This window comes from Vigna umbellata, chromosome 1 (genome assembly GCF_029865625.1).
Source record: "Vigna umbellata cultivar VRB3 chromosome 1, Vumbellata_1.0, whole genome shotgun sequence".
In the NCBI taxonomy this organism is placed as follows: Eukaryota; Viridiplantae; Streptophyta; class Magnoliopsida; order Fabales; family Fabaceae; genus Vigna; species Vigna umbellata.
Genome location: NC_142165.1, coordinates 41,139,902 through 41,254,014, shown reverse-complemented (window position 1 = coordinate 41,254,014; position 114,113 = coordinate 41,139,902). Strand labels below are relative to the sequence as shown.

At 30.4% G+C, this 114,113-nt stretch overlaps 12 protein-coding genes and 1 pseudogene across 17 annotated transcripts; 6 read left to right on the top strand and 7 right to left on the bottom strand.

Annotated features, from left to right (window-relative positions):
- Window positions 1-3,994: 3,994 nt before the first annotated feature.
- LOC124839531 (protein DETOXIFICATION 51-like) lies at window positions 3,995-5,834 on the bottom strand. The gene has a single exon (XM_047315367.2). It carries the CDS (start codon window positions 5,702-5,704, stop codon window positions 4,232-4,234), a length of 1,473 nt encoding a protein of 490 aa, XP_047171323.2. The 5' UTR covers window positions 5,705-5,834; the 3' UTR covers window positions 3,995-4,231.
- An 18,051-nt stretch (window positions 5,835-23,885) lies between these two features.
- Window positions 23,886-30,269, top strand: LOC124820908 (hexokinase-1-like). 2 transcript variants are annotated; one of them, XM_088103118.1, is made up of 10 exons: window positions 23,886-24,313; window positions 25,024-25,174; window positions 25,252-25,434; window positions 25,924-25,998; window positions 26,191-26,346; window positions 26,467-26,562; window positions 26,636-26,766; window positions 29,219-29,300; window positions 29,514-29,878; window positions 29,957-30,269. In XM_088103118.1, the coding sequence occupies exons 1-9, from the start codon at window positions 24,042-24,044 to the stop codon at window positions 29,859-29,861; spliced, it is 1,494 nt and encodes a 497-aa protein (XP_087959244.1). In that variant the 5' UTR covers window positions 23,886-24,041; the 3' UTR covers window positions 29,862-29,878; window positions 29,957-30,269. The 2 variants fall into 2 exon arrangements, with proteins under 2 accessions (XP_087959244.1, XP_087959243.1); XM_088103117.1 differs by having other exon boundaries at window positions 23,888-24,313; window positions 29,514-30,269.
- Window positions 30,270-31,036: 767 nt separating this feature from the next.
- On the bottom strand, window positions 31,037-32,576 carry LOC124820909 (putative 3-hydroxyisobutyrate dehydrogenase-like 1, mitochondrial). The gene has a single exon (XM_047292696.2). The coding sequence runs from the start codon at window positions 32,546-32,548 to the stop codon at window positions 31,538-31,540; it is 1,011 nt and encodes a 336-aa protein (XP_047148652.2). The 5' UTR covers window positions 32,549-32,576; the 3' UTR covers window positions 31,037-31,537.
- Window positions 32,577-33,114: 538 nt separating this feature from the next.
- Window positions 33,115-36,520, top strand: LOC124820907 (uncharacterized). The gene is made up of 2 exons (XM_047292694.2): window positions 33,115-34,992; window positions 35,709-36,520. Exons 1-2 carry the CDS (start codon window positions 33,334-33,336, stop codon window positions 35,793-35,795), a joined length of 1,746 nt encoding a protein of 581 aa, XP_047148650.2. The 5' UTR covers window positions 33,115-33,333; the 3' UTR covers window positions 35,796-36,520.
- A 6,028-nt stretch (window positions 36,521-42,548) lies between these two features.
- LOC124820025 (uncharacterized) lies at window positions 42,549-48,841 on the top strand. The gene is made up of 14 exons (XM_088103115.1): window positions 42,549-42,768; window positions 43,818-43,873; window positions 43,951-44,125; window positions 44,456-44,557; window positions 44,775-44,846; window positions 45,182-45,298; window positions 45,412-45,489; window positions 45,750-45,812; window positions 45,899-45,995; window positions 46,649-46,727; window positions 46,803-47,014; window positions 47,520-47,665; window positions 48,133-48,255; window positions 48,399-48,841. The coding sequence occupies exons 1-14, from the start codon at window positions 42,691-42,693 to the stop codon at window positions 48,558-48,560; spliced, it is 1,560 nt and encodes a 519-aa protein (XP_087959241.1). The 5' UTR covers window positions 42,549-42,690; the 3' UTR covers window positions 48,561-48,841.
- A 2,335-nt stretch (window positions 48,842-51,176) lies between these two features.
- On the top strand, window positions 51,177-53,519 carry LOC124845056 (senescence/dehydration-associated protein At4g35985, chloroplastic-like). Of its 4 annotated transcripts, none has more exons than XM_047322090.2 (5): window positions 51,177-51,853; window positions 52,387-52,520; window positions 52,613-52,779; window positions 52,888-52,972; window positions 53,233-53,519. In XM_047322090.2, exons 1-5 carry the CDS (start codon window positions 51,197-51,199, stop codon window positions 53,396-53,398), a joined length of 1,209 nt encoding a protein of 402 aa, XP_047178046.2. In that variant the 5' UTR covers window positions 51,177-51,196; the 3' UTR covers window positions 53,399-53,519. The 4 variants fall into 4 exon arrangements, with proteins under 4 accessions (XP_047178046.2, XP_087959238.1, XP_087959240.1 ...); XM_088103112.1 differs by having other exon boundaries at window positions 51,206-51,853; window positions 52,613-52,775; window positions 53,250-53,519; XM_088103114.1 differs by having other exon boundaries at window positions 51,210-51,853; window positions 53,250-53,480.
- Window positions 53,520-55,307: 1,788 nt separating this feature from the next.
- On the top strand, window positions 55,308-59,361 carry LOC148205375 (uncharacterized protein C3F10.06c-like). The gene is made up of 7 exons (XM_088103111.1): window positions 55,308-55,678; window positions 55,760-55,881; window positions 56,152-56,815; window positions 57,071-57,171; window positions 57,264-57,372; window positions 58,105-58,164; window positions 58,879-59,361. The coding sequence occupies exons 1-7, from the start codon at window positions 55,387-55,389 to the stop codon at window positions 59,055-59,057; spliced, it is 1,527 nt and encodes a 508-aa protein (XP_087959237.1). The 5' UTR covers window positions 55,308-55,386; the 3' UTR covers window positions 59,058-59,361.
- Window positions 59,362-61,702: 2,341 nt separating this feature from the next.
- LOC148205374 (putative protein phosphatase 2C 6) lies at window positions 61,703-71,925 on the bottom strand. 2 transcript variants are annotated; one of them, XM_088103109.1, is made up of 5 exons: window positions 71,348-71,823; window positions 68,082-68,369; window positions 67,487-67,592; window positions 62,050-62,410; window positions 61,703-61,933 (listed from the first exon to the last, which is right to left on the bottom strand). In XM_088103109.1, exons 1-4 carry the CDS (start codon window positions 71,804-71,806, stop codon window positions 62,088-62,090), a joined length of 1,176 nt encoding a protein of 391 aa, XP_087959235.1. In that variant the 5' UTR covers window positions 71,807-71,823; the 3' UTR covers window positions 61,703-61,933; window positions 62,050-62,087. The 2 variants fall into 2 exon arrangements, with proteins under 2 accessions (XP_087959235.1, XP_087959236.1); XM_088103110.1 differs by having other exon boundaries at window positions 61,703-62,410; window positions 71,348-71,925.
- A 6,371-nt stretch (window positions 71,926-78,296) lies between these two features.
- Window positions 78,297-78,830, top strand: LOC124845839 (agamous-like MADS-box protein AGL29). The gene has a single exon (XM_047323019.1). It carries the CDS (start codon window positions 78,297-78,299, stop codon window positions 78,828-78,830), a length of 534 nt encoding a protein of 177 aa, XP_047178975.1.
- A 6,427-nt stretch (window positions 78,831-85,257) lies between these two features.
- On the bottom strand, window positions 85,258-85,874 carry LOC148205373 (agamous-like MADS-box protein AGL61; annotated as a pseudogene).
- Window positions 85,875-91,006: 5,132 nt separating this feature from the next.
- Window positions 91,007-91,599, bottom strand: LOC148205372 (agamous-like MADS-box protein AGL29). The gene has a single exon (XM_088104409.1). It carries the CDS (start codon window positions 91,565-91,567, stop codon window positions 91,007-91,009), a length of 561 nt encoding a protein of 186 aa, XP_087960535.1. The 5' UTR covers window positions 91,568-91,599.
- Window positions 91,600-93,004: 1,405 nt separating this feature from the next.
- Window positions 93,005-97,786, bottom strand: LOC148205371 (NADP-dependent malic enzyme-like). Its single transcript, XM_088103108.1, has 20 exons — window positions 97,738-97,786; window positions 97,144-97,466; window positions 96,596-96,716; window positions 96,426-96,500; window positions 95,944-96,095; window positions 95,755-95,860; window positions 95,591-95,656; window positions 95,390-95,485; window positions 95,216-95,287; window positions 95,037-95,120; window positions 94,861-94,959; window positions 94,592-94,639; window positions 94,440-94,493; window positions 94,243-94,341; window positions 94,086-94,175; window positions 93,923-94,000; window positions 93,726-93,800; window positions 93,542-93,632; window positions 93,319-93,447; window positions 93,005-93,239 (listed from the first exon to the last, which is right to left on the bottom strand). Exons 1-20 carry the CDS (start codon window positions 97,765-97,767, stop codon window positions 93,151-93,153), a joined length of 1,977 nt encoding a protein of 658 aa, XP_087959234.1. The 5' UTR covers window positions 97,768-97,786; the 3' UTR covers window positions 93,005-93,150.
- A 6,980-nt stretch (window positions 97,787-104,766) lies between these two features.
- On the bottom strand, window positions 104,767-105,932 carry LOC124843039 (uncharacterized). The gene has a single exon (XM_047319660.2). It carries the CDS (start codon window positions 105,793-105,795, stop codon window positions 105,196-105,198), a length of 600 nt encoding a protein of 199 aa, XP_047175616.1. The 5' UTR covers window positions 105,796-105,932; the 3' UTR covers window positions 104,767-105,195.
- Between the last annotated feature and the right edge of the window lie 8,181 nt (window positions 105,933-114,113).

Genomic DNA, 114,113 nt, shown 5'->3' with positions numbered 1-114,113 from the left:
TCTTTGCTTGGTAGATAATTAATAATAATAACAGTAATATTCATTATAATAATAATACTAAAACTAATAATATAATAATAATATTTTATTTTATATTACTTTTAATCATATGAGTAAAACTGTAATTTAACAATTTTATCTATTAAAACATTATTTTAATCATCACAAATTTTCATAAATTTCTTTTTCGAAAATTTTCACTTTCACATCTCCTAATTCTTTAAAATAAATAACACCACTTTTATCTCTTTATCTCCACAAATTCATCTATCCACTCTCTTTCAAATTAATCATTAGAAACAAATCTACTTAATATTATATCCTATATATTAATCACCTACCTTGCTTAATTGTTACTCTAGAAAAAGAGAGAACTATATATACGCATAAATTATTTGATAAAATATTAAAATGTCATTTTGTTTAATAACTCACATTAGACTATTTAAATTACTCACAAACATTTTATTTTAACTTGATATCTACCAAGTCTATTTTAATTTAATATAACTTCTTAATTTTAATTTTTTTTACTTTAAATGATAACTCATGTTCCATTCTAATATAATTCACAATAATTATATTTTGTTTTAAATTATTTTATAAGGAAAAATAAAATATAAAATAATAATATTTCATTTTTATCAATTAATATGTTCTTGTTATTCTATCAAATCTATCACATTACTGACTAATTTTGTAAACTTTTATATTAAAGTTTTTCATTTTTCATCATTTTTCTCTTAATCCAAGTAATCATACTTTCACCTCTCTTACTCTTCAAATCCACTTTTCCAATTCTATCTTAAAAAATAAGCACACACTTAAAAGTAATTTACAAAATAATCGAAAACTACCACAATTTCATTATCATATATACTTTCACCTCTCTTACTCTTCAAATCTACTTTTCCAAATCTATCTTAAAGAATAAACACACCCTTAAAATAATAATTTACAAAATAACCAAAAACTACCATAATTTCATTATCAAACAAGTTTTGAACAAAAAAGATTAAATTCGTTTTTCATTATTAGTTATGATATCATTTTAGTATTAATTATAATTTTATGTCTTTTAATACATGAAAGTACTTTTTAATACATGAAAAAAGAAAAAAAGAATAAAATAATAGTCGATCATATTATCCAATTAATAGATAAGTTAAACCGTTAGCACTTAGATAAATATATATATATATATATATATATATATATATATATATATATATATATTTTCAAATATTTAATAAACAACAAATATTTAATTAAAACTCAACTGTGAAATGTTAAAACTGATAAAATAACTTGAAATTTAATTATGTAGCAACTTAGTTTCCAAAACTGAATATATATATATATATATATATATATATATATATATATATATATATATATATATATATATATATATATATATATAATTAGGTTAGGATGAAATTGACTTTGTGATAAAAAGTGGAAGAAATTACAAAAGGAGTGGTCAGTTGAAATGTTTAAAAAAACTAAGTACTTACAACTACCATTTGTGATTAAAAATATAAAATACGGTTCTTCTCAAAATAATATATTATATTTTTTTGGTGGTGTATCTGCTAATTTTATAAAGGTTTTGACTAATAGTTTGGTAAATACAATTATTAGATTGAGCCTTGGATATAAAGTTTAGCAACGACCATGCAATAAGTCCAATAGTCACAAGGCCATAATATTCCTGGTCAGCCCTTAACAAATCCTCTGTCATCTCCAATTATGTCATCTAAAATTTTTTATATGTAATGTCCACCGTTCAATTAAATTAAAAAAAAAGGAATTAAGTGAAGTCAAATAGATATAACTTACGTAGTCAATTACATACTTTGCTTACATGCATAAGAAATAAATATACATTTACTAAAAAAATATTATACGACTTTGTTACAAAGTCAAACACAATGCTAGCTAGCTTTAATATAAGATTTAGATTTGATTTAAAGGGCGTGCTTAGTTTAATCAATTCAAATTAAAAATTTATTAATTTTTCCGTGAAAAAATAGTTCATTAACAAATTACTTTTTCGTATAAAATTTACATTATATTGATAAGATTGACGCCCACTTCAAATTTTCACAATACCAGACTTGGTAACATCTTTTTAATTAATCAGAGCAATATCCTAAAGGTATCCTGAAATTTTCAAAATTACTTGTTTTGTTTTTTTTAATTACTGATTTATTATAAATGCTATATGGAACCTGCCTGAACTTCCATAGAGTAAATGGTGTATTATCATATCAACCTCAAAGCTCGTATAGTTTAAAGTTAAAAAGCATAAGCTGATTTTACTTAATAAAAAAAAATATTCTATTTAATATTCTGTATGTTTTGTACTATAAATATTTATATAGCAAAAGACTAAATAACAATCGAGTAAGAAAAAGAATTATATTAATTTTGAATTTAAGATATTTAGAGAAAAAAATAATTGTTTTGAATATAGAGTTGAGGTCAATGATTTAGATTGTATGATGTTGTTTGAAGTTCAAATGTTGTCCAAAAGTTTAAGTGCTATATTAAAATCGAAAAAGTACGGTAAAAAGTATTTTGATGTAAAAAGTATTTTGATATCAAAATTAATTTAATGTTTTACCATTAACAATATAATAATAAATGTGTATAATATTATTTTTTACCTCCCACTTTTATTTATAAATTTAGTAGATTTTAATTAACATTAATTTAATTAGTTTAATTATAAATAATCATATTTTAATTTTAAATTGATAAACATTAAAATTAATATATGTAGTCTGATTTATGACAGAGCGAATTTAGTAATAACTTGATAGATAATTTGAATAATCACTGAGTATCTAATATGGATAGGATGATCATACATACACTAACATACGATAAGTTAGCAATACAACTTATATGTATTGTGTTATAATAAAATAACAAGAAAGTCGTAAACCATATATACAGCTTACATATTTCATTTATATAATATTAATATATAACATGACGACTTCTACTTTTTTTTTATAAAAGAAAAAAGGTTGTACAATCCAAGCATGTACGACTTACCTGTTAATTAAAAAAGAATGACACACACACACACACACACATATATATATATATATATATATATATATATATATATATATATATATATATATATATAATTTTAAATGAAATTTGCTTTTGAATAGATTAGGCATCTTGTATACGTGGTTTCACATGTGATGATGAATTGTCGTTTTAATTTATGTAATGAAAATCAAATATATTGGTCAATAAGTAAAGAGTAATTATATCAGTGAAATACATGAAACATAAAAGAAAAATTAAAAAAAAAAACTAGAAAAAAGAATTTGATAAGAAGTTAAAAGATATTTAAGTGGAGTTTGAAAAAACAAAATTGAAGGACTAAGATTCTGTGACATATGCTACCCACGCTCTGCACACCAACCTAATGCAGACAACACTAACACTGCAACAAATACGACCCTCTTTTATTTCTCCTATCTCCTCTCCTCTTTTCTTGTTGACGCACATATTGTTTCTATTTAATAATTTGAATGTGTAGTTTTGATAGAAAATAAAGAAAATGTAATTTTGACGTTAGTGCGAAGAAGAGTGTAAATAAAAAAAAAGAGTTGAATATATAAAGTTAGTGTGGAGGGTTGTGTTTGTTGTTAAAGAAAGTTAAGAAGAAAATATATAGAGAGGGAATATGGGTCATTATCGGTGGCAGTGGCGAGAGATAAAGGCGAAAGTTAACAGAAGGGAGCTCCTCACACACAGAGTACAGTACCATGCAAACATGCCTTTCTCTTCACTCATTTCCTCAAATGCACCCACCCAGGTGTCACTTCTTTATTCCACTCCCAAGGACCACGGATCCACACCCTTTCACAATCACTTTGTGCTTGCCTTACCCATTTCACACCAAAAATATTCTCAAATTTTTCTATAATCTTATTATTTTCATCACATCACCAATTTTTTCCTATTCACTCATATCTTTTTTCCTACGCCACATCTCCTGTAACTAAAATAATAACAAAACAATGTCAAAACACACACAATAATTTCCTTTATGTTATCCTCTCTTTGTATGTATCCAGTTCCCGTATGGGTGGGAAAAAAGAGGCAAAAAAAATGCAGTTATAATTCACTTTCTTTCATCTCAGTGAAATTACAAAATAAACCCCATCATCAACACGGGGTGTTGCTTTTCATCAAACAATCAAGCCAAGGGCGTCACGGTAACAATGCTGGTCAACGTTTGCTTCTGCTCATCCATCGTTCCATCATCGTGCCACATCAGCAACTGTGCCCGATGGGCTTCCACATCCCAATCCGTGGTCCCTATCACATACAACATAAGTCCCGCGCAACACACCTGGGCCGATAACAGGCCCAGCCACAGCCCACAGAACCCAACGTCTAACCAGAACCCAAGCCCAACCGCCACAGGCATTCCGACCAAATAGAATGCGCTCAGGTTGATGTTTGCCGCGGTGTTGGGTCGCGCCGTCCCTCTTACCACGCCACAACCCACCGTTTGTGGACAGTTTCCGAGTTCACAAATTCCGAGGATCGGAAGTGCCATGGATGTGATCCTTATAATGTTTTCGTCATTGGTGAACATTCTTCCCCAAGACCGTCTCGTTCCAATGGCAAAAAGCATGGCCGAGAAACCTATAATCACGGCCAGAAAAACAGATACTACGGTGGAAAGCTTCGCCCGATAAGGCTGATTTGCGCCCAGTTCGTTTCCAATGCGAGTGGAAACCGCAAAACTCAACGAAGAGGGGAAAACGTAAATAAAGGAAGTTGTTTGAATGAGTATACCCATGGAAGCAACGGTTGAAGTGGGGTTAACCAAAAGCCCACACAAAACTATCATGATCTCGTACCACCACCACTCCAGGCAAACGGAGACGCAGCTCGGCGCGGCGAGCCGGAGCAGCGGCTTCCACCCGGAGAGACAGTCCCGGGTCGGCGCGGCGCAGTGGATGCCTGTGAGGCACACGTGCGTGGCGAGGAAGAGGAGGATGGAGAGGCTGGAGGCAGCGGAAGCTGCCGCGACGCCGGCGAGGCCAAGGCGGAGTCGCGTGACGAGAAGGTAGTTGAAGGGGAAGTGGAGGAGGGTTCCAGCCAGGGACGCTAAGGTGACCGGGTGGGTGACGCCCTGCGCGCGAAGGTAAATGCGGATTGGATGGAGGAAGGAGTGGGTGAGGAGGTCGGGGAGGGAAAAGATGAGGTAGGTGTGTGCCATGCGGGTGATGTTAGGGTCCTGGTGCAAGGGTAGAAGGATGTTTGAGATGTTGAGCCAGAGGAAAGATATTGGGATGGAGCAGAGTAGCAGAAACATTACACAGCGGTGGAGGGTCAATGACAAGACGTTCATGCGTTTTGCGCCGAAGGCTTGGGAGCATAGTGGTTCCATCCCAAGTGCCAGACCCGACAGCACCGAATAACCTGTGATGTTGGCAAAGGCCATTCCTAAGGACCCCGCCGCCAGTTCCAGGTCTCCTAGGTGTCCCAGGAACAGCATCGATACCATGGAACGCGCGTAGAATATAAGTGCCGTGAACGCTATGGGAAACGCTAGCTCCATCAGCGCTTTCACTTCTCTCCTTATTCCCCAACACTGCTTCTCTTTTTCCGCTGCCTCCATCATCGTGTATTCTCCTCCCTCTGCTTTTGATCCCATCCCAATGGATTAGTTCTACCAACTTGCACTTCACACTTCGCACTCCTCACTCTGTTATGTGTGGGATGACCCAAACAAACACTCCCACCCACAGAGTTAGTGAGAGTGTGTGAACAGATAGATAGATAGATACACGAAACTAATAATTACCAAGTTTGAATGACAAGTCCAGGAAGGCCACCCTTGTATAAATAGAGATTTCAACCCTTTTACCTCCTCTTTAAATATTTACATCTCTTCCTTTATTATATAATTATTAATAACAAAAAAAAGAAAGACGAGGGTTGATGTCAAGTTCCATGCTTTTGCAACAGTCATTCATGACTCACCTCTCTCGTTTCTTCTAATAACCTAAAATCTTACAACCTTTCTATACTTTTCTTAACATGTCATACTTTTCCAATCTCTTTGGTAAAAAATGTATATTTATGTTACGTGTGCTCAGGTTTAATGCCATTGTATGGATGAAAATTACTTAAATACGTGGGAAAGTCAGTGTATTCTGCGGGGAACAATTTCCAACAACGGAATAGCTATTTGGTTTTTGTGAAATTGTGATTATGCTAGTTTCTTGGCCTTCTTAGGTAACTGCGATATCAAATTACAAAAACTTCCAATTGATCACTGCCATCTTCAGGTGCAATGCAATTACTTCAATTTAATCCGAGAATTCTTGAAAAAGCATTAAAGCACTGGATTACTGACAAAGGTGTCATTCATCATTAAAACATAATGCATGTACGGCTTACATATTGGTCTAGCGAAAGCATTTGACTTTGCTCCACAATTATATCGTTAATGTATCTATGAAAGCTAACAATGTTCTTGACTTTCATTATTAACTTCAATTGTTAATTAACAATAATGAAAGTATTTTCTCCAATCTCAATTATAAGAAAAGAAAATTAACTTAAACACAAACAAATTTTAATTACTTTTCTTCTTATTCATTAATATTTATTTCTTTTAATTAAACTTTTTTATTATCATGAAAATGTTAATTTGTGCGATATTTTAATTTTAATTTAGACAGTAAAAAAATAGTTTATTATAAAGAGTAAAAAGCGTATGACCAAACATTGATTAGTGTTTGACCAGTAAGAACTTTCTCCTATGACAAACTAACCACAAAAGTAGTCAGCCTTATCATGCTCTCTACTGTTAATTAATGTTTTCATATTAAATTATATCTCAGCTGTTTCAAAATTTATTCAATGTTTTTATGTTTATAATAAGGCGTATAATATTTACCTATTTATTTTTAAAAACTGGCAGTGGTAATTAAATAAATATTATCTATCTCCCTCGCGATTAGTCCACTCTTAATCACATTTGTTTAAAATTAATTACGAGGAAGCGTGGTTTTCTGTTTAATCATGATATCTAAGTTTGATTTTAGTTGAGAAAGAAGGCAATTAGGTAGTGTGTAGTCGGTAATAAGATATTAGTTGACTATTCGATGAATTGTATTTGTTCGATTTGATAAAGGAAAGGGCCACACGTGGAGTTTGAGAGCAAGACTTAATTTTTCATGGCATCTGCTGAACGTGAAGCAGCTGAAACTGGGTTTGAATGGAAGCAGCAAAAGGGTTTTAAAGTGGAGAAGTTAATAAAATGGTGTGGCATGCATATAGTATAAGCAAAAGGAGTATAAAAGAAAGGTTGATGAAAGAAGAGAGAAGCAAAAGATGGGTAGGAGTATACGAATATGTGGTGGATTGAGCATAATGGATCACATGGGTGCGTGCGAAATTGCCGGAGGCTGCACAGCACTCAGCTTCCATTTTCACAAACAGATGGTTGGAGGGAAACATCCCTCATAACAATAGGCCATACAGTACTGGTTAGCATTTACTACTTTCTACTTTGTAGCATTCTCTTTCTATCTATCTCTGTCTTGTTGAGTTGTTGGTATTAAGTGTTGTTGTCCCATCCAAATGTGCATGTTTTGCCTGTGTCCCTTGTTAGTGTCGTGTGTGTGACAATATGTAGAAGAGAAGAAAGGGAAATTGAGGAGAATAAGGTGGTAAAAAAATGTGTTATGATGTTGAAGAGATGAGAAAACGCAGTCCCCACCATCCCCATCTGACAGCTCTGAGAGTCTCACATTTGGGAGGCAGTGGCACCACTTCTTCTTTTTGTTTACTGTCATTGGGGGAAGCAGCCTACATAATGCAGTGTTGTTGTGTTGTGCTTCATTACTTGGTTGTCTCACTGACCATAGGTCACATAAAGCCACGTAAAATATTTAACATCTTCTGATTCCCAATTCAAACATAGTTGCATGTTTCTTTCTTTTGCATGACATGATGTCAACCCTCCTTTGCTTTCACATATTCACTCCCAAAACTTTCCCAGAATGCCTACTTATGTTATCTGCAATCTGTCCCCCTTAAATAGTAAAACTATCCCACTCTTACAAATTCTCCAATTCTCAACAGTTTCACCTGCAAATCTCCATATACCTCACTACAGTAATTCTACAACATTATTATCTCGTTAGTATTCACTCACCTCCATTTCACAGTAACTATTATATTGAAATCTCTTATATATATTCTGTAAGTTTTGTATTGAAAACGTGGTTTTCTTTATTGCTTTTTCCACTGCGCCTGTTTTACACCTTCACTTTGTAACTGATATTCGAAACACTGATATCTCACATGCTGAATAGGTAAAATGTAAAAGATAATGATATTTTACAATTTTTTTTTACAAGATTTTAACATCATCTACGTGTTATTACGTGATTAGTGCAAAATTCTCCACGATCAATAATAATAATCATAAACACCAACATAGACCAATCACATAATAAAATAATGTTAAAATATTGTAAAAAAAAATTATCGCACTATCGTTATCCAGACATAAATGTACTTTAACAAGTCACTTTGGTGTGAGACAAGAAAAGTTACTCAAGAAGTATAAAGAAAGAAATATAGTGGTTTGTTCAAATAAATAATTTAATAAACATTTTTGTATAATTAAAATAAGTATTTTTTGTATGAAGTGCATGTTGACTGTTTCATTCATGCAAAAGTATATTCCTCTTAAATCATTTTGAAGTTATTAAAGCTGTTTGAGAATTATAAATGTAATTTATTATTTCAAAAATGACTTTTATACTCGTAACTTTTTCATACCTTAATTTTATAATCACCGATTTTTTTTTCTCGTATGCTATGCATTTTTTTCTTTTCTTTTTACTTCCTCTTTCTTTCTTGGTATACGCACTTTTAAAACACAATTTCTTTCCAAAAATAATTTATTCATTTTATTGTTGTTTAACCTCAAAATCGATCATTTTTATTTGGTCATTTATTTATAGGTTTTAATTTATCCATTTATTATTTATGAATGTGATCTTTTACAGTTTCAATTATGTATTTCGATTCGTTCATTAAATTGATATTTAATATGTAGCATCGATGTTAGTATTACACTCTATTATACACATTAATTTAGGTTGGCACATTTATGATAGTATTTTAGTATCACATCAAATTTTTCATTAGAAATTCGATGTATAGGGATATTAAAAAAAGTTAATTAATTTTTAAAATAAAAAAAATGCTTAAATATTGTAGTGATTAATTCTAAGAAAAAATGAATTTACATATTAAGTATTTAGGCAATTGTGAACTTAACACAGGCGTGGTCATAAGGACACAAATATTAAATATATAGTAAAATAAGAATTATTATTTTTCTTATATGTTTCTATCATTTTTTGTGTTAATTTGCATTATCTTTTTTCTTTATTCATGGAAATAAAGAAATACGCTTTTCTTGAATCAAGTGGGAGGAGGGTTAAATCACGAATCAAATTGTTAAAATGCATTGTGCATGTTCGAGGTTTCATTCATCCGATAATTAAATATTGTTCCTTCTATTTTAGTTATTGTATTAATGAAGGAGAAAGATATTTTCGTACAAGTAACATAACCCTTGCATGTATGGATATACTTGGCTATTTTTGGGTAGCTTTAGCTGTATTATATCATTTACATTTTGATATTATTATATCGTTTTGTTATTTTAAAAAAACTTGATCATCCAAATTTCAAGGTGATACACGTATAAGCATTATAATTTTTCTTTAGAAAAATATGCATTGAAAAAGTTGATATTATTAATTAGTTATTTGTACTATAAATGTTTATAATTATTAATGTTTCTGTAATTGTTTTATAGGATTGGTGCCAAAAATAGATTTTTGTTAAAGCAGAATAAAATCTTGTGACTCGACAAGAGTTGGAGGTTGGAAGGGTGTGATATATTTAATATCAATAAGGAAGAAATCTTTATCTTGAGTGATTTATTGTTTTACAAGTATAGTTTAATAATGGGATGATTAAAAAATGAGAAACTTAGAAAAAAGAAAAATGTTGAAATTGTTTATAAAAATTGTGGAGTATATAATAGTTTAATGATGAAAGTAGGTTTGCATGAGTTGTGAAGTGAGTATTGATTGTTGGTTTAAAGGGAACATGGTTGTTGATTGGGGTGAGGTGGGACCTTGCTTCTGAATTCAGCATCTTTCTTGGAGGGTGTGGCTATGAAGTATGATAGCCAGATATCATGGAAGAAGCACATGACACCATCAATTCTCAAACATCCATCTCTCTATACTCTTTCAATTACTCCACTTCAATTTACTTTTAAATATATAAGTGTGTACAATTTTGAGAAATTAAGTTAAATTTAAAATTTACTTTTTAATAAATAAAAATAGATACAATAAAATAATCTTGTAGTTAATCCACAGAAAAAAATAAAATTGGAAGAAAATAGTGGAATATGCTGAGATGTAATAATTTTGGTTAGTATAATTATGAAAGTTATTTACTCTAGTATTTACTATTCTAATTGAATATTAGAAAGTTATTTCACTTGCAAAATATATTTATTTTCTCAATCATGGTTGAATAACACATAATAAAAACAATAGAGTATGGACATTTTATATTGATTAAAACTTAAAACGACATAAATAATATTGAGCATATTTTATTAGATTATTTTGGGAGATATATAGCATTGATTGTAAAAGTATATATTATGCTTTCTTCATTAATAGCTTAAAAGTTTTGGACTTCCTATATAGATTAATTCTATCTCAAGTTTTTAATTAATTATATATTTTCATTTTGGTTACCAAGATGTTAAACCAACCTAACTCACATTTTAGAAATCAATAACTTTGAAACATAGTTTAATCTATTTCAAGCTAGTGAATTAATAGGTTAACACAGTTAAAGATGTTATGTTTTTTAATATATTTTATATAGTTTTAGCAGTTCACTCAAAAGTACATTAATTTAATTCATTGTTTATGGTTATACAAAGTTCCCTATTTAATTTAATTCTTTTATTGTATGAAAAGGATTTGAGCATGCACTATTTCCATGATGGAAACGTTAATAATTCCTTACATAAAAACTTTAACTCTTTTTTTTAAGCTAGAGTCTATAAATTTGATTTGTTGTAACTAAACGTGGATGACTTGCAAACTTTTATTTCTCTAATTCGATTTCTTGGGGGTTGGGGCATGTGGAATGCAATTTTTATATTTCACATATCTCATGAAAACAGAATTAAATATCTATTTATATAGAATTGGCAGCACCCCTATAAATAGTAAATAGCCAAAAACAGAAGCTTTGGTCACCAGATTCCCCTTTTTCCTCCCATCACAAGCTTTTACCTTTAGCCAAAAAGGTTAACATTATATGAATACAACACAACAACACTACCTATGCATGTAGCTCCATTTCTCCCACTTATATATATATTTAAAAAAATGTTTTATTTTCAATTTTATATGTACACAAGGAATTGTAGGTCATGATTGTCCTCTTTACACCCATGAAAGACTATGAAAAGAAGAGAAAGTATAATAATTTTAGAATGAGAAACTTTGGTAGAAATTGATTCATGTGAAATTAGTTTAGTTTTTTTTTTTTAAAAAGTTTAGTAAATAATAATTAGATTAGTTAAAAATAAGAAAGACAGTTCATTGATGAAACTGTGAAAAGATTTTGGAAAAGAGATGCTAAGCCAGCTCCTTTCTACATACTCACAGCTCTCATCTTGGGATTCAGGACAAAAGAATATCTCATAAGTCTCATCAACATGGGGATTGTATACCTTAAATAAAGCTTCCTTCTTGATCACCAAACCTTGCAATTAATTAATATAAGATCTATACTTTTTCATTCACCATTATTTCTGTCATCTTTTCTCTCAATAACCCTGATTTTCTTTCCTCACAAGGAAGTTTTGTTATCCAAGAAGATTGCATCTTGCCAAAACTATCAAAATAAAGAGCGACACTTGGAATTAGAGACCCACACGTTTGTCATAACCCACGTGGGGACTTTTTCCTGCACATGCTCATTAGACATTGTTTGCATCACTCACAAGATTGATCATTTTTCTCAACTTTCTTAACTAGCCAACTCATGATAAAAATCTCAAAAAAATGTGATAAAAGTATAATATATTAGTTAAGTTTAGATCTGAATTCAATTATATGGAATCAATGTATATAATAAACAATATATTTTAATTATGTATTGTTTCTTATAAAGTTGAGATTAAGTCATCTTTATATATAATTTCTAAATTTTAAGTTTAGGTTAAAGCTTTATTTTCGGTCCTTTCTATATTGTTTTGGTTAAGTCGGATATTACCTCTCATGTTAAAAATCAATATTTGTTTGAATACTCTATTAATAATAAATGTGTAATAAAAAATAATCAATTATCTGTATATCAAATATGTATTTATAGATTTTTGAATGAATTTCTGATTAGTAATTACTTAATTATAACTCATACAATAATAATTTATCATAATTATTCTTATGGTTAATCTGGTATGTGGTCTGACTGATCGACCCACCAATTATTTTGTATTGGATAAAAAAATATGTTAATTGTTCACTCCATACTGTACATGTATTTAATTGGTTCATAAAAACCTTAAATTTTACCTTGTATTTCATGTTTTTGGCTTGTAATTAACCCTCTACTGTGTATTTATGTATGCAGAGTACCAATTATGACCAACACAACTGTGTATTGCTGTGCGTGCCCTTTTTCATTTCATCCAAACAGCATTTCCCAGCTTGGTCACTGATTTTGACGAATTTGACTATGACCTGATTAGTTAGAGGTGTTAATTGGTGATTAATTTATTATACCTTGCCCCGAAGAAAAAGCCAGAAGCAAACAAAACCGTGGATTCCACGTAGCATGGCCGTGTGCAGTGTATGGTGGTTTTTGCTTATAGGAGATTTAGGTGTTGTATAAAATCCAATGTTACAGGGTTAAGCGTATATTCCTCAACTTGTATAAAATAATTACTTTTTAATTAAGTTTTGTCGGTAAGAGAATTTGATCCGCACCCTACAAAATCAATGTTTTTCTGGGACCAAATGATCCATGATGCAGAAATATGCGATAAACTTTAGAATTGTTCGAAGCTCACGAGGTCATTTTTTTTAGTGGTGGTGCAGTCAAATGATAGAAAGAGTGAAGTCATCAGCATCCATTACAACAATTGAGCATTGCAAACATTATCTCTAAGGTTGTCTTTTAGTGTTGTCAAACTAGATATATTTATGCAGGAAGCAGGAAGCATTTTCACAAGGGGTGTCTACAAATTCAACCGCAATACAGAATGGGAAATGATTATAGTTAGATATGGTTGGATTTTGGGGGGTTAATATTTTTGCATTGATCTGTGCTAGACACATTATAGTTGGCCCGTAACATGTGCGGTTTATAATTAGCATGTTTGAATATGGAAATCAATCGTAAGAGTCATTAAAGAATCATTATTACTGAATCCCATGAGACCATAAAAAAGTCATAATCACTTCCTCCATCAAAATAAAGACACTAGCCAGAGTCAAAAATCAGCTTCCAAATCACAAATTAATCACTTTTGTGAGTGATCCTTGCTTCTCATTTAAAAGCTCTCACATTTTCCTGTAGAGCAAATCCCTTTGATGCCGGAACTGAATATATATTGTCCTTTTTCACGTTGAATTTCATTTCACAAATTAATACCTGATAAGGTCAGAAAAGCTATCTGGATGTTTTAAACCGTGACACAATTACACAGAGTGATCTACAAAGTTACATCATATATATGGAGGTGTTACAGAATAAGGTCAAATTTCGATTGCTGCAGAATTCTAGATTTGTATTCGTGAAAAGTAAGGCTTATAAAATTTGCACTTCACACAACCTATATTTTATTAGCATGCTTATATTTTAATATACTATTTTCTAAACCTCTTTATTTCTTATACTTAGGAAAATTTGTTCCCAAATGAATAAAAGATGATGAAAAAGAAAAACTCCTACTTTTGAGGCTAAGAATGTCTTTCGCTTGTTAGTATTTTTTTTCCCCACGTGGGTAAAGTAAACCAAGAAAAAAAATCTAAACTGGCCCGAGAGAAAGAAAACAATATGTTTTCTTTCTGCACCCCAATCATTACTAACTGTATCTCATATTAATGGAAAAGACTAAAATATTCTCTCTCATTGCACTACAGTACATTATCATTGAGAATGTCTATGCTGCAGAAGAAGATAGACAGAAACAATGTTGTATAAAAAAACTCGTTCCAGAAAGTATCATACATGTTTCACAAATTTTGTTCCAAAAATTTTATTTCAGAAAGTTTATTCTAAAATGCATGTCGTATAATCCTGTTCCACAGATCCTATTCCAAAAATTCCATTAAGAAAAATTATTATGAAAATCATGTTCTAGAAATTCCAAAAAAGCGATTTCAAAAGATTTTCAAAACAGGTAAACCAGAAGTCACTTTTACAAAGAGTAAAATGTCATTTTCAACATTGTGGGGGTGCATCCAACAATCATGGAGGTGCAGGGAAAAAATACCTGAGAACAAAGTCGGACTAATTTAAAGATACAATATAATTTATTGGCCCTTATTTTTACAATCTTATAGAGAGTCACAAAATTGTTAGGCAGGCCAGATGGAGAGACACCTTAACACGAACAAAAGAAACCGGTCTATTATTCGAAGTTAAAAAATATTGTGTAAATACAGTGAAAAGTTTATGAATTATTTATATTAGGTAATGAATGGTTGAGTATTAAATTGTTTATAAAATAAATAATAATATATTAAAATATAAAAGTGCTAGCTTTGAAAGAAATTAACTATCAAAAACCTAAATAAACACTCTTAATATTGTAATAATTTTTGTGTCTCTCCCTCCATTCCCAAATCTAATCACCTTTGAAATATTGAAAAAGGCTGTTTCATCCAACACTTCATCTCCAACTATTTCAAAAATATTTTTTTAACCTTAGTAAATATACTTTTTCACTTTTTCTCTTTCTATTTAAAGTAATTCTATCCTTCTTTAACTTTCTGCACCATTTTAACAAAATTTTTAAATTTTTTTATTTATTTATAATTTAATAACTATTTAATTTAATTTAAAAATCTAATATTATTTAATATTTTTTCATATTTTAATAATTATTAAAATATGATTTGTATTATTATAATAATTATATTACAAAAATTAAAATTAAAATAATTAAAATAAAAGTAATAAAAATAAAAAAATTATATAAAATCTGATTTAATATATATAATTAATAAAATAGAATTTCAAAATTTTTAGATTCTTAATTATTATTATTGTTATTTTAATTTTTTTAATGTTACTACTATTATATTTTAATAGTTATTTAAATATAAAATATATTAAATTATATTAAATTTTTAAATTAAATTAATTTATTAATAAAAATATAAATAAAAAACAAATTTTTAGTGTCGGAATTGGAAATCTGATAACAGAGTTATCGGATACCAATATCCGATGACTTCTTTTTAAAGTTTATTTTTTATTTAAAATTTATTAATAATTTAATTTTTCATATAATAATTATAATAAAAAATTAAAATTAAAATAAAAGCCATAAAAATAAAAGTAATATATGAAATCTAATTTAATATATATAAATATATTAAATTATATTAAAATATTAAATTAATAAAATAGGATTTTGAACTTTTAGATTTTTTAATTATTATTGTTTTTATTTTAATTTTTTTATTATTACTACTATAATAATATAAAATATATTTTAATAATTATTTAAATATGAAATAGATTAAATAATAACAATTTTTAAATTAAATTAAATAATTTATAAGATATAAATAAAAATCAAATTTTTAAAAAATTTACGTGGGAATTGGAAATCCGATAACTATGTTATCGGATACCAATATCGGATAACTTTTTTAAATTTCATTTTTTATTTAAAATTTAATAATAATTTAATTTTTCATATAATATTTATATTAAAAATTAAAATAATTAAAATAAAAGTAATAAAAATAAATACAATTATATAAAATCTGATTTAATATATAAATATATTAAATTATATTAAAATATTAAATTAATAAAATTAGATTTCAAAAATTTTAGATCTCTTAATTATTATTATTTTTGTTTTTATTTTTCTAATATTACTACCATAATAATATAAACTATATTTTAATAGTTATTTACATATTAATTATATTAAATAATATTAATTTTTTAAATTAAATTAAATAATTAATAAAGTATAAATAAAAAACAAATTTTTCGTGTTGAAAATAGAAATCCAATAACATAGTTATCGGATACCAATATCCGATGAAATTTTTTAAAATTTTATTTTCTATTTAAAATTTAATAATAATTTAATTTAAATAAAAAATTATATTTTAATAATTATTAAAATATGAAAAAATATTAAATAATATTATATTTTCAAATTAAATTAAATAGTTATTAAATTATAAATAAGAGATAAAGTTTTAAAAATTTTGTTAAAAAGGTGCAGAGTTAAGAAATGTAGGTGTAGGATTACTTTAAATAGAAAGAAAAAAGTGAAAGAAATATTTATTAAGATTAAAAATAAATTTTTGAAAAATTGAATATACATAATGAAATGTTGTTGAAATGTTGTTGGAGGTGCATAATAAAACACTTAAGGAAAAATATATGTATGAAGTATGAACCCTTTACCGAATGGCCCAAATCCAATCCACCGGCCCAGTATTACAATTTTAACAGCCCAACTCACCAATAATTAGCCTCCAACGGGTGAGAATCAAGGTACTTGAATAAGAAGAACAACTATTAATATGAAAAAAAGCATGTTTGTAATGTGTCTTCGAATACACATATAAGAAAATTATCATAACACATAATGTTATCATAGAACATCGGACATAGTTTGGTCAAATAAACGTGTTGCCTTGTCTATCCACTTTGGGCACAAAATTGGTGGTATTATTCGGTTCTTTTCATTATTGTTCTTTTTCATGTTTAAACATATTATTTATATTTATTTTTTTTCTTATTCTATTAATTTTTCCGAAAGAGGAAAATTGAGAATATCTTTAATTAATTAATGAGGACAAACTACTAGGAAAATAAATATTTTTTACAAATTAGTTTCTATGTAAAGCAATTTTAACTTGTAAATGACTGAATATTTCTTTATCAACATAAAGTATTGTAATTTAAAATAAATTTCCATAAAAATCGAAATCTTTCAATAATTAGATGGAAGTAACTTAGAAAAAGAAATTAGTTTATAAACACAGTATAACTTTTAATTAACATTTTCGTTTCCACCCAATTTAACGGTTACTATTTAATTTGAGTGTTTTCTTCTTTATTAGATAGATAAAAAAAATTACCGAAACAACAAAATTTATTCTATCTTATATTAATTTGTGGAGGTTATAAAATTCTTGAAAATATAATTAAAACCTCTATTATTATTAATTTTTATAAACAATTCATCAAAATTATTTAAAATTATATTAATTTGTGGAGGATTTTTTATAACATCTAACTCTCACTGAATATATATTTTTTAGTGTTTTATTCAAAAACGTAGCCAGCACTACATATAAATATTTCTTAACGAATCAAAGCGAATACCGTTAAAGAAAAGAGTAACTCATATTTTATCAACAACTTTATAAAAATAAAGAAACATAAATTATTTTTAATGTTATCTTTACCTTCCTTTTTATTTTCATTAAATAGAATGGTAAAATTAAGAAGAAAGAATAGCCATGTTATTTTCAGTGGTAGTTCTCTTCTATCTTAAAAAAATATAATATTTTATAAATTACAAAATGAAAAAAATATAAACATTGGTGAATAAGTTGGTTGGTTTTGAGTATTAGATTGTGATGTCATCTCATCATTGAATTAGAAAAACTTAATTGTGGTTAGGACAAGTATTTTATATAATAAAATATATAACACTGATGAGAATAGAATATCAGGTATTTTAGCTTTTACGTACCAGCAAAATATGGCCTACGTCGTTGTCTAAATGAAAACGATACATTTATTATGAAAATAATAACAATAAATTGAAATCGGTTGAAAGAAAAATAAAATATTATGGAAAGAAGAGAAATTTCAGAAAACACAAGATGTTGAAAGGAATAGAATGTTGGTGTGGTTTATTTTGTACATGTAGTTAATAGAATTATTATACACACGAATGCTTAAAGAATATATCTTTGATTTTAGAAATAAATAAAAAAATGAAAGAATGGAAAGTGAGAGAATCTTTGGCGTGAGATGTTGGATTGGAATGATTTGGTTACACTTCCAATCAAAACCTGATCGCACCCAACATGCCTACAACAAAACCAAACCATGGATAACTACTAAGCAACACCAATCTTTTCAATTACTATTTTTTTTTCCTCCACTCTTCGTCAATTATTATTGTCCTCTTCTGTTTTGTGTCATTTCATTGTGAATGAACGCAAGAACCAATACTCCTTGAAATAAATGAAGATGAAGATGAATTGTTGTAGTTGAATTTGTTAGGTTTTATAGATGGTAGGATCGTTCAGTCAGCTATGGATCAAGCGGTCAATAAAGTATTCAATCCAACAATAAAACATTATGTAATAACTGATTATTTTTTGTTTAGTATTTATTATTAAGGTATTTGGATAAATTATTATTTTGGTATCGAAGTATTTTTTATATATAATATCTAATTAGATTGAACGATGAAAATAAAATTGAAGATTAAACTGTATCTTAAGTCTGGAGTTCAAAAATTATTTGTATAAGAAGATCTACCTCGACTCATAAACCAAAACAATAAAGATTCTGTATCGAGACATAAGGCTAATGAATCTAAATATAATTTTAACATCACTTTTAATTCAAAACTTTCAATCAATGAGTTAATAAGTCTTTACTTTCATATATTGTTTGATTTTTTTATTTTTAGTTTTATTCAATATAAAACTTATATTCATGTTAGATTTTTAGCAAAATTTTCATTTTTATGACAAAAATGTATGAGTATTGGAATGGGATTATAATTGAGATATTAAAATTGTTGTAGTTGAAGCGGTAGGGTGAAAGAGGAAAAAGGAGAAGACATGTGATTTAAAAATAGGTGAGTTATGAGTTTGGGTGTTTAAGGTAAAGGTGAAGAGAAGGAGTATAGGTATGTAATGTTTGTGTGGAATGTGATTGTCGAAAATACTGCCATGTTAGAGAACGCTGAAATTTGCATTGTTTAGGTTTTTTTAGTTAGAGTTTTTAAGATGGTTTTGATTTGATAAGTTATGTAAAAATATCTTGTGACTAAAACTGAATCGAGTCATTTTTATTAACTTATCATCGTGGTTTATGTCAAGTAGAATGATATTACAAAATAATAGTTATATTTTAAAGAATAAAATTATTGAAAAATAATTTATTAAAATGTGTGTAATATTATAATTTTTATAAATTAAATCATTATATTTAAAATTAAGAGTAATTTTATTAGTGACTTAAATTTTAAAAACTGCCTTTAATTTTTAATGACCTTTTAACTTAACATGAGGTCAAGCCTAGCTGTCATAAATTTGTTATGAGATTGGACAGCTTATTGATTTTGTTACCTTTAAAGACATAGCTTTACTACAAGAAAAATATCAATGAAGAATAATTGAAAAAAAAAGTGACAATTTTATGTCCATTAAGCATCAAAATTCTTAACATCACACAATGTTAAGTTTTAAAATAATTCTTTATTAGATGTGTGACATGTTGACAAGTGTAATTCAAAGAGATTTAACACAAATATATTAATAGTTGGTTTTTGAAATTTTTGTAGAAAAAATATGAATAATATTATATATTATATAGATTCAGTAGAGTGAAAACTATCATTGAATTTCATCTCATCTTTCTCTATTGCATCATTACTGATTTTGTCTATTTAACATGCAAACTATTCAATGTCTTAAAAGTATTCTAAGGTAATTATAAACTTATTCTTGCATACTTCAAACCCAATGTGATTCCTTTCCTTTTAGTTGAATGAATCATTGTTTTAAGTGCAAGACTTTATATTTAACCTAAGCTTTAAATCATACACTAGCCTATAACAAAAATGAGATGGTTTGATTGGACCACAAGTTAAGATTAGCTTTTTAACTCAATCCAAATCAATGAAGTAAGATGATTAGTTAATTCACCCAAACAATAAAGTATAAATCAAACTACAAACATTTGAATGAAAGCATGGATAAATATGTTGAAGTATAGATATTTATAATTGATCACATCCAACTTCAACATAAGAGAGTTTAATTGCTCATATAATATTGCAATATAACTTCAACATCTAAACATGGAATTTACATCTATCCTCAAGACATTGATTCCTACTTTGTTATCACTTATTACTTCTTCACTCAATGCTTAAAACCAAGACATGAGGTATATATTTAACAAAATTTTCATCGGTGCTCAACCCTAGTCATGGATGCTTAGTTGCATAGGTTTCCTTCTATGGAAGATTTTTTACTTTCTTTGTCACTTTAAGTATTCAACGCCATTTTTTATTGCTTAATTTATGCACCACCTTTGACTTTTTCTCTTAACTTCTTTTAGTGCTCAACCACAACTTTCTTGTGGTTTAGCTGTAAAAAGTCATATTTTAGATATTTGTAAACTGCTTTTGTCAATGAAAATTTTATGGAACTCAATTGCATCATCCTTTAATTCCTTAAAAAATTGTTGCAAATAAAAAAAATAATTAATTTCTTATTTTTCTGCTTCTTATTACCTCATTCTATAATTCCAAGCAAAAGGGGTTTGATTTATTGCAAAAATATATCATTTAGATGTATTTTAAGTGCCAAAATCATATGTCAAATTACATGATCTAGATCCTTATCAACGTTACATGTCACTTGTAAAAGTATATTCATCCTCAAGTTCTGATTCACTGTTAATCGTCTCTTTTCTCTTTAGATATTTATCAAATTAATTTCGCTTAACAAGAGAATTATTGACTCACCCAACAACAAGATATCAACTATGTGTCAAAAGCAAAACTTAATACATTCATTCAACAAAATCAAACTCGATCAACAACCTAAAACTCTCTGAACTTTTATAAAATGATTTTTTCTCAAGAGGCAAATTATTCGTCCAACAATCTAAATACCTGAAAGCCTTTTTTAAAGTCTTGACCAAGGAGTAAACAATTTGAATGGATTTTGAAAATTTAAATTTTGCTCAACTAATGACTAACTCGTTTACTGGATCTACATAATTTAAAAAAAATTTAAGAAATACATCGAATCAATCAATTAGTCAATTTGAACAATCATACACCTTTCTTAAGTAAAAAATGGTACATATAATTCAAAAATACTTTTAAATAGAACGATTTAACAAAATTGATATATCAAATCATTCAACAACTCACTAAACCACAAAATCTTTTTTTAATCTATCATTTTTTATTTAATATTCAAAATCTTTATTCCTTATTCGAAATAGAATTATCATAACAAATATTAAATACACATAAAGTATATAAATCACAGTAATCCATTATCAACATAATTTCATTAAGTATTCATCAATATTAATTAATAAATTAACATAGAATGCTCTTACAATTGTCAAAACTAGTAACCTCAACACACAATGCAATTTGAAAATTGGACTAACTTCCCTCACTCAGTATAAGTCTTTTCATCTAACAAAACTAAGAGTTTTCACTTTTAAATGATAACATAGATTTACATAGAAAACTTAAACTAATAGTTTGAATATTCTCTAACAATCATAAAAGAACAAATATTTAGTTCTTTTGAACCACAAACATAGTCCTAGAATATATATATATATATATATATATATATATATATATATATATATATATATATATATATATATATATATATATATATATTTTAAAAAAATGACTTAAAATAAGAAGTAAAAATGAATTTATCTAAAAAAAAATTCTGAACAATTATAATTGTTGAACCAAAATATCTATGAAGTTAAATGATCTTAAAAGAAATGAACAGGTAGACCAAACACTTAGAAAAAAAATTCAAAAAAGAAATGAAGTAGTTAAAAAAATATATATTTGTAACATAAAACTTAACTAAACAATTTTTATATTTATAAATTCTGAATTTTTAATAATAAAATATATAAACTCTGTTTATAAAATTATAAAACACTACTTATTTATTTTTTAGGTTTTTAGATCTCTTAATTTTTTATGTTTTATTTTATAGTATAATATCTTCTTCTTTAAAATTAGTAGCTTATATATTTATATCTTTAAACTCAATTTATATTTTATATTTATATTCGAATATATATATATATATATATATATATATATATATATATATATATATATATATATATATATATATATATATATATTGTATTCTAATACATTGATCTTATAGACCTAATATATCTTATATTCAAACTCCTTCCTTATCCATTATGATTTGATTTATTTTAATCTCTTTATCTTATGGAATTAGTTATTTGTATGTTTATCTTATATATTTTAACGGCTTTAACTTCTTGTACCAATTTTATCTCAGTCTAATACTATCATTTATCTTATATTTGTTTTTAATTGACTTGTACAATATTGATTAATAATTAAAAATACGTGAATGATCAAATATCTATATAAAAAAAACTTAATATATAAGTAACTTAAAAAAAGAAAAACAGGGAACACAACTTTCCTCACTCCATGTAAGATTGCTCCTGAATGTAAGTCATAGTAATTATGTTCACAAGCAAAGTGGATATTAGGAGAAAGTAAAAAAAAAAAAATAATACATATAAGATTTGTAATTGAAAATTTTAAAATAATATATATGTATATATATAATTTATTTATTTTTTATTTATTTACACATTTGCTAGGACACATGCACAAAAGTGTCTCTTATCTGTCACTGCCTTCTTTTCTTTTGACATATTTACTTATTCATACCACCACTCATCTCCCTTTTTCTATGCAAATACCAACCTTCCCTTTCCATACTCTTAATCAAACTAAAACTTAATATGAACCTATCCTTCTATCACTCTTTCAACCTTCTCAAATTGCCATTAATGTGCTGATTTGTAATTAGTGAAAACAAAAATCTTTGAATTAATAACACTCTCTAAGGAAACATTGTCCCTCTTTGTCATTATTTATAATTTATAATAAATGAACTTTTAAGATGAAAAAAATACAAGCCAAATGTTTTCATTCTTTATACATTTATGGTGAAATTCAATAGTCATATTTCATTTTTTTTATCCCTATGTAAGCTCAGCGGTGAACCTATTAAATAAGGATGGACACTTGTACCCCCTCATTGTTTTTAATTTACAAGTAAATATATTTACCTTTTTATTCTTTTTACTTCTTAAATTTATACATTTGTCCTCTACTAAATAATAGAGAATTTTTGAATCTATCACTGGGTAAGCTCCAACAAAGGAAAGGAGCTTAGTTATTCAATTTATAGAAATAAAAAAATTAAACCAATTTTTTTTTAAATCTTTTTATCCGGAAATTACTAAAATTAACTAATCAACTTTCTATTTTGTTTTTTTACCAAGAAAGTGAAGTTTTACATTAAATTTGTAAGATTGAGATCAGATCGGGCATCTCAACTCAACCCTAATGAAATTAATTATTTGAAGCGAGATATCTACATAATTTTTTTACTGTGTTTAACACTATTTGATGTATATGTATGTATGTGTTGTGTGTCTGTCTGATTTCATTTCACCTCTCTTTCCTAACCCCCAAGGCCACGCCACTGTCACTTTCCCACAATGTGCACCAATAACAACAATCTCTCACTTCCCCACTAAAATCTAATCTGGGTTTCATTCTTCAGAGGACAAAGTTTCGGACTTTACGGGATTCGGCTTGTTCCACTGCTGTCATGGGCAAGGTCGCGGTGGGAGCTGCAGTTGTCTGTGCCGCGGCCGTTTGTGCCGCGGCGGCGCTGGTGGTGCGCCACCGCATGATTAGTTCCCGCAAGTGGAGTCGAGCCATGGCCATACTGAAAGAGTTTGAGGAAAAGAGTGGGACCCCACTTGCGAAGCTTAAACAAGTGGCTGATGCCATGGATGTGGAGATGCACGCAGGTCTCGCATCTGAAGGTGGTAGCAAGCTTAACATGTTGATCAGTTTCGTCGACAATCTCCCTACTGGGTTCGTAGATTTATCCATCTCTTTTCCCTTTTCACATCTGTTAGCTTTTCAATAGTAATATTTATAAAATATAGGATTTTTTTTGTCTATATTTTTTTAAATAAAGTTTGTAGTAAAAAGAGTTTCAGACACTTGAGGATCAGGATGTCCGGTTTTTGTTGACTGTCTATTTGTCCTGCTCTCTGGAATGTTGATCTTGTTGTTTTATTTGACTTTTTTAATGGATTTTTGGCTAATCAATGTTTCTCCTTTTCCTTTTTTTTTTTTTGTTTTGTTATGCGTGCTGTTTATTTTACTTTCTGAATTCTGATACCGTGAACTGACAAATTTGGATCAGTGGTGAAGTAGTTCACTTCATTTTATGCATTATCTCAATTACGATCTTATTGTGGTATTGGAATGTTAAGAATAAAGATTAGAGCTTTTTTGTTTGTTGTAAATCCGGGGTTTTTGAAACTCGAATGTCACAGGTTCAGAATTATACTGCTTTTTAGCAGTTCATTACGTGATTAAATTGGAGGTGTTTACTAACATATCATTCATGGTTCTGTGACCCTCTGGATTATAACGGTTTATCACTAAAGCGTTTGATTGTTTATATTGTGGTTTGAAGACCCTGCAGTCAAGATGCCGAGAGAGAAATACGAACTAGTTATTCTTAAAGATTTCTTCTGTGTTAGTTCATTGATCACCACATCCATTACATACAGGGATGAGAAAGGACTCTATTATGCACTGGATCTTGGTGGCACAAACTTCCGTGTCCTTCGTGTACATTTGGGTGGGAAAGACAAAGGTGTTATTGGCCAAGAGTTTGCAGAAGTTTCAATTCCTCCACATTTGATGACTGGTACTTCGGAGGTAAGCGTGTTATGGGAAAATCTATCAGACTATTAAGCGTTGTTACACTTTGATACATATTCATTATGTTGTTACAGGCATTATTTGATTTTATAGCAGCAGCTCTTGCCAAGTTTGTTGCTTCAGAACCAGAAGGTTTTCATCCTCCACCCGGCAGACAAAGAGAACTGGGTTTTACATTCTCATTCCCAGTGAGGCAAACATCAATTTCATCTGGGACTCTAATTAAGTGGACTAAAGGTTTTAATATTGAAGATACGGTAATTCTTGTTGCCTTCCTGTTATTCAAGAGGAGTGCTAGCAGTCCTAGCACACACTTTTTTACACCTACTATTGGTTAAAATATACGAGAAAGTACAGAATCACAAATGAAGCTGATTAACTATATTTGAAATGAGAGCCACAAAGTTTTTTGATCCCATAAATTCAACCAATACTGGAGAGTGTGTTATAAAGCCTATTGTTAGCATTTTTCGATATTCAATTTACTTGTGCAGACACTATTTTCTTCCGGTCACTCATCTTAATTACACTGTGACGGATAGTCCAGAAATTTGAACGAGTCACTCTCTCTTGTATAAAGTTTTGCAAGTCTCCAGATATTGCAATAGTACAATCATTATTTGCCTCATTATAATTCAAAACTGCATCTTAGCCATAGGATCTTTCATTTTTTTTATAGAGTGAATTTCTTGTTGTTTCTCTGATCTCTTGCTGAGCATGGATACTCCTTCATTGTTCGTTTGTAGGTTGGTGAAGATGTAGTGGGAGAGCTAACCAAGTCCATGGAAAAAATTGGGCTGGATATGCGAATTGCTGCTCTAGTCAGTCTCACTGTTCTCTCTTTTTTTATTTATATTTTATGGCTATGATCTGAGTATGACGATTTCCAATGTGTCTGACTGAGTTTTTTGAGTTACAAGATTTTATTATGTCAGTTTTATTTTATTTTAAGTCATTCTTGGTGGTTTAATATATAAACTGGAAATGAAACTTAACTTGCTGATTTGATGTAGGTTAATGATACCATTGGAACATTAGCTGGAGGCAGATTCTACAATCAGGATGTAATTGCTGCTGTGATTCTTGGTACTGGGACAAATGCAGCATATGTAGAACGTGCACATGCTATTCCAAAATGGCACGGCCTTATACCAAAATCTGGAGATATGGTATGTAGGTTATGAATGTGTGAGATTTAATTTCTTGTGAAAGAGTTATCTTTACCGTGTTGCTATCTGGTGTTACTATATGGTGACGAAGCATGCTCTGATTATTTCTAAATGTTATAGGTTATAAACATGGAGTGGGGTAATTTCCGATCAAATCTTTTTCTAACAGAATATGATCTGGCTCTTGATGCTGAGAGTTTAAACCCTGGAGAACAGGTAATAATCATCTACAGTATCCATTATTTAATTAACTAATGCAACTCTAACATTATTCCACTGTTGCTTACAGATTTTTGAGAAATTGATTTCGGGCATGTATTTGGGGGAGATTATTAGGAGAGTTTTGTTGAAGATGGCTGAAGAAGCTGACTTTTTTGGAGATACTGTTCCACCCAAATTGAAAGTTCCTTTCATACTTAGGTATGCTAATTCATACTGGCAAACGTAGTTGTTAATACTGCACTGGTGTAGAAGTGGCCAGCGGCTGCTATTTGGCATTTTTGTGGTGTGGGAGTCATGACTGTGAATAGGAATCATCGTCTCTCTCTATTTTTGATAGAGAGAGAGGCAGAGATACAGAAAGACCCACCATTTTTTCTGTCACTAGAAGTTCAAAATGAACATGAGATCAAACAGCAGTGCTGGTAAAGTGCAGCTCTGTTTCTGGCAAATCCGCTGCACTTGTCAGTTCTGGTGTTGTTTCCAACTTTCCAGTGAACCCTTATCTTGTTCTTTTCTTCTGCTCTGTACTGTACTATGGAGCTCTCTATGTTCTGTATAACATAGGTCCTTCATTTCACTGCTCTGTCCCTTCTTTTCCCTGGTCTTCTTAGGTCTGTTTGGTTAACATGATAAGATATGGAATGATAGGATAAGAGTGTGTGAAAATTAGCTTATGGACAAACCATAAACCATTTTCATCTGCTCTTCCAAACACTTTCATAAGTGCTTATGTCATAAGATAAACCTAAAGTTCTAAATAAGCTTTTCCAAAGACACCATGATATGAATTCAGTAAGCTCTTGTCCTATCCTGTCTTTGGTAGACACAGAATAACAACTAAATAGTATTATATTATTCTATCATGTGTTTTGAGATGGACCAAATAATGGCATGTGATGCAAGTCATAGTAAATGGCAAAATTACCCTTGTGACACAATTGCATATCACTTTTTGTAAGTTAACTTTGATATAGTTTTGTCAAATTTTCTATTGTTTAAATAATAAAAAACGTAACAAAATAATTACCTAATTTTAATAAAGTTATTTAAATGTATAAATATCTAATTTTAATATGGATGCATTGAATTTTAGAGCTATTATTTCTAAATCTTGTATTGAACTCAATTAAATTTTAAATTGTAAATAAATTATGTAAAGTAGCAAAATAATTTTAACTAAAAGAGTGTAACACGTAGTGTACATATTTTATATGCTTAAAAAAATTCATTCCCATTTTAAAATAACATGGAGAATGTGGATGTGATGATAACTTGATTCGTGAGCTGCCACTGATAAAAAGGAGAACAAGTGATGCAGTGAGAGTGCAAAAGAAACACAGTACGGGGACAGATGGACGGAGAGAACTTAAGTGGAAAATATTTTAATCTTATCCTGTTAGCTTCCAACATAGAATCACAGGATAAAATTTAACTGGTGAAAAAGATAGGATAGGATTAGGTGATAAGGTTGTCTGATCATATCCAATTGGTTCACAAAACAATGGATTAAGATATGATATCTTCCTTACCACGATCACCAATCTATCCCTTAGTTGTAATGAGTTTTGTCTCTTTTTTTTTGTTCTTTGACTTTCGGTGCCATTGACTCGTGTGTTTAGCTTAAAACTACAATTTTTTACAACTTAATTTTTGGTATGTATTTTTAAATGTTTAAGGATTGATACATGACTAGTATAAATTATATAACTGATAATCATACCTTCAAAATTGTGGTCATTCCATTATGTGCTATCCAGCCACATCGGTTTTAGGGTCTGGCTACTTAGCGCCACTGTCTGGAAATGGTTACTGCCACCAAACAGTCGTTTTTTTTTGTCTTGGATGATACCTGTCAATATTGGTCCATGACCTTCATATGGAGTATTCTTTTACTGCATATTTACGTGCCAGTAATGATTCTGATGCTTAGCCTAGTTGTTTAATTTCATGAATTACACAGAAACCTGAGAAAATTAAGATGCATGCTCTGTTTAGACTTTTTATGTGGACCACTTCAGTATCATCATGTATTTAATTTTTGACAAAGTGTTGTTCCCCCCTTTTCTATTTAAATCTTATTTCTCAAGATTGCTTGATATTTGCTCTGTTGTTAATTGATGACCAAGGTCGTCACATGAACTAACTTGTGCATCAATTTTTTTTGGAACTTGTAAATCAAGACAAGAATGCTGCAATACAAGATTGGGTTGTCATTGCCTCTTTTGGGGTTTGCTTGGTGGGTTGGTAGGAGATACAGGGATAAGAGAAAAGATGAACGTGGTGGGGAAAGATTTATTACCATTTTTTTAGGCGGTGTAAATAGGGAAATGATAATATTATTCTCTATGTATAAGCTTAAGATAGAAGGACAACTAAGAAATTATTTTGTGGCATTATTGGGATTACATTTTCATCCGAAAATGTGGCGAAAGTTTTGGCTAAGACTGGAGTGTGACGAAAGTTTTAGCCTTTTCATTTTCAGCTGTTTTTTTTTTCTGTGCTTATACCAATCAATCTTAATAAATTGTATTCAATTCTCATTTTAGCTGTTATTCCACAGTGTACACTGTTTATGCTACCCGTGCCCTTGTTGAATTGCATAACCCTTCATTGCAACATATATTCAGAGTTTTAACATCATTTTTATTAGGACACCTGACATGGCAGCCATGCACCACGACACTACTCCTGATCTGAAAGTGGTTGGAAACAAATTAAAGGATACATTAGAGGTATGCATGCTCTTCTAAGATTTTGAAATATTGCTATCATGTCTCACCATTCTATAAATTGCTTTTTCTTGAATTGGATGTGGGGGGGACAGAAATTATGACGATAAGATAAACTACACCTATTCTTTGTGACATGTCTTTTAAAGTAAATAGCATTCTGATTATGTTTAGGGCAATAAAAGTTGGTGCTTCTAATGCTCCTCATTTTGTCAGATCTCGAACACTTCCCTAAAAATGAGGAAGATTGTTGTGGAACTATGTGACATTGTTGCTACTCGCGGGGCCCGCCTTGCTGCTGCTGGTATTTTGGGCATCCTCAAGAAACTAGGAAGAGACACAGTTAAGGTTGGGGAGAAGCAAAAGTCAGTGATAGCATTGGATGGAGGATTGTATGAACACTACACTAAATTCAGAGAATGCCTGGAGAGTACACTGAATGAATTGCTGGGAGAGGAGGCTGCTGAGACCATTGTCATTGAGCACGCTAATGATGGCTCCGGCATTGGTGCAGCCCTTCTAGCAGCTTCTCACTCCCAATATTTGGGAGTGGAGGAGTCTTAAATTATTGCCGAGGGAATGTAATACTAGTTTCATTTTTTTCTTAGGTAATAGATCAACACATTGAAGCAATGATGCCTTGGTTATTGGTCTTGCAGATCATGTCCACCGGGAGGGATCTCTCTTCTTACTGGGGCATTCATTATTTTGGTTCGGGGTTTGTTTCTCCTTCGTTAAGGAATAATATCAAAGATATAAACTTTATCATGAGTGACTAGTCACCTTTTGCGGATGTAGCCAACCGGAATAAATCAGAACTTAATGCACTGAGAAGCCTAAGTGCTTTTTTATTCAAACCTTTTCTGAGTTATCAGGAGTTGTTGCTGTTATTGTTGTAGTATTTCATTATCTTGTATGAAACACGCTAAGTTTTTCAATTTTTTTGTCGGTGATATTTGTTTTTCTGAGTTATCAGGAGTTGTTGCTGTTATTGTTGTAGCAAATCTTGGATTTGTTTTTTTCTTTTTCTTGTTCATGAGAAAAGTAAACATGTTTTTATCATATCTTTTGTGAAAATACATAAATATCAGAGAGCTTAGATTTGGCGAAATGTCTTGTGCTGTTCTCTTGTCCGCAAGAAAGTAACAAGGCACAAGAGAAAGGTTTTGGATCTGTGGTATTTTAGTGCAAAACATGCAACCGCAAGTTTTAACGCGTTTTGTAGACTAGTGAAGTGAGGTGAGCTAAAAGAGTAAAAGAGTTTCAACTCATTGAAACCAAAATCTCTTTCTGAAAGGGTTGTTGAGTAGAGAAAAAATATGACTCATCACGAAGCAGTAGTTTCATTATTAAAGATGCATCTGACAAATCGGTAACGGTAAGAGCAAACGCGTCTGTCTTCTATAAAAATCAACTAACGATATTATTGCTTGTTTTAATTTAACTCCAATAATGAAATCAAGACAAATGCTTTGGGTGGCCGATTTTGGTTTGTCATCTTTCTGTATTCTAATCGAACATTTTTACTATGATGCAACATAAGCCAGTCTACCTAGCTGTCCTTATCAACATTTTCCTTTCGTTGAGGAGAGTAAATTGTTGTCAATCTTTTCACTACGAATATGGGTTGGATCCAGCAAACAGCACTGTATATCAAAGGAAAATTGAGTGGAAATTGACGTTTAAAGATTTTGGCGTGGTTTAACGGAGCATAACTTGAGAATAGATAGAGAGAAGGCTTTCACAAGTAAACAACATTCATAGGTCCAAGTCCAATCCAAACATCACAGCAAAAACAAAAAGTATAAAACCTACACTACAGCAAACATCAACCTTGGTTTTTGCGTGGCCAACTACAACCTCTTAATCGGTGTTGTTTTTTAACCCATCGACTAGGAAACCTGAAATAAAGCGAATTGCCATTGCCGCCACCCCAAATTGCTATCAGCCTCCTTCTATGCATTCTGGAAGCTACACTTCCATGATGTGAAAACTTCATTGAAAATAGGATAATTTGTTCATAACTAAATGATACAACAATGTTATAACTCTTCAGATAAAGAGGTAGGAAACATTAAACCCCCAATTGATACCAAAGGATTCTCCAATGAGAAAAAGGGTAAAACTCAATCACCAGACTTTATTATGCCATAGCGTTGTGTGAGACAGCAGAGTGGAGAGGGCAATGCAGTAGAAGTAAAATAGTAACAGACGAGAGAGAGAATGGTTGCTTTGAGATTTCAGGCATCGGAGGGAGGAAGAGAGACATTGTTGAGTCGCTCGAGTACCAAAATCAGAGCCTGAGTACCCAAATATCCTTCACCATGAGCCTTAAGCGACAAATAAAGCTGTTGAGCAAGAGCCAAACCAGGCAAAGCAATCCCCATGTTCTGACATTCCTTCAGACAAATCCCCAAATCTTTAACAAAGTGGTTCACGAAAAACCCCGCTTCAAAATCCCTCTTTAAGATCCTCTTTCCGTACAAGTCCAGCGACTTCGAACCGGCCGCGCCGGTGGAAATCGCCTCCAGGTACAACCCTACATCCAACCCCGCCTTGTGCGCGTACACCATTCCCTCCACCAGCCCCACCATCGTCGACGCTATCGTCACCTGATTCGCCAATTTCGCGAATTGCCCCTTCCCACTCCCTCCCATGTAGTTCACTTTCCCCATCACTGAAAACAAGGGTTCCAGATTCTTCACTGTCGATTCCTCCCCGCCGGCGAAAATCGCTAGGGTTCCGTTCTTCGCGCCTCGGTCGCCGCCGGAGACGGGGGCGTCGACGGAGTGACAGCCTTTGCCCGCGGCTGCCTCCGCAATTTCGGCGGCGAGGGAGGGCTCCGAGGTGGTCATGTCAACTAGGACACCGCCGGGGCGGAGGGCGGCGAGCGCACCGGAGGTTGGGTGGAGGAGGACGGAGCGCACGTCGGAGGGGTAGCCGACGATGGAGAATACGACATCGGAGCGGGAGGCGACGGCGTTGGGGGAAGCAGCGAAGTGGGCCCCGAGGTCGACGAGAGGTTGGGCCTTGGAAGCAGTGCGGTTGAAGACGGTGAGAGTGTAGCCGGCCCGGATGAGGTGGGCGCACATGGACTGGCCCATGACGCCAGTGCCGATCCAGCCCACACGAGTGTTTGATGGGCTTATGGGCTCGGCGGCGGCCATGAAGTTTCGGACGGTGGAGGAGTGGCAGTGGCGGATACGACAGTGGAGGGAGCGGAGATTTAGCAGGGGAGAGGTGAGCGGCATGTCTCTTCTTTTGCCAGCCACATATATATCGGGTAATTTTTCGCGTCCGATTATCCTGTTATGTGGTTAACCTTAGAGAATTTTTTTTTTATTTTATTCTTCAATTAAAGGCGAACTCGGTTCGAGTTTGACTCACCAAGTGAAAAAAGTATTATTTGTAATTACAGTTGCAAATTCTTGATTTTTTTTTCAATGTTTGTAGGAGCTAAGAAAATACTAATTTTATTGATTTCTATCCTTATTAAGGAGCTAAGAAAAAAAAATTCGAATATAAAAAAGTGATGTTATCTAAAGTTCAAATAATATTTTTCCAAAAAATAAAATAAACTATTTATTTATACATTATGGTTAAATTTTGGATCAACCAGATTAAATATTATTGGATATATTTAATTTAATTTCAATGTTTTGTTTCTGTAAATTGTAAAATTAGTATATTTTTCATATTTACATAAGATTTCATTATTAATTTACATTTTCTTACTTTTATGATTATTTTAAAATAATTTATTAATCAATAAAAGTTCAAATAAGAACATTAAACGGTGTCGTTTAATTGCCCCTCTGAACAATCACGAATCATCTCCTGTAGTCTCTGTCTGCCCTAATTTCGCATGCACATCTATGTAGGAAAGAAAGATAAGGCATTATCATTTTGAAAACTTCACTGTACTTTAATCCAGTTTTCACATGGTTGCTCCTTCCTCAATCCATTCTATCAATACTTGAGATTCTTTTCTGGGTTTTCACTTTGACGAGTTCGTAGTTATTCTAGTGCTACCTCAATGTACACCAACATCTCCAAAGTCCAGGCATTTCCTTTTGCCGCTAAAATCTCTTCGCAACCCAAATGCTTCGCTTCACCCAACGCCTTAAGGTCCCTATCTTTACCGCTTGCTTATAATCAAAACCACATCTTAATGATCCCCACTTCACATAAATTTGGAACCTCGGAAGCGGGGAAGTTAGCAAATCCGTACGGCTTTATGGTACAAATTGCTAGAAGGTATTATAGGTCAAGAAGTGGCGAAAAACAACTTCCTTGGTTAGAAGTGGCTAATGAGGTTCAGGGAGAAGGTAAGGTGGTGGAGAAAGCAAAGATGACTAGGATTAGTGCCTCTATCCAGGAAGGTTCAGCAAAGAAGGTGAGTGCTAAGTCCTCTTGGGAACAATCCATTGAAAGGTTAGATAAAAGTCATAAAACAACAGTTCCAGAAATTAAGCCGAGATCAGCAACGGCTGCAACAGTTTCTATGAAAGGCGGTGCATCAGCAGCTGCTAGTAAGGAAAGGAAGAGTGGATTGGTTGAGAACGCTGGAGAGCACAGGAGTGATTATGGCAAAAGGTATGTGAAGTATGATGATAGTGACGAGGAAGAAGTTGATGATGAAATGGGGGAGGAGATTGAGGATCCAAGGTGGGATAACATAAAGAATAGGTTCAAGGGGACGGTGGGGGCAAAAGTTGGAACGGAGAGACCCGAGTTTCGAAGATGGAATAAGCAGGAGAACTGGGGTAGAAAGACATGGAAAGAGGCCACTGAATCCACTGTGCCTAAGATTGTTGGTGAAGGGATTTATGGGGTTGGTCCTGTTTTGGCTGCATTGTCAGCTGATCGAAGGGAGTTCTATGCATTGTATGTTCAAGAAGGATTGGATTTGAGTAGCAATAATAGGAAGAAGAAGGACAAGAAAGGCTTTGAAAGAGTTCTAAAGATTGCTGAGAAGCTAGATTTGAGTGTAAAAGAAGCATCAAAACACGATCTGAATATGGTGGTTGATAACCGTCCTCATCAAGGTTTGGTTTTAGATGCTTCACCACTAGAGATGGTGAAAATAAAGGAACTGGACCCTGTTTCTGTTGATGAGGGGAAGGGTTCCCTTTGGATAGCTTTGGATGAGGTTACCGATCCACAGAATTTAGGGGCAATAATTAGGTCTTCATACTTTTTTGGAGCGACTGGGGTAGTTTTATGTGCCAAGAATTCAGCTCCATTGAGTGGTGTTGTGAGCAAAGCAAGTGCAGGCTCTCTTGAGTTAATGGAACTTAGATATTGCAAGAATATGATGCAATTCTTGGTGTCTTCGGCTGAAAATGGTTGGCGGGTTCTTGGGGGCTCTGTCTCCACCAAAGCTATTTCTTTGGATGAGGTTGTACCAGGTCCGCCTACTATTCTTGTTTTGGGCAGCGAGGGCACTGGTTTGAGACCATTGGTGGAGAGATCATGCACTCAGTTAGTTAGGATTCCTGGGAATATTCCTCTTGACCCAAATACTAGTGAATTGGATGGTGAAAGTAATGATTTGAATGCTCAGAGCTCTGGTAGAGAGTTTCTATCATTTTTGGCCGTGGAAAGCTTAAATGTTAGTGTTGCAGCAGGTGTACTTGTTCACCATTTAATTGGGAAGAAGTTAGTGGATTCATTGCCAGAGGACAATAAACAGGTTGTCGTGTCTGAGTGAGACGCATTGCCTCAATTTATTTAGTTCTATCTTACTTACTGTTTGCCGATGGATCACAGCTTTTGTTTCTTTGAATACAGTGTAATTTCTCCTTCTTTATCACTTGATTATGTATTCATATTATTATCATGTAAGAAAGTTGGTCTGTCCTGCCGTGGAGTCGGTTCACAATTTTGCCTGCAATATAACTTGAAGGCTAAATATAGTTTACATCATTATTCAAATGAAGGAGAATTGATCAATTAAATCAAAAGTCGAGGCTTCTGCTGCTTATCACATTGAAGTTGTATTAGTTTATAGTTGTGTTATTTTTAACTTGAATTATATTGTTTTGAGTTTCAGATGTGATTTTTTCATTATAAATCAAATTTGAAACAATTGAAAATTGAAAATTATGATTTATTTTTATTGTGGTTACTGTGTTCTCTGTGTTGAAGTTTATGAGTTGGCTGCTTCTTTCTCCTGAATTTTGCCCATTGTCTCCATATAACATGAAACCGGTGGCCTGCTTATACTCTTAACTTTAGCTGAATCCCTATGACTCCATGACAAGTGGCACCATCTAACGGAGTATAATTACTTTTACCTGTTCTTGTTGCTTTTTCTTTCTGGTTCTTGTTGAAGTTCTGAAGGACTTTTGGGTTAAACGTGTTATTACTTTCTGCATTGTTTGTAAAATGTATTACCCATTCTTGCAGAGTAAAGTTTCAGGCTCAACAACACCCACTGTTAGGCAACTGAGATCTTTTCAAACTGAAAATATCAAGAACAGAAATAGAGAATAGGAAACAAATAGTTTTTCTGTATTAAAATTAGTAGACGACTGTGCTAAAGAGCAATCCCTTTCTGAACCAAACACAACTTCTCAAGGACCAACTCAACAAATGTCTGACTAACGTCTACTGTAACTCTTTGTCTTGAATAGACCTTTGGACTTGAATTACAGACTGGGCATCCTAACCCACACCTACAGTTTCTTACCTCTTCTTGTGGTTTGTGAGCTCAGTTCGTCCAGCATTAGAGCCACATGACATCAAGATCTTGTTTTGGCATATGTTAGGACTGTTGGAAAGGGGTAGTTAATTAGCATCTTTAGATCATTTGTAGGTAAAGGGAGTTACTGGAGGGAAAGGAATTGTTTCATATTTGTTATCATTTGTAAATAGACAATAATCTCTTTGGGATATGAGGAATCGTTGTGAAATGGAAACCTGATCTCTCTCCTTTGTTCTGTTGTGTTGCCATCAGTCAAGAAATGCTATCTTTCTTTTCTTTTCTCTACTTTCAGTTCCAGGTTGCGAACGGTCTCATTAATGAATGGCTAGGTTCCGAATATGATGAGTAATAACTGTTGCCATGCAGTTGCAGTTCCAGCAGATTGAACTTTATGATACACACTAGCATTGCGTTAAGGTTCTCCACTTAATGGTTTATCCTGAATTCTCTAAAGAAAATACCTTTTGTTTTGTACTTATACACACCGTATTTTAATCTTCCCTTGTATTTTAGATATTTATATTTTGGCAACCAAGAATTAATTTGTTTATTTCATACTCGTAAGATTTGTATTACCAGAAGCAGTATCACAATCATCTTTTTCAGTGTTATATTTAAGAAATTTATTATTTGTAAATAATAGATGCTTCTATTCTGGAAAGACAGTATGTAACATATAGGCATGATATAACTGGAGCATTACAATTTTCATTCGTGACCGTTATTATGCAAAGATCTTTTGCATGTCTTGAGCAAGGCACGACATGCCTTAGTTTACACTGAATAAATGTTAGAATATACAAAAATATCTTATCATATCCTATCACATTTTAAATTATCTTTTGGTTCAATTTCTCTGTTCATCTTTATCTCTTATGAATAGTTATCATCTTTCTTTATCTTAGTATGATTTCCTCCACATGTTTAGTTAGATTAATATACATTAGAGTTAGTATTATAAATTTAATGAATATATAAAAAATATTCTGAAATTGTGATATATTTCTATTAACATTAATTCAGTGATAGATTTCTCTCAATTCTTTCCTTTCCTCCACATGGTTATCTAGAGCAGTATGCGATGTCATCCTCTTTGTCTTACTGTTTTCAACTTCATTCTTTCTTAAAAAATAAAATTAATTTGTTTTATAGAACTTTCTCCCGAACTTATCTTACTTTCTGCAACTTTTTGCTTAATTTCGAATAGTTAAAATTGCTGTGTATCTTCTTCTCAGAAAGTTTGTATCTCCCTTTTTGGCTCCATGGTTGAACTCGCTTGCCTCTGTTCAAATCTGTGATAGCTTTGGACTTCAGGTTGAGTGTGTCTCCTTCAATAATATGTTTTTTTGTCTTTATTTTTACCCTAGCTATGTCCCATGGAGTGTTGTCGGTGTCCCAGTCTTTACTTCTTTGGATGTGACTTTAGGCTTTTACTTTGATGTTGTTTGTCTCTCGCTATTTTTTATATCTTATTTGGTCTTTGGATCTCTCTTGAATGTCTTTATGCTATGTTAGTTTAGTGCCTTAATGAGCACCCTTTCAGTCCATAAAGGATAATCTGGAAAGTAAAACTACTGCTTCACACCTGATCTCTCCTCTTGTTTGACACCCATGTTTGATTTGTTGTGTCCCTCTAGTTGTTCGGTGGCTGTGCAATATTTTTAGGTTGTTCTTTCCCTGACTTTTTTAGGACTTATTTGTTTTCTATTAGAAGGAGGGTTTTCTTTATAATAAGCTTTAAATTGAGTGTTAGAACCTGTGGAAATGTCTTTATTTTTTATTAGAATATCGTAGATGATTCTTCAGGATTAATGCTTTCTTTATATACCGGACTAATTACATATAACTTCATCATATCATGATCTACTCCTCTGATTTTCAAGGATTAAGTTTGATATTAACAAAGGTCACATGTTCTATGAATATACCAGATATATAGATACAGTGTGGTACATCTCAGTTAATAGCTAGTAGCAAGAATTGGATGCAGATAGAGAGATAGAGGAACTCTTATAATCTAATTACATATTATCATACAATAAAAAATTGTAAACTTCAATTAAGGGAAACAGATTGTACAATATGGTAAGAGTTGATCAAAATCATAAGGAAATTTCTCTCTGTCTGTCTGTCTGATACATACACATGCCCACAAAAATTATGGGGATAAGAGGAATAGGAACAAGATAACAAAGTTCACTGTGCAAGAGCCTCATCATTAAATAATATATGGACATAGCAGCAACACAGCGAAAAAACACTCTCCTATATGGCCCTTAAGATAAGGGGATTTTTTGTTTCTTTCCTTAAATTTCATTTGGTACTTATGTTTCCATAGTTTTTATCATCATCATCATATATATATATATATATATATATATATATATATATATAAGCATTGCGTGGTCAACAGCTTGTAATTCCTTGATATATCTTATTTTTGAAAGTTGAAGTGAATGCTCTTAATTTTTCAGAATCCCAACATAAAGTAGCAGAAAAACATTATTCCTACTAAAAGCATGGATGTCACATGATTTTCGAGTTAGTCTAAACTGAAATTCAAGTTTTATATTACCAAAAACATATTCTGGAGTTGTAGTGTTGACATTTTTGAAGTTGGACCTGTTGTACAGGCAATTATTTTTGGAACTTTTAATGTGAACACCCTTCTTCAATTAGAAATCAAAATTTGCTTCACTATTTATTTATTTATTTTATTTTGAAGGACTGAGCCACACATGAACAACAAATTATCAAATACTTATTTTCCTCTTTTCCTTCTCACAATTGGAATCACTATCTTATTTTAAAATATTTATCCTGTTTCACCTCTTAAATGAATAATGTCAAATGCCATTTTTCATTTGGAAGTAGTACTTCTGATAAGAGATTAATTTCTATCTTCTGAGTATAAATAATTATGGATGACAACGAAGTAATTATGCTCATTCCTCTTAATTTATATATATATATTTCCTACTATGAGTTTCTACAACTTTGTTAGGTCAGAAAATAGTCTCAACCTTTATACTAAAAATTTTACTTTACAAGTTTTCAACCTTTATAATCAACTATACAGCTGCATGAATACTTATATGGTGCGCCAAAATATATATATTTGAATTGTTAATTTCCTGACTTAATATATATATATATATATATATATATATATGTTTCTTAACTTATATAACCTCTTAAAATGTATCAAATTTTTAGTTGATAAAAAAATTTTATTCATAAAAGTAGACATACTTTAAACATAGAGATATTTTTAATATTTATTTTTAATTTAAAATAAAAAAATAAAAAATTATTCAAATATCCTTAAAATTAGTAAACCTCACACACACACACACACACACACACATATATATATATATATATATATATATATATATATATATATATATATATTGAATTTAAATTTATTTTATTTTACATTATTTATTTTTTAAATTTATTTTATAAAATAATTTAAATATGTTTAATCTGATTTTTATATTTAAATAAACTATTTAAATTATATGTAAAATAATATTTAATAACTAAATAATCTTAACAATTTAAAAAAGGGTTAAATATGTTTTTAGTTCCTAAACTATTGGTCGTTTCTGGTTTTCGTCCCTTTTCAAAGTAAGGTATAATTTGGTCCTCATTCTTTTCGAAACGTTTGTTTTAGTCTTCGGAACTTTGGTTTTAGTCCTCATTTTTTGCTAAATGAGGACCAAATTTTTAAATAGTGTTTACTTTTCGAGGACTAAAACGAACGTTTCGAAAAAGAAAAAGAATGAGGACCAAATTGTACCTTATTTTGAAAGAGGAACGAAAACCAGAAACGACCAATAGTTTAGGGACTAAAAACATATTTAACCCTTTAAAAAAATATCAATAGATTTTCAGTTAATATTAATGAAAATTACTTTTAGTTAAAGTGCACTAAGATATTTTCTATTGAAATAATTATTTTTAATTAATATTGTACAGAATTATTTTACAAGGCTGAACATATAAGTTATACTTTATTATGATAAATAATTTATTTTTTGATACATTGCTATTTTTAACTATTGATATTCACTAAGAGTGTAAGTATATATATATATATATATATATATATATATATATATATATATATATATATATATATTAAAAGAGTAAAATTGACCCCTTTATAAAAAAAATTGAAATATGAGTGATTGAGATGGAAAACATAAGAAAAACATATATTTTAATAAGTTTTTGTACAAGAGGATATTGAAAGTTATTTTAAGAAAATCTGGAAAGGTTGGATTACACACACACATATATATATGCAATTATTTATAGAATGAAGAATGGTAGATTGTTGGAGTTTGATTTTTGGCAATCATAAAGTTACAAAAAACACCATAGATTATGTTGTCAAAAAAATTGCAATGGACCACTTGATGAGTAGTTTTCCATTAGAACATCAAAAGCAATAGCTGGCAATGCCATGTGAATAAGGTGGGGCACTTACACATGCATTCCAAATCCCATCACTTTCTTCATTATCCTTATTCACTTCTTTCCTTCAATTTTTGCAAACTTCTCACTTATACAAATCATATAACATTATACACATTCTAATCAACATCCATGTTGCTTCTTTTAATTATTACTGTGCAACCTTTTACTTTGTTTTTCTATTTAATGCATGTTTCACGGATTTCTCACATGGGACACATCTCAACCAAATCACGATATTTCTTCTATTGTTTTCTTCTCAATTTGATATCAAACTCCTTCACGGCATTATCAAATTGTCTCATTGAAGGAACTGAGAGGAAACTGCCACCATTTTTTTAAAGATTAAGATCATCTCATATAAAAAACATCAACATCTGAACATAGTACATGTCAATACTTAGCAGAAATAGTAAGAACCTTTACACGTTATTTACCTCATAAAATATTCATCTCTTTATTGTTCATACAAAGTTGCATGAAGTGTAATAATGACCAAAAAGTGATAGGAGAAGACATGTACTGTGAAGTGATCAAATGACAAAGGAAAAAATGTTGCGTTGTGTGTACCAAAAGCGACATATGGAAAAAGATTCGGATCCTACGAAAGGCACCTTCCTTCTCATCAAACTTTGCAAGCTGCCATTCTTCTCTCAACCTATCAATAACCACCAATCCAACGGTCTGTTTCTCTTTTTTCTCACAGATTTAACACTGCACACCAACAAAATTTCAAATTATAAGAAAAACATATATTTCGTTTTCTTTTCTTTATATAGAACAGCACAAAGGTGTATAAAACAAAAATAGTGTTGTTTTTGGAAGAATATTCTCATTAAATGCTTCAATTATGTTTTCCTATCAGACAAGTTTGGTGAAGATAACTATGGGTTTCAATTTATTTTTTATGCTATTTAGTATTTGGATTCTCACACATTGAATGACATCAGATTTGGCATCTAATCTGGTTTGATTAACTATTTTTTGACTGAGAAAAAAAATACTTCATTTGGTACTTATATTTTTAGGACTGTGAAGTTTTTTTCCTCAGCAAATACATTCTACTAATATCTTAAATTACCATCTATTTTTTATGGTAAAATTTATATTTTTTAGAAAAAATATGACTTTAAAATTTGAATTTTAAAAGCATATATAGATTTCCAACTTGATGGTTGGACCTAATTAACTTGTTTTTAGTTTAGTTAACCTTGAGTTTGTTGACTGTTTTAAAAATAAAAAAGCAAATAAATCAAATTAATTTCAATTGGTGGACTTTTTTTTCCCTATCCGAACTTAAATTGAACTCACCCGTAATATTTCTGTTTTTTTATTTGGAATTTTGTTTAAAAAGTTTTTTTTTCTTTATTAAAATTTATATACCATACTTTTTATGAATTTTTTTAGTATATTAATATATTTTTTTTTCTGTTTTTTAAATTTCTCTTCACATAGTGCATTCTTCAACTGTTCCTATTTAAAATGTTGTAATCTTTACATAATAATTGAGAAAGTTTTGTTTTTTTGGGTGAAATTGATAAAGCGAAAATACTCAAAGAAACTGGAAAAGGTAGAAAGCAACTTATAAGGTAACAGAATTAGGTGAAAAGAGAATATTTTTATGAAAAATAGATTACTAATTTTTTAAATAAATTAAATTTTAGTTTTTAAATTCTTCTAACTATACATTCATCTCATTTCCTATTATACCCTTAATATATATATATATATATATATATATATATATATATATATATCTCCTGTTTCTTCTATAAATAATTATTAAACAAATAATTAAATTGGATATGTAGAAGATATTAAATATTTTCCACCAAACAAAAGAAAGATATTAAACGCAATTAATTTTCATTAATATTTGAAATTAAATAGTACTTTATATAACTAGGTTTGTAGAAGATAAAGAACAAAATATAGCATTAATATGCTAAAAATACCAGGTTGTATTAACAAATATTATTTGAAGGTGATGATGAAATTTTGAATTTAAAAAATCCTTAATTACGCAATAAGTGTTTAAATTGAATTGGAGCTTTTTTTGAGAGAGTTCCCTGAACTCCCTTGCAGCTTGTGTTTCCCTCTGTGTTGTTCATGTCCTTCTGAGGTAGAGAGAGACACCGTGAGCGTTTCCGTTCAGAGACAGACAGAAAAGAAAGTGTTCAGAAAGAAGAAAGCACAACAATGTCTTCCTTTGATTTGTTACTGTTTTCTCTGAGCAGGGCCTTGTGTAGTCCCATCGCGGTTTTCTTTCAGATCCAGGTTTTTCACTTATATCACTTTTTGATCTATCTCTGTTTAAAGCTTTTGATTTTGGGGGTGACTAATTTTGTCTCAATTATTGTTCAACTAATTCAGCATTTGTCTCTTGTTGGTGGGTAGATATTCTTTCTTTCCTGGCATTTCTTGGCTTCCAGGTTTTTGTGGGAACCAATATGAACTTGTTCCTCTTCATTCAGTATCTCTATGCGAGGGTTTTTCAGCTGAGTTATGATGGTTTTGGTACCGAACAAAATTGTGCTTTTTATGTTTTATTTGTTTGTGGTTACAAAGGGTCTGGGGAGGGAAAGTGGGTATGTCTGGATGACGTGCTTCCCAATGGCACTTGGTGAAACACGAGATAAAGCTCCTGTGTTGGTAATGATGCGTTTGATTTAAGCAATTGGGGCAATTTGCTAGTTCTTGAATTAAATTGAAGTTTCTTTTTTCTATGGGTTGTTGAAACCAATTTCTGCCTCCAGGAAGAGGATTGAATTCGTTTTGTGTTTTGTTTAAGTTTGAGAAAGTGACCTAGTTTAGCCTGGTAGGATATGGATGGAAGTCTCCAGTATTTATTTTTTATCTGTGAAATCTTTTTCACAAATTTTATTCTCGCCCAGAAATTTTGACAGTTGAGGTACCGGCATGTGTGTCATTTTTATTGATTTAGCATCCGGAATCCCTTTAGTTGGGATGTCTATATAGACTTTAAATTAACATTTAGAAACAGAAGAAACAATATAAATAATTGAGATAGAAAATTATGCATTGTTGAAAGGGATTTCCCTTGAGCTGCATTTCAAGCTCAGGTTGTAAAATTGCATGTTTGTTGAATGAAATGGAAATAATAAAGGAGGTAATGGAACCTTAAGTGTCAGAATATGGGCTATGTGTATTTGTGGCAGTCTTAAGTATGGCAATATAACTCTTGCATTTCACTATTGAATGATAATTATCTATGTTTCCTTAAATTGAAATCTCGCTTTGTTTTCTCCACCGTTTTTTTTAAGAGAACATTGCATTAAAACCTGAATTTTATGTTTGCTCTGCAGGGGTGTATGATTTGCTTAACACTTGCTCTTGGGTGGGCCTGTGCTGCTTATGTGAGGTAGTCACTGATATAAATCAACTAGGAAATACTTTCATTTCATTGAGAAATTTACAGTTTTTTTCCCCCACTCACAGGAACAGAGAGATCAAACAAATGAAGGATTGTATGAAGAATGGCAATAGCTTTTCTTTCCTTTCTCATGACATTAACGAACTTGAGCACTCCTACCAACTCAATCTTCCAAGAGTAACTGTGATTATGCCCCTAAAAGGGTTTGGAGAACATAATCTCCATAACTGGAGGAGTCAGGTGATAACTTATATGACATGTCCCTGGAATTTATTTGAGGTTTCCAATATTTTGGTTTCTGTGCAGTGCCTTTTTGGTTCTTTCACAAGTAATAGTAATACACTAGAAATAGGAAAGTTGGAATATAATTCGATCTTGTATGATTTATGTATTTCACACACTTTCTCTTGCATTTTCCTAAATTTGTAATTTAAATGGTATGATCTATTGTCATTGTAGTCATACTATTAGTTATTCAGTTTTGTTGCAAAGTAAATAATAATTGGTTGTAATTGTGAACAACTGTTGTCCACTTTCTTTAATATCTGATTCTGTTCATTTTAAACACAGATAACATCTCTATATGGTGGTCCTATTGAATTTCTTTTTGTGGTAGAAAGTATCGAGGATCCTGCTTACCATGCTGTATCAAGGCTAATAGCAGAATTTGAGGTATAAATAAGCTCACAAGTTATTCTCTCATGTTTTTCATTTTATTTCCACTTTCATGTCTTTCATTATTTGCGTTTAAGTTTTGCCGCTCACACTTCTTAGTCTTTTCAATTAATTGCTTTGCCCTGTTGGAGTTAGTTTTTTCTGTTTTGGACTGTCTCCATTACCTTGTCTGTGTCTCATTCACGCTAAATACATGCCTATTTGATATATGCAGGATCATGTTGATGCTAAAGTTGTTGTAGCTGATTTGTCAACAACTTGTAGTCAAAAAATTCACAATCAATTGGTATGGAATTTTGTTGACATATATTTTTGATAGTTTTTTCAAATATTAAGTGTTGCCTTGGGGCCATGCTATATGCGGAACGTAATCCTATCTTCCTTGTATTTTGTGGAAGTCAATCTGAATCTATGTTGAAAATGATGATCTTGGATTTTAGAAAGCACTTCTCTATATGTAACACTAACTAGGCAAATGCATATGTGAAAGACCAGGGTTAACTCGTAGAAATCCCACATTGAAAATTGGTTCATGTGCATCCTTGTTGATTTCCTAGATTGTCCTTGCTAGATGCATTTTACCAATCACACGTGTATTGAGTGGTCTTAACACCTGTGCAGGTTGGAGTGGAGACAATGCATAAAGATAGCAAGTATGTATTGTTTTTGGATGATGATGTTAGGTTACATCCTGGATCAATTGGAGCACTCACTCGTGAGATGGAGAAGAACCCTGAGGTCTAACTTAAATTTGTTTATTGTGGTTCTTTTCTAATGGATTAATTATAACTATTGTGGTTTCACTTCCCTGAATTAATTTATTATGGTCTTAATTCTTTGATGCTTAGCAGATATTTATTCAAACGGGATACCCTCTTGATCTGCCATCTGGAAGCCTGGGGAGTTACTGCATCTATGAATACCATATGGTACACAACTTCCTCTGGATTTATATCTCCAATCTCTGCAGCACATGTCTGTGTATAAGATTGAGTTTTCTTTTATTTTCCTTTTGTTATAAAGTGTACAAGTCCTACAAATGAAACTCAGCTAATTGAATGTTACTCAAGTTTCAGGATTTATTGGCTAACTTTTAGTTTGGATTTTTTGTAAATCCTAATATTTGACGAGATTTAGTTATAATAATTCCACTCTTTTGCTCCTAATGTGCTTTTATTTTATTTCACAGCCTTGTTCAATGGGCTTTGCCACTGGTGGAAAAACATTCTTTTTGTGGGGAGGGTGCATGATGGCAAGTAGCTTTTACTGTTCTTTTTTACTCAGTTGATGCTTTGAAGAAACTATGTTGTAACTATTTAGCTTTTTTTTTTCTTTCAGATGCATGCTGATGACTTTAGGCAAGATCGTTACGGTGTAGTCTCAGGACTTAAAGATGGTGGATATTCTGATGATATGACTCTTGCAGCCATATCCGGTTAATCTTTGGTTCTCTTATCTTTTTGTTTATGTTCACTTTGTCATTGTATACAACTACTTTATCTGCATCATTCATTGAAAATAATGATTACTTGAAGATTGATCCACGAAGAAGCTAATTCCTTATAGATTTGGCAATCCTATGAACAATTTCTTCTTGTTTATGTGCATCTTGCAGAAAAATGACATTGAATGATAGTAGTTTTCTTTTGGGTAATGTTGTTTTCATTAAACTATTATTGTGCAAGAGACTGCTCCACACACTCACATACATATATGACATCATTTTTTTGGCAATGTAATAGGCTCTTACTCATTCCATTTGGATAGACTAACCTTTTATGGTACATATTTAATGTTTTTTTCCTATCATTTCATTCCTATTTATTGAGTGAGTTCATTGCTATTGAATTTATACAGATAAGTTGGAAAATAATGAGAAAAGAGAACATGTATGTGTGTGTATTTCATTTACAGATGTTAATGTTTTGTACTAACCACTAATAGTCCTACTTATACTGATAATATAGGCCAAAATAGTACCGTTGTGAATTTTGTTATACCCCTACTTAATAAGTCAACTAAACAAAGGAGTCATCTAAAAGAATAAGAATCTTAATATTCTAACAAGTATTACAATTTATTATACAGGGGCTCACAAAAGGCTCATTACTTCTCCCCCTGTTGCTGTGTTTCCTCATCCCCTTGCAAGTGATCTTAATTTTGGAAGGTTTGTGATTATTTCTCATCTTAAATTGTGTTTCTTTGCATATTTGATGATTTACTTTCTTTTTAACGTTTGTAGATATTGGAATTACTTGAGGAAGCAAACATTTGTTTTGGAGTCCTACACAACAAATGTTAACTGGATAATGAATCGTGCATTGTTTACTACACACTGTTATTTATCATGGGGATTTGTAGCACCATATGTTATGGCGATGATTCATGTTGCAGCAGCCTTAAGATTTTACAATAAAGAGTTCTTTCCTGAAGAAATTACCTACAGTTCTGGTGGTGAGCACACTACTTTTCCTTTCTAGGTATGTTGTTAGTGTGTGGATTAATGGATAAAAAATGACAGGATTATGATGCTGAAACAGGATTATTGTTCAACTTATATGCAGTTTTAGAAGCTCTCTATTCATGAGTATTTGTGTGATTTTTTCGTCTTACATGATTTCATAAATACTTGTTATTATATAAGTTTATTGGAATTTTATTTATGTTAAGGGTTATTACCTTCTGTGGAATATTATATAAACTGATAACTGCTATCAATATGGTTTGGATTATCTTTTTTAATAACGCAATGGGATGACAAGAAATTCAATCCAGCCATAACATTCTATTCCCATTGTTATATGCTACATTTCCACTGTTGCTATTTCTGTATTTGCCATGAATAGATGGGGCTGTAGGAAAACATAAATGGGGTGTACTGCATTATTGTGAGATGAACTTTTTCCCATGAAACTTTACATTTTCAGTTCTTGCGTTTTTATAAGTACCTTTTTCCCAGGGTTGTTATTGGTGACCATCCTAGCCATATGCACTCTTGTTGAACTTCTTTCAATGTGGAACTTGACGCGGATAGAAGTCCAGCTGTGCAACATGTTGTCTCCGGAGGCGCCACAACTCTCCCTCGCATCTTATAATTGGTGTCTTGTGAGTATTTTCGTCTTGCCTGTTTTTTATGTGGACAAATTTGACAGGCATTGTTTATCATTGATGTCTTGTACATTTTTACTGTAAAGTTGAGTTCTTCTGAGTAAATCTTTATGTATCAACCTTGTATTCCAATTTTATAGCTAACGATGATATTCAAGGGGAGGAGAACGATGCAGTATTTAATGACTCCTCATATTCTAAAATTTGATAAAACAACAAACATAAATTTTGAGTCCAATCAAACATTGCAAGCACAAAGAATTGACGTGGGTCAGCCACTGGCATAAACACGTTGAACTATGGTATATAAAATTGAGAAAGTAATGCATGGACTTGTGAGTATATGTTGGAAAAATTTATATTTGGGGATGATTATGAATGTAGTATTATGATACAAAGGGTGTTAAATATCAAACAAGCCTGCTACTAGTTGGTAAAGTTAGAAAGTGACTTCTTTTGAACAGGTGTTCATTGCAATGCTGGTGGATAACTTCCTATATCCCGTATCTGCCTTCCGCTCTCATTTTTCACAATCTATCAACTGGTCTGGTATTCGGTACTATTTGAAAGATGGGAAAATTAGCAAGGTAAGATGGTTGTTGATGCTTTATGTAGTCTGTGATTTCCTTATTAGGCCAGTGCAGGGGTGCCTAGCTTTTATAAGACCAGATTAACTCTAACAGCTGTTTCCTTAACCAAAATATATTCCTTTTTTTGGTATGTTATGCAGATTGAAAGAACTCAAAGAAGCAAGGATATGGGTCCAGTTTTCACAGATTTGGGAGGAAAACATTTATACGGAAAGAAAGGGATGCCCACTAGAGGATCATTCCTGAGTTCTTTGTCCAGAAGTTTGGCACAATGGCATCAACCCAAGAAATTTGATAACTAGGAAACCTTCTCTTCTCTCAATTTCCTTGCCTCACTCGGGAAGCTTGGGTGTTGATAGATCACATTGGTCTCAATTATTGTTTGGTGCATTCATGATTGATTGTTTTAGTGTGGTAGGAATTCCAGTTCCATTTTTTCATTGTCCATTCAATCCATATGATTTTTTTATAGCCCAGGCCTTCTCCCTTAGGGTTGATTTTGTAATTGTAACGGTTCGGTGATTGATTTATGTAATACAGTGATCAAGAATTGCAGAATTATATAGGTAGCCATTTACATCCACATCCAGACAATGGGTAAGAAAAACATCTAGTTTATTCTTTTTATCGATTCATTAATTTAACTTTTATTTTTACTGTGGAATGATTACATGAAGTGTTTTAAAATTAATAAATAACTCAACAAAATATGAGTAAAAGAAAATGAAATTAAAAAGGTTTAAATTCCTTTTTTACATAATTACAAAAAAAAAAAAACATTACAAAACATGTTATTCCTACAACAACGCTTCTATTCGTGTCACCAAAGAGAACTGTTGCATTAGATTGCAATATCATTGGCATGGTTTTAAGCAATATTTTAAAAACCATTTTCTAAAATTAATTGGTATCTATCAACACCTAATTTTATCTTTATATGGGTAAATGAAACGTGTTTAAAAAACTCCAAAAGAATATTTATTTTTCCTTTATAGATCAAAGTCAATTTATGTACTTCAACTTTATAGGAGTTCTTTCATTTAACATATTTGGGTTTTTTAGTCTTTAAATATAAAAAAAAATAACATGATTTTTTAGTCTTCTAATTTAGAAATCGTCTAATTTAGTTCATTAATATGTCATTGTTAAAGGTTGTTAAGGCGATTGGCAATATATTTGTAGACAATTTTGGAAAAATTCAGAACTTAAATTAATGAATAAGATTTTAAGATAAAATTTATAATTTTAAACCACCAACATAGTATAAATAATCCAAATCATTAAAAAGAAAAAAAAAAGGAGAGAATGAAAAGAAAGAAAGAAATTGAAATAAAAATATGAAAAGATAATTATAAATCATATTTTTAAAACTGAATTATTCTTTGCAAAAGCTGAAGATTTGCTTAAACCCATTTAGTAGTATATATCCTTTTACAGTGATGGTATATAGGTTTAGAAATAGTTAATACTCACTTATTACTTAGCATTGTAAGATGGTTAGTGATGGTATATACCTATATTTATATAGGTTTAGAAACAGTTAATATTCACCTATTATCTAGGATATAGGATAGGAAGATAGAACAAAATTATAATTTGTTTATAGTAAGACAGAACAAAACTAGAATTTGTTAAGTAGATTTCATACCCAATTTCAAAATTCAAATATATCATACAATGCTGTTCTATTTTATGTCAATAAATTTTTCATCATCATGTCAACAAATTAAACTAAATTATAATAATCTTAACACATTTTGGTACGTTGATATGTAAGTGAAAGAAAACACCTAGAAACTTGGAACTTTGTAATCTTCCAGACAAAACAGACCTACACTGTAGTGATGGCTTTTTATTGTACCTGCTCAATTTTAAGAAACCAATAGTAATTATCTTTATAGAAGATTACTGGTAAAATATTATATTGTATTATTCAATTTTATATATTTGAAACTACTAACTTCAATTTGTTGTGTTTTATCTCCACTGATACGGAAGATTGACTCAGTAACTTGCAAAAGAAAAGAAACAAGGAAAGATATGCAGGGTGAAAAATTCAAATTAATTCTCAACAAAGACAAAAAACGAACATGCTATAAAAAAAAGAGTCTTGGATTCAACACTGGGGGCAAGCTGTAATGATCTTTCACATTTTTCAATAAGGTCTCCATTGTTGCATTTGTTTATGCAATATCTTTACAAACTAATTTCATCTGTGTCTCACTGAAGCCTGCAGCGATAGATTGTGTGTAATTATTTGAATTTGAAGAGATTTTGTTCTCATACGTGTATAGCTGTATTAAAAAAAAATGGTGCCTACTTATCTGTAGTAGATGGTATCTCCAACACAGGTTGATTAATATATTTTTTAATCAATATACTCATTTTTATGTAGTCTTTTTCTAGATAAAAGAGTGTTAACTATGATAGAATATATTTTATAGCGACATGTCAGTGCTCTCAATCTTTTATAAAATATTTTCTAGTTTCTTTTTATAGAATATATTCCACCGAAAGTCAGTTCACCTTAGCACCAGATATTTGGAATGACTTTTTGACTAGTACACATGGTGCCACTTTTCAAAATTATAAAATTACAAAATTTTCTTACAATTGTGGGAGTGTGATGGTGTTGCTCTTCTGTTAAAATTGAAAGTTTATTTCAATGATATACATAATAATAAATTATACTATAAAAAATAAGACAATAATTACAAAACAACACAAGTAACTGTGTGTAAATCTTGTCAGTATCTAAACTACATTAAACTATGTATGCATGGGTGAGTCCTTGTCCTTTTTTTACGCAAATAATTTGTGAGACTACTTTTAATGATTACGAACTGTCACAAATATTTCTCTAAAAAAAGACATTTTATCATTGATAAATTTTGAAAAACTAAGTTAATTTCATAATTAAGGGAATTGCTGAAAAAGCATGAAGAACAGAATAAAGCAAGGAGCAAAGGAATCCACAGCAAGAAAAAGTTTCCCGATTTCCTTTTTCTGGATTAACATGGCTGCCAAGAGGGAGAAAACAGTGATGGGGTGTTGCCTCCGTGGTTCCTCAGCTACAGCACCACTCATGGGAACCTCCATGCCTGCAACTGCAAGTGTTGGAAAAGTTGTCATACAAGTAGCAGCTTGTAGAGTTCATCTGATGTATGAAGGAGAAGCTCTTGAACTGGCTCAAGGCCACTTCATGATCGTGAAAACCTTCGAAGAGAATGTGTCTCTGGCTACAATCATAAAAGTGGGAGATGATCTTCAATGGCCTTTGACAAAAGATGAGCCAGTAGTTAAGCTGGATGCTCTCCATTACCTGTTTTCCTTGCTGGTGAAAGATGGTGAGCCTCTCAGCTATGGTGTGACCTTTTCAGAAGCTACTTTGGGAAGTTTGAGCTCGCTGGACTCGTTTCTCAAGGACCACTCTTGCTTTTCTGGCTTCAATTTCAACAAGAAGAACAATCTAGATTGGAGGGAGTTTGCTCCAAAGGTTGACAATTACAATCATTTTCTGGCCAAGGCTGTTGCAGGAGGAACTGGTCAGATTGTGAAGGGCATCTTCATCTGCAGCAATGCTTACACCAATAAGGTTTTGTTCTCTTGTTGACTCACTAGAGAGTAATTCAGTGTTTTCCCTTTGCTTTTCACTTTTATTTTATGATGCTTGAACCTTGTAATTTCTTGAGGCTAGAAAAATGTGTCTGTGACTGAAAGACTGATGATGTCGAACAGAACACAATGTTAAACTATTCTCTATATTCATGTACTCTGTCTTCATTTTAAGTTTGAAGCCCAGAAAATCAAGTTTTGAACTTTACTGCTAATAAAGTGAAAGGTGAAATTGTTACAAAAATTTATCGTGGGGTAAAGCCACCCCAGAAAGTTTTCCATATTGCACTCTCGTTAGAAAATTTTGTAGCAGTTATATATATCACTAGAATATTTTTGTTAGTAACACATTTACATGAGCTTTTTGAGACTAAAACTCAAGTGAAATTAATTACAAAGACAGAGTTATAAACATCAAATGAATAGTCTGTCTGAAGAAAAAAGAAAGAAAGACAATCAAAATGCTGTTTATACCAATAAATGTCTAAAACTTGCTGGTTGGAAAATCACCAGGTCCAGAAAGGAGGAGAAAAGATCCTAAATAGTTCTGCAGATGAGAAAAATGGTGTTGCTGTGGCCAGGGAAAGCATGAAGGGCAAGACTCTGAGCGCCTCAAAGAAGAACAAGATTAATAAAAATCTCAAACGGTATTCAAGGAATGAAACTGGACACATAAATCATTATGTTTAGTGCACATGTGAATGAGTAATAATAAATGTCTCTTGTATTTGCATTATAGTGTGAGAAATGTGTCCAAGATGACAGAGAAGTTGAGCAAATCTCTGCTTAATGGTGTTGGTATAGTGAGTGGATCAGTGATGAATCCTGTGCTTAAATCCCAACCAGGAAAGGCATTCCTAAAGATGCTTCCTGGGGAGGTTCTTTTGGCTTCCCTTGATGCAGTGAGTAAGTAAAAGTTAAAACCATCTGAAACACTTCAAACAGTACTTTTTCTTTCAGCTAAGCACCACCACCCTGACTTCTTTAATTTCTGACTCTTCTAATGTGCTGCAGACAAGGTTCTTGATGCTGTTGAAGCTGCTGAAAAACAAACTCTTTCTGCCACTTCCAAAGCTGCATCAAGAGCGGTTTCTAACAGGTAAAGGACATCGCACAGAAAATAAGTTATGCAGAGATTAAATGTAGCCTTATTTTAAGTTTAAGCAAACTAGTTACTATCTTTTTACAAAATTCTTAAACTCTTAGATATAACTTTTACCAGAAGAATCTACTCTAAACTGTTTAAAAAGTACTTCAAATAAGAGTAGATTAAATGTTATACTTATGATATGATATTTAAGTAATATGCATATGCTTTTTTGCCTATAGTTGAATTTAAAAGATGAGATTTGGTAATAGGTTTGGGGAAGGTGCAGGGGAAGCTACTGAACATGTATTTGCAGCTGCTGGACATGCTGCAAACACTGCTTGGAATGTCTTTAAGATACGAAAAGCTTTAACTCCAGCTTCTTCAGCAACCAATGGAGTGCTCAAAAAAGCTGCCAAGGTTCCAGCTTTTAAATAAAAAACCAAATTAAGTTTCTTTTTTTGTTTGATTATGAAAGGTTTAATGAAGATAAACACCATGTGGTGGAACAATTTGTACCTATTTTAATCACTTCAGGCTTTCACATTTTAATTGGTAACCCATTTTAGATGGAGTATCAACACTAAATAGAAATCGTTAGATAAAAAATGTTATAATTAATGAAGAGAGCAGCATTATCTGTTTCTAAAAAGGTTTACTTTTTACAATGATTTTGATTATGATGTGAGTTCCAATATTCTTTTAATTAACCAACTTAAGTTATTCAATGTTTCATGAAGAATGCTCACATAAACATAGACTAGTGAAATAGGTCTTGCCGTGAGATTTTATTTTATTTTATTTTATCATTGATGTTTGAGAGATTGATTATCACACAGCAATAATAGCGTTTACATTTTAATTTATGAGAGCAGATGGATAATGTATGTGACAAAATGGATCGCTGGTAAAAAATGTGATATTGGATCAAATTAAAACAACTTGAAGCCATATGATAAAATATAGAAATGAATTTTAAATACTGAAATTAAATTAAATGCAAACCTATCTAAATTTATCACTTAGTTTGCAGCAACAGTTAAAACTTAAAAGAGCAAAAACAAATGTTTTCATTTAATTTAAATTTAGATAGGTCTGCATTTAATTTAATCTCAATATTTAAAATTCATTTCTATATTTTATCATATACCTTCAAAGACAAAAAAAGATTTCATCATATTTAAACTTTACTTATAAATCTAATAAATAAATTAGTTCTATTTTAGTTCACCCATAGGAGTTTACAATCCGCATGAGTCCATTCCATCTTAAAACAGAACAAAAAAAAAATAAATGAAGGAGTGAGAAATAATTAGAAAAAAAATAGAAATACAGAATTGCATTTGATTAACATATAATTAAAAAAAAACATGTAGCATTGTGAAAATTTTAAACACTTGTTATAGCTATATTTTAACTACCAACAATATTTTTGCCATTTTATTTTAAGGAACTAAAATAAAAGTATTTCTTTACCTAAAGTTTATTTTATTTTATTTTGAAAATTATCAAATTATTACAGAGAAGTGTATATAATCCGCAAATTGTTTATTTCCTTTTATTATTCTGCATGATTATGCGATCGGATTATAAAGATACTTTAATAAGCATATATTGGTTAAAATGATGTGAGAAAATATATAAAAATATTTTGACAGTAATGGTTTAAACAATATTAAAAATCGCAACATAATTATGTGTATTTTCAGCTTTTACAAGTATTTGATAGCTTCTAATACAATTAAAAGAAATTAAGCGTAATTTAAAAAAAAAAAAGAAATATAGATAAAGTGTGTTTAAAAATAATACTTCAAATCATCTAACAAGAAGTAGTGTTTCAAAGTAAGACTTTATTATTATCTTTTTAAATAATTGAAGTTATGTTTTAAAATATAATTTTAGTTCTTTATTTTTATTTTCAAAGGTAATTTTAAGTAAAATATTTTTAATTAAATTCAAATGAGATTTCTATTTTTAAAAAAGCTCATTTATAAATATATATTGTAAATCATGTTTTAAAATACAACTTATGATGTGCTGATTCTTTAATTTTATTTGCAAATTGCCATTGTATACTTTGGAAACCTAATGAGACGATAAACACAGACAAGACTATAAACCTAATAAGATAAGTAGTATTTCTTTTTCCATTTGACAAAATGATTGGAAATTTCAGAATTCCAAATAAACTAGACGTATAAAATAAAATATAATTTTTTTTTAAAATTTTGGAAAATTGATAATAGGAGGAGAAGAAATTTGTGGGGTCCACAAAGTGAGGGCGTATGTTAACATCTAACGAAGTTCAAGTACATTTATGTTTCTTTGAATCTAACAGAAGCAAACAACGTTAGATTGTGGGAACAGATCATAGATTAGATCGTATATAGGAGATTACATAGGACAGAGAAAGAGAAAAAAGAGCTATGGAAGGGGAGGAAGGAGGTGCGAGGCTTAGCATTTACAAGGCGGCGAGAACCATAAAGCGAAGAGACAACAGTTTATACAACGCTCTCAGATCGATCTACCAAGACTCCATCTTTGTCTCTGAAATCTCTGTCCTATGGCCCCAGCTCCCTCTCCTCGCCAACCTCCGCTGTGGACTCTGGTATTCTCGAGCCTTCCACTCCACCTGCTATTTCAAATCCACCGACGGCCACACCAACAACTGCTCCTTCAGCACCGCTCGCCTCAACCTTCACGTCGCCCAACTGGCCGGTACTCTTCTTTCTCATTCCCAATTGTCAAAGACGTAAGCTTTCTGCGTTAACGCTCACCATTTTTCATCTGGGTAGGTAGGAAAGAAGGGAGGCTGCATCATCGTTGATTCCACTCGAAGAGGAAAGCGCTTCCCTGATAGCATGTCCAAAACTATACCCATTTGGACCTGTGTTTTCAATCGGGCCATCAGGGACTTTCGTGTGAGAAAATTTTCTTTTCATCGCTGAAATACATTGTTGGTTATTCATCTTGTTTTGGGGTTTCACTTTAGTCCTTGGTTTGATACGATTCACTTTGATTCTCTTTGTTTCTGATAGATTAAATTGGTTCACTTTTGATTCTCTTTGTTTCTGATAGATTAAATTGGTTCTTAACTGAAAGGACGAGGGACTGAAGTGTACTTTAGCAAATATTATTGCTTATGATAATGTTTCAGTTATGTGATTGACTGCTTTGTCTTCATAAAATAGGACTCTAATGGTTGTGATGAAAGTGTTCGTGAATGGGATTGCTCCTTGCACCTTCCCCTGTGGGTTTCCCAAACAGAAAGAGCTTCCATTGAGAAGAGGTTAGAGGAATGGACTCTGTTACTGAAAGCAAGTGGGGCTGATATTGCATCCCTTGCTGCCTGCTTGAGGAAGCCCTTGCGCCCTCTCTGGATTTCGCAGAAAACTGTCATCTGGTTAAATGAAGTGCCTCACCATGAATCTTGGGATTTCACACCCATCATTCTTGTTTCAGCTTCTTCATCAGTTGGTGTGAGCCAACATGGTACTACCTCTGAGTTCAGCTGGAATTACATACCTGGTGCAGGAGATGATGAAGAAAGCTGGGCCAGGGGTTTATCACCTGTCCTTTTCTGGAAACATGTTTATGATCTTATAAACTCAGGTCCTGATGTGTGCAACCAGAAGGTTGCAGATATAGTTGAAAAGAGTAGAGTAAACCGTGCTTATAGAGGAGAAAGTGCACCACAGATTACAGTTAAGCCCCTTAAGTCATCCTCTCTTACACAGGAAGAACCATCAGTGACTTACGATGCTTCGATTGTTAAAACTGATGCCGAGTCTTCCCAAGATTCTGGATTTTCTTGGTTGGGGTCAACTAATTTGGCAGTTGGCACATCTCGAATGGGTATGCTTTAGTTAATTAATCAAGGCCACTTATAATCCTTTGTGCATTTCTTTTAATGATGACCGGTCCTGTTGAGTTTATGATCACAATTTTTGAAAACAAAGGTCTGTAAAATGGAAATACACTGTTAAACTTACAGTTCGGACATACTTTTGTTGCCTCTGCTTCTGATCAGCAATCACACATTGAGCATTGTTTTTAGATTCTTCTAAAATGTTTATGTGGCCGACTGTTCGGTGTCCATGTATGGTGCAGCTGCAGATGCTGCCAATGTAGATTGCATACTGAATTGTGATCAGGAGTCCTTCTCTGTCTGTCTTCCCAGTGCTGAATCATATTTGCATCTACCAATGATGGTAAGTACGTAGTTGAAGGGAAACTTTTTATTTGGTTTTATTCTTGTGGAAATACTTACTCATTCCTACTCATCTTAATCTTTTATGGTCAGACTTCAAAGTTTGATAGATTTTCTTTATTGATCAATCTTCCTAAAGCGGTGAGCTTTGCAAAGTTCAATCTCAGCCAGGGAAAAAGACTTCTAGTTTGTTGTAATAATGGTAATGGCTCTGAAGTAGCCTCTGTCTACTTTCTGTATTTTATTAAGTGGACTAGGATTTGTTTGAAACCAAATGACATGTATTCATTCCTTCTGTGATGTTTATGATTTGAAAACAGTTCAATTTCCATTGATATAGCATTGTTTCTAGTTTATTTTTCTTTTCCTTTGTATATTTGATGAATGAATACCTGAACTCCCATTTCACTCTCCCACATATTTGTTTTGCTTACTGATCACTCCCAATTTTGTATCCTTGTAGTCAATTCAACACCCCTTTCATGAATCTTCCTCTAGGATTCTTGGTATCTTGAATCTTCATTAGTAAAAATTCCTTTAAAGCCTATCATTACAACACTCATAGTATCTCATACTTAAGAAAATGTGGGAATCTCAATTCATGCTTTTACAAACTTCCATAAATTACACGTGTATCTTTTATATCTTTCAATTTTTGTACCTATTTCCTGTGTACCTTTTACTCATCCTATACTTGTGTATCTAAGATATTTTCCTGTGAACCAAGCTCCTTCATATGTACTTCTCAAGTGTTTGTTGTATGTTCAGAGTTACATTCATTGCCCTTTGAACTTGTATTATTGTATCTTTTTTTTTTCTTTCTAACTTCATTTTGAATCTCTAAGGTGCCTTTCCTTAATCCTTTAAAATGATTATCATAGACCATTAAGTGATGTGTCAAACAAATAATATATAAAATTTCTTTGCTTTTCAGGGGAAGATATTAGTGTATGTGTTTGTTTAGCAATCTTAATGTCATTATTTGATGAAAAAGGTACGGATCTGTATATCTTTCACTTTGTTAGAAAACTTTAGTTAAGAAGCCCATATCTCACTTACTATATAATAAATGCATCAAAGTTATTGTTGCATATTCATCATATCATTTTTCAAGTATTATTGATGTAAAATTTATGTTTTTAAGACAAGTTTGATAGAGAGAGAGAGAGAGAGAGAGAGAGAGAGAGAGAGAGAGAGGAGGGTGGAGAGACATGTTCATATTTATTTACTGAATACTTAAAAACTGATTGTCAAATAGAGTAAGGGAATTATGTAGGAAACATTAAGCATAGGAAAGTTAAAACCAAAATGAATGGTTACAGCATAATTGTACACTTAGAATAGTCTTTCCATTTTCTTTATCTCAAGATGAAAATATTCATGTAGTTTGAAACACAATAAGTGTCTGACTTTGAACAAATATAATACATTTTCACTTGTCTATGCTGCTATTGCATGTCCATCACTTGTGTGTGAAGCTCAAAAGGTCATTAGGCTTAAATTGGTTGTAGGATGAGTAAGTTGGCATGATGTTCTATGCAATAGATGATAAGAGAGTAGATTTAATGAGTAAGAGTTAGATCTATGCTTGCAAATCCAGGCTCAAACTAAGTTTTGCATTCGTATTCTTGAATATTGTGAGTTTTGATGCTTTATAATAAGTCCATCACTAATCTTTGGTCCCTGTGTTTACATTTCTTTCTTCAAGGCAAGTTTGATGATGGGAAATCCTTCGAGGCAGCACAAGTCACTAAATGGGATATGAGGCGACGGCTTGTATATTTATGCAAGTTTGCAACAGATGCTCGGCCATCCAGAGGAAATTTGAGACAAGTTTTCAACTTTCTGATTGGTGGAAAATGCGATCATGAGGAAAGAGATGAGTAATTGGAATTGGAATTGCACCTGAATGATTGATTACCTTAAACTTTGAAACAATTCCAGAACCAGTACGCAGAGAATTGTTGTATGCCTAAGTTTATTTTAAATTGATAACTATCTTAATAATTCTTAGTTTCAGGCTCTGATCAGAAGTCGCAAATTCTGAACGACTTCTGAAATGTCTGATTAGGTGATAGATTCTAGCAACATGGGCTAAACATTCAATAGTCCTTTAGGGAAATAATGGTTTATAATTAGTTTTATATTGGTGGACTTTTTAGTTATCAAATATTGATACATTATTTAACAACTGACTTTGTTGAATCAACACATTTCAAAATTCACCCTTTATTTTAAGCTATACAAATACAAAATATGTTATTCAATTCATACCTCAATTGAAAAATATTTTAAAATTAAAATCAGCTTAACTATTAACAGACTCAATCAATTTAATATCTAAATTTTCATTCCTGAATATAAATATGATAATATTTTATGCAAAATTTTAATCTCTGTAGTGTGAAATTGAAATATTTAGACAATATGATTTCACATGAATATTGTGAAAATATTAATAGAATGGGCAACTTAACAACTGAATTTATTAATGTCATTTACAAATAACAATATTGGGGAAAGATTTCCAAGATGACTACTTGCCTTGCTTTTCAATTTAGTTTGGTTGTGGAAACCGAATTTGCAAACAATGCAAGTTTGTATAACAGTTGAAACTTGTTATTAGTTGTAAATATTCATATACTTGTTGAACGACAAACATGCGCGTATGATCATAATGAAGTGGCGTCAAATCAGATTGTGAGAGAGTGATGTTTCTTTTGGGCCATGCATTTTAACATGCCACCTACGTTACGTTTTTAGGTTGTGTTGTTTTGTAGTTGATTGAGAAAAGAATTGATGATTTGAAGGCTTTTTAGTTTGTTTTTAGAGATGAGAAGGACACGGAAAGTGATGATGTGTGACATACATTTATGAGTTTTGCATCCCGTTATTGCAAAGAGATTTGCAATCGAATCTATTGTTTTTGTGTAAATATCTTTCACGTGTCTACTGTATTTTGGCATTGTTTTATTTTTTAAATGCATTACCATAGTTATTTTCACATACACATGTGGAATTTTTGAAGAATACTAGATAGTGTGTGCATGGTTTATATTTGTGCTTTTCGTGGTTTGTAGTAAGAATTGTTAAGAAGTGGAGTCAAGTTTAACAACATAGGAAAAATTGAACAAGTAAGGGAAACTCGCTTTCAGTGTAAGAAGCTCGGTTTCAAGAATCCATATCAAGAGTTAATAGGATATGTGAAAACTTGGAACTGATTTCAAATTTGTGTTCTTTTGTTTGGAATTGATTCAGAGTTTTGGAATTTATTCTCTCGTGCTTGGAACTTATTCCAGAGCTTTGGTTTGTTCTTAAAGATGTATTGTGTTGCAGGAAGCGTTGGACAAGTTGTATGACGTGGTTTGAGAGCTGAATCAAAAGCCTCTGGTGATTGTTCGTGGTGGATGTGACTTCCCCGATAAAGGTGGTTGAGTGGTTCAATTTGCATGGGTTTTGGTGGTTTGTGGTCAGGGGAGTTCATGTGCATGGTGAAAGTGATGATGTTGCCATGTGTTTTGTTTGATAAAAAAATTTTGATATTATTATGATTTGAATTTTATTCCGTGTTGCAGGTGATACTTTGTAGAAGGAGGTGTTGTACCTTTTATTTGGTGATGCAAAATGCATTCTTCAAGGTTTGTATACAGAGATCAATTATACAAGTTTATCCATGGAATGTATTAGTGTGTATGTACATTGATTTGTATGAGTGACAAATTTTTTTAAAATATTATAAATATGTATTATATATATCTTAGTTTATACAAATTTTAGATGAATTACATAATAAATTTATCTCGATTATATTTATTATAATTCATCTTATTAATTGAGTTACAATAATCTTTAATTATTTTAAATGTTAATATTGAAAATCAAAATATTAATTTTTTTAATACTAAATATATTGTATTCTTTATTTATTTTAATTAATACTTTTTTTTAAAATTTATTCATTAAAAAAATCTAAAATAATTTTAATTTATTTTATATTTCTTTTAACATCAAGAACAATTTGATAAGTTACCTTTTAATTTATCACATCAATCGAATCTCTCGTAAACTTTTACAAACTTTACTTTCAAATCAATTTTACCATATCTTCAAATCTTTTAAAAAAAACCCAAACTTTACATTCAAATCTTTCTCCCATAATTAAAAAAAAAATCACAACCTTAAACATTAATATGTAATTAAAATAAGACATTCTTCAATCCTTTCCTCTAACATATATTAGCAAAAGTATCTCTATCAGTAATTTTTTCATTGAAGTGCATTGAAATTTATGCTTCTTGTTTCAAGGAACAGCCTAAATAGACAATTTTCTTATTCCAACTTCAATTATGTCTAAATATTTAATGACATGTGAACAAAAAAGGTAGGACATAGACTAAAATTAAATAATTATCTCTTATTGTTATAGTAATTTTTGTTTCACTGTTTTAAAATTAGACATGGTAGCAAGAGTATTACTTCATTAGACTAATTTCATTCTATGTTTTCAAATCAAATAGAAGATGGTGAGAATATTGAATGCAATGAAATGGAATAAAGTTCACCATATTTTATTCCATTTCTTTCACTAAAAGAAATTCAAACAATACAATTGATGGCTTTTCATTCTGTTATCCACATAACCGTTCAGGAATCAGGAGCAAATGGAAAAGGAAAAATAGTACTGATCTATATACTTCATTAGAACAAGCCAGCCCTGCTAGTTGTGACCCGTCATGAAGCAGATTCTTTTTTCCCAATCAACTCTGTACAGCAGGTTAGGAGAAAGACACAAGGTGAAGTGATACCAAGTACCAAGGAGGTCATATGAAAAATAGAAAAAAAAAGGTTTGTTTATAGATCAACTCTACAACTTCATTACCGTCTTTGTCCTTCTCAAGATTGAAGAGAATCAGATTCTTAGGAAATTAAAGCAGGCCTTTGCTGACGTTTTCTCTTGGATTTCAGATCAACAACTATGATTGAAATGTTATCTTTACTATTTCTACCATATGCAATTTCAGTCAGGCTGTCGGCAACAGCTTGTGCAGGAGACGGTTCCTCCACTGACAAGGATCTGCGTCGTCTTCTAAGAATGTGGCGTGCCACTTCTCCAACCTCTTCATTGCTCATTACATCCCAGAGTCCGTCGCTTGCCAAAATTAAGCACTCATCCTCGTCTGTCCTAGCTGTGAAAGTTATCTCAGGCACGGGAATAATCCATGGTCTCAAATACCGATCACCTGAGACATCATCGTTAAGCAGGTCAGATACAGGACAAGTCATAGACTTGTTTTCAAGATGTCCAAATACTAGCTCAATTTGGAAGACTGTCCATATAGTTTCTGTAACTGAATAGCCCCAAAAGAAAAGAACAAACCCAAATTTTGCACTAGATGCTGTTAAAAATATGCAGCCTTGAAAATCCGGTGCTATACATACCACAAACACAATACCTTTCTTCCAGATGATCTGAATCTTATTGCTGAAAACTTTTCTTGAATTAACTGAACAGTTAAATAGCTTCTGCTAAAATTTCTGGAGAACCATCAACTAGAAATTTCTACGTACTCTGGGATTTTTAGTAATATCGAAAGAGAAAATAACCGTACATTATTATTAGATTAGAAGAAAAATAGGTTTGTAAGATGAAGTAGATAAATAGGTCGATCTTGTAACTCTCTAGGACAGTGAGAATACAACTTAAACCAAAGCGACCCATCTAGACTTGGGTTTACTTACATCTTGGCCCCTATAAGGAATCATGCTTCATGCAGATTAGGACTAGAAAAAACTGTAGGCTCGTATGACTACAACGTTTTTGCCTTTTTCTATTTAACCTTCCCTTCCCCTTGTTATTTTTTATTACCAAGATATCTTCTGTATAAAAATAATAAAACCCTATTTTTGTATCATCCTCATTACACTTTAAACCTTATTTTTGCACTCTTCGCCTTCATTGTTCTTTTGATCCCTGTACTCTTATCCTGATTATTCTTTAAATACGTGCATCACATCTCCTTATTTGGTAAACTCTTTACATCTATTTTCTCCTCTCTTTTATTCTCTGTAAAAAATATCATAATTTTATTTACATCGAAAGTAACTTTTTGGAAAATATATACATATTCAAAGTAATTTATAAAACTATAAGCCAAAATCCATAATAATTTTTTAGAATAGATAGATACATATTTCTATAATGTAATTTATGGAAGGTAAGATAAGGTCTGGAGAAAAAAATGGACAATGACAACTTACCCGGAAGAAAAAGGTGTTCAACGAATAAAGGTATTGAAACAAGGAACCATGTTTATGAAAGAGGGAGGATATAAAAGAACGAAGAAGAATAACAGCATTTCAAGAAGAACTATGATATGATAACAAAATTTCAAGAATAACTATATAATAATAACTTTTTTTAACAACTTTTTCTATAATAGACCATGTGTCACTATTTTATTGGTCTGTATATTTGAAATGGACCAATCACAAGCTATCACATAAACTGTTTATAAAAAATTATTAAAAGAATATTTTCCTTTCAAGAAAACAAGGATCACTTAATAAAAATGTTTATGTAAATTTATGGAGTATGATATGTTAAAAAGTTCTTTTAATAATTTTTTGAAAATAGATTATGTGTCACTATTTTACTGGTTTGTATATTTGAAACGGATTAATCACAAGCTATCATGAATACGGTTGTAAAAAATTGTTAAAAAAACTTTTTCCTAAATTTATATACCAAAGGGCGGAAGGGAGCTACTTAACAAATTAAAATGTGAAATTTATATACGCCGTTAGAATTTTTAATTAAATTTTTGTTAAGAAAGTTGTTTTATTGTATAGTTAAAATATTTTCTTTTAAGTATCATGTCTTTTATTTTTATCATCTTGTCTCCTGTTTACCAATTAACTTATTCTTTTTTTTATAATCTTTTTTAATTTATTCGTCAATTTACATTTTTTTTTATAATAATGAGTTTACCAAAAAATAAAAAAAGATTTAAGATGAAAGAGATGAGTCATTCCATTGATAAAAAAAAATCAAATAACAAATTACATAAAGAAAAGTAAAAAATATTAAGTCAATAGAACAAAATTATTAAGAGTCTTGAATATAAATATATATTTGCAAATTTCTATTGTTTTATCATATGTATCATATTCATATATATATATATATATATATATATATATATATATATATATATATATATATATATATATATCCTATAAACTTAATTAAATATGTTTTTAATCTCTTAATTTTAAATTAATTTTTTTTTGAAATTTTGATTTAATTTAGTTTTTTTAACTAAGTTTTATTAAATTTATTTAATATTCAAATTTTATGATAACATTAAAATTATTTACACCAAAATAATATTTGAAATACACTTGAATATCAAATAAATTTAATAAAATTTATTTAAAAGAACTCAGTTCATATATTTCTAAAATTAAAATACTACATTAAATCAAAATAAAAAAAAAAAGACTAATTCTACATTTTAGTTAAAGTTGAGGAAACAAATGGTTAACCCTTAGATATAAAACTACCTTTGTGAGGTCCAACTTAGCCCCTCTACCTAGCCTTACCTCCAACTCACTCTCATTTTTAGCAACTAACAATAATAGGGTTTTGTCACTCCTCTGGCTATATCTTTCTCTTAAATTCTATCCCCTAAGTCAATATATCTCTTCTTAACATCTTTTAACTGCTCATGCTGGTGTCAAAAAACCTAAAAGTGTAAACTATAAAATTTAAAGCAAAAGTTTGACAAAATTCAGCCAGAATTTAACAAAACTTAAGTAGGATTGCCGGACTTTTTCTCTATCCAAAAGTCAAACATAATGACGACTCAATTCATTCTATTAACAAAATTTCCAAGTCCCAACTGCTCAGGAATTGTGAAAATAATTTCAGACTAACAAATTGCAGTATAGCTAGAATTTGTCCCATTCAAGAAAGTGATAATAATGGTTAGCTATTCACTGCAGGCAAGCTTCTTGGTGTCTAGCTTCCAAAACTACATTTACTTTTCCTAAGAATAATTTCTATAAAATTACTTCCTAAGTAATATACCAAAAGTTATAGGGAGTTTTTCAAATTAGTGAAACTTATTTATACCATAATTCAAGGGAGTTGAGAAATACTATAATATATTATTGTTGATAATTGAGAGATCCTCCTCTGTGAAAGGAATATCTATAATGCAAGAACTTGCATGAACTAGTTACCAATTAAAATAAGCAAGAGGAAGAGACAGGCAGAATTTTTTCTCTTCTAAATCATAAAATGTTGCTATAATCAGACCAGAAATATATGCAGAGAAATTTGATCAAGCATATAAAACTTGAACCAACGTGTATGAATGGTGGCGGAGAAAAATTCAAGCGTCACACCAAAAGGTTAAGTTGTATTCTTATGGAGTTCAAGCCACAAGAAGCCAGAGGCGGGAATAATCTACCTTGATTTGATTAAATTGAAGAAGAGGGAAGACAATAATAAAATGATAATGGATTCAAATGATAGGAATTGTATTTCTAATTAAAGAGGAAAATATTATGTAAATGTTGCATTTGGATATTTAATTTAATAGCATTCTTCCATATTATCCCTCATGGTAGACTTTTTTCATCGAAGGTAAAGCCTTTTTGGTATGGTAAAGATGGAAAACCACATCACAAACTTGTTTAAGCACCTAAGTTAGGCATAATTGGAATGATAAATCAATTCAATGTTAGTATATGTAAATTTAACAGATGAAGCATGCCTGTTGTCCGGTCCTCGTTTATTTTGCAAGAAAAGTTATTCAAGAGAAAAACAAATGTTGCTTAAGATACAACCAAGAAATTGTGACAAAATTGATAACATAACATGAGCAGTGAAGGTTTGGAAATCCTTCGTAAGTTTGATTAGCAAATAAACAATGTAGAATATCCTTCCATATATGAATAGAAGACGAAGAAACCAAATTATGGATGTTGGACTTTTAAACGTTTGCTCAACATTCAAAATGTCCCTTAGTGGTACCTAATATTTCTAGGAAGGTATGTGAATGATGAAAAATCAAGTTCCACAAACATTTAAAGTGTGTGTATCGATCATTGATCAAATTCACTCTTAGTAAGTTATTGTAGGAATATTTTATTAAGGTTAATTTATGACTAAACCTCAAAATAAGAACTTTAAAATTAAAATAGAAAATGTTAGTCAGTTTTTATTTCTTTTAATTAAAAGAGACAGCCCAAAAAATTTGAGAGACTAATGAGAGAACAAAGAGAGAAATAAAAGAAAAAGCAAATTTTTACATAACACCCAAAAGTTTTACTACCTCAATAATATACCTAATAAAACATAATATTTTTTAACTTTGTAGTTGATTCCTTTTAAATTATTTTATATTTTAAAATAAAAATATGATATGATAGATTTTTGGATAGAAGTTTATTAGGATATAGAGTGTTTGTCTATTACCACCCTAAAAAAGAAGAAAGAAAAGAGACACAGTCCATGTGAAGCGAGAGAACAAGATAATTTAGACAGAGACGAGAAATCAATTACTTTAAAACAAAACAAAAAAAAATCTTTCTCCTATCTTTAAAAAAAAATAAAAAACTTATTTTTCAATTACTCTATAAAAGTTAAGCTGCCAAAATTTTAAAAACTTTAAAAAAAAAAGTGTTTGACCAATTTTTAAGAAAAGGAAGCAAACAAACTTGGAAAAATTACACTCAAACATAGCATAAAGTTGACACCTAACTCATTTAATTCTATCACACAAGCACCTCTCTTTGTGTTCATCTATAACTTACGGTTTACATGGCTTTCATTTCCTTCTGCATGGATAAATTTCCCCCCTCTCATTACTTAGCAACTTCGTCCTCTTACTGTGTTATCTCACGAGTCACGACACTCATCCTCGGACTCATTTTCAAGTATCAAAACAGAGGAAGGTTTTTAACTCAAACTCAGATTCCTTATCTTAACCTGCATTCTCCCACTGTCTCATTATCGAAACTAATGCAATAAGCTTCGGTGTCTGCGCATTTTGTTTTGTTTCTTTGAGTAACTTATTTATAGTGACACCAGCAAGAAAATGACCCTCTTACAGGAGTATAGATAATTACAATAATCCCTAATTACTAGACGATTAAAATCAAAATACTAGACAGTTATAGCCGTTTGCATTTTTTATTTTTCCATAGCAGAGACATAATAACTTTGTCCCTTTATTAATGGTTCAGAAAGAAGAAAAACTTTCGCAAATTCTTAACCTAAGATTGGGTATGAAGATAAATCAAGGTACCTATGGCCCTGGACATGGCAAGAACACCAAACACCCTAGCTCCATTCCAGTTTATGACTTTTCCTCCTTCTCCTTCAATTCTCAAGAGTTCATCTTGTCTATCCGGCTGTACAAACAAGGACAATGGTATCTCAATTCCGTTAATGATATAAGCATAGGGGAGTAAAAGTTACCTTCACTAACATAACTAAATCAATAAATTATAATGTTATAAAGTTATATAAATAAAATCAAACTATACAATTTTTGAAGTTTTTTTTAGAGAGTTACCCTCCTTACATCCGACCCTGATTTCGTTGAGTACATGACTGCATGGGCGAGTTTTCTCTTTTTTATTCCCTTCTCCCGAATTATTAAGAATTTCAAAAGCAGCAGAGGTCAGTGCTTTTATCTTTTTTATTATTGTAATTGTTGTCAATAAATTTATGGTCTTTACATACACATGGAAACTAAAGAACGACAGAGAAAAATATCCGGCCTACTTTAATAAACTGGAAGTACATATAATTTTCCATTCAAGAAACCTAAAACGGAACGCATGATCACATGATCGGAGTTATATTATCAAGATAAGTGGGTTATGACTAGACCTGACCTTTTGATCCACTGACAAGGGGATAGTTTGTGTCCTGCGGAAAAGAACTACCCTTGAGTCGCCGCAGTTGGATGCAATAATTTGGCAACCAGATAGAACCACCACAGATGCAGTAGATCCTACCATTTCAGGTGCAACTTCGTCTGATAGGATTTCATTGTCAGTCCTCTCAAAACTGTTAGCAAATACGGTTTCCCATCTTCTCTGCCACTCAGCCCCACCTGCCATTTCTCGGTTCCACTCCTCTGCTATAACACCGTGCATCCGCTTAGCACAGAACTTAGCCACCTAGGAGTATTAAATTACCACAACAGTTAGGAGAATGGTAAAAATTTCATGATGTACTCCATCCTGTTTATATGGTGTTTATTTAACCAAATCACACGAATCAATAAAAGTAAAATTAGATAATCTATTTCTTTTTGAAAAATTTATGACAACACTCAAAGTTTATCCTTATTTAAAACACCAAATTTTAATGTTAGTTGTAGAGTAATTAGTTGATTAAAGTCAAGAAGGGAAACAAGGTGACGACTTCAACAAATTGTGTGGAGTCTTCTTTTAAGGACTGACAAATATTTCTTGAATGGATCTTATCGTATTAACTTCATCAGGATGGCCAGATACATTGGGCGAATGCATATGACTAGAATCAAAGATCGGTAGAGTTTAGATAAAAAAAAATAGAAACAATAGCCATCAAGGGGAAATTTTCGACGAGTTTTAACACTAAAATATTATCCATCTACAATGAGCTCCAGGCTTCGCAGTTTGGACAGGTATTTCTCCTCCCTTGTACAAGGAGAAGGACGTTCAGATTCAGTTGCCCTTCTTAATCCATCTTTGATATCATAATTCTGAAATAGATAGTTGTAGTCAAGGAAATATACTCAATTTAATACGCCAAAATAATAGGTATCAATGTCATAATTAATATCTACAATGAATTTTATACAATGCAAAATATTCACCCAATCTACATGGTAAGCTGTTCAATAAGAAAAATAAAATAGACTCGTTTTTTTGCTGATACAAAAATATAAATAAAATAAAAACTCTCATTTAATCATCCTGTAACAAATACCGAGTCTAATCAGGCATTTTCATGAGATCTTCATTCATCCATAGAACTATTTTTGCTTAAATGTACGAGAACAAGAACGGCGAGACTACCACTAAATGTTTTTCTCATTTTCTGGTGAATTAAACTCTTGCACCAACGGTATATTATGCGCTCCATATTTTTTTCCCACACAACTCACCTAGAAATTCTGTTGCACATACACTTCAAATGCAAATCAACGATATAGCTATCGCGCAGAATAACAAAGAATGAAACTCGGGAAGAGGCTTTCCGCCACTCAGAATTGGAAAGGGATAAAATGGGTACAGTAAAATGACAAATTGCTGATAGTTCAATAGTTACTTAAAGCTCTAATGAAACAGTGGAAATTCGCCAGGTATCCTTACTAAAAGTTCGGGACCCAGACATTTTCGACGTCTGAATTGTAGATACAAATTTCGTTTTGTCCGAGGGATGAAATAGATGGATAATCAAATGGGAAACCAAACTTCCAAGGTTTATCTAGAAGGGTGATATTTTTTTCATACCTTCTGTCTACGCCATTTTCACTCCACTTGCATATTTAAAGGCCATTCTTAAACCCCAGTTACAATGATTGGTTTCTACTTATGTAACTAAACATCACTAAAAGTACTGCTGAAATAACAATATCCTGCTGAAAAAGAATCCTAAAATTTAAAATCAAAATTGTTAAACAAGGCATGAATCTTATCTGTTGTGGAGTGTGTAGAGCATAATCTTTGTACGAGAGAGAGTTCCACATAAACTATAGGTGTTGTTCGGTACCCGATATACAGGGAAATTTGTTTCATATATTCAAAGAATAATGTCTGTAACAGTTGAGATTTAATCTAGTGACATAGACATGAGCAATGCTATGCAATTTATTATAATGTATTAAAAATTGGTATTCAAAAAACATAGGAAACTTTTTTCTAGAATGAAACAGACTAACCAAAGCCATCATCAGTCGGCCCCACAATATAACATGCCAAAAGTAGTGCAAAGGAGCATAATTAGTATAGGTCCCACTTCGTCACACATGAACAATACACCTTTTCTTTAGACAAAAAGCTCATCCTTCTATCCAGGTGGCCACCCAACAGTAGCACGTCCTAATCATTATATTTCTTTTCACAGGAAATAAATAAATAATCAACGTATAATTGTATCAAGAAAGAATTTTTAAATACAATCTTTGAAATAAAGGTAGGTAAAAAACATAATTAAGTATTGTCAATATATTCTGTTAGATTAAATAAATAATATACATAAATAATATTATGCACACAAAAATGTCATCACCTAATTATAAATCGTGACTTTTATAATAATTATCTTAAGAATTATACAAAAATAATTTCTTATTAGTTGGCAAAATTGAATCTGTATAAATAAACTGCTCCAAAAGTATTTATAAAAACAACAAAAGATGAAAAAATCATAAACTAACATAATATAAAAACTTTTATAAATTGATTCAAGCTTTTGTAGTGTTAATGAAAACGTCATAAACACAATAAAATAAAATCAAGCTTGAGAAGAATTTCTGATTTATTTAAAATCCGACTGTTTTTCTTCGAGCTAGACTCATCTCTGAAACCTTTCGTCTTGCCACAAGATGATGATTTGTCTGTGATAGAAACCACGTCAGATCTCAGTCACACAAATCAATCCCCATTCCTAATTAGTACAAGTATCCATCCTAGAAAAGAAAAGGCCCACGCCCCTATTATGCACGATCGCATTTACACGTGTCACAGCAGAATGAAAAGCACCGTGAATTTATCTCTCTTTGTAAGGACCACTCTGCCTATGAACCTACAACACGTGGCCTTTCTGAGCAACACACCCACCAACCCCATTCCCAGTTTAAACTTAGCGAGCACAATAATTCCGATATCATTTTTTATTTATTTACAGAAAATAATAGTAGTAAAATAAACATAGATAATAATCAACCAGATAAATTACAATTGAAAAAGATAATAAGTAAATATTAATCAGAACGCCACACTCCCTCCCTGCGCAGTCACCACAACCACCAAAAACTCTTTCAAACTTCAAAAAAAAAAAAAAAATATATATATATATATATATATAAATGAAAACGTAAATTTTGCAAAAAATAAATAATTATTAGAAAATGGACGAAGGCGAAGAAGAAGAAGGTGTACCGAACCTGTGAGCCACCATGGCCGTCGTAAACGCCGAAGAAATGAACGGGAGAGATCTCGCCGGAGGATCTGGAGCCGGGAGCGGTACAACCGCCGAAGTGATCGCACGTGCGAGACATGAATCCGGGAATAACTGCCACAGCGTCCTCCATCTCTTTCCTTCTTCCAATCACCGAAGTGTGACCCCAACTCACTCCCTTGTTACTCCTTCCGATGCACTTCTCCCTCACCGCCGGTGTCTCGCAGTCACTGAGCCCCGCGCGGTGCAGCGGAGGCGGCGAGAGTACCGCCTCGGTGACTGCGGAAGGAGGAATCTCGCCGGAGCCACTACTGATGGAGGAAATGTCGCCGGAGCTGTTGAGGTTCCGGAAATCTTCGGTTCTGAGTGTGGAGGAAATGACGGAGCCAGAACTGGTGGACGCGAACTCCAAGTCGAGTCGTTCGAGTAGGTCGTCCTCCTCCATAGCTCAACGGTGTCGTAATTGAGAGAGGGAACGGGAAGAAAAGGAAGCGAAGAGGTGATAAAAGGAGGTGAAAGGAGAGACGAGAAAGTGACACGTGTGAAGAAATTGTAAGTTTTGTTGATGGCGCACGCATCTATTGTGAATTGTGAGTGGGGAAAGAAAAGAAAGAAAGGAAAAGGGAGAGAGACACCAACTGTTTGTAAATTGTAGTCGTACTCACCTGCCTTATGGTGTGTCTCCACCTGTCCCTCCATTGATCTTCCTTCCACACGTTTCTTTTCCTTATCACGCATCTTTCTAATCCTCTGCTTCACGCAACCCTGCACCCGCTTTCATCCTGTTCTCTCTGCTCATCCTACGAATCGTGATAAAACCCTTTCCAAAGTACCACGAGACCTCCCTGCACTGGATTGCTCCCTTGCGTGTGTGACGTGTGAGGAACCTATGTACGTAAGCAACGGTACTCTGTCTTTAATTAGAGTAACGCCAGGTGGCATCAAGGCTTACTTTGGGGACCTACTCGTTTGGTAAAATTTGACGTGCGAGTTAATTGAACTTCAATGAGAAAATCATGATTTTTTTTTTCAATTTTCCCTTTGCATTAATGAATGAGTATCTTTTTAAAAAAAGTACAAGAAAATTTGGAAGGGTAATTTTTTTATAGGACTTGACTGCGACAGAGGAATTGGTCGTTCTAGGCTACAAGTCTACCACTATACTTCCAGGTGTTCACTCTTCTGAAATTCAAGCCATCGCGGTGTGGACTTCAACCAAACACCAACAACGCGTGGTGATTTCTAATTTCTTTAGCAAGGTAGAAAGAGATTAGACAAATGCCAACTGGAAGAATCAATCATCTAGAACTACAATGCCTTTTCAAGGTAACACTAGCATTATTTTGAGACTACATTAAAATTTTTATAACAAGAGTTGAAAGTTAATCTGATTGATTCATTAAAATCCACGTGTTTTCAGTTGAGGAAAATAAAAACAAAATCGGATAAAAAATATAAATAAATGATAAATATAATAAAATTATAAAGAGTGTTGGAATTTTTTTTTTAATAAAATCGAGAAGAAAGATAATTTATATTTATTTTGAGGATACAATGATATATTTTTTTCCTTCTCACCTACTTCTCCTGTGTAAAGTATAGATATAGGGTTTTACCTTTTGTACTTTGACTCTAGTTTCTTATTCCATTCCTACCGAATACACCATGAATGAATGAGTTAAATGTGTTGATAGACCAAGTTTGTAACATTCCTAAGTAACATTGCGTGAGAGGCAATGCAGGGACAGCAGTGATGATGAATCCCTGTCACTGTACTGGGGTACTTGAAATTCAATTATAGGAAACAGGTGGTAACAGTCCGTACAAAAAGAAATATAATTTTAAGAATAGAAAATTAAAAAAAATGAAAAAGGAAGAAGAAAGTGTCCATGATGAAAGAGCTTTAAAATTGTGTTTGAAAGAATTTGGGAGTAGGAGGTATCTGCTTTGGGATTGATTCTTGTGGGTACGTGTGAAAGAGGAGGGTCTGTTTGGGTGAACACGTGGGCGTGTGTGAATTGAAGGCTCCATGGTTGTTACATCCACACACTTCTTCTTCTTCCACTTCACTGAATGATTGAATATTGGTGGCTTCCACGAGTCTTGGGTTGGGCTAGCTGGGAAACACTCCTAGACAAGGACCTCTCCCAAGGTACACAGATTCCTTTCCACTCCAATTACCACTATACCCCTCACCGCTTATCATTCTCCTTTTCAAATTATAATGTTGCATCATCGAATCCTCACACGACACACACCTTCCATCTCTCTCAACTCTTTGCCAAATGTTGCCATGCCTTTTTTAAACGTTAATAATTTTTCATACTACTTTAATTAATAACCTTTACTACACATTATTGTTGTTAGGACTCTCGGGTTAGGTTGGATTTAGATCAACACATCAACCCAGTTCAATCTAAATTTGGCACGACAAGAACGGTTAGTTAGACTCTTCTATTACTTTTAACCGTTCGGTTTCTTGTTGATAACCGTTCGGTTTGTTCTGGTAGTTTGTGGTCGAACGTTCTCTTGTGAGTGTTCGGTTATGTACGTTCGTTTTTTGTTCTTGGCTGTGTTGTTCGGTCTTTGTTGTACTCGACCTATGTTCGGCCTCTACTGCTTACGATCGTTTAGTTTTATTTCTGTCATCTTGAATTGACCATATATTGTAGTCTGTCTTTGTTTTTCAGAATCGATTCAATCTCGAAATATTTAGATCATTTTTCTGTGTTTTTTCTCTTCTTCCTTTTCTGGGTTTTCTGTTTCTTCGTTTCACACTCGAATCCAACAAGAACTATACTAGAGACTTAGATAATAAAAAATATACTTCTGATTCAGTCTTTTTGATTGGAATTGAAACTGTCTCATGGGCTTAAAAAAATAATCATTGGTAAGTTTATCTACTATTGAGGCTTGTTATAGCATTTTGTGTTCGTATTTGGATTCGAGAAATCTTAAAACATTTTGGATCAAAAGAAAAGGAAGCAACATAAATCTTACGTGACAACAATTCCACCATTTAATTATTTGATAATCATGTTTCCATAGAAGAAGTAAGCATGTTACAATGAGATTTCATTTTCTTACAGACATGATATATGACCATATTGTTTGATTGAGCTATTTCTATTTTAATAATTAAATCTTGATCAATCTAAAAGAATCTCAACACATGCTTGAAGTAGCAGCAGTCATCGAGATAAACTAAATATAACTATTGTATAACTTATAGGAGGAAATGTTAATGTTAAGTTTTGTTTTGTTATTATTCATATATCATTGAACTAGTCATCTTCATTTTTAAAAGAGTGTTTGTTATTTGTCTTCCTTTACTTATATATAGTATGTATTTTGCGCTTTTTATTTTTATTGTAAAATTTATATAAGCCATTTTGATTATTGAATATGTTTTCTATTTCTTATTTTTTTTTTAGTGTTACACCTTGAGTTCTAATAGCCATTCATTGAAGTTATTGACAATAGAAAAGAGTAAATAATATCCAAAAATTATGGAAGATCTTAGAAAGTGTGAGGATTGTATATGAAAGAATATGAAGAAGATGATGAGTTGGAAAGGAAAAGTTAAAGTTTGTACCTTGAGAGTGTTCATAACAAATTAAATAATATCCTCAGGTCGAGTGGGTATATGTGAATATTTTTATCCAAATCCGTATCCAACTATTTAAACTCGTTTTATCCATTCTAGTTTATCCAATTTAATTCATTTTCGTGCAAAACCGACCCGTCAGTTATTTTCTTATTCGGTTTCGGAGGGTGCGGGTCGGATCCGCACACCATGCCCAACCTTAATTATTGTTTGAATAACCAGTACTTTCTATCAAATTCTCAACCATTTACTTGTCCCACACCCTCATCGTGTAATATAACATAATTTGCAAAAAAAGTAATGAAGTAGTAAATGGAATGAAAAATGTATGGAGATGGATGTAATGCAAAATTTAGAGTATCAAGAAAAAATGAGAAGGAAAAAGTGAAACGATAGTGAAGATTCTGATTTATTGCTGTCATTTTTCTTCTGCAATTGCATAATATATGTGATGGGAATTTAATGTGACTTAAAAGTCATATAAATGAATAAAATTGATAATATATAAATATAATGAATCTTAAAATTATTATTGTATTAAAGTTTTAAGTTATATTGTATATTAAGATCTTATATAAGTTCTTTTATGGCATATTGGTGAAAATGTAAGCAAACATTACTATAATGATATAAAGGTAAACCTAGATAAATTTAGAGTTTAGGGGTTTAAAATCCAAAAATAATAAAAGAGTAAAATTTTAAAAATAACTAAAAATTACTTTTCTTGCTTCTTGAATAACTTTTTTTAATATTCTTTTCTTTCTTTTTTTTCTTTTACAATCATTCACATGAGAGAATAAACTATGGTAATACGATACACCAAAAATGGTTCACTCAGCAATAAAACTCAAAATCTTACCAACTATCATAAAAAAATTCAACCCAAAAATTCTCAAAATCAGCGTAATTAACAAATTTATAGATAATCCAAGCAACACCAATTAAAAATCCAATTTTTCAAAAAAATTAAAAATACCGACCATTAAAACAAATTTTAAAATTCAATCAAAATATATTAACATTTTATTTATTTATTTATTTATAACTGGAAGTAAACATAGAAACATATTATGACGACTAATCATTATTATGACTGGTCAATCATTTCCGTTAAACATCTACCATCACAAATTTCCATCTATGTTTACCAATTTTATAGAAAATACAAACTGTATATACAATAAATTTATACCATCATTGAATAACACGTCATGCTTTACAACAAATTTATTAACTGTATAATAATAATTATCCTTAAATCCAATCAATAAAAGTTCTAATTTAATTGATAATATAATTTTTCTGATACTTTGTAATTATTAACTTCATTTATCTGACATTAGACTTTATTCTCTTATTCCGTTTACATTACACTCTTATAAAGTACATTCGTTGCTCTTAAAGTTTCAAATTTTAATGAACACACGACAGGTTCTAAATAAATAAAAGGGTTAAAGTGTAATATTGGTTCATGAATCATCCTTTCTCAGTTGTAATTAATCAAATTTGTTAGGTTAAGCAGTTCCTTGCTTCTATAGATAAGTGAATCACGAATTTGATTTGATTAATCCAAACAAAGTAATCTGATTAATGGTTAACTAATCACATATTAGCTGTAAATCCACTCCCTGTTTACACAAATTATAAACTAATTAAAGACACAATTTACCGAATATGAGACCTTCTATTTTCTCATTCCTTTAACCTTTTTATTAAGTATATGATTATTTAAAACAAATAAAAAATTACTAAAGAACCGCTCACTAAAAAATGAAAATTGAAAGACAAATTTTACTACTACTTTTAAATCCTTTTGTAACCAAACAATTGGTAACAAGTGCTTAATTTATTGAATCTAGGATCGAATTATTCATACATTTTCTGAGTTTAATTCTTAGTAAAAAGGAAAAAGTATTGGTCAAACTTTATTTACCTTTCAATCGAATCAGATTAGTTTCAGCCTTATGTTACTAATTATGGTGACTAATTATTTTCTTAAAAATTAAGTGTTATTCAATAATTTTTTTATAGTGTTATATTATAAGTGATTTGCTATAAATCTAACATAATTTTTATATAAAAAAATACGAATTTGTTGTAATTTAGTGTGTATTATATTTTAATATAAAGATATCAGTTTTGTATAGTTTCAATTATTTAAAATTGGTGAATACTTAATATAGTTATTAATATTAGAAGACAAGTATGCCTTTTGTTTATTATGGCATGACTTATACAACCTCCTTTTTTTTTTGGATATATATTATTCAGAAATTTCATGTAAATCTTTAAACATTTTTTATTTGGGCCTTGAATTGTTTAAATTTTATGAATTGAATCCCTGTTGAATTTAGTCAATATGACATCAGTTCTATGAAGAACCGAATTAAAATCTTTTCAGTCTATGGACCAACATACAAAATTATAAATAGTTTACATTTTTACTAATGAAATATTTTGACATTATTTTAATCAAGTTCTCGGAGTTCAATTTAGCAATATGCTGCAAATTACTAACCACAAAGATTCAATTGCGAAAATCTGCCACTAACGACGAAAATCCAATTAAAAAAATATAATTTTATGAGTTGCTAGAAAAACAACAATTTTTTCCCGTGTCTGTAATATAAAATAAAACTTGATTAACTATCATTAATGAAATATCTCCTCCTATTTTTTCACTTTAGTACCAAATGAATAATTCTTTTTTTTTTCTCCTTCCTTAACAGAGTTATCAACGAATAATTTAATTAATTAATTTTCCTTAAAGGGGTTAATCTAATAATGACCACGTGTTTAAGCATACATGGCAGTGATGTTTAGATCATCACCGGTGCATTTTTTTAATAACCTTAATGTTTCGATTAGAGTCGTTGTTGAAACTTAATCCCTCATCAAGATTTTGCATTAGGTAGATATATTAACGCGCACAAATATCTAAAACAACATATTATTTTATGCTATAAATGTATTTAAATAAATTCTATTATATATAGACAATGATAAATTTGATCTTAAATGACAATTAATAGATATTAATCGTAAAAAAATTTCTAAAAAAAAAAAAAAGAGGGACTAAAATAGGTATTTATTCAAAGAAAAATCAGGAAAGATAATAAAATGCTTGCGTAGAGGAGTGAAAACAATTGGGAATTGAAAATTTCAATATTAGAAACGTTGAAGAATTTCAAATAAAGTTTTATAAATAAAGGGTTGTGGAAGTATCATATCATATCATATCATATTCATCTTAATCTTGACAATAATCTCTCTCTTTCTATTCTCTCATTCTTGTGTTGTTTTTAGTAATTAGCAGTGCGAAGAAACAATGGGTCGTCGTAAAATTGAAATTGCAGCAGTGAAGGATCCTAATACGAGACAAGTCACATTTTCAAAGCGTCGAACAGGTTTATTCAAAAAGGCGAATGAACTATCGATACTGTGCGGTGCAGAAATTGCAATTGTCGTGTTCTCTATTGGAAACAGACCTTACTCTTTTGGGCACCCAGGTGTCGATGCTGTTGCAGCCAAATTTCTTGAACATGAAATCGTCAAATCAAACGATGTCGAACAGAACAACGTAGAAGTTGGTGACATTGGTAGGTTGAATCAACAACTGTTAGATCTTGAAGCCCGAATACTTGTGGAGGAAAAGAAGGGCCTAGAGCTTGATCAGATACTAAAACAGCACCAACTGTCACAGCCTTCCCAATTTAAGCAATTACAAGATTCATATTTAGAATTCCAACTTAGGCTGAAAGATTACACTGATGCGATTGAGGTATCAGAATGTTTGATTCTACTTGCACAAGAACCCGTTGTCGAAATAACAAAACAGGTGAAGAAAAGAAGAAAGAATTGATGTTACGTAACATGTAATTTTGTAGTTAAATTTTAATTTCACTTTATCATGTAACTTTGTTCTCTCGTGCCGCTTATGCGGATTGAAATGAGAAAAAAAAAATAGCAATAGCATTGAGTATGTGTTTTTTGGGGATTGAATTTAGAAAAATACGATGGGATGGAAATAGCAGGTTTTACATTAATTCTTGTATCGAATTATGCTATTATTCTGTAAGAATATTTTTTATTTGTATCATGCATTGGTTTTGAATTCTAACAAATATACTATATTATGTATTGGTTTAGACCTGGGGATTTCTTTTATCGATTGATAACATGTAATGAACAATTAATGGAATTATATAGTCCTTCTTTAGAGAGAGAGAGAGAGGATCATGACTACTCTAAAAAAATCATCTTATAATCAATTATAAGGTTTTGTAATTGATTACTCTAGAAAAATATTATTTTTCACCGTGTTGTTCACGTCTCTTATACGACTGATATTGTGTTATATATTTTTCTTTCATTCTTTTTCTTCCATTTATTTTAACTTAATTACTTTAAATAGGGTGATCATATATAACTAGAATGAAACAAACATCTTCTTCGAAATATTCTTCTTTTAGAAGGAAAAAACAAAGGTAATAGATTTCATGTTTGCATGTTTTCTTCTAGTTGAATAAAATAACCTTTTTTTATATAAACAACATTTCAAGAAGAACTATATTCTGATTTTTTTTTCACATGAATGTGTCCATGTATTTATCATATGAGACTAATTTTAGATATTAAACAAATGAAAAATTATTCTTTTGACACACTTAAATTTTTTACATTCATTTGACATTACCTTTTTTACATTTTACTCTCTTCCAGTCTTGAAAAAATATAAAAATTTATACTTTTATGACTCTTTTATCTTGTACTCTGAGTTAAATGAATGTAAAAGTGTGTTTTGATACTATTTCTCTAAACAAATCTGGCTATGTATTGATTATACCAGTTTATCAATATACATTTAGACCAATATATTTATGTATTGATTTGTATTTATAACAAATATATACTTAACAAATTTTTATAGTGTTTATTCTTTATATTTTTAGAAGATTCATTCTATGTTTTTTCACATGTTATATTCATTTTTTTTAATATTTTTTAAATTTTTATATACATATATATTAATTTTCTAAATTTATGAATAATTTTTCACGTTAATTTTATTCAAAATTTAATTTATAAATTCAAAAATATTATTATTTTCCCCTTAATCCTTAAATATATTTTAATATAATATATTTAAATATCTTTTAATATAATATATATTTAATAATATAAAAGAATCACACACAAATGAACATATTTAAAATGAGTAAAGAAATAAAAAATTACAAAGAGGGTACAAAAATGAAAAAGGGGTCTCTACAACATGATTTTGTTTCCGGCCCAAGTGCTTAAAGCACTTAATAAGACCTAATATATATAAAAAACAAAAAGGAGGTTTGGACTAATATCGATCAAATAGGGGCTCTTTCTCTCTGCAGCTCTTTTTTTATTTTTCCTGCACCCTCATAAAATTCGTAATTCCCAATTTATTCTTGTTGAAAATTTTATTAAAATCCTATTACTTGCTTAAATATTCTCACTTCCTCAAACTCTGCAACCTCTTTTCTTCTCACTTTCTTCTTGCTTCCTTCTTCTTACGAGCATTATCAACTTTTTTGGTGACCTATTGAAGAGGTAATTCTTCCATTTTCTTTTTTCGATTTGGGTGATAAAAATGGTGGTTCTGGTATGTTTTTTTTTGTTTGACTGCAGGTTTCTGAAATACATTCCAGAATTTCAGAATGCATTACAGGAACTAGATTCTGAATTATGTATTCTAAAAGATACTCTCAAATATGAAAATACTTTCTAAATATATAATTGAAAATATTTTTTTATACAAGGTTGTATATTCTGAAAAAGAATTCTAAATTTAAAAATGAAACATACAATCTGTAATACATTTCAAAAACTATAATTCTGAATTATATATTTCAAAAGATAATTCTACATCTAAAAATACTTTGAAAAAAAAATGTACAATTGAAAATATTTTTTTTAATACATTCGAGATGTAGGAAGAAAGAGCCTCCAACAGGTGGACTAGTACAAAAACACTTCAGCTTCTTTTTATATAACTTTTTTCGTTTTAATTAAATTAAAAAAAAAACAGTCTTAATTTCTTTTAGGTCTATGTTGACCACCAAATGGCTGTTGATAGTTGAATCATCACTAGGGATCGAATCTACGCTCATATACATTAATAATCCTATAAATCATTAATAATAGATGATTTAATATAAAATTCTTAGAAAAGATTTACTAAAAAAAAACTAAACCATAAGAAATTTATTATCTTATTAATCAAATTATAAGAATTAACAAATTAAGTCAAGCAAAATAAAATTATCATTTCTCTACCTTACGCACAAAATTAAAATTGGCCAGGTCTTTCTTAATTAACGGATTCCTAAGTTTCTATCTTAATACCTAATAATGCGGCAGGATTCCTGCTATAATTCACTCACAGTAGTTCTAAAGTTCTCCAAAAGAAAATACTATTCAAGGGATAATTATTTATTTTAAGAAGACGAGACAGAAGTAAAACATTTGACTCAACCTGACAAATTTAAATCCAGGTCATTATAAAAAAATAGGAACAAATTATATAATCTTATATTTTTTTTTCTGTCATCAAAATATGAATGACTTCCAATAAAAAATATTTATGATGATTTATGTCAATCATTATAAAATAAATAAACAAAGACTAAAATATGTGAAATGGGTAATAACAATGTTAAGGTGACTGTCAATCAAAATCAAATTTATAATAAATTATTATAAAAGAGTTTGAAAAAATGAAACTGTTGAAAGACCCAAGCTATGTCAATAAATATGTGAAAGGAAAAGTAATCGTAGAGGGTGAGATATATATAGGTGATTCGTTATTGAGCTTGTGCAATGGATGACAACAACGCTAATCATAGGATTTTAGAGAACAGCGATGATATTGCGGCGATCATGGTATCGCCGGTGACAATGGTGAACAATTTCATAGACTTGGGTGGTTTTGATCTGGACGAGGCTCTTGCGGTGGTGGAGGGAGAATCAGGGTGTGTAGTGGCAACGTGCAAGAGCTACGTGTCGAAGTTGCCGACAGTGAACGAGGTGAGGAGGGACGAGGTTTGCTCCGTTTGCATGGAGGGGTTCAGCCGGCACAGCGGGGAAGGGGAAAACAAGCGAATCCCCTGCGGCCACGTGTACCACTCAAGCTGCATCACCATCTGGTTGGAGCACTGCAACTCCTGCCCCCTTTGCCGCCGCCTTATTTTATTCTAAGTCCAATTTTGCTTTCCTCTTCCTTCTGCTGTTCTTTAGTCAACCTTTTTCTTAAAGATATAATGTAATAATAAAATAATATATTCTCCATTTGAACGTTCATGTAGAAATTTCTTACCAGTAAGTTTGTTTTCTGAAATTTATCGTTATATAAATAACGATGGTATGTAATTAAATTTAATTGGTAGTTATATTTAATAAAAAACTAAATTTCTAATATTAAATCATTTACGCGTATTGACGTATTTTTATTATACTCAGAACTTTTCATAAACTAGTATTAAGGTAATTTTATTTGTTATATAAAAATGAGATAATTAAGATTGCATATAGTATTAATGTATAATAAGAAGGTATAATTAATATTTTGGTTAATATTAAATCCTTTTAAATATTAATTTTAAAAGAATTTAATCTTTTTCATCATAAATTTGATATTTGACAACATGTTGCATGATATCTGAAATACATAAAATAAAATTAGTTACTCTTATACATCTAAAAAATAACACTAAATAGTCTCAACTAAAATTTTATCTAATTTATACATAACCTTATTATGTACACATTTTAACAAATTATAAAAAATAAATTTTTCAATTGTAAACTTGGATAATTGAAGATTTAATACAAATAATTAAAATTTAATCATTTCTACAAAATTTCAAATAGAAATTAAGGTTCACTCGATTCAAAAAGAACTTCCTTTTTTCGTCACTAGAGTTGACAACAGTTTTTTCCGTAAGAAGAAAAACAAAGAAAAAATGTACTGCATGTTTTTTTAAACAAATTTATGTCTCACGTATAAAGGTGAGACATAAAATATGATTCTTAAATTTCACTCGAGAAACATAAATTTAAATCTACCATATAATTATTAGACATAAATTTATGTTTAACTTATAATAGTAAGATATAAAAATCTTTTTTTTTTAAGTTTGACTTGTAAAAATCAAATGTAATTTCTTTTTAATTATTTACAAAAATATTATTATGTATTTTTTTTACATGTCAAAATAAGTTTAGAATGTCAAAATTAAGTTGAGTGTTGATAATAACTCTTGTGTTAATGAACGTGGTGTAATACTTCAAAACTTTGTTACCCCCAAATAATTGATAAAATAAAATATTTTCTTTACATGCTAGTAATTATTTAATATGTTATATAATTCACAGTAATAATTTTATGAACTATATTAGATTTCTTAAACTTATCAAATACATTGTATTAGCATGTTTTATTTTACTTTAAACTATTGTTAAATAATAGTAAGTAATAAATTATTAAAAAATACAAGATATTAATACAATATTAATTATTAAATTTAATATATTTACTAATATGTTGTTCATATTTTTAAGAGATATAACATTTATTAAATTAACATAAATGATTAACTGCAGTCATTGTATTTTTAAATATAATATACAATTTAATTTAATGATTTTATGAAATATAATGTATTTATTAAATTTTACAAAGATAATATAACAAACTAGGCATTTATTGTTTTAGAATAATTATTATTCAATAGTTGTAATTAATTAATTTATTAGAAAATGTATTGTTGATACATTTCTACATTTAATATATTAAATATATTGTTCCATTTAATTATTACATTTAATATATTATTGAATTCATGAAATGGTATTATTTAATAAATTCAAGAATATATTCAATGATATATTTATTGTATTAAATGCAGTAATGTATTAACACTATATTACTTAATAAATTCATTATTACTCTTATATTTGTAATGAATTAGTCCTAAATTTCTCCATTATTTCCTTAAGTTTCAAATTGCTTTGAACGCTCCAGATCTAGCCATCTTTTAACATGGGTAATAGAATTTTAAGAAGATTAGAGATCATTTTCCATTATTGGAATTACTATAGTGCAGTACTATATTAGGATAACGCATCATATTACATTTGTTTTTCTATTTGAAACTTTAATATTTATGTAAAATTGCTAGTTTATTATATTTTCTTTGTCAGAGTCTTTGTTTTCAAAGAATCTTTGTTCTATCTCATGAAAATTGCATAAAATGTTTTTTATGAGAATTTGATTGATTTTTAGGGGGTGAAAATTAACATAGCAGATAAAATTAAAACGCAAATATACATAAGGATTGGAATTTTTGAACCAGATAGTTATATTCATACATTGCATATTATCTTCTATCAGTTAAAATAAAGCCAGCACCTGGTTACATGTTAAGGATTTAGAGAAATTAAGATAATGTATATTCATATAGGGAAATGGTATATAAAAAATTGATATCTGGTGCAAGAATTTTCAAATTGATATACCAAATATCAAATAAATAAGAGAGAAATGCTATAAATAAATAAATAAATAAAAATGAGATAACTGTTAGGTAGTGAGAACAAATAATCATTAAAAGAGGACAACATAAACAACGAAGACAAATTTTAAGGCTTTTATCCGTCAAGAAGATAGAAGAAAAAAAATTGTGATAAGAACATATCAATAATTTGATAAACTAATGCACTAGTAACATAATTAGTAAGCATAACTCTTAAATTAAGAATAAAATGCGAACTATTTAAAAAGTTTTATTAAAAACTACTATTTTTAAAATTTTGAGTTTACAATTATCTTAGATGTAATGTAATATTAGTTGATACCTTTCAAGATTATCCAATGTAGACATCTTCATAGTGAAAAATGTATAATTGTTGTTTAGATATCTCAGGATTTGTCAGAACCTTTGTATTTTTATTTGAAAAAACAAAAAGAAAATCACCACTTAGATCAATCAATGCTTTGACAAGAATGAATTATATCTTCCTGATTTTCATGATATATTCTCAAGATTACTATATTCTTTCATCATCCAATACAATGAGATTTCTTTTGTAAAAAACATTCAAATTGAAACAAGCTAAAATTTAGTAATCAATTACAGATAAAATTCTTGAAATACTAAACCATAACATAGATTCTGCAAATATAAATAACAACCATTTCACACACAAAATATTATTTTTTTTTTCAACCAACACACTGGGAACAACAACAAGGGTTATAAGAACCCAAATAAGAACATAATTTTCATGCTACAACGCATCAATTCTTTCTTCTTTTTGCATTTGCCTTGTGTTGTTATTCCAATTACAGGTTCTTTTGCAAGAAGCAACATATACTCCGACACTTCAGATGGCATCAAGATAGTCTTCCACCTTACGCTGAACCTTTAGGTATGAACGTTGCAATTGTTTGTTATAGGTAAGTTTAGTCACATCTTGTTGCTTCTTTCTCCTGTCAAGTTCAACAGCCTTCTTATGTTCCTCGCTTATTTGAGTTTGAACACCAGACAACTGTTGATTCAGCGCATCTATGTTGTCATCATTCGATGAACTATTTCCTTCGACAACGTTTGGTTTGACAACAACATCTGATGCACTTTCTTGTTGCAGAAACTTGTCTGCAACAACATCAACACTTGGGTGCCCAAAAGAGTAAGGCTTGTTCCCAGGAGAAAACACAACAATAGCAACTTCAGCTCCACACAAAATTGATAATTCGTTTGCTTTTTTGAACAAACCTGTTCGACGCTTCGAAAATGTCACTTGCTTGGTGTTGGGGTCCTTCACTTCCGTAATCTCAATCTTACGACGACCCATGATTCAAGAACAAAGCTTTAAAAAGAAAGAAAAGTTATTGGGGAGCCATAAGCAAGAGGGTTCAAAAGAGAGGTTATTAGAAAGGTTTAGGTGTATGATATCACTCCCACACTTCTTTATTTATACACACTCATGAAAATTGTCAATATTTTTAATATGAAGTTTTTTATGTTTTTTATTCTTTTTATTGTGCATAAGGAAAGTGTTTTAAAATGTTTTATAGTTTCTAATTTTATCAAATCTGATGCTATATCAACAATTTTGGCTATGAACTTCCTTATTAGATGGCACTGATATTAAATAGTTATATTGAAAAATATATATGGTTTCTATATTTGCTAGATATTAGCGTAAGTTTTAAAAGAAAATGTTATTGTTTGGTCATAGTTGCCAACTTTTTTTTTTCAATATCCTCTCAAATAGTGAGTTGTTAGGTATAGTATGTGAATAACAACTATAGTTTATTTTTGTGAAAATAGACCTATAACTTAATTTAAAAGATGGTTGATTATAATTATTAGTGCAAAAAAATATTTTTATAACGATTTTTTATATTGATGATAATTCATTCGCTATAATAAGTGATATGGTGACAAAATTATAAATAAGATAACACTTTTTATACCAGTTGGAGTTATAATTAGTATAAAAAGGAGATATAGTGACATTTTTGTAATAAAGAAAAAAAAATTCTATAGTAGTTCTAACTATTACTACTATAGAAAATGTCCCCTTTACTTCTTGATGAACTACTTTGATCTTTTTTCTACGAAATCTGAGGAGTATCTTCCTTCTCTACCCTTCAAAATCATTTACACTTCCTTATCCCTTGATCCTATAAAAGGAAAACTTGAGGAAGAGTCTTTGCAATTCAAAGGACATATGATAAGGTCAAGGAGCAAACAGTTGGAGGAACAAATCTCCTTTAGACTCATGATACTCCATGAAGATTGGAATTCAAGAAACATGAAGATCATGGCTTGTAGCATAATTATATAATAATTTGGGCAATTAAAAATATTTGCAATTTTCTTTTAGTGGCAAATAATTTGTTTCTGTTTTCTTTTTTTTAATTTTTGAATTATTTTTGGGCTCAATGTCTTTGGCCTTTTTCTTTTAAGGTTTCTTAAGTTCCTTAAAACATTTGTGCCTATATATAGGGGCACCAAACTAGACACTTTTGAGTCATAATATATTCATTTGCATTTTTTTAGAGAGGATTTTCTTGGTTCTTGGATTAAAACACCCATTCTTATCAAAGATTAACATCTTTGTGGCAAATCTTCACTCAACTTATTAATCTGCTAGATTGTGACATCCTCATCTTTGTCTTGTTTCGCATTCTTTTCTGATTTATTTTTGTTGTGTCCTTTGAGGATTCAAATTCAGAAAAGATCGTACTCTTTCCTGGACACGGTCATATCATCTAGTATCTAGAATAAGGTTTTAGTTTGAATATCCTCTTTTATCTTATTTTTTTCATCATATTAAAAAAACCCAAAATCCAATTCCCTTGAGTTTTTAATTTTCGTATTTTTTTATGTTGTTCTTTTATGTGTATTTCTACATTTGATTCGTAAAAATTAGTTGTTTTTCTTTTATTGTGTTCTTCTGTTAATTGTAGTCCTACTTAAATTTTTACCTTGATCTTACATGAGTATTGGTATTTGAAGGACAATCTTTATTTATGCGTTGAACTCCCAAATTAAAAAAAGACAGTGGATCTAATTAAAAAAGAAACAAATATATATTAAAAAAAGAGAGAAAGTATGGATATAAGAGTAAAAAAATGTATAGTTCAACACAACCTATTATGTTGCATATTATTAACTGTTAATATATTAAATTATATTCCGTCTTTTATTTAGAGTCTCCACTTGTCTCATTTAACTCTTTTTGGTAGTCCTATAATTTTCTAATTTTATTATTTTGTGTCTTTTAAAAATTTCTTGAAGTTTTGTATAGAGTTTTCTATTTTCTTTGACCTTTTGAGTCAAGACTTAGATCTCGTAACATTTTTCACATTGTTTGTTCAGTCTTTGCTTAAGTTATTGGAGTTTTTTGCCAAACACTAAAGGGAGTTTGGGTGGAAACATGCTAGAGAGTACTTGAAAAAAGCCTATTTGTATGATATACGAGTGAAATTTGAGTGAGACACTTAGAGGTGTGGTGAGGTACTAACTATATTATTATTATAATCACTAACACTTTCTTAGGACGTGGCTTTTTCCCAAAATAGTGATCCTCCATCACTTAAGACTATGAATATTATGGTTACACTTGAGAAGTTGAACTTACAGATGGCTCAAATGCAACAACACATTCAACTGCAGTTTGAAAGACTCCAAAAGTCTAATGAAGATGTGAGTGTGAGATTGGAGGGAGTGAAGAGAAGGATAAGGAGACACGATGATTTAGACTGTTATTCACATAATGATGAAGAAAAGCATTTTTAGACCAAGGAGGGGCCAAAGACGAGAGAAGTTTGAGAACCACACGCTTGGAAGGGATAATGATGAAGAAGAGCATGGTTTTAGACCAAGGCGAGGTCAAAGACGAGAAGAGTTTGGAAACCACACACCTAGAAGAGATAAGATGTGGAGAAAAATTGTTACCCCTAAATTTAATGGAGCTAAATTTTTATTATTGATGAAAAATTTCTCGGTAAATTCAATTTTCCCATCCAATTTGACAAACTATGTTTATAAATTAATTAGATATGTGTGAGAAAAAGAAGATTTTGTAAATAAATACATGTGGTTATCAACTATCTACCTCAGATTTTATCCGTGGGCACAAGTATATTTGTCATCCCTAATGGCCAACATCCAAGGCCTTTATGCGAAAAGGGGCACCCAAGACGTCGCCAATGTTGTTCCAAGGGTAGCCAAAGTCAAATAGTGAAGAGGGGCGGTGGTAGCGGCAACTTCGTGCATAACAAAAGGCATTCAAGGCGTACATCGAAAAACCAATAACTACTCCAAGGATGGCGATCGTCGATACCAAAAGGGCTTAAAATAGCTTCCTAAAGTTGTGAGTGCTGGTTGGAAGACACTGTCTACCAAGGGTAGAAACAAGAAAGAATACATTGTATGTACGTGGACAAGTGAAAAGGTTAATCTTTTTAACTCAGGAAAAAACAATAGTAATGGTTACTTCACTTAAACGTCGTTACTTATCTGTCAACAATTATATAATGATGATTTTACAGGATACCATTGTCATTTTTTGAACAAATAACGACAATTCCTTTTGAACCATCGTCATATTTCAATTTTTCAATTATAATGACAATCATCCTTACAACGTCAGTGTAACGTTACATTTAATTACGATATTGTCATCGTTTCTTCTATTACTTTGCCAACAACATAAACATCATTATTAAATGTTTTTACACTAGTGCATATATAAGGAATACATTAATTTTTGCATACTATTAACTTCAAATTGTTCCATATTATTAACTTCAAGCTTGGTACCATGATTTGTACCTTTTATATGATCATGAACATAGGGGAAGCAATTCAAGAAGATGATGAGAGCTTGAAAATAAGAAATAAAGATATTCAACAAGGGAGAGATGACAGGACAATATAAAAGTTAGGAAAACTATGATACATAACCGTTTTTGTGAAAGTTATTTTTTTAAGCATTGGGCTAACCATCTCAATAATAAAGAAGTTATTATAACTTTCCTCACTCGTGATCATTTTGAATGTCAATCAAGGTAAGTCTATCACTCTTTGGTTGAGTTTGTTTTGCTTCTTTACCATTTGTAGGAAGTTTCTTGAACGTTTACTTATTCTATAAAAAAATATTATTATTATCTTTTGTGTTTGGAGTTTTGAACTTTTAAGTAGTAAGATTTGAAGTTTCTTTGTTGTAATTTGATCATGAAAAAATATTTTTAAATTACCATTTGGATTTAAGATATCTTATGTGCCTTGACAAAGAAGAATTAATTATCTTACTATCTTCCATAAAAAAATTAACTCCACTACACTAGCATTATCTATACAGATCTAAATTATCTTATAATCTAATTTATAAAACTTTTTTTTATATGATTTCTCTACATTTTTATCTTGAATGTGTGTATAGTTAATTTATCTTAAAAGAATAATTTCGTTTATTTTTATTTCTTAAAAGTTATGAAAAAATTTATCTAAATTAATATTAATTACACTTTAACTGTCACAATATATGCTTCCAGTCCTTTGATTACTATACCAAGTATGTTCTATGAAACAAAATAAATCCATTCTCATATAATTTAAAATTGTTACACTTTTGGAACATGGTATCATCAACTTGTTATTACAAGTTAAGAAATTTCTCGTGATAATATTTATCGTAATGTAAGTGTAAACATTAGACAAAAATAAATAATATATATAAAAAAAATCTTTAAATTTAATGTCTTATAATTTTGGGTTAAGTATAATTTTAAATTCATTTATAATTTATTTATGGTCCATTATAAATATATACCATTACCAAATTTTATATTAACGGACAACATCTGCAATCATGACAATCATAATTTTAGAAGACATCAAACCCAACCTATATATCCTAATTAAAAAGTTTTATTAATTAATATTTTATTAATTAACTTCTATTTTTATAATGTTTAATTTATAACTATCCTAATTAGTGTAATGTAATATGAGCTGGCGTTGGTAAGATTATTCAATAGACATTTATCTCTACCAAAAGAGTGCTCAAAGATAGCAATAACACAGTAAGAAAATCTTAGTTATCTCAGAATTTTCCTTCTTCTTCTTTAACAACAAATATTTTTATAAGATTTGGATTATATTCTCTATATCAAGATTAATACTGTATTATTCCATTACTAATTCAAGGCATAGCAGATCTCTTCAGAAAAAAAAAACATATTAATCGATCTCAACAAATCTAAACCAAGTGAATTTATTGAAAGTGACAGAATTCTTGAATTCTTGATGTTTAATATGATTAAAATCCATAAACTTACTAAAATTATTGATAATAATAACAACACGAACACAATAATTATATATAGAGTTTATTTGTTACTTTTTGATATACAAGAAATATTATTTTCTCAAGAAACACTAATTTACCTGAGAGCTGCAAAGATAATTTTGAAGGTATTGAGTATCAATTCCTTCTTCTTCTTCTTCTTCTCTTGGTAATTGCACGATTTGATATTCCAATTACAGGTTCTTTTGCCAGAAGCAACATACACTCTGAGACCTCGATCGCATCAACATAATCTTCCACCATACGCTGGAGCACTGGTGAATTTTGCAATTCTTTGTTTTGGGCTTGTGAAGCTTCTTGTTCTTTCTCTCTCTTGTCAAGTTCCGTTGCCTTCTTGTGTTCCTCGTTTATGTGAACTTCAACGGAAAATAACTGCTGGCTTAACCTCTCCATGCCATCAACTTCATTAGGTGCGTCATTTTCTCGTACATAATTTGCTCCGACAACATTTGACGTTCGCTTCTTCCGAAGAAATTTGTCTGCAACAGCATTAACACTTGGGTGGCCAAAAGAGTGAGGCTTTTTCCCAGGAGAGAACATAACAATAGCAAGTTCTACACCGCACATTACAGACAATTCGCATGCCTTTTTGAACAAACCTGAGCGGCGCTTGGAGAATGTAACTTGCTTGCTGTTGGGATCCTTCACCTCTGCGATATCAATCTTACGACGACCCATAATTGAAGAAGAAGAAGATGGTTGAAAGAGAAGGGTTACTTTATTAGAAAGGTTTTGCTTTGTGGGATCATTGATCCCCACACTTCTCTCTTTATATACTCCCTCAAATCTTACACAGGTTTCTAATCTTGAAACTGCAGTTTCTAATAACTTTTCTTCTATACATATGAAATTGGTGCTGTCAAGCGTTTTGGCTTCATCTATTCTCCTACTTTAATTTAATAAGTCTGATGTTAAATATGCAGAAATCTTTTGATTTCTTTGAAACAAAAATACTATTTCTATATTGGTTAGATATATATTTTACTACAAGAAATAAATAATTCTTTTGTTTATTAATGTATTAGTGTTGTCTCAAATATTTATTTGAGTTGTTAAAAATATCGCATATAAATAAAGTAAACGAGAGAGAAGAAAAAGGTTTCTAAAATATATGTATTGGGTATTTCTTTTATTTTGTAAAAATAACACATTTATTAGGTAAGAGTTAAATATTTAAGAGTGATATTAATTAAATGAAGTCAATGACATAAGTATTAAATAAAATATAAATTTAATTTAATAGTATCATTAAATGTTATATTTATTAAATGTTATATATATTAAAATCAATAAATGCAATCAATGATAGTTTAACGTGGCATTAATATTTTTTTGGTTCAAATGCATGATATATATATATATATATATATATATATATATATATATATACATATATATATATATATATATATATATTTAACAATATTTTTTGACAATATTTTAATATCATCTACGTGTCATTCTATGATTGGTCCATGTTAATGTTTATGATTATTATTATTGATTGTGGAATAATTTTGGACCAATCACAGAATGACACGTAGATGATGTTAAAATGTTGTCAAAAAAATATTGTCAAAGTATCATTATCCTATTTTATAGAACTAAAAGCTAATTATCAATTACAAATAATAAATTGAATTTAAGTAGATGAAAAATTATATATTGTTTTAATATTAATATTATTTTAATTAGTAGTAGTGTTATTTTATTATTTATTATTATTAATAAGGTTTTTTATCAATTTTAAATATAATATTTATTGCTATTATTATTATCATAAATGAATAGGAGGAGAAAAGGAAAAGTAGTTAATAAGTCAAGAATTTTAATAAATACATGAATAAATGTAAAATGTTCTAACCAATTATGCTTGTTTTCATAATGAATAAAGACGATAGTTTCTATGCATATATATGGAATTTGAATTCTCTCCTGACTGGGTTTTTTTAAGTTGAATTTGTTTGTTCTATCCTCTGTGCCTTTAAAATGTTCTGCGTTATCTGACAGTAGTAGTTACGTGTTTCATTGTGATGTCCTTTACTCAAATGAATGTGATAGTTTTCATTGTGTTTAACTGACATGGATAAAGGCAGTAATACATGGTACATAGGGTTGAAATAAGCCAAGCTGAATTACGTAGTAGAAAAACATAAGTTCATGCGTATCGTTTACTCTTGAGGAAAGCACAATAAAACATCAAACACAAAACACATCCTTGTTAGAACCAAAAGGCAAGAATCCATAGAAGTTGTCCTCAATCACCTATAATTGCGGTATACAGGGGTATACATGCAACTCTCAGCATACTTCACAAGATCCTGAGGTCGTGGAAGACGAGTGGCCAAGCCTACAAAAACAGTTGAAACAGTTGTTTAGTTTACAAGGAAATAAATGAGGATGAAAGAGCAAAGAGAATGAGTACACACCTAGTTCGTAGGCCTTGGCAGCAACATTTGCAGCTATATTGGCTGAGATTTTTCTGATATTAGAGAATGGTGGGTAAATCAAACCATTTTTGTTGTTCTCCTCGCTCACTTGTGTTGCCAAGGCTTCAGCTGCACAATTCACAAGAATGTCAATGAGTTCATCATTCCATTCTCAATTTTACACTATCTAAAATCATTTTTTAAATTTGTCACATTCACTTACAAGCTGCTAGAAGCATATCATCATGTACTCGAATAGCTCCTGAGATTACTAAACCCAAACCAAAGCCTGGGAAAATGTAAGCATTGTTGGCCTGAAATAACAAGGAAAGCATCAGATGCGATGTTCTGCTGTTTAACAAATGAAAATAGAGAAACAATAATGAATTTGGAGAAGACTTTAAAACCTGTCCAGAAGCGTAAACTTTGCCCTTGTATTCAACAGGATCAAATGGACTACCACTGGCGAAAATTGCACGACCCTTTATTTGAAAACAACAAGACATTAATATTCTTGCAAAAATGTAAGAGAGTTGGGCATAATTTGCATAAAAAAAAATGCTTAACCAGGCCCAGAGAAAGACGTGATCATCAGTCTCTTTACCTCACTCCACCGGTAAGCCTCTTCGGCAGTACACTCAGACTGTGAGGTAGGATTGGAGAGAGCCAAAATGAGAGGTTTCTGCAAGTTGGCATGGCAGTGCAGTTCTTAAGTAAAATTGTATATCTAATTACTCATCCACAACAAGAGTGAGATTAGGTTTTACATCATTGTTTGAAGTCATAGCCTCAACCACTTCCTTTGTAAATGTTTTTCCCACACCAGAGGATCCAATCAAAACTGTAGGCTTGATCACCTGAAATGTGCAGTAATTAAGAAGAAGGACATAGCCCTTGAAGACCATATGCAAACATATTAAACACCTTGACGGCTTCTAGGAGACTGTTGACTGGCTCATGTTCATGAGCCCAGGGCTTCTTGAAGTGTTGAAGTGAATTCTTCCGGGAACTAACAATTAAACCCTGCAACAGAATGAAAATAAATAAATAAATGCTTTAGAAAAGTGTACAAAACTAAAATTTAATAAAAAAATAATCAGCAGTGTCAAGCTCTATACTACCTTTGAGTCTACAAGCCATATCTTCTTGCGACTCTCTTCTATGGGTGCCTTAGTCTGCCAGAGAAACAAATAGAAATACATATAGAACGTCACCACTCGTGAATTGAAATGAACTCAAGAAACCAGTGTTGCTGAATAAGTGACTGATTCACCTGCTTCGACATCTCAAGAGCTATTAACTCTGCTATACCAGTTCCAGCCTGAAAGTGTACAAACAATGAATTAGACAAATTGATTTGTTAAGTAACAAAAAAATGGGTAATTAATGGCTTGTATTATCACCCTCGGAATGTAGATGAAATTTAGATGATGAAAAAAATTGAATGATCCATCACTTTAGTTGCTTCTCTCCACTTCCGTAGCATGGAAAGAAGCATAAATAACAAGTCAGAAAAAAAGACAAAACAGAAAATGGTCTTACTTCTCCAGCACCGAGAAAGAGGAATTTGTGCTCAGGTAAGGTCCCACCAATGAGCTTCAGGGCTGCTACAACACCAGCTAGAACAACAGATGCAGTCCCCTGAAATAACACATTAACAATTACAACATTCTAACAATATTCCATAAATAAGTGCCTGATTTTGCGAGACAAATTACCTGTATATCGTCGTTGAAAACAAGATGTGTTGTACCATATTTAGCAAGCAACTCAAAAGCATTGTGATTTGCAAAGTCTTCAAACTGAAAAAATCATTTGAAGTTGAAAGAATGAGGCATAATAAGTGAAGAAAAGGTTTAGAAGCCACATAAACCATGCATAGAAAATTTGTATCGACCTGTACAAGAACTTTTTCTCCGTAATTTTGCTTCACAGCAGTCATGAACTCATCCAGAAGGTCATAATATTCCTAACATGAAACCATTAAAGTTGCCTCAGATCAAAACAAGTTATTAACTGTACAACAATATATGATAAAATAATTCTTATAAGACATCTATCTTATACAAACCTGCCCAGTTGCCCTTTTTTGTCTAAGCCCAATGTAAAATTCATCCTTCAGTAATGTCTCATTATTTGTCCCCACATCGATAGTGACAGGCAAACACTGAACACAAAAACAAAATCAAATGAAAGGAAGAGAGGAAGAAATTAAGAGGACAAAACACAAACATCATATGTAACATGTAAGAAATAATGGAAAATCCTTTACAGCTGAAGGACGAACTCCTCCTAGTGCAGTGTACAAAGCCAATTTACCAACAGGAATCCCCATCCCCTGAAGCACAACCAACGTAATTAGTTATCTGTTCATCCACTTTCACATGTCTATAATTTCTGTGCAAATTAAGTAGTTCGATTCCCCTGCATATGTACCTGACATCCAAGATCCCCAAGTCCCAAAATTCGCTCACCATCAGTTACAACAATAACTTGAATATTTCTCTCAGGCCAGTTTTTCAAAACCTCAAGGACTTTACCCCTGCAAATGGCCAACAACTTCACAACCCCGCACCAAATATGGCTGAAAGTTTCATACTAATGCAGGAAAATGAGGAATTATACTTTTCTTTCAAACTAATGTAAAGACCCTGAGGACGCCTGAATATGCTCCCATATTTCTGGCAAGCCTCACCAACAGTAGGAGTATATACAACTGGGAGCAATTCCTCAACATTGTCAATGAGAAGTTTGTAAAACAGCCTTTCATTCCTCTCCTGTTTGCAACAACAAAACGCTGCGTCAGTTATTTCTCAGCTTTCGTATCCTCATTTTATATAAAATATTTCAGTTCTCACCACATTGATACGTTTTCTATGTTCTTGCAAAATTCAAGGGCATCGTGTATTTGCAGGGATATAGTTCAAAGAACTACTAAGAGAAGAAAAGAAACCATGAAAGAAAGAAATTAATATCCAGTATTTGCGATGATATACTGCCCTTCTTTTCAGCTAATGCGAACAAAAACGCCATGAATGAACAAGAGAACCTAAACAGGAACTAATCTTATGGTGTTTAATCTATTTATAATGACTTGAAATTCTTGCCTGAAGTTCCATCATGGCCACGTACTTTTGCAAGGGAACCTTATATTGCCTGATGTTGTGCATCAGTTTCTTCTCCTGTAGAGAGTACAAAGAAATAATGAGACGAAAGAGTGGGAGAAAAATAATACTCTCATAGATTTTAAATAAAATTCTTTTCAGAAGGCACAAACCTGAAGTAACTGAGTGAGGACAGTGGGAGGTAGAAGTCCACGCAAATAGTGTGCATCCCTCTCTTTCTCACTGAAAGCTAGCCCTTTGTTGTACTGTGGATCCCTTAGCAAAGACCAACCACTGCATGTAAAACAAATTGCTCCAAAACTCAGAAACCACAAATTCACATCAGATAGATACTCAGAGTCAGAGTCTACTAAAAGATTAAACAGTACATGCACTCATAAAGGAACGATGTTTATACAGCTATCTAATCACAACTTACCGTATAGGGTAAATTCTCGATGTTACATTAATTATCTTAAAAACCATTCTAACATGAGTTTTAATTGGTTTACCATGTATGTTTCTCTATGATAATAACAGTGCATAGAAATAAAGAGGTTACTAAAATCAACCCAGTAGTAAGGGATAAAAGAAGCAAAATGGCAGAAAAGAAACACAGAGCTATCAGCTAAATAAAACACACAATTCCATGATACACCACATGCAATTGAACTCATGAAGAAGTATAATGACTGAGAAATGCGTGTGATGTGAGATGGACCTGGCAACTGAGAAAGTCCATGGGGTGACAAGTTGGTCCTCGGTGGCGCGATCCTCGCCGTAGACATCCTCAACGCCACCGCTGACGGTGGATCTGGGGCTGAGGTCCAACACTGACTCTCCATCTCTCAGTGGCTTCAGTACGCTCTCCATCTTCCTACCAATCACTTTCTTCTCTTCTCCCTCTTCTTCTTTACCAGTGTTATGGATATTATTATGTTGACGAACCTTCGAGTTCACACGCAACACAACTTTCTCTGATATTTTCCTCTTATCACCGCCACACCAGCCAGAAATTCCCAAGTTTTTTGAGCACCCGTGTCCCTACTTCATAAAAGTTAAATCTCAAACACAACAATTATGAAGAGAGAAAGTCAAGGGAACACTGTGCAAGAGGGGTTCATGTGTCAGTTCATTTTCTATTCGAAAAACCATGTCAAGTCTCGTCTTCTGTGCATTATCGTTACAATTTTACTACGTTTTGCAGATGGTTAACTAATGGTGACCATGTTGGAAATTTTCAAATTTTAACCAAAAAAACAAGTAAAATACGAAAAAAGAAAGGAACCATCTCTGGTTGAGAGTCGTTAATTACCATTAAATTGGCAATGTTCAACGAAATCATATACGAGGTGAGAGAGAAAAAAGACAAAGGCTTTGTCTCTGTTCGGCGATAGTAGATATATAGAACTTCTAGATGACAATGTTGAATACGTGGCACTGTGTGGTATTAATTGGCTTGAGGAAGACTTTTTGTCTGATGTCACGTATTCTTGTTGGATAAAGGGGATCAGATACTGTTAAGAAAATTGTTACAATTTATTTATTTCGAACTACGCATTATTAATTATATTATAGTTATGCTTTGTAACATGGTTGAAGAAAGGTGTCCAAATTAGAAGGAAACAATCCTGTTATGAACACGTGCTTCATCGAGGTGAGAGTTGTTTGTCCAAAAGAAACAAGGGTGGGAATTTTAAAACTAAAGAGAACTATTGACCTCGTATATTGATCATCACACGCAAAGTTAGAATATTCTTGTCTATAGTACTTTGTATAAAGATATAGATTTGTAGTATTGGACAATTTATTTTATTCTTTTTGGAGTAAGAATTTTTTTTAAGGAGAATATAGAGATAACTTGGTGGGTTTTGAATATCTTTGTATGGATAACAGGTTATTTTTAAATAGGATAATTAAGTTTTGAGTAACTTATAAATTTTAGTATTTATTTAAATTTATTGATGTGTTGTTTTATTTGTTGTTAGTGAGATGGTTTTGATTATTATTTTTTTAGCTCTTCAATTAACTTATTTATTACTTTTCTAATTTCCACTCATTCATGGGTCTAAGAGATTTGTGAATTACATGTTTTACCTTTATTAAATATTTATTAGTGTTAATAGTACAACATTGAACATGTACACATTAATTATTAATATTATGTGTGAAAATTTCTAAAGAGTGTTTTTGGTGACTTAATTATTAGACAATTCCACATCATATTGATATGTTTTATGTTAAATATTTAACATGTTTAATCTACTTGACTTATATTTTGATAATTAACTTTGTGAAAAGTTTTTGTAAGATATGTTAAGTTTTGTAACATGTTTCTTGTGATACTATTATATGGTGTTTTTGAAATAAATTTATCGAAGTTTCTTAGAGATAGAAATAGATGAGAATTTGAAATTTTGTTAAAAGTTTGTGAGATTGTAGTTATTTTGGTACATGTTGTGTCTTGTTTGTTAAACATATTTGAATATTGTTTGTTTCTTATATATTTTTTTAATATATATTTAGGACATTTCATTCAAGTTAATGTTGTCATGTGTCATAAATTGCCTTATTTGATATCATTAAAATATGGATGTTTTGGTCATTTTTCATTCATATTTCATCATTAAAAGGATAATTTGTTAGGTATAAATAAAGTTCAACTTCAGATAAAATAATTAACAACATAAGATACCTCCATTAGTAAGAAACCTTTTGGAGTGGTACCAAAATAAACTCATTGTCAATAAAAAAAATAAACATTAAGATATTAAATAAAATGATTGCAGTTAAGACTAGACTCCAACAAAATTGGTGAAACATATTGAAAGTGTATTACAATTATATATTCATTATTTTTTAGATGATATAAAAATGATATAAATATATCATTAATAATGTCTACTTTAACAATATAAATATATCTTTAATTCACATTATTTTTTAGGAGATAAAACAATCGTGGATTTTTTTTTTCATTACACAAAAACGTTGAATGTGAATTTTAAACTTGTAGTAAAGTTATGGTTTAACTACAAAATAATTAAAATCTTTTCGATCATCCAAAATATTACAAATTACGAGCGCTTTAACTAAAGTGAACATTTAAGATGTCTTATATGATTTACTTCATTTGTTACACAGTTTTCATTGAATTTATTCTAACGTATTTAATTCTTCAGAAATAAATAATTTTTATTTTATTTTAAAGTATTAATTTAATTAAATTGTATTTTAATAGAATAAAAAATAAAAAAAGAGTTTTGTTTAAAGTATTAATTTGATTAAATTATATATTACTAGAATAAACAATAAAAAAGAGTTTTTAGTCTGACTATTATATTAAATGTAGACCACAGTTTATGTGGATATTAAGGTTTGTCGAGATAACGTAATAATATACTTTAAATTTTCTTAAGTTACTTATTTTGTAGTTTCAAATTTTCTAATAGAAGGTTATTATCTATTATATATGTTAAAAAAAATGCATAGGGCTCACCAGTACCCACATCACACAATTGAATAAATTTGTCACAAGTGTGGCAAAGTTTTTTTTTCTTTATTTAAATACTACTAACTTTTATGTATTTTTTTAGGATTTATTAAGTTAAAATGTATGTGTTTGAACTTTTAGTATTGACTTAAATGAGGTGAATATATGTGTGGTAAGTACGTTTAGTTTTAATATAATTTTGGTTAAAGATTAATACACATAAAGTACATTGTTTAGTTTCATTTGTTTATCTACATGGAGAAACGCTTAAATAATATAGTATTAAAATAATTACAGTTTATATTTGTTGTAATCAATTTTTTTTGTAAAAGGTGACATATTCTGTGCTCATTATAGTCATTAAAATGTGACATATTTCACATGGGGCCTATCTCTAGCTCATGAAGATATTCCACATCAATTATAAACATAATGGATCTATATTAATTTAATGTGAATATTACATGTTTAAAATAGTTCAATAATTGATGCAAAATGATAAATAATCAACATAAATACAAAATGTTGATGGTATAATAATAAAATAAATATTTTTTATAAGAATTTTTACCATAACTATAGAGATATCTTTAAACAAATGAAAACATTTGCATGACATATTTTACATAATTATCAAGTATTCCTTTTATTTCTACTTCTCCTTCCTACTAAAGATTTTATAATCAGTTATCATCTTCTGCGAGGCTTCTCGGATCTGCGTCGAACTTCGTTGGTGTTGTTTTGGGTAATTTGAAACATAGTTTATGATTTGCTTTAATTTTGGGGCTGAATCAATGTGATTGGTTTTGCTCTGTTATTATCTCTATGCAATATGGACGTGGGCCACAATTGGGCTGCTGAAACAATATTGTCCGTGGTTTGTTTTCGAGAATTGCTTCCTGCACCCCTCAAATTTCTTCCTACACCCAATCATTATGTGAAACTCCAATAATAACCTTTGTTATTCAATATTAACTTTTTCAGCCACTTTCTTCTTCACTCTGTGGTTGTTGTGCATCTTCGCTGGTGGTGGTGTTGTGGTCGTAGCTTCAACCAACTTGCCTTCAACCGAAGGTGCTTCGCACTCCCCTCATTTAATTATTCAAATGTATATATTTAATTTTAAATTTTATATTGATTTGAAATGATACAAATTTGTAATATATAAATGAGTCTAAATCTCATTAGATTAAATTAATCATTTAAAATTTATCATGTAATATGTTATTAGGTAATTATTGAACATATCTAATCTTGTAGTGAATATATTAATAAAAAAATGGGCATAGAGGAAAAATGAAAGTGGGTTTTATCTGTGTATTACCTAACTAAGCAACAATGGTCTTTTGGGTCCTTAGTGATCCCTAAAGCAGCATGTACTTTATTTTGTGTTTGACAAATTGGCTCCGATGTTTGCCATAGCCACTGCTTTGGGAAGAAATAGACAAACTAATCCACACACTAACTAAAGTTCCCTCAAATAATACCACTGACCCACATGTATTGTATGCCCATTACTATCACAGAATCACACTTTTCAATCACATCATTTTTCCAAAACAATTTCTTCTTTCAAGCTGTAATTGGGTATGTTAAACCTAAAATACCAGTGCTTAATATATACAATAATAAATTTAATTAGATTGAATTGACTTTGATCCAAATAATCTGATCATCTAAATGTTTTTAAATTTAAAAAAACCATACAATCGTTTTTGTTAATAATAATATAATTTGTATACATTATCATCGTCCAATCCTCCACAAACAAAATGATCAACTAGTTTATTGTCATATATAAGTTAGTCGATCAACTGATCCATTGAATTACAAAGTATTACTAAAAATAATTATATTAACCATAAATTGAATCATCATTTAGTTTGTAATTATAAATACATTTATTATTATACAAACATTGACTTTAATATCGAAGTATTTTCTGCAAATAACATTCTAATTCAATCGTAATTCAATCAAACTATGAGAACAAATTGAAAATAGAACTTTAACTTAAGTTTTAGGATTAGAAAACCTTATGTAAAAACAGAGTTATCTTGATCCATAAATCAAAAAGTTCATTAAGAAAATACTTTAAAGTTGAGAGTTTTATCTTGCCAACATTAAAGCTTTGTTCACTTGAATAAATTTGGAGGAGAGTAATTGAAGGGATTTGAGAGGATTTGAAGATAAATTTTTTTGTTGTTTATTTGAGTGGATTTGGAGATCAAATTTTTTTAATCTTTCATATCAATCAAATTCTACACTAATTCTTGCAAATTTTACTTTTAAATCTACACTCACTTACCAAATCCACTCAAATAAATAATAAAAATTTATCTTCAAATCCTTTTAAATCTTCTCAATTACTCTTCTCCAAATCTATTCAAATGAACAAAAATTAAGAGCCACTATTTTTGTAGAAGATAATATTTTTGACATTGATAAGAAAAAAAATGGAAACGAAGATACGGATCCCAAATGTTGAGATTCAACGATTTTGTTTATCTTTTGGCAAAGGGGTTTTTTTGAGATTCAGATGATGGCACACGACGACAAGTGCCAACCCAGCAAAACTAAATAATAAAGTGTAGTGGTGTTACAAAGACACGCCTTTCAATTAAATAACTCATTATTTTTATCATACGTGATAACTCCAAAGTACATTCAAATCATAATAAAAAAAAGTTCAAATAATGATTTTTATATACAATCATTGAGACAATGTTTTTCAAATTAGATAGATAGAATTCTTCCTCCTAATATTTTAAGAAATTGGATATCCCATACTTACATTAATATAAAAAATACTACTAAGTTCTTAATTCAAGTACTAATAAACTCGATCTTTTACATAATAGTTCAAATTCGAGTATTGTAGTTGGAAAGGAAAATTCAATAAAAAGTTATTAGTTATGTTTTTCTGTAAAAAGAAGAAGTAATTATTATAGATAAAGTCAATAAATACTCCACAATATTAACATGATATATAAAACCTAATATCGAAATAATGAAACTAGTCTATATTTATATGTTCAGAAGTAACCATTTTTAATACAATAACATTTTCAATATAAAATTCTTTTACAGGACAGCTTGTTAGAAATATATCTATGTTAAAATGAAATTATTTTAAGCTATTAAATTTTTAATAAGATTTTGGATCATAAAAAAAAATTTAAATTTGAAAAATTAAATTATAAAGACAAAATTATCTGAGTGTGAATTTTATAACACTTTTAGAAAAGAAAAAAAATTAAAAAAATTTTAAACTCATATAATATGAATCTTATATTTTAGAATAACTTGAGTTTATAAAGAAAAACGCAATCTCAATGATTGATACTTTAAAAATATATTACTACATTAATTAATGAATACTAATCCTTTCTAACACTTTTTAGCCGTGTCATTGATATTTTAAACTTATAATGTTATTTTGGGTATAGGATCTAGCATTTTTACAAAATATTCATTCATACTTTATTCCAAGTCAGTTTAGGTAGTTTTATTAGTTAAAATCCTGATTCAAAGATATCTTGACACTCAAGTTAGTGATTAATCTTATGAGGATCACAATAAAATCTCAAATTCACAATAAATGGGTTTGTAATTAGTGAAATCCTAATCACGGTACAATTACGGCCTATTACCCACTAAGTAGTTATTACCAGTAATATTAATAAGAAGTGATGTAGTGATGTTTAGGGGTAGTTGTTGTGGAGATTGTCCATTGGGTCTCTCATCTTCCATGATCATGCGATCGGTTAATAAACAACATTTATTTATCTTGGTTGCATGACGCGTGGTGATATTGATCTCAACCTATTCGACCGGTTCGTCCCTCTATGTGACCGTATGACCATACACTACAAAAACAAAGTAAAATAATTAAACTTCACTGTTTAACACGATGACTTGATTTTTATACCTGTCATTTAATTTTTTCTATAATTTGATAATGAAGTTTTAATTAGGAATGAAAAATAAAAAATTAGTACATGATAATATATATATATATATGTAATATGGTTAAAATTTATGATGAATATTTAATTAGTATTTACGAGTATGGATATATAATTATATGTTTGTTGATGGAATTTACAATATTATGATATCATGATTCATGGTGTCTGATCCTTGGATATCAACTATCAATTAATAATTGTTAGTAATTTTTTATAAAAAAAATAAAGTTATAAAATAAAATCATTAGTAAAAAAACATTGATTTGATTATTTAAAACTAGATTTCATATATTTTTGTTTTTGTATTTAGATATATGAATTAAAATTATTTTTAGAAAAGATTACATATTTGAAATGCATATTTAAGTGTAACTCTTTTGATTTGATTTTTAGAAAATTTTATTTTTATTTTTATTAATATTTTAGTGAGTAATTTAATTTAAATTATTACTTAAAATTAATTTTTATATAAATTTAGATTTTGAAAATCTAATTTTAAAAAAAATTATTTAAGATTTGAAATGTATATTTAAAAATATATATGTGAATATTTATGGGTATTGAGAGTGTAAAAAAATATCTTTTATAATTATCCGACAAATAATGTAACAAGTAATAGCATATACAGAAGCAGGTTATGAAAAAGGAGAAATTTAGAATGATAGAGCAATTGAGGGACAAGAGAGACATAAAGGCTCTAATAAAGCCAATTTCCAACTCACCAAACTCGAAAAAGCTGTAAATTAAATTTCTGGTCACATAACCAATAGCTGCATTGATTTCCCACTTTAATTTATTATTGTGCAAAGTTGCAGTAGGTGCATTCCTTTATTGGGGACTGGGAAATTCCAAACCACTGGAGGAAGACACGCACAAAGAATTTCACAAACAAACACATAACATCTCTTTTCTTTTTTCTTTTTTTTTTAATTTTATTTTCCTTTCATTCTTTTCTTACATTACACTGGTACTGTCACCAACATTCTCAAACCCCAAATACTGGGAAGAAAGAAAAACATAGTTCCAAAACACTAATATACAGTGTAGTATAGTGTAGTGAACCGAAACAAGACAGTATATGCAAAAACACAAAATAAGCATCAGGACAATCATCTCCCAAGAACCCATCCAAAAAAGCAAAGCTGCTGCATCGAACGAAAGCAACAAAGTCACGTCACATGCCATCCATGTCACCGTGCAAATGATCAATCTGATCATGTAACTCTCATGATGTAGCAGCCAAAAATATGCGGAAGGTTTTGTTCGTGCGAGATGACAAAGGTTGTTGTTTTGAAAAATGCAATATTGTTCATCTGCTCCAGGAAGTATGATATGGGGACTCAAGATATGCCATTTTTTTCTGCAAGTTGAGATCTTTGTAGAACTTCTTAATGAATTCTTCGGCTGCGACGTCGACTTGGCTATCCCCGTCGTCTTTGAGAGGGAAGGGTGAGTCGGTGACTCTGAGTTGTTTGCCAACGGGGCTTTTTCCGAAGGCGGGGAAGGGTGAGTTGTTGGCGTCGTTGTTGAGGATTTCGAGAACCTTCTGAACGGCGGAGAGGGTGGAAACGTCGTGGTGTTGGGAGGGTTTGGAGAAGCGGTGGTTTTTGTGGGTGCGTTTGACGGCGTGGAAGGGGATGGCGGGGCTGTTGCTGCAGCTGAACTCGTAGTCGCGTGGGGAGATGAAGGTGGCGTGGTTGTGGTTGGAGCGGCAGGTGAAAGAGGCCATGATGTAGTGGTGGTTGAGCATGAGGTTGTTCACCAAGGCTTTCTTCCCACGCTTCAGCATGAGATGGAACTCCGCCATTATTTTGCTCTTCGCTATGCCCTTCCTCAACATGAAGAACATCACACGTATGATGTCCCATACCTTCTTCGCCACCACCTGCGTGCTTCCCTCAATTTCCATTTTCTCACTCTCTTTTGTGTTTTTTTTTCTTCTTTTTATGTCTAAATGCTTAAGGGAGTTAGAGAGAGAGAGAGAGAGAGAGAGAGAGAGAGAGAGATAGAGAGAGAGAGAGAGATTTGAATGATTAGAATGTGTTTTGGTATGCAATGGGAGAGGGGGTAGGAGCTATTTAAAGGAGTCAGTGATGTGCAAGTGTGTTGTTCTTATTATTATCTCATTATCATTATTTATTCTTTTTTTATAACAATTAATTTAAAATTTATGTTTATTAATGGGATGAAAATGTTTAAACGGAATATTATATATGGTTTAGAATACAACCGCGACAAATCTCCACAGCCATATTTAACAATTATAAACCTATTTGTATCTTTAGCATAATACATCATTACTCTACGTTAAAAAAAAAATCAATCATTATAAACAAAGTATGCTATACACGATAATTTATTTTAATTTTATTTTTATTTATCAATGAATAAACGATAATTAAAACAGTGCAAGTAATTATATACAAAATACATAATATATATATATATATATATATATATATATATATATATTCTTCAGATGATCGTGTATGATATTGGACGAGACAATAAATGAAGTTTTTCCCAAAAAAAATATAAATAATGCCACCAATGATTGAGATAACGAGTGGGACACAATTACTATGAGAGAATGAACAAAGAAAGAGAAGAAACGAGAGAAGAGAGAAAAACGTAATAAACTCAAAGCTAGAGTTTAAAGATGTTTGTTAATTAATGTTCTATTTTTCTATTATACTACACATCTTTTACATGAAAATTCGTTATTATAATGCATGAATTAAAAAAATATATTTATTACATATGCTATTTTAATCAATATTTATGAGAATTTGTATTTTAACGATAAACAAAAAAACTATAATTACTTCATAGGTTGATATTTCCATCTCTTTTTCTTTCAAAATTTGCTACATTACCTTAATTTTTAAAAGTGATCATTTGCGAACGATACTCGGGTTGAAACGTTACGATGAAATTTTAAATTTGTTAAGTAATTTTTTGTGTTCTTACTAATAATTTCCAGTTTAAAGAATTGAAGACTAATATAGTTTATTATCATAATGATTCAACAAGTTTCCTTAAAAAAAGAAATAAGATTTCATATAAGTGATTTTGATTATTATATATGTTGGCAAGAATACAAAAACTGACAATTTAAAAGCTGGTTTTAGTTTACTAATAAAATAAAAAATATTAAATTAATTATTTACTTCTTAGGCATAGTTTACGCATATGAAAAATCTCATTTACTACTATTTGTTGTACTTCGCATAAGTTATGATAAAAATTATTTTATTGACCACTAAAAATTTCAATTATCAACACCAGTTAAACAAACACCAATAAAAGGATTGATAAAGATTATATATGATAGATTGGAGAAGGTGAGAGGAAATTTATATGACAATGACAAAAATGGTTATTTAAAAGCGTGCCATTGATGTTGGTAGGTTGGTGCATTACAAGGAATGGACGTTGGAGTTTACTCGAAGGTCTCTCTGATGGAAACTCATGTTTATTTATTTTATTAAACTGCATTTTTACACTTTAATAAAATTATTAAGAGGACTTCGTCGATATCAACTCCATTTCTTAAATAGAGTTTTAAACTTAAAATTTGTGCATAAAAACCATAGCTAATAAAATATATCCTACCAGAAATAATTAATCAATTATTTTAATAAAAAATATTTTAATCTAACGAAAATTAGTTAGAGGTAAATAAACAGATTTGCATACCAAAAACAAATAATTAGAGACGTTATTTGAGATTTTTAGCCAAGTATTGTTGCCGTGTTGACTAGGTATTGATTAAATGTATTTCGATACGTGTAATTTTTGTAACAATAATTTAAATTAGTAGATAATATTATATTAATTATATCATTTTATAGTACACATGATAGATTTTACACTAAATATCTAACTTGATAGTAGAAAACAAAGCTTTATCGTGAAAATATAAATAAAAAATAATAATATTCAAATTTCTCTTAAAAATTCAAAAATAATTTTCGACTATAAATCTCTAATTATCAACATATTGGTAAAAATACAAAATCAAGTCTCATAGAATATTTTTTAAAAATTCGATATGATTCAATGATTAAATGATTAAAAAGGAAGAATTTAAAAAAAACTTAAAAAACAAAATAATATTATGTTCAACTCTTTAAAATTGTGAAACTGGCTTTCTTAAACACAAACCTCTAAAGAAAGATATCGACAATCAGGTTGAAGAAATATGTGTTACAAATCACGTGTCAAAATTTTTAGATTAATCTAATGGTTAACAGAGTAGAAACCTGAGTTTTATCAACATAATTCCAAACAAACGGTGATGTAGTGACTTTCATATTTATCTCAAAATTGCAAAAATTATTTCTCTAACCATAAACCTCTACGTATCAATCATAGTAGTTAGATTGAAGAAATATATGTTATGGACTATATATAAAAATTTCAATTACATCTAATAGTTAAAAGTAAAAAAAAAAAAGGTTTTACTAAAACTACACCCATTTTGATGTTTAATATCTCATTTCATTAACTCATGAGTTATTCAAAAGAGAATTTACTATTACAATTTTTATCAAGATAACTCATAACTTTAAATAACTAAAATATTGTAACATAAATAAATAAGATCAAAGTATATAACAAGAATCAATTTAAGGCACAATAATTCATACAATACTTACTAAGGAGATATCAAACATATATGAACATACTGAATAAACCAAAACATGTATTTGAAAAAAAAATTATTTCTCTTACCTTAAAATAGCTTGTACAAGTAAAAATTTCAGAGTTATTCCTAAACTATTTTGAATTTTGATAAAATATTTATTATTTCTTCAATTTCAATTTGATGAACTAGATTTTTAACTTGAAAAATAAAAAAATAATATATTTAGTTTGTGTAAAGACAAATTAGTAAAAAAGAAACTTGATAACCTTACTTCCTACAACTACTTACATTATATTAAGTATTATTATAAATTTCCTATATACACTCATAAAGAATTTGACAAAAGAAGAAACAATCATGTTTCTTTTACTATATACCATAAACATGTTCACTCATTAATATTTAAAAATATTTTGTGTAAATGGACAATGAAAACAAACATGATACACATCCTCACAAGTCTTATAATCTTTACCGTCAAGTTCCACTTATTTATATATATATATATATATATATATATATATATATATATTCTGCGTCATTTGTTCCTGACCTTATTATTCGAGGAAAGTGTGATATGTCAACACGTAGTTTACTGTTTAAATTACATTTTGGCTTATTGAAATTAAATAAGTTAACATGATTTACATACATTTTACTTGAGATACGTTTTTAAGATGTACGCGACTTTTTTTTTTTTGTGAGAAATCAATTATATTAATAGACGTTTTCTGGAAAGTATGTATGAAAAATAAAATCACGAAAGAAAGAGTAGCGTTTGATCACCGGAAATAGAATAGACGCTACAAGGTATTTTTTACTAATTAGTTAAACCATAAAACAATTTTAATTTATTATTTATTTCATTACTTTTTACTCGTTAATTAAAAATGTTTATACTATAATATAAATAATAAACCAGCAGCATTACAAAAGGTGTCACCAGTGAATAATGCCCTGTTTGGACCAATTTCAGCACTGCAAAAACAAGAGATCCATAATCGTCTTGCAATCCCTTTCAAATATCGAGAGGTGTGATCGCTCCAGCCATTAATTTTCTGTTTACGTTTCATATACAACTTCACAGTGTAATAAAATTTTGATATCAACATTTTCAAAATTAAAAATCCCAACAACACTGAAAAACCATAGAATTTTTGCACCTCTCGATTACAATAGAAAAAATATGAGTCACGACCAGAGAGAATAATGTAGGTTATTTAATATGTGTGTATCGTTATTAGTCACTTAACGAACACCACTAAAAATATCTCACGGCAAAATCGCAATCATCGGTCATGAATAGAACAAGTACTTTGGAAACGTGGCATTCTGGTGTTCTCTTATACGACCAGAGAAAACATAATATGTTTTAATTTAATATGTGTGATTGGGAAAACATTAGAAGTTTAAAAATTAGAGTTTTAATTTAATGATTTCATTGACAGTGAGACATTGTAACACAATTGACACAAATTATCGAAAAACAAAATGCTTATACGTATTACACCTAAAATTTGTCTTATGTAATGTGTCTCTATCTCCCCATGTATCGTGGCATTCTAATATCTAGCGTTGAGTATTTAGGTACGAAAGATCAATTCTCACATTAATTCAGAACAAATGAGTGTAGATAATTTACAAGAGACAAAAATAATTGAAAATAGAATATATCTAGCCTCCTCTTTATAAAAATGACTATATTTAATTATAGCTAATTTGTTAGCTGAATTGGATTTTAATGGCAATTGAATGTCCAATTCAATGTTTAAGTAGAATTTTCTTGGATGCCAGAACTTATACATTTTTATAGAGGAATTATAAATTTATACGTTTTCCAATGATATAAATTTAAGTTATTTATTGTTCTATGACATACTTTCTTTAAGAATTAATATTACATAATTTGTGTTATTATTATTATTTGTTATATAGTCGATTAGATAAATTACTTATCCAATTTATATTTTTTTATTACAATTTGATATTTTGAGTCAATTTACACTAATATACGGATAAGGACTTTTTAATTATGTTATTTTGGATTTTTTTTTCGTTTGTTTTAGGATTGATATTACTGTGGGACACATAAATTTAAATAGAATGAAAAACACTTAACATAATTTTATGTTAAATTGTACAATATTTAACATAAAAACAGTTATTTACATTAGATTATACCATGTTTGACGTAAAAAAAACTAATGTTTTTATACATTAGATTGTACAATATTTATGTTAAACTGAATTTTATTAAATAAAATTATGACATATTAGTACAAATATTTTTGCGTAAGATAAAATTCCCTTCACCTATATCTAATTAAGTTTTGTTTCCATTGAATCTTTTTATGAAAAAGTTGTTTTAAGTTCTTCAACTTTGTTTACATTGTTACAGAGAGAGTGAGAAAGTAAAGTAATATTTTATTTTTTAATGCAACAAGTAAAATGTTATTATTATAAGGATAAGAATATATAGATGGAGGAGTTTCCTTAGCCTAGTCCTCTTCCAAGCAAAAACCTTTGACTTTGAATCATGTCTTAGACTTTAGACACTTTACTTTATAAAAGCATCTAGATAAGAGCAAGACAATTTCGAAGGGATAACACATGCTTCACTTTTCCAATACTTTACACAATTTAAGCCATTATTATAATTTCAACACTTGTGTGTTGGATTCACTTTAGAATATAATGGAAACATATATTAGATTACCATTTTAATAACAACAACAATAATGTAACTAAAATATTTCAATTTTAAAATATTTTTTTTTCTTAATGAAAATTGTAAGTGTTTTCTCTTTTTTTTCTCACTTTATCTTTAAAATGTTTTGTAATGACATATGCAAATAGGACTTCTATTCTGATAGTAGTATACAATGGTGAGCATGTAGAAAGTGACCATAAATCAAGGGATTAATTAATGTGGGATTCAAGCATATATACGATATATTGAATAGTATAAATAATAAGTTGATGGTGTGGGTAATACCTTCCACGTGATTTTTGCCTTAGGTAGTGCTTTATATGAAAAATATTAAAATACTTATATGAAAAATATTAAAATATTTTGTTATTTCCTTTTATTCTTCCATGGCTTAGTACCTTGCAGCTTATTTCCTTTCATTTGTACTGCAAAATGACAATAAATAATTAAATTTCATATAACTTAGATTCTCAGTGCCTCATTTTGTATTTTAAATTAGAAAGGATTTTTTTTTCTCTTGAATGTATTCTTTTAATGTATGATAAGTGTTCAGATTAATATGAATTTAAAGGGCTACTAGACACTTATGAGGTACGTAAATGATTAATTAAACGAAAAATTGAATAACTAGGAGTTTTAATTAAGTGTGGATTTATGATAAACAACATAAAAACAAGAAATTAATTAAGAGTGTATAACTTTAGTTAAATAAATACGAACAATTGAATAAATAATTATGAAAAATATGAGTAATTTATACAAAAAATATCATGAATAAAAATCAAATGTCCATATTTTTTTTTATTATTTTTTTTCATTGGCATTATAAAGATTTTCATTTGTGAAATAAATATGATGAAAATATTTTGAATGTATTGTTTATAATTTTTTCCAGCTCTATAAAATATTTTATCAAATTCCAATCTATATAAACCCATTTTAAGGATTATTTTGCAAGAGACATTTATGAAGTTAGTATTTTTTTTTCTATAACTTCTCTCTTTTTTTTTTATCTTTAGCTGTGTATCGAATAGTGCAACCTTATATTACAATGGCTTATATATTAATGGATCTTCAACAAATGTTTTAGAGATATAAAAATCTTTATATAAATTTATAAAAAAGATTAGATGTCAAATATATTAAAAAAAATTAAAAATATATATATTAATTTATATAAATGTAAAAGACAATTGGGGGCATGACTTGAGCAATAACTTTTTGTTGTATGTTTTAAAAAATATTTGTCTTCTTCTACTTTTTTTTAAAACATTAGCTACATATTAGTTCTTTATAATCACATTTGGTCACAATAGAATTTGAAAATTGATTTATTAAAAAATTTGTCAAGATTCCTAAATTATCTTATATAACTTATTCATAATGTCTAGTAGTAAAACGTGTCTTTTTGTAGTGGATAATCTCAGTAGAACATTTTATTTAAGCACATTTCACACAAAAACTAATTTCAGTTATGTATTATATACAAAAACCTATTGATAAATAAATTAGAGTTATTGTTGAACTGAAACATTTGAATAGTATGTTAATCAGAGTGTATTATTAAAAAACCTCATATTATAGTATTTGTGATAGTAAATTCTGTCATAAACATTTGAATCATGTTGCTTTAGCATGGTAATTCTTTCTTATTTATTTCTTCAATTATTTTACATAAATTGTTCATAACTTTTCTTTTATTGCTTTGCATTTGCGTGACATATAGTTCTAGGGTGAGATCATTCCAATTATATGCAACATATAACTTAAATTAGCCTTTTCTTTTAACTGAATACTATAAATCTCTCTCTCAATAAATTGATCCAAATATTAACAAATATTTCCCTAGATGTTTTATTCAAAACGTGTTTCTTCCAATTTCATTTTTACTAACATTAAATAGCTTAATGAATAAAACGAGTTTTAGTTGTAATGCATGACTTTCAAGGATGTAGTATATATTTTATTTACCAAGAAAAAAAAAGAGAGTTTTAGTTGTAACGCATGACTCTTGACAACATAATATTTTCATAAAATAATATATTAATTATAAAAATATTTAAAATATACATTATCAAACCTGTCTTGCCATGGACTTCTTTTTTGTCTTTGTAATAATAAAAAGAAGGAGTTTATAAACAAATTCATATATAATTAAACACAAAGTTTTCCTATTCATTTTACTTCTCCTTATCAGTAAAGAAGAAAGAAAAAGATAGATGTATCATAAATTCGAGTCTTCCTATTAAAAAAACTAACATATTAATAATTTTTTTTTTTATAAAAAAGTTACTTCTTTTGTTTCTCAAGGACATTTTTTTAAATTAACACTACAGAAACTTTTGGTTGAGTTAATTACTGATAATTTGTTTTTAACAAAGGTTTTTTTAGCTAAATTTTCAATATTTTTTATTTTCTTAACTTTGTTGGAGGTTTAGTTAATAAGCTGGAGGTGTCAATAGCAACACAGGAAGTCGATCCTATGGAAGTTTCTTCTTATCTTCCTACACCTTCGTAAGTTTTTTGTGCACCTCGTAAAAAGAAACTTCCTATTTTGTCTTCTGTGAATTGTGTTGGAAATAAAAATGAACTCTGTATAATCCCAAAGTTATTTAGTTTTAGGATTATATAATTCTGAAGTTATTTTCTATTTTAAAATTATATAATCCAAAAATAAAATAAAAAATGATTTTCGAATTATGTAATTAGAAAAGAATAAAATGAATTTTTTATATGGGAGCAGGAAGAAAATTATGGGGGTGCAGTAAGAAACTGAGTCCATGAAGAAAAAGCAAATCACTGAAGGGAAGGCTTAATAAGTGGTTTGAATTCTGAAATTTTGGCCGAATGATTTGTTTGACTTTCT

Bases quoted from the DNA above. Each gene is read 5' to 3' on its own strand.
- LOC124839531 (XM_047315367.2), bottom strand. From the start codon at position 5,704: ATGGGATCAAAAGCAGAGGGAGGAGAATACACGATGATGGAGGCAGCG.
- LOC124820908 (XM_088103118.1), top strand. From the start codon at position 24,042: ATGGGCAAGGTCGCGGTGGGAGCTGCAGTTGTCTGTGCCGCGGCCGTT. The intron at 25,175-25,251 runs GTAAGCGTGTTA...ATGTTGTTACAG, and splicing joins TGATGACTGGTACTTCGGAG to GCATTATTTGATTTTATAGC. The intron at 25,999-26,190 runs GTCAGTCTCACT...GATTTGATGTAG, and splicing joins ATATGCGAATTGCTGCTCTA to GTTAATGATACCATTGGAAC.
- LOC124820909 (XM_047292696.2), bottom strand. From the start codon at position 32,548: ATGCCGCTCACCTCTCCCCTGCTAAATCTCCGCTCCCTCCACTGTCGT.
- LOC124820907 (XM_047292694.2), top strand. From the start codon at position 33,334: ATGTACACCAACATCTCCAAAGTCCAGGCATTTCCTTTTGCCGCTAAA. The intron at 34,993-35,708 runs GTTGTCGTGTCT...CCATTCTTGCAG, and splicing joins TGCCAGAGGACAATAAACAG to AGTAAAGTTTCAGGCTCAAC.
- LOC124820025 (XM_088103115.1), top strand. From the start codon at position 42,691: ATGTCTTCCTTTGATTTGTTACTGTTTTCTCTGAGCAGGGCCTTGTGT. The intron at 44,558-44,774 runs GTATAAATAAGC...TGATATATGCAG, and splicing joins GGCTAATAGCAGAATTTGAG to GATCATGTTGATGCTAAAGT. The intron at 44,847-45,181 runs GTATGGAATTTT...ACACCTGTGCAG, and splicing joins AAAAAATTCACAATCAATTG to GTTGGAGTGGAGACAATGCA.
- LOC124845056 (XM_047322090.2), top strand. From the start codon at position 51,197: ATGAAGAACAGAATAAAGCAAGGAGCAAAGGAATCCACAGCAAGAAAA. The intron at 52,521-52,612 runs GTATTCAAGGAA...TTTGCATTATAG, and splicing joins ATTAATAAAAATCTCAAACG to TGTGAGAAATGTGTCCAAGA. The intron at 52,780-52,887 runs GTAAGTAAAAGT...AATGTGCTGCAG, and splicing joins GGCTTCCCTTGATGCAGTGA to ACAAGGTTCTTGATGCTGTT.
- LOC148205375 (XM_088103111.1), top strand. From the start codon at position 55,387: ATGGAAGGGGAGGAAGGAGGTGCGAGGCTTAGCATTTACAAGGCGGCG. The intron at 57,172-57,263 runs GTAAGTACGTAG...TTTTATGGTCAG, and splicing joins ATTTGCATCTACCAATGATG to ACTTCAAAGTTTGATAGATT. The intron at 57,373-58,104 runs GTAATGGCTCTG...TTTGCTTTTCAG, and splicing joins TCTAGTTTGTTGTAATAATG to GGGAAGATATTAGTGTATGT.
- LOC148205374 (XM_088103110.1), bottom strand. From the start codon at position 71,806: ATGGAGGAGGACGACCTACTCGAACGACTCGACTTGGAGTTCGCGTCC. The intron at 68,370-71,347 runs GTTCGGTACACC...TAATACTCCTAG, and splicing joins ACGGCCATGGTGGCTCACAG to GTGGCTAAGTTCTGTGCTAA. The intron at 62,411-67,486 runs GTACCTTGATTT...ATGATGTCTCAG, and splicing joins TGCCATGTCCAGGGCCATAG to GTGATCGGTATTTGAGACCA.
- LOC124845839 (XM_047323019.1), top strand. From the start codon at position 78,297: ATGGGTCGTCGTAAAATTGAAATTGCAGCAGTGAAGGATCCTAATACG.
- LOC148205372 (XM_088104409.1), bottom strand. From the start codon at position 91,567: ATGGGTCGTCGTAAGATTGATATCGCAGAGGTGAAGGATCCCAACAGC.
- LOC148205371 (XM_088103108.1), bottom strand. From the start codon at position 97,767: ATGATTTCGTTGAACATTGCCAATTTAATG. The intron at 94,960-95,036 runs GTAATTTGTCTC...GTGTTATTTCAG, and splicing joins TTTTCAACGACGATATACAG to GGGACTGCATCTGTTGTTCT. The intron at 93,801-93,922 runs GTAAAGAGACTG...TTTCAAATAAAG, and splicing joins AGGCTTACCGGTGGAGTGAG to GGTCGTGCAATTTTCGCCAG.
- LOC124843039 (XM_047319660.2), bottom strand. From the start codon at position 105,795: ATGGAAATTGAGGGAAGCACGCAGGTGGTGGCGAAGAAGGTATGGGAC.